This window comes from Sphaerodactylus townsendi, linkage group LG02, assembly GCF_021028975.2.
Source record: "Sphaerodactylus townsendi isolate TG3544 linkage group LG02, MPM_Stown_v2.3, whole genome shotgun sequence".
Lineage (NCBI taxonomy): Eukaryota > Metazoa > Chordata > Lepidosauria > Squamata > Sphaerodactylidae > Sphaerodactylus > Sphaerodactylus townsendi.
The window spans coordinates 29152977-29297155 of NC_059426.1; the positions used below are offsets into that span (position 1 = coordinate 29152977).

At 44.1% G+C, this 144179-nt stretch overlaps 1 protein-coding gene across 2 annotated transcripts; it reads right to left on the minus strand.

The window, feature by feature from the left end:
• Positions 1 to 644: 644 nt before the first annotated feature.
• ITGA6 (integrin subunit alpha 6) lies at positions 645 to 76099 on the minus strand. Of its 2 annotated transcripts, none has more exons than XM_048483921.1 (26): positions 75742 to 76099; positions 39785 to 39912; positions 39386 to 39465; positions 38757 to 39015; positions 33163 to 33294; positions 30355 to 30568; positions 29165 to 29358; positions 28702 to 28790; positions 27426 to 27553; positions 25384 to 25479; positions 24485 to 24546; positions 23653 to 23804; positions 22390 to 22548; positions 19455 to 19570; positions 19149 to 19338; positions 18987 to 19070; positions 17388 to 17467; positions 17193 to 17270; positions 17000 to 17102; positions 13851 to 14024; positions 13379 to 13477; positions 11478 to 11588; positions 11284 to 11382; positions 9618 to 9743; positions 2170 to 4301; positions 645 to 1637 (listed from the first exon to the last, which is right to left on the minus strand). In XM_048483921.1, exons 1-25 carry the CDS (start codon positions 75915 to 75917, stop codon positions 4140 to 4142), a joined length of 3291 nt encoding a protein of 1096 aa, XP_048339878.1. In that variant the 5' UTR covers positions 75918 to 76099; the 3' UTR covers positions 645 to 1637; positions 2170 to 4139. The 2 variants fall into 2 exon arrangements, with proteins under 2 accessions (XP_048339878.1, XP_048339879.1); XM_048483922.1 differs by lacking the exon at positions 645 to 1637 and adding an exon at positions 7685 to 7814 and having other exon boundaries at positions 4168 to 4301.
• Between the last annotated feature and the right edge of the window lie 68080 nt (positions 76100 to 144179).

Consider the following 144179-nt stretch of genomic DNA (forward strand, 5'->3'; position numbering starts at 1 on the left):
ACATGCTGCTTTTCGGGCTTTTATGCAGGCCCTACAAATTATGGGTGAGTTGGTAGCAGTGCTTGATGGATAACCATTGTAGAACAATCCTATGCAGTTATACTGTTTTAAGTTCATTGATTTTAATGGATTTAGAAGGATGTAATTCTGCTTAGGCTTGCACTGTCGAGAACCAGAATTATTACTGAAACTTGATCAGGGAAAGTAGGTACACCTTAAATTTATAAATTGTGTGGTCAAAAAATCACTCGAACAACTCTAAAAAGTTAAAAATTGGCAATTAGATACCAAATTCTGCTTTAACCTATAAAGAACAATAGTCACTACATTTTTTTTTTTGTAATGTGGCTATATAGAACTTAAAGCATATAGAACAGGGGTAGGGAACCTGCGGCTCTCCAGATGTTCAGGAACTACAATTCCCATCAGCCTCTGTCAGCATGGCCAATTGGCAGAGAGGTTTTTAAATGGAGCAGCTTGAACCAATTGGCCATGCTAGTAGGGGCTGATGGGAATTGTAGTTCCTGAACATCTGGAGAGCCGCAGGTTCCCTACCCCTGATATAGAATTTGGCTTTGCATAATGCTTTGCATAGATTCATTCCCTTCTTGGACAATATCACATACTAAAGATTTGCTTTCAAATGCAGTAAATATCAGCACTCTTTATTTTTCCTTAACCAGTACCGACATTTTAAGATGTAGCTTTTAAAAAATGCAAATACCTCTGTTACAATCACATGTATTATCAAACACACAAGTGTACAGAACTATTCTTAATTAAAATTTCATTATTTAAAACATTCAGTAGTCTTCCATTGGACCATTATAGATCCATAGTTCGGAACGTGTGTTTTGTTCCACATGTCATAGCATTTGCAGTAGTTGATCTTGCTCCAGATTCAGAATTCAAAAATCTTTCCCCACCCCTCCCCAAGAAGCACCTGCCATATGTTCCATTAAGTTAGTTATATAAAAGTTTTATACATAAAACCTCTGTAAGTATGCATTAGTGCACAAATTATTCAGAAGATACAATACTTCCATATTATATAACCAGAACTATATAAAGAGCTTTTCCAAGAATGTTTCAGTCACTGAAATGCAAAGTATTGGCACATTTGGTGAAAAGTGTTCGGTTTTTATCACTGAACTATTATATGCTATTGTTCACTAGTTTTAGGGTTCGGTTAGAAATCTTTGGCTTAACAGTGAGTCAAAGACAAAGATCCATAGTAAAAATAAATATACAAGTATGACTTACAGTATATACAAAAAGTACAACCCATATTCAAGCTTTTTTTTAAAAAAAAGACCTGTGTATATTTGGCATGAGCAACAGATTCACACAATTTGATTTTACAAAGAACATCAAAACATGACCTATTGCACATTTAATATCACACTCTCCCTAACTACCATGACTACACCATGGCCTTAGAACAAGGACTCAGCAGATCTACACATTCCAAGTTTCCGGGCAGTAGTGGCCGGGGGGGGGGGGGGGGAAGGGGGGAATGCCAAAGCCACTGCATACAAAGGACTCCTACAACATTTAAAAGACTGTCTTTAAACACTCAGAGAGCGCCTTAGGGCTAAACTAGATGATACCACATTCTCAAGTCCACCACGGGGACACTTTAGAGCAGTGATGGCGAACCTTTTTGAGACCGAGTGCCCAAACTGCAACCCAAAACCCACTTATTTATCGCAAAGTGCCAACACGGCCATTTAACACGAATACTGAGGTTTTACTTTAGAAAAAAAACGGTTTGCTCCGAGGTATGCAAGTACTCGGGAGTAAGCTTTCAGGGTAGTCGGTGGCTTTGCTTTGAAGCAACTGTGCAACTCTTTGAACAGGTGTATCACAGCTGACTCCTAGGAGGATTTGCATCTAGAAGCAAGCCCCATTGCCAGCAAACTCAGCTTACTCCTGTAAAAGGATCGTGGCTTTTAATTCTTTGTATTTAGTAACCAGTGGGGTTTAGCAGCTCTTAACAGGGTTACCTACACTGCTTCCCCATAACTAGGTCTTAGGCTTAATACTAATAATCGAGCCCAGCGGCCCAGGCCTGCTCTTAGATGTGGTGTGATCTAACTCATGCGCAAGTGCCCACAGAGAGGGCTCTGAGTTGTCTCTGGCACCCGCAAGCTATAGGTTCGCCACCACTGCTTTAGAGCATTTTCAAAGTTTAAACAGTGGAGTTCTAAATGGCGCCACATCCTTGTGGTAGACTCAGGGACATGGTGTCATCTAGTTTGGCCCTCAGTGACTTCACTAAGAAACGCCAGGTGTGCTGTGCATATCCATTGAACAGGGAAAATGGCTTCCGCATGACAGGGTGAATATAATTTCCAAGACTGAAACCCAGCACTTGCTTTTTATTTTTAAATTAAGCCATGTCATGCATATCAATTCACAAAAGACAAAGGAAAAAATAAAGCATTTAAAATGTCAGTAAACTAGTTGCACACTGATGGGTATTTTTTAAATTGCTTTAAAATCCAACCCATTTCTTTCTAAAATTCTTCACTGAAACTGAAAGAATGAGAGATCCAATCCCTCCTAAAATTTTGCAAGCAGAGGGAAGTGATGTTGCAATTCCCTCTTCCTGTGGCAGATCGCTTTGCTGCTCAACTATTCTTGGGGGTTCTTCTACTCACAGAAGTAGCATTTCAGGGGGCATTTCGGGCTTAATGTGGGGGAAGCAGATAAGTTGGCATTGGTGGAAATTTAAGGCGAGATCCAACCCAATATTTAATTTTCGCCAAGGCCCACCAGAGCTTGCTATTAGAACCTATTTTCAATATTGCGACTCAGGTCCAAGAAAGGTGAAATCATATCTTCTGACCACATGCACAGTACCTCTCATAACGGAGTAATTAGCCTCCACATGGCTGAGATTAGAGAAATCGTTTTCCAAGTCTGGTAACTTAGCATGATAGCAACAGCTCTGAGAAGCCACATTTTTCATTTCAGAAATTTTGCTTCTCTCAAGCAGACCGCAAAAAAGCATGCTCCAAAGTCGATGCTTATTCTGCCCCCAGAAAGGCAGGGTCACTGTCTGCAACTGGGTCAAGGAGAAGAAACTGTACCATCTTCCACTTCACATGAGAAGTATCACATTTTTTCTAGAACATCTGCGCAACCTGGCATGATATTTCCCCCAATAAAAAGTGATACTCAATACAAATGGATGCCTCCCTCCTGACAACCTCTACTTAAATAACAAGTATCAATGAACCGAACAGCGGAACACTTCTAGTTAGGAAAATATTATCAGCATTTTTCATTCAGGTGGGGGTGAGGGGGGTCCATCTGCAGAGAATATGAAGTTCTGGGCAAGACAGCTAAGTCCAGAAAGCTGAGACAAAACCTTTATGCAGTTCAAACTCAGGCAAGGTGAGAAAAGAGACTGAATGCTCCTCAAAATGACATCACCCCCTTTATTTTTCTTTGAACTACAGCTAGGCATCAGGCCCTTCCCACATAGCTCTCATGAGCCCATTATGGGGTCTCAGGGTTGTTTTATCCCAGCCCCAGGAAGCATCTATTGCATTTACCTTTGCAGGAAGGGAGAAAGAAGCCTTATGGACAACCAGCATTCTATCTGCAAAGATGTAGGAAAACAAACCCACTAGGGGGAATGGACATGTCTGGCTGTGTTCCAAACAGCAGTAAGGCAGTCTGAATCGACACTTGACCCTTTGCAAGGGAGCCTTCCTGTTGGTTCAAATCTACACTGAAAATCAGTTTGGAGAAACAAAACACACACCATAATGAAACCGTCTTTAATTCTCTTTTCCCTGATTAGAGAAGCTCCTCTCTTCTGCTTATAATTAAAACAGCTCCTGTTTCTGTATGCATAATGTACACTAACTGCAAAAAACAAAACAAAAGCTTGGGCAGGCTTGATTCTAAAGACTGGCGAAGAATGCAGTCTTTTTTAAGACTGGAAGTTTTAAATAATGCATACGGGTTACTTTTAGTCTTTAAAATTAGGTTTGTAAAACAAAGGGCTTTGTCATAAGCTGAAAATATCTACAAAAGGCAGCTTTTGCTGTGGGTAGTCTTTATCCATCAATCGTTTGAATCAAAGACATTCTAAACCATTTCAGCCTTTAGTACAGAGGGAATCATCAGGAGTAACTTTCATTTTCATTCCATTTTGTGACCCACTGCTTTTTTGCATGATTCTCTTTAGTTTTCCCATCTTTGATCTGCCTCTCTTCTTTCCGGATTCTTACAGCATGGTATCGGGGAATGCTGGCATCGTACCTAGAACGCTGGAAGAATCCACACTGTGGAGAGAGAAAAAATGCAAACACTTGGTCACTGCAGGTACATTCTAAGAACCGTAAATAATGCCCTTGGCACAGGTATATATTACAGATTGCCTTCCAGAGATCAGTTGTAAATTAAGACACCTTAGAGAATATAATAGCAGAAAGCTAGAGCATAAAGCGCAATCCAAGCATGTAAATGACTCCACTAATCGCATATCTTGCAAAAGAACTTTTTTTTGAGCCAGGACAGTATTTCTTCCTTCATAGACAAGGTGAATGAGGTTCTTAGCCCCATGTTAAAAACTTTCTTTACTATGAACACAAGCCCTATTGGCAGGCTCTCACAAAGGAGACCCATGTGGTATAGTGGTAGATTAGGGGTCTCCAACATGATGCCCATGAGTGCCACAGTGCCTGCCAACACCTTTCCTGGCACCAAGTGTCTTTAGAAAATGGGCAGGGCTTTTGTCCGCATGATTGACCACTGGAGATCTGATCGGCTCTGTTGATTCAAAAACACACTTCTTCAGCAGAAGCTGCAGCACAGCAGAAGGATCATCACTGCACGGCTGAAGATAAACTGAGTGTATGCAAGAAAATAACTCAAACAGTATGTTCATTTGGACAATATTTCTGCCTGAAAATTTTAAAAGAGTTATTATTAGAGTTATGCATGACCCCTAATATCTGGTTGTTGGCTTTGCCTCTATGGCAGCCACTCTGTGGTTGTGCCCTGAAGCCTATGTCAGAACTCCAAAGGTGCCCACAGAATCAAAAGGTCTGGAGACCCCTGTGGTTGAATGTTGGATTAGGGATTCGGAGACCAATTCTGCCATGGGTGACTTTGAGCCACTCACACACTCTCAATATAACCTGCATCACAGGGCTGTTGTGATGATAGAGCAGAGAAACTTATGCATAGAATCATGTCTATGAGTGAGCTGAGACCCCTTGAGATTATAATATCCCCTGGGGTTATAGTATTCAACAGAGAATGATATCTTGAGAGAGATATGAGGAATGGCTCGTTTTCCTTTCCTTAAAAGTGAACGTGATCATCATTGTAGTTCCAAAAGCACAATGCACGTTTACATATATAATTCAGGCTTTGCAAAAGCACCAAGTGTCATGCAGTAGACAGGCTTAAGAGAAATGCATACTTGCAGAAATGCATACAGAACAGTGAAAGTTGCAAAATTTATCAGTAACTTTCCCACAGAAACCAAGAATCCAGAATGGCTTCATTGAAAAAGGCAGCGAGAGCAGTCACAGCTTTGAGCATGCATTAGCAGTTAATAAAAGCTATTTAACTTCTGAGCGTAGAGCATCTTCTAGTAAGTGAAAAAAGTGCAGCTTCAGATTTACAGCTGTCATCCTACTGAGGTCCATGGCCCATATCACTTTGATTTAGTGGCTGTTGAATGCACTTGTGAACCAGGTCACTGTATAGTTAGAATGTTAAAATGCTGATTTAATAGTGGTATGTAATACTTCTTTCTTAGGCCGTTTCCGCACAGGCCAAAAAAGCTGGTAAAAGGACGTTAAAAACAACATTACAGGCTGAGAGTTCGCACGGCCATCACTGCAGAAACGACGCTGCAGCGATGTGCCAATGCTCCAGCGGGCCCACAATGTTTATTCGAAAGTCGCTCACCAAGTGCCGCAGAGCCCGCCCCCCCGCCCTCCCACAATAGCCCACAATAGCCAATCCTGGCGCCAAACGCTCATGACGTCTATCCTGGAAAAAAAAGAAAGCCATTTGCAAAGCGCAGCCGTGTGAAGCGCCGAGGTTCAGCCAATGCACTACCTGTCTACGGAGCGCCCGCCCATGCCAACACGCCATTGCTGCAGCGTTGCCAATAACATCGACGACACAATGCTGTAATTGGCTGTGCAGAAATGGCCCTAGTATTGGGAGATTCTATAAACAGGCTTAAATTCAGTTTCCACTGTTAAATGTATTGACTATATTTTAAAAAGTGGTAAGGCTGCATCCTTAAAGTGTATGTATGAGAAAAGCTGAAATCAGTAACAGAGAAGGTTTTTTCATACACGGGGCTTCAACAAGCTTGTGTTCTGATTTCTAATCCAAGGCCGTTTCCGCACGGCCTCCCTGTCGCCTCCACGCCAGCGAGAATTCCGCCGGCGTGGAGGCGAAGGCCGTTCGCATGCACGCATGCGGACGGCCTCAGCAGAGGCCGGCAAACGGCTCCGCATGGAGCCGCCTCTTCCCCCTGCCCTGTCCCACTCACCTTGTCCCCGTCGTCGCCTGCTGGCCGTCGAAGCCCCGCCCACGCTGCCCTCCGACCTCCAGGGCAGGGAGACAGCGTGTTCCCGGTGGCGCGGTTCGCACCGCGCCGCCGGGAAGACGCTTTCCCCCCAACAACAACCCTTTAAAGGGTTGTTGTTTAGGGCGGCCTGACGCCGCCCTGGGGGAGGGCAGTCAGGTCGTGCGAACGGCGGCCTGGGGGCGGCATTTTTACCGCCCCCAGGCCGTCGTTTTTGGCTCATGCGGAAAGGGCCCATAAGAAAAAGCTACTATTAATCAGAATTCCCATTCACATCTATAGACCTCTGTTCTGTTTTTTTATGGTGGTTAACACCAATAAAGCATTCAGGTAAAAAGCACAAGAGGTACTCAGGCTATTTAAGCTCCTTGTATGAAAACTTTCTAATTTCTGGGACAGAACTGGAGTTTCAATTGGTCTACTTAAGGATGCTTAGTTCAGTGTTTTTAAAACAATGTCTTCCTTTAGAGAATATTTTCTACATTTAAGGTATCTGCTACAAAATCTATCTGTGACCGCTACAGTATTCTGCATTATAAAAGATTCTGGGACATGCACACTCAGTTCATATGGGAGTCCCTGTAAATTCATGGGAGTTGAGACCATCAGGTGTGAGACACCCATTTTTCCCTTACAAGAGAATATTGGCAGTTGTAGGGAAGATATTACTTCAGGAAAATATGTCTTGTGTATCACTGAAAATACCCTGGAAAGCTTCCAAGGAACTTAAGAGTTCCCTGGGACAGTTTTTGAAAACCTCTGACTTAGCTTAAAAGTCTTATTAGCAAAATAAATAGGCCACAAGAGCACATGTTGTGTCCGGCATGATGGGTTTGTGTATTTCGGATACGAGTTCCAACTCAGATGAAATCTTCAGAATTTCAGAAGAATGCACCAGTAAACAGCTGTTAAAAATAATTGACAAAAGGATTTTGCATCCTCGTGCAGAGAGAAAGGGGATTATTATAAATGTAAGCAAGCAAAAAATTGACATTTTGAAATGAGGCAATTAATGAAACAAACGCAGCAAGCTTCCAGTCATTAGCCACCACAACCAAAGCACGTCCTGCAGCTAAAAAATGTTTTCCAAAATGAAAATCAATCAATTACCAATTACAGAAGTAGATCAATACTATGCATCAGAAGTAAGCCTCTCTTTATCAGACGGCTGAGCATGGATCTCAGCCTTGTGATATGTGGCATCATAATGATCTTTCTTATTTCTCTTGAAGAAACCACACTATAAGGAAGCAAGGCATTTAGTCAGTTTTATGGACTAATGTGAAAAACAAAAAGAAAGAAGACGACAAACCAGTTTATTTGTGTGTTCAGTTTAAAATAGGCACCTGATCATGCTACAGCTTCACAAGCGCATCTCCAGTCGACATTTTCTACAGCAGAATTCTTCACAGCTTGTCAAACCTTGTTGATTGCTTTCTTCATGATAGATTAAATATCACCAGAATAATACAAATTATTTAGAGAACCTGGCACGTTTTAATGCGCTGAAATCAGGCTTGTGTTATCTATACCCTTTGCCCCCCAAAAGATCTAAGTAGAAACTTCATTGGCCACATGCTGGACTGTCTTTGGTTTAGAATGCTCCACTTGGGTCCCAGTGCCTACATAACAGAATTAGGTAGGCACTGGGACCCAAGCAAAGCATTCCAAAATGCAGATGATCCAGCATATGGCAGATGAAGTTATAACTCTACTTAGATCTTTCAGTGAAAAAGAGTACAGTAACAATGCCCTGACTTGCTTGTTTGCAAAACCGGAGCTCAGCATTCTACAAAGAGAATTCCAAGGCATCATGCAAATGAATTTAGTTTTGATACAGAGTGAAGAGCTGCCCGATGCTAACTTTCAGTAGACAAGAAAGAGTCCCTGAAGAATCTGATAGAATCACAACCTTTTCCACACCATGTTTTTGTTGCAGCTCAGCTTCTTAACTCCATCAGTGTTTCCCATCCCTTACAGACAGCAAATCTGCCAGCCACTGCTCTCCCAGTTTTCTTCAAGTTTTTCCTGTGTTTTTTCAAACCACCTTTGAGATGACCAGGAAAAAAACAGGACTAACCCCTCAGGAGCAATAAGCTATCCTGCCTGTAAGGCAGAGGAAAACCCAATGAAGTTAAGAAGCTGAACTGCATCAAAAGCACGGTATATAAAAGACCTGCTCCTTGCAAGCAGTCAAAGACCCAGATCTCAGGTAACTTGAGCAGCACTGATGAGGCAGCTGGGCAAAGATGTCGGAGACCCATTAAAAGACCTTCCATTCCCTGTAATGTCCTGGCATTCTGTTTCTACACACATCTCAGCCTATGTACCAAGGTAGGGCAGGGAGGAAAAGAATTGACTTTATTGACCTCCTCCTGTACACAGGTACTGTTCTGTTGCATGAATAATGGTTGTATTGGTAATCATTTTAGATAATGCAACAAAATCATTTTTAAAATTTACTGAATTCTTCTATACAGGTGATAGCATATTTATATACATCAACTTGTCTAATTCTCAGTATGACTCCATCTGTGCATATTTCATCCAGAGAATGAACAGACAAGACTATGAACAGACAAGACAAATCATTCTACAAATCTGAGAAAAGACCTAAGTTTGTAGAAAAATCTGAAATCTAGAGAAAAATTGGGGTGGGATTAGAAACAGAGCCTGTAGCTTTACGAAATGAATGCACTTTCAGTGGACATTGTGTGAGTTACTAGACAACCTTAACAGTATTGCCGGCCTTCAAGCCACAGTTTCTGTCAGTAAAAGGCAGACACAGGGGGCAGGACCCTTTCCAAAGTTGTTTGGTCTTTGAGGGAGGACTCATTGAGCCAGAACTGGTGGAAAGCACAGGGAAACTTGATGCCACCAGACGTGCATGACAGAATGGGTTGCTCGATATTACTCAACAGCAGCCTCCCAACAAAGCCATTGTGGTGTAGTGATGACAATTTCACATTCAAAAGTTAAGTTGCTTTCAGATTTGAAGTAACATGTGAGCAAATACTAGATGCAGATCAGTAAAGTAACTCACCTTCCATAGTAAGAATACCAACAGAGCAAGCATTAACAATCCTGCAAGAATGGCTACTAATATGATCCACCAAGGCACCCCTTTATACAGTGCTACTGTCTTTGCAGGAAAGACAGTGACCCGCACCTGAAAGAGGGGGAAGAGACAGTTTCAGTGCATGCTGGTAACACATCCTAGTGACTGTTCCAGGAACCCTACCAGTCAGTTTTAAATATCAGATGATATCTCTAGAATAGGGATTGGGGGGGAGGTGGAATTATGTTCCCCATTTTTCAAATGGTGGAAGCTCACAGAATTGACTAGCTTCCAGATCCCTTCAGAACACCTACTGCAAAATGCCTTGATTACTTGTGGGAACCTACTTAGTCTTCTGAACTTAGTCCTGTAAATTCTATAATTAGCTGAATGGCATAAAGGAGATAGAGTCCTAATGCAGTCATCATAAGTTACTTTCAGTATAAACCGAATCAATTTTCATTTTCTTTTGCACTGCAAATTATCTCATTAAAGAGACAAACACAACTCTGTGTCCATGGACATGGCCAATGGTGCTTTTCCAATGAATACATAAGATCTTTTTCTGTTTCTGTTTTCCAGACTCCTACCCATCTGCCCTCTGAGAACTTATTAACTAATTAAGAACTTATTAACTAATTAAGAACTTATTAACTAATTAAGAAGATTCCTGCTGTAACCAGTGTGCCCCAATAAAGGGGCAAGGCTGATTAGATAATAGGTCAGGGCCTTTCGAATTGTGACCCTTTTAGGATCAGTTATCATTTAGGCCTGACCTGGCAGTAGGGTTACTAACTCCAGGTTAGGAAATTCCTAGAGATTTGGAGGTGGAGCCTGCGGGGGGGGGTTGGGGGGGGGAGGGGAGGGACCTCAGCAGGGTATGCCCATGCAGTCCATCCTCCAAAGCTGACACTTCCTCCAAGGGAACCGATCTCTGAAGTCGGCAGATCTATGGTAATTCTGAAAAATCTCCAGGCACCTCCTGAAGTTGGCAACCCTATGTGGTAGGCCATGGTCAGATGGCAGAAACATTTTTACCTAAATTTGGTTTTAAAACATAGCTACTATGGTTCTTGCAGCAATCTGAGGGTGAGAAGGTGGAGGCGGCCATAGACGGGCAGTTTGAGGTGTGCACTTTGAGTGGAACAGCTGAACAAATGGTGAGTGCTCGAGCAGGAGGAAAAAAGGACTTAGTGGACAAAACAGTTTAAACCAGGGGTCTGCAACCTGCGGCTCTCCAAATGTTCATGGACTACAAATCCCATGGTGGCCATACTGGCAGGGGCTGATGGGATTTGTAGTCCATGAACATCTGGAGAGCCGCAGGTTGCAGACCCCTAGTTTAAATCAAAACGGGTCTCTTGGGGTTGTTAACGTCTAAGAACCTCTGATCGAAAATGTTGTTACCAGCTCCCAGCAGCAGTATCAAGTTTGAACTTCCTGCAGAATACTATGACAGGTGTTTGAAAACTCATGTAGGAAGTAAGGCCTAATGTGGCAACTGGCATGTGGACATTTTGAGGCTGAACAGAATCCAAAACCTGAAAATACTGAAAAGGCTGCACAGGCTTTGCTCATTTTCTACAACAACATAATCTCCAGTATGTATCATGGATTGTATATATCATCCAAAGCAACATTGTGGGCTTACCTGAGTAGCTTCATTTACTAGCTTAATGTTATCTGCAGAAGCAGCAATGTTTATTTTAGCTTTAAGAAGAATGTCTACATAGTTGAGTTTGGAATATTCCTGGTGTGGGGTGAAAAAAACAAAAGATGTGTTTAATATTAGTACCAATAAAAAGCTGACACAGACCTGTAGCGGAATATGTTCATGGAAAATACCTCTAGGAAAGTGCTGTTCCACAGTCTTGAGCGCAACATGACAGATGCCTTACTGTCCAGGTCTTGCAAGGGACACCTTATGGTAACACAGTTTGCTTCACCATCACAATCCTGTATTAAATATGCAGAGCTTAAAAATACATGTTTCAAAGTACTGACAAGATGCGTTTGCCTACTTCTACAGGTTGATAAAGCTCAGAACAACACTGTAGAAATAGCGGAATTTTATTAAATGCTAAGCTAATAATTTGGTGAAGGAGTCGTGTTCAATTACCACCAGAACCACTGGGCAAGAGAACATAAATTAGGATACAGTGCAATTAATATAAGCCTTGACATTTATTTGAACAAAATGTCATTGCTTCCCTTTCATTGGCTTTCCTCCTCTTTAAATATATATATATATTTCAGAGAAACAATGGAGTTACAGCTCAATCCAGAGCCTGTGGCGGTGGGTTGCCGACAGTGCTGCTTTCTGTGCTGCTCCACCACCTCCAGGAGGGCTTCTTGGCAGCACAGGGAAACTAAAAACAAAAAAGTCTCCCTGCTGCTAAGAAGTCCCCCACTGGGTTCTATGGGCTTAGGCCATCCAAAAGGGCAGAGTAAGCCCAAACCCCCAGTGCCAGTGGTCCAGCAGAGTGAAGGCTGGGAGGAAGACAACGAATGTCGGCTCCACCCTCCCTCCCCCCGCCCCCTGGGCATGCCTTTTGTGCCAACGGTCCTAGGTCAGGGTAGTGGCTTCCATGTTGGGCTCTGCGGAACTGTGCAGCAGCCGGCCACCAGGGCTAGTAACCCCCTGCCCACGCATTTGCTCCTTGTGCCAGTGGGGTGGGCACCTGCACCAGTGCAGGGGTACACCAGCTCCAAAGAGGGATTCCCTCTCCCCAGATGGGACTGCCTGTCCCTTGGAGCAAAGAAACAAACAATTAAGCATACTGTAGCTCAGAATAGGCGTAGAAGGACTTCTGAGTTGGCTTGTTCACACAATCCCTCCTTGACTTAGATGCTTCTTTGGTTGTGGTATCTCAACTGGCCTGCTATATACTATGCAAAGCAGAGTCACAAATAACAGTTTGCTCTCAGTTTTAAATGCTGATCAACAGGGAAGCTGCAAACTTGGGGGTGCAATTTCAGGGGCAAAAACAGTTCATGGCTTGCCACAAATCAGGAAGTATTTAGTGAGGAAGAAGTTCTCAAACAAACCAAAAGTTCTTCTGGGTTTTTTTCTTATGGCTTCCAAATATTTTACGCCTGAAGACATGAAGCTGCCTTATACTGAGTCAGGCCTTTGGTCTATCAAGGTCAGCACTGTCAACTGACTGGCAGCAGCTCTCTTCAGGGCCTGAGGCAGAGGTCTTGTTGCACATCATCTACTACCTGATCCTTTTTATTGGAGACACCGGGGACTGAATAGCTTCCCAAAACAAAGCGATTGACCAATAATTTATTGTTAAGCTTTTGTAGATTTGAGACCACTTCATCACACCTCATGTGTGTAACACAGTGGGGCGTAAATCAATAAAAGCTCAAGGTACAATAAAATTGTGAGTCTTCAGGATGCATTGGATTTTTAATATGATTTTAATGGCAATTTTAGAAGGCTGTTTTAAACAAAATGTTCACTATAAAGGCTGAATAAACTTATTCAGCAATTCATTACATTTACTCTCTCTCTCTCTCTCTCTCTCTCTCTCTCTCTCTCTCTCTCTATATATATATATATATATATATATATATATATATATATATATATATATATATATATATATATATATATATATATATATTTAACATCTGCAGAAGAACAGGAGGACTCACCAAAGCATTTTATACTAATTCCCAAAATAAAGGAGGGGGGAAAGCCACGCAGCATTGAGCAGCTGCCTGTGGTAAGTGCTTACCAAAGTCTTGTATTTCCTTTCTGAAAACAAAGAAAACCTTTTGCTAGCGTCTGTCTGCTTCTCTGCAACTTCACGCTTCTTCCTTGGACCTCTTGAAGTCTATAAAAATTACACACAGCCAAATGTCAGTAAATCTGTTAAAGGACGTTCAAAAACGTAATAATCGAATATTTAGAGCACGATACTGTGTAAATACTGATTTCTGTAACCTGACTTTGAATCATTTTTGATTCTGTGTTGTTGAAACACACAGCAATCTCACCTGTGGATGATTGTGCAAAGAGCATTATAACACGTGTATAAACTACATTTGTCCTTTCCCTGTTGAAGGAGCTATCATTCTGACTTTTCTGTCATCATCATCATCATCATCATCATCATCATCATCATCATCATCATCATCATCATCATCTCTCTTTTTAAAAAAAAGGAAATCTCGTTGAATTTGAAAGGATAAACAATGCTACTTTACCTTAATTCCTATAGCATTTATTTCACTTTGTGGTTCACATTGAAGTTCTCCTAATTCTTTGGAGTGTATTGACACCAAATACAGCAGCCATTTGCCTCCCTTAATTTCTTTGGGCCACAGGATATCCAAGGAAGCAGTGCCAAAGGTTTTAAGTGGTTTGCCCAAGTTAGTGATCTGTCAGGAATAATTTTTGAAAAGTTACTATCTTCATACTGTTGATTGTATAGCTGTAGATTGACAGGCTATATAATTGTTTGTGCTAATAGTGATAATAACGAAGCATCAACATTTCTATAAATTGATATTGTGTTCCAGTCAACTTTTTATTCCCACAGTAAAATAGTATTACAATGAAATTTCAAAATCTGTAACATACCTAGATAACCAGATTCCATTTTTCATATTATCAAAGGGTTTTTTTTTAATCGATAAGCTAAAAACTAAATGAACACCAGAAATCAGGAATGGCTGAAATGCTTCTTCCTGTACTAGTGGTTTCTGATGTCTAATTACTTTTAAAATTATTTTTATCTAGCTTTTCCTCCCAAATTCAGGACCCAAAGAAGCATATCTTGTCATTCTTCTGTCCCCCAGTCCACCCTCGCAGCAAGCTTGTACAGTAGGTTAGATTGAGAGACTGCAATAGATACAAGGTCATCCAATGAATTTCCATGACAGGGTGGTGATTCAGTCCCAGTTGTGCAGGCCCTAATCCAAGAATTGAGCCACTATATTATGCCACCCTGGCTTTCTGATGGTCCATGCTTGTACATGGGGACAAAACTTCAGGTTTCATCATTTGTCTGAACCAATAACCTCCTGTAGTAGACTATTTTACCCTAGAAGACAAGTTCTCACAAGTCCAAGTATTTGACCACAAGACGTCTTTGTCTTTCCTTTCCGCAACAATAAACACCAGACATTTTTTGAGAACTATTAAATCATCATATTTAATTATTTAATGCACTGAACACATTTATATCCTGCTTTTCCAAATTACGTGCTTGAGTCCATTAAAGAACAACAGTAAGCTCATTAACAGTGCAATCTTGGGCAGAGTTATACCCTTCTAAGCCCAGTGACTTCAGTAGACTTGTCAGAGTTCGATTCTCCATAGGATTGCATTGTAAATGGCAGGCATCTATGAGCAGCATAGCAAGACCAATTACAGCCAATTAATATTAAATGTTGTTAAGAGCACAGCAAATGAGACGGACTTTGTTTTACATCTAAATGTTATTAACGATAGTGGCCAGGTGTCAGAGCAGAACATGCAGTAAGCATCAGAGCTTTGAGGATGGGGAAATCAGAGGGCAAAATGTGAAGATCTTCATTTACAAAGTAGTCAATGTGGAATCATTCTGTCCTGCAACAGCTGTGGAAATTTTGTGAACACATCCAGGGAGCATGTTCTGTCTTGGCCATATATTTGACAAGGTTCCGAACAGATTTTTTTGTCTATATCTTGTTTTGGGTGCCCCAGACCATAGATACTCAATTTCTTTTAACTCCACACTTCAAGCATGTCATGGTTTTGTTTCAAGCATGTACCTTACAAAGACATGTACCGTACATTCGCTCTTAAGGTCCAAATTGAAATCACTATGCCCTCCCCTTGCTTAGGCCACGGGAATATTTGGGCCCACCTGTGGAGACTTATGGACCCCACTGGGTTCCAGAACATCCTGCGGGAGTCACCACCTGTTGGTGACTATTTCAAAGAGCTGATAGGGAGCTGGGAAACCAAGCTCTCTGAAGCGGGGATTGTTACACCAAGCGACACCCCATCAGGGGTCCGCAGGGGGCCATCCTTTCCCTGATGTTATTTAACATCTTTGTGCAGCCCCTGACCCAGTTAATACAGAGCTACAGTTTGCAGTGCCATCAGTATGCTGATGACACCCAACTCATCCTTACAATGAAGGGTCAGCCGGACTTTGCCCTTGATGGTCTCCAGCATTGTTTAGAAGCTCTGGCTGGCTGGTTGAAAACAAGCAGACTGAAACTTTATCCAGCGAAGACAGAGATCCTGTGGCTGGGTTGGAGGGAGGGACTGGGGATCTTCCAACAGCTAGCCTTAGATGGTGAGACCCTACATCTGGCCTCATCAGTGAAGAGTTGTGGCGTGACCTTGGACTCTATCCTCTTGTTGGAGGACCAGGTCAGGAGAACAGCCCAGACTGCGTTTTTCCACCTTCTCCAGGCTAGGCTGTTGGCCCCCTACCTCTTCCAATCCGACCTCGCCACAGTCATCCATGCAACAGTCACCTCCAGGCTAGATTACTGCAACTTGCTCTACATTGGCCTACCTTTGTCACTGATCTGGAAATTAAAACTCGACCAAAATGCACCTGCAAGGCTGCTTACAGGAGCAGCCGGCAGAGACCATATAACACCGGTTCTGGAATATCTACACTGGCTGCTTGTCAAGTACCAGATCATCTTCAAAGTTTTGGTGCTAACCTATAAGGCCATGAGTGGCCTTGGACCCATATACCTCCATGACTGCATCTCCCAATATCGCCCTCAGAGACCTCTCTGCTCGGTGGAGGGGAATCTACTGGTGATTTCAGGCCCGAGGGATATCCAGCTGGCTGTAACAAGGCCCTGGCCCCGGCCTGGTAGAACATGCTGCCAAGTAACATCAGGGCTCAGCAGAGCCTGACCCAACTCCACATTTGGGCCTGTAAAATAGAACTGTTCCACCAGACCTTTCCATCAAATCAGCCAGATGTTTCCCAATTACAATATCTCCCCTGAGCCTCCTATGGGAGAAACAATACGTCTTGCCATCTGGGGTTTTTAGCTGGATTGTTTAAAGTGATTTTATTATTGTTTTTATTGATTGCTATTTGTAGGAATTTTATGTATGATTTTAGGTTTTTAGGCACTGAAAACTGCCCTGACCTTTAGGGGTAGGGTGTGGTATAAATAAATACATGCATACATAGTGGAGCATACATATGCATTTTTGTCCACGTTACGTATACAACGCCACACAAATCTGAACAGAGGCCATCTAACAAAAAGAAAACAGCTGCCTTAGAATGAAGGGCAACATTGTTTTCTGGGTTGTTTGTTGTTGTTGCTGCTTAGGCGAGACCAGCCTTCTAGAATGATTACATGTGAAATTAAGAAAAAAGACTTACTCGGAAGTCATATTCTATCAAGCTACCCATGTCATCTTCATGTTTCATAGCACTTTCGCCAATGACGTTGCCTCCAAAATACACTTGGGATGGCTTTGCAACCCTGTGGATAGAAAGAAACATCACATTTTAATGACTGCGGTAAGGGGTTGTCTTGAGCATTGATTTATTATTCTAACCATAAAATGCTTACCCCGACAGAGACAGGAGTAGTTCAATAACTACTTTAGCTGTAGCAATAATTGGATCCAAATTAACTTGATTGCTTGTTCTGCAACAAAAAGGAAACACAGGACTCAGGTTTACAAGAACAGCCATTAAAATTTCCACTGAGTTACCTTCACCAACATTTCAGAATTAGAATATTGATGAGAGATTTAAATCTTACGTTGTCAGGTTCAGATTAATGTCCAAATCCCGGGTATCAACGTTAACTTTAGTTGTACTTATGATTATATAAAATGTAACCTTTAAAAGAAGAAATACAAAATGGTTAAGATATAGTTCAGACATATGAAAAGGGTTTTTTCCCCTAAAAGGTAACACATAATTATGCGTCAAAAACCATACATTTTAGAGAATCGGTTCACAAAGTATAAACCACAGTAGTACCCTATAAGAAATTAATCCCACCATTAGATACAGCTGTGTGCATAACATATCCACACAGGAGACTATCTGCTGCTTCTCTGTATGATCCCCTGCTGTGGGCTTTCCTCATTCCAGTCAGCCTCAGCTGAAGATAAGTAATTTTGCATAATCTCTGAACCAGTTGTGATTGAGAATGCAATTATTTCTGGGCTGAGTTGCAACTATTAACTATCAAAGGAGGCAGCTGCCTATTACATCTCTGCACGAACAACTACTCTTGTGGGCTTGTGTCCTTCCCAGGGCTGAGCCTAGTAGAGCAAGTGGATACACCACCTGTCCTAGAACACTGGTATGCCTCATCTGCATTTTAAAAGGTTTTTAAAAATTGGGTCATGGCACCATCTATGTGAAATAATCCGCTTGTTCTTAAACCAGGAAAAATTGTAGTTAAAAAACATTACCGATTGCATTTGTCTCTCCTACACCCCCAAACACGAGTGTTAATGCTCCATGTTCAAGGCACTTCACCTGCACAGCTCTACCCACACAACTCAAGATAATTAACCCTCTTGCCCTGCTGAAGTCATCCAGGAAAAAAATGTATGCCTATATGGCAAGGAGCTAAAAGGGGATAAGATGAACCTTTTGAAAAGTTATTATTTTAGGAAGGGATTCATTATGTGTAGGTATTCAGCATTTCACAGTTGGCTTACAGCAACCGTGTAGGGTTTTCAAGGCAAGAGATGTTTGGAGGTGGTTTGCCATTGCCGGCCTCCATGTGGGCTGAGAGAGTTCTGAGAGAACTGTGACTGGCCAAAGGTAACCCAGCAGGATTCGTGTGGAGCAGTGGGGACTCGAACCCAGTTCTCCAGTAGTGAGACTCGAACCCAGTTCACTACTGGCTCCCTGTGTACAGGTGCTTGGGTTTAATGATGCAGATATTCAAGGAAACAACTCCTTAAAAAAATGGCCGCGCACGCCAATGGCCCTATTCCTCCCAATAAGGAAAATCACCATGCTCGGTGACTCAGTAGGTGAGATCCATTGAAGGCTAGCCATGCTCACTGTTAATAAAGCTCTGTGCCTTTATTATTATAATTTATTATGTATTTGTTCAATTTATATACCGCCCTCCCCCAAGGGAGTCAGGGCGGTTCACAATTAAATACATTAAAACATAAACAGCTAAAACATTCTACCCTCACAAAGTTAAAAGAACCATAATTTGTTGATGGTGTCAGAAAGAAATTATCCCCCCTCCCTTCTCTTCCTTGTGCCCACGGGAGGCCAGATGTCTGATGATTTTAATTCAAACAAAAGTGTATCTCAGCTTTCAAAACTATGAAAACCAGGCTGAATGTTTCTGTATTAGCTATCAAAAGTAAATCTCACTTACTGTTGAATTTCTTTTGAATGGATTTCCAAGGTCACATTCTACTTGAGAACCATTCTGATTGGCTATACAGGTCAGTTGTTTGTCCTAAATTTAAAAAAGATACTTCAGCACCAAGGTAAACAGAGCCTTTGTGTTTCTTCAAAATCTAAACAGAATACTTACTGGAAAGCCTTTTGGCTCCCTAAAGGCAGAGTAAGTCAAACTATCTGGAAAGGAGGCAATTAATTTAGCTTCGTGGGCATCATCCCCATCCCTCTGGGGATGTCTTGGATCGGATGGGATGTTTGTTACTGTAATTTCAAGGGCAATATCTTTCTGGTCTTTCAGGACAAGCACTGGAATACCGTTCTCACTAGGAAACAAAAAAGCACAAGTCACATCTGAGAGACTTAAAGGAGAAAACATCTCTCAATCTAACAAAAGGCACCATCTTTTTCAGATGCTACCACTTTATGCAACAAAGCTTACATTGGTAAGTAAGCAAATCTCTCTTCACTTCCTTCCCTGGTGCAGAACCTGTAGTGAAGCTTCAGATTGCTGTTACAGATGTTGTCTGATCCACAGCCTTCTTTTAGGAATTGTACCTACAAAAAGCCCAAAATTAAAATTCTGTAGTCGAGTACAAAATATAAGAATTTCTAATAATTTCAAATCCAGGGTGGGTCTCAGTTCCACAGCACGTCTTGACGTGTCTTTTCTTCCCCAAGAAAACTACAGTTTCTACCACGAAATTTGAGTCAGCACAAGATCTGTTTCTCTGTGGTCCTGTTCTACAGTCCTCCAGTACCATTTGCAACTGGGAACCACATGGACCAGGCAGTGAAGTGGCTTGCTAGTGGCTGAGCCAGACAATAAAATGAAAAGGACTAATGCACTGCTCCTTAACCTTTAATACATTGCCTCTTCCCCCAAATATACAATATTACCATTAAATGCCACTTCCAATGTATTTATGTATATCAGCAGTTCTCAACGTGGGGGTCACGACCCCTTTGGGGGTCGAACAACCCTTTCACAGAGGTCACCTAAGACTCTCTGCATCAGTGTTCTGTAAAATGGATAAATGTTAGGGTTGGGGGTCACCACAACATGAGGAACTGTATTAAAGGGTCGCGTCATTAGGAAGGTTGAGAACCACTGGTTTATATGCTACCTTTCCCACCAAACACAGAAGCTCAGAGCAACTTACAAAGACACTTGCTCCATTGGTATCATAAAATTAAAGTTAAAAACTGACAGGAACACAGAGAGCCAACAAAAGACTGCATTTAGCAAATTAACCGCAAAATGCCCACTTAACAGTCTTGCGATTGAATCCGCGGAGGCAGCTGGACCACTTCCAGAGGGCTTTCCGGAGGCACAAGAAGGGAGAAAACAGGGGAAAACACTCCCCAACTTCAGAAAGCCCTCCTTTGGGAAAATGGACTTATGACACTCAAAAGAGTGGCAACAGGCCGCAAACCCCAGTTAGGAGCCGACTAATGTAGGCTCTGCCCCCGGGAACACCCCAGCTTGTCCTCCCCACATGCTTGTGTCTATTTTGGACGCCAGCACAGCCCCGCCAAGGCTGGAACTTCTGGCTTTTGCAGCTGCAGAGCTCCTGGCTGCCTGCAAATTGGGTCCTCGGCCAGCGCCTTTCACCCTTGCGCCAGCAGAGGGGGTGCCTGCGCTAGTGCAAGGTTGTGTCAGCTCTACAGCCCCCCTTCTGGATTGGGATGCCCTATTTCTTAGGGAAGGCATAAACTGTTGGGGACAGCATTCCACAACACGGAGCCACCACTGAAAAACAGGAGACTCCATGCAGTGGCTAGAAGGACATCTCAAAAGAAAAGGTTCGACCAGGGAGTGGTAAACAGGCTTATAAAAATTATTTGTTTTTAAAAAGGGCATAAAAATAGCACTCCAAGGGAGGCACAGTTAACTGTGTATTTATATGTATGTTTGTTGTTTTATGCAACACAGATCTCAAACATGCATTCAATGAAATCTTTGGACCTGACATCTATCAGCCAACTCCTTAATGGTAAGTTTGAATCCTATTTGCTGTGTGCCACTTTTTCAAGAACCTGTGAGAAAAATGCAGGACCATGATTTAATTCTCAGTGCCCTGTGAGTAACACCAAAGATTGCAGTCAGAAGCAGTGGTGTAGCTTCCAGGGGGAGGGGTGGGGCTAGGCGCCCAGGGCGGCTGCCATTGGAGTCACTTGGGGGCGGAAAATCGCCCCCAGACCCCTCCTCCTTCCCCTCATCCCACCAGGCCCCGCCACCAGCTATGGTAAGTAGGGCGTGGGGGCCCATGGGGAAAACTCGGACTGCCCCGGGTTCCATTTTCCCGAGCTACATCCCTGGTCAGAATCCAGTGGAAGTGGAGGGAAGGGGCTGGTTAAAAACTTAAATTGTCTCCCATTTTCCTTCAAAAGGTCTGAATGTTTTTCCCCCAGGCTTTGCTGCTTTGGCACTGGCAATGTTTTAGCCTCCCGTCGCCTGCCTTAGGGTACCTCTAAATCAGCGGTTCTCAACCTGTGGGTCGTGACCCCTTTAGGGGTCGAACGACCCTTTCACAGGGGTCGCCTAAGACTCTTTGCATCAGTGTTCTCCATCTGTAAAATGGATAAATGTTAGGGTTGGGGGTCACCACAACATGAGGAACTGTATTAAAAGGGTCATGGCATTAGGAAGGTTAAGAACCACTGCTCTAAATACAACTGCACCCTTCTGCAAAAGGGAAGGAGCAGGTTTGTGGGGAAAATACATTTTCACAGTTTTCTTAGCATTTCCTGCAGGAAATGTGGGTGTTTTCTGCTGTCAAGTCACAACTATGTTATGGCAACCCCTTAGGGTTTTCAAGGCAAGATACATTCAGAGGTGGTTCCCCATTGCCTGTCTCAGTGTTATGCTCCAATATTCCTTGGAGGTCTCCCATCCAAATACAAGCCTGGGTCAAGGCTGAGTGTGTGACTGGCTGAAGATCACCCAGCACATTTCCATGGCAGAGTGGGGATTCGAACATGGGTTTCCCAGACTGTGGCCTGATGCCTTAACCACTACATTACATGGGCTCTCCATGCAGGAAGTAAGACATAGTAAATACAGAATTTAAATAACAGATAGTAAAGATGGAACAAGTGGCTCAGGTAACTCTCTCTATGCTTCCAAATAACAGCATGGCATAGGGCTGCTAGCCTCCAAGTGTTATTCAAACTTCAAAGATCAGACACCCTTGGAGAAAATGGCATTTCGAAGGTGCACTCTATAACATCACAACCCTGCTGAGTTCTCTCCCCTCCCCAAACTCTGCTGTCTCCAGACACTACCCCCTAACATCAACGAACTACCCAATCTGGATTTGGCAACCCTAAGCATAACTTAGACTGGAATAGATCAATACCTAATAACAACTTACTTCTGCTTTAACAGTTTCTGGTTCATTTGCGTTTAGAATTGGAACAAGATCTGGAAGTGCCCTTCCTTGTCTTCTGCTGGGTTGCATACTGGATTCAGACCCTTTAATTCTGACACCAACTGTTACAGGAATAGGATGCAGTTTATTCTTAATTTTGTCCTAAGAAATATTGGAAGAATATTCAGTTAGTACATAGTAGTAATGTAAGGGTGAATTCACATGCTGCCTTCCTGGATTTCAAGGGGGCTTCTGACTCTCTCCTGAGGGATCGGCTATTATGGGAAAGGTTTATCAGAATGGGCACTGACAACAAGCTCCTAACTCTTATTAAGTCTCTCCATAAGGCCATAGACAGTCAAATTGCTTACTTCCAAGATACCCGTTAATAGAATAGTTAAACAGGGATGCGTCCTGGCCCCCATGCTCTTTAATCTCTTTTTGAATGATCTTGCGCCTGTCCTTATGAGTACAAATTCACATTGTCCAAAGCCCAGAGATCATCACATCCCATCCCGATTTTGCTATATGCTGATGATGCTTCTATTGTACACAAGAGTCTTCTATTGTACACAAGAGTAGGCCTAAACCGGTGTCTATTGTGTTGCAATGAATACTGTATCAACAATGACATGGCTTTGAATTTTGCAAAATCTAAGGTTGTGGTTTCCTCAAGGGCTTGAAGACCCTCTAGGTGGATGTTAAAAAGTATCTCTGTGGAGCAAGTTAAACTTTTTAAATATCTGGGGTTCCACTTCCATCATTATAGTGGATGGGTCAAACAAAGGGATCAGGCAATTGCAACTTGTACAGCTAGTGTTGTTGCTATTACACACTTTTTCTACAACATGGGTCATGAATTTGTCCCTGCCATGCTTAAGACATTCAATGCAAAGGGGTGTCAGCAACTTCTCTATATTGGATGCCTGGAGCTGTTCTACTGAACGGGTCCAATCCCATTTTTTGTACCTCATACTGTGCCTTATTCTCTTCTTTGCCTTGAAATTGGCCAACATCTTTTAGAGAAAGAGATGACTGGCCACATTCAGGTTTTGGCTTCATCTCTGAGCTAAGCTAAGTGCTAGAAAGGCAGGAAGGAGTATAGGCCTGCTGCTCCTCCACAACCAGGTGTGCTTCAGATTCCCACTTCCTGTTCCTCTTGAGGCACGAGCCACACATTCATGAGGTATCAAAAAATCTAACTAAAAGCACAAGGAAGAAAAAAACATTCCAATAGATCTATGTTTGCATTTGTATCTGTCGTACCTGCAATATGAGCCTATTGGTCACACACTCTCGCCTGTTCTGTCCTGCCAGAGTCACACTTCCATTGAACTGATCGGAGTGGTGTTCCGCAAACTGCACTCTAGATAGCGATCCCTTTCTTTCCTTTTCTGCTTCAATTGTATAGTCCATAACTTGGGAGGGTTGCAGAGGTTGGGATGGAAAAACAAAGCAAAATCACCTCAAGTCGTACAGTAAAACATTGTGAGGGCTCTCATGGGTTTATGCAACTGTACCTGTACTCAGGTAAACTATGCAACCTGCAGAAGTAGTCACATGCTAACCAATAGGTAAAAATATATGTATTTTACTAAAAATTCATTGTTACAATGTTTCTGGACATGATGCCATACCTAGAGGTACTACCCATTAAACCAGTCGTTTTTGTACTGTGCTTGGTGCGTAAGTGCCTGTCTTAAGACTTTCTGCAGTAAAATGCAAGTAAGTAGGAGTGACAGGATACGGGCAAGGGTCCACAGATGGGGAAGAATGTGGACTGGGGGATTTCCCAGAGTCACTGCAGGGAAAGAAATGGGTTCCTGCCCCATTGGAAGGGTATGGCCAAGAAGGCTGGATGAGGCTGACTGATCCATATTGCTGCAGTGCAAGATAAGGGTCCACAGGGAACATACAGCAGTTATGTTGATACCTGGAGAAGTGGACCCTTATCTTGTGGACACCCATTATGAGAATTCACACAATACTTATGGAATAAACGTGTCCAGACACAAGCATGTATCACAACAGGATCAGAACACAGATTATTTTGAATTCACCCATAGAACTCAGCGCAGGTATGAATATAATAACTTACTTATTGGGGGGTTGAAGTCACTGGGATTAGCTGTATATTCGAAACACGCTTTAACATTGATACTGCAAGAATTCAAGAGCATAGAATTAACTTTAAAAAGTTCAGTATGGTAAATATTTCATTAAGCATCACTGTACTCTCAAGAGCAAATTAAAAATAATGGACGACTAGGGGGCCCATCCTTGACACTAAAATACTAGCTATGAGCATGTGTTTTACATAAGTAAAGCTCTATACTTGTGCTGCTACAATAGCGTGGGAACCTTGACAACATCTTTCATTCAGAGACAGCATCTTTCAGAGCCCTTTGAGGGTAGAGCAGTATATCAAATCAAATAAATAATTCCCACACTGCCAGATTGACATGAAGACTCTGGAACAGGGGTCAGCAACCTTTACCACCCAAGGAGCCATTTGGACCCGTTTTCCACGGCCCCAAAGATCTACCGAGCCAGTTTATTTGTAGCCGGTTTGGCCCCTCCGCTCACCTTTCCTTCCAGCACTACCCTCCGACCTCCAGGCCATGTGGAGCCCCAGTAAAGGCTGAAAGAGCCGTGTGCAGCTCTGGAGCCACGGGTTGCAGACCCCTGCTCTAGAACTCAAGAAAAATCACCACTGTGGTTTCTACACCGATTGGCACCAACCCTGAGGAATCCTGGCTAACCCTGGCGTGAGGAGGAGATATAGTGTGGGATGCTCCCAAAGTCACTGGGAGGAATGGTACTGTGGCAGCTCCTACGCTGCCAAGTAACATCTAATCCAAAGAGACAGAATATTAGTTGGCAGGTACAGCAACCTCTGTTGATATATTTCAACCTCCCACACAACGTCTTAAGTATATGAAACACATAAAAGTCCGCTCAGCTTTGTAAACGAAAGATAACAGTTACATCACTTACCAAATTCCACTCAGCTGAGCACAGTTTTTTCTGTTCAGGTCAATTTTGTCTGGAGATAGCTCGATAGTTTTCTTAATGCTTACCACAGGCCTCGACCTGGTGTGTTTGAGGGGAAGAAATTATTACAGTTATTGACACCATAAAATAGGAAACCAGCTATTCCAATCAAACCTAAATGCAGTACTATGTTTTTCCTCCTTACATTGCTATGGAGAGGCAGAGATCGCTAGCTTTGTTATTTATTGTGCATTGCATTCAAAGTTCTCTTTTTATACTGGCTACAAATAAAACAGCAGAACATGTTAATAAAAAAGCTTAGCATAACAGACAAAAGCCAAATTACTGCACTGAGAATGAAACTATGACTTCCCATTCCCTCTTCTCCTATTTATGATGCACAAAAGACAGAAAAAGTAATCATGATGATATTTCCCTACAGATAATTCCCTAAACAAATAACCTAGGTTTGAGCTCTCACAGCTAAGGCAGTAAATCCGCACATGGATTACACCGCTTCGAACTGCTGTATAAAAAGATACCTGCACAGAGGAAACTCAGTGCTAGGGGGAAAAGATTTTAACTTTTCCTTCTTCCTGAATATTGGCTTACAGTGTGTGATATTTCCCCTCCCCCCACAAAAAAACCCCAAGATCCTCCTTTGGAGTCTGAAGTAGTGGATTCCAAAACAAAAGCTTGTCATCTGTTCTGTTGTTTCCAGAACTATAGCTTAGAAAAGTGTTCAGAAAAGCAGGTTCCAGTAATCAGTCATTGCTTGCAAATTCTTTGTGTTACAGCAAACTTGAAACGTAATGTACACTGGAAATGAGAATGTCGTTACCACGTGTCCTCATTTTCTCAGTGCTCCCAGGAACTTTCTATTGACTTCTGAGGCCAAGAGCTTGTGACAAGGCACTTTTCCTACTGAGAGGATGCACACAGCCTCCTAAAATTTCGGGGACTAGTTTGTTTTGAACTATAAGCCTTCCCTCAGTTATCAGCTGTTCTAAAGGTAGCAAGCATATTGGCTTTGCAGCTGCAAGATAAGTTTTGTGGTGCACAAGGATTTATGGAGAGCACTGTGGCAGGATTTGAATATAAACAAAGAAAAAGATGATGATTTTGGATTTATACCCTACCTTTCTCTCCTGTGAGGAGACTGAAGGTGGCCTCCAAGCTCCTTTCCCTTTCTCTCCCCACAACAGACACCTTCTGAGGTAGGTGGGGCTGAGAGAGCTCTGAAGAACTGTGACTAGCCCAAGGTCACCCAGCAGGAATGCAGGAGTGCGAAAACCCATCTGCCACTCAGGTGGAGGAGTGGGGAATCCACAACAACACAAGCCTTTATTGGCATATAGGAGTGGGGAATCAAACCCGGTTCTCTGGATTAGAATCCATCTGCTCTTAACCACTACACCACACTGGCTTATTAATTGACAGGATAGTCTCAAGGAATAACTCAGCAGCACAAGTCTCCCGGCAAGTGGAAACCTGGCTGAGGCACAAAAATTTAAACTGGTTATGACTTCAGAGAGTTAGACTTTTCTACAGTGCTTTCAGGAACAGACTTCTATTGACTGGCCACTAGTTTGGATCCTCTCTCACACACAGGATTCCACCTACACCAGGCTCCCCTTTCCCCAGAGTTAGACTGAATTGTACATGGTGTGCTCATCACCAAAGACAGGCCTAACAATTGAGCGCTCTCCTGTCCTCCAGGGATAGAGATAAACTGCTCTGTTACACCAGGCAGAGCTACCCTTCTCTCCGCCTGCTCTTTTTCCTGAGACAGACCTGAGCTGTCACTGCTTTCTGTCTCTCTGAGGCAGAACTCAGCTCCCTCTTCTCCTGTGTTCCCTCGATCACCTCAACCCCCACCTCAAAGGTGACTGGACGCTGGAGCAGCACTCCTGTTGGCTCATCTGAGTGCCTGATTTCCCCTTCAGGGGCAGGTCAGCCTTCTGTCTGCCTACACACCACTGCAAGTGCAACAGCAACTGAGAAACAGTTAATCCTTCTAAATAATAGTGATGAGATCACATTACCTGTAAACAGACACAGAATCTGAAAGCGACCCAACAGCGATATCAGGATAGGAGTTTCTGTCAAGATCCATGTTTCCGGTAATAGAATAACCAAAGAACGAGACGTCATCGGCTTTGCCATCAAGAATCTAAAGCAAAACCAGGAGTATACAAGCTGTTGTGACAAACTGCATTAGACTGCTTCATCTCTGAGAAGGGGCTTAGGTAAATATAGACACGGTGAGTGGGTAGAATCACAGTGGATAGGTGTCCAGGAGAGGACAAGGTAGCTAAGAGCAATGGATGCAAGAGAAGAGTATCAAAGGCAGTAGGAAATCCTCAGCTGTCAAATCCTACAGAACTTCAGGGCTCTAGAAAGCAAACAGGTGTTCCCCACCAATCAAGCAGACCTAGTCAGACATCTCTCTCCTCAGCACCAATTTCTGAAATTATAAGTTGTTATAAGAATGATTGATTAGCAGTTTCAAGAGTTTACAGCAGAACAGACAAAACAGATAATCAATTATTTCAGATTTCCTGTCTGCATAAACCTTCTAAAGTAAGAACAGAAGAATGAATGGTGGTTTAAAAGGTTGGAGCAAAATCAGAAAACCATTGTTTAAAGGCCATTTTTGTATATAAAAATCAAGTAATCTGGGAATTCTAGGAGAAAAAGTGAAAATATCATGAGGGAAATACACAGGACTGAGATTTGGAACAAGTTAGGCTGCTTATATATTTCATGAAAGTCAACAGCCTAGATTTAATTGGGGAAAATATAACGATGGCAGTTGAATGCCATTCGCTTGCCACTGGAACATCTAATTTCATTAACTGACAACTTTGTTGATGCTGTTCTCTCCGTGGCATCTCCCACACATGCCAAATAATGCACTTTCAATCCACTTTCAATGAACTTCACAAAATCCACTTGCAAACAATTGTGAAAGTGGATTAAAAGTGCATTATTCTGCATGTGTGGAAGGAGCCTAAGTCTGAGCTATGATCTCAGGGAATACCACAGAAAGTGTGGAAAAGTGAAGGGGAAGAAAGATTCACATGAGAAAGGCAGAAGGGTCAGTGAATCAGACCTGCTGGAAGCAAGCAAGCATTAATGGAAGCCTCCCCCGCACCCCGCCATACAAGGTAGCAGTTTTATATGGTCATGAAGAGGATGAAAGGTTGGAAGGAACAGAAAGGAGCAGAGAACGAGGCAGAGAAAACAAGCGGGCAGCTGTTTAAGCGCTTGGGTATATGTGGAAGGAAGTTCAGAGAAGTCGACCCTCTCATTTATTACCTGCGCTGGTTTTGTATTTATTCCATTGCTGGAGCCATGATAGATATACACCTTGCCAAAACCATCATATGGAGCTCCCACAGCTACATCTATTTTTTCAAATAAAAATACAGGCATTCAAAATGGAACTCACGATTAAAAAAATTGTTGTGCATCATTCAGTTCTTCACATAAGACACTGTAAATTGTATTTATAAAAACTGAACATGATGGGGAATGAAACAATGGTGGTTTTAAATTAAAGTGCAGCAGAAATAGAAACGAGGTTTACTAGTGTGGCAGTTTTTGACACAAATGTACATTTTTAGAACAAAATGAGCTGTACCATTTTTTTAAAAAAGGATTTGTACCATTACCCAAAAAAGCTTTTTGTTGGATTCAACAACTCTGAACATGAAAACACACCCATAAGCAAAAACTCAGTGCTAGTGAACACAGCATAAGCTGATGACTAGACTCTTACCTTGGTAACCGTCTTGATTAATGTCACCAATACTTTCAACTGCGATTCCAAACATGGAGTCTGTGGTTCCATTGAGCCGAATTGGCTTTACCCCTTCCCACTTGCCTTGCTGATTAATATAAACATATACAGCACCTCCAATTTCTCCATCCCTCTCAAAATACTGTGGAGCGCCAACAACTATATCCTGCCAACTAAAGAGGGGAAGGAAACCAACAAAAAAATGTAACGTACATTACATGTTTCAGATTTGTCTCAAATTTCTGTTTCGTTTCAGATTTCTCCAATCCTAATTCTAATGTGTGGTTTATTGGACGTTCCATTGACTTACTCTATGTAATCAGTGAGAAGGGCAAACTATAAATAGCAGCAATAAATATATACAAATAAATAAACAACAGTTACAACAGTTTAAAGTGTTTTAGCTTGTTAATACAATAGTATTCAATTTTTCAGATATGGAATCGGGCTTACAAAATGTAACTTGCTCGAAATCCATTGTCAGCTGGATTATACTGGCTCTCATTAAGAGAAAAATAAGAGCCATTTAGGGAGCAGATTTATTTTTCTTTTGCTTCTTTAAATCTTCTTAATTTAACAAGGAAGAGCTTATTTTTTCACTTGTAGTAGAGAAGAAGAAGAAGAGGAGGAGGAGGAGGAGGAGGAGGAGGAGGAGGAGGTGGTGGTTTGGATTTTTATCCCATTTTTCTCAACCATAAGGAGTCTTAATACAGCTTACAAACTCCTTTCCCTTCCTCTCCTCTACCTTGTGAGGTAGGTGGGGCTGAGAGAGTTCTGTGAGAACTGTGACTAGCTCAAGGTGTGAGGAAACAAACCCAGTTCCCCAAATTAGAGTCCGCCACTCACGTGGAGGAGTGGAGAATCAAACCTGGTTTTCCAGATTACAGTCCTCTGCTCTTAACCAGTACACCATACTGGCTCTCATACATGAACACACATGAAGCTGCCTTATACTGAATCAGGACAGTACTGTCTACTCAGATGGGAAGCAACTCTCTAAGCTCTTAAGTGGAGGTCTTTCACATCGTCTACCACCTGATCCTTTGAACTGGGGATGCCAGGAATTGAACCTACAAGTGAAGGAAAGGCTCTTCATCTTAGCCAGAGCTCCTCATCAAGCTACAACATGAAGGAGGGAAGCACAAGTAAGAGTCAGAGGAGAACCTTACCCATCGTTGTTGAGGTCTACAACTGCCACATCATAGCCAAATGAAGAAGCCAGCCCCTCGCCTTCGAACATATGCTCAAGGGTCAGTGCACTTGGAGTGTTGCGGTCTTTTTTCAACAGGACCACAGCTCCACTGTGGTTTGCTCTTGGGGCTCCAGAAACAAATGTCATATCTTCTTTGGAAATTATACCTTTTCCTGAGTCCAAGGAAAACCCTACAAAACAAATCTTCAGTTGAAGTGAACATTATACTATTGCGTGTCAAACATTGGTAACCATACTATGTTAAAGAGGTGGCGGGAAGGATTGGACACATTCATGTATACTTCAAACCAAACCATTTGCATTGTTTTATATAACGCACAACCGATCTGCCGTTTTTAAAAACTGCACATGTTTCCAAAAGTCTCAGCCACGCCACTTCAACATAGGGCACCCATGATATTACATGAATATAACTCATCATGGAAAATGACGCATGCTCTTCACATTTTCTATTAAAAAGGTATGTGTACAAACAGTATTCAATGAACTGAACCCTCACATACAAAGCAGAAGTGAATTCATCAGCATTATTTGGAGGCAGCAAGGCAGCTGTCCCACGGCTATGGACTGAGTTGCCTCGGGGCAGTCCTGTGCATAGCTACTCTAGTCTAAGCCCACTGAAATGAATGTGCTTAGACTTGAATAACTGTTCTTACAATTGCACTATAAAAGAGTTACATGACCTTGAACTGAAAGTTTTACTCCTGCACCAATGTAACAGGGTACTTTAAAGGCAATAGAGCAATAAATATGAGATAGCTGCTGAAAATTGTATCCCTAAGACAAGCTTTCTCTTTTGCTCCTGAAAACATGTACTATCAACTACCAGAAACAGCAACTAATTGCATTGAATGAATGCTGGCCATTATGATGTCACAATTATACAGTAATATTCTAAATTATGAGAGTCATCTTGACATAGGGATACCAGTTTCAAGGCAGCCCAGTGTTGTACATAATATGTAGCTTTCCAGCTTCAGTTGTGTTAAACTCAGTTCTAGAATTTATTGCAGCATTAAAGTGAACTTATACTCCAAATCCAATTAAAAAAAACATTTTGAAGGAATTTTCAGGAGAAGCTGGAAAGAAAACATGATGCCCCAGCCAGTGCCTTAACTGCTGCCATTTTGACTGCCTCAAGGAGAAATTCATTTAGAGAAAAGTTCAGTTCAGATACTGACACTGATGTACTACAACTCTTTGGTGCTACTGCATTTTCTCTCTCTTCTCATGATGTATTTGGAGAGGGATTGGATTATTGGAGTACCAAGTGACCACAGGGCCTTCCATTCTCTGCAAAGCCCCCAATCAGGGGGCAATACTGAGAAAGTTCTTCTAGCGTTTCTGCATCCAAAACCCTCCCATCTTTTATCATGAAGACTCTCATCCTATTTGCATTTCTTCTGTAGCATGCATTAATTTGAAATGGACATAAAAACATGGTGCCAAAACATCTTGGATTTAATTAATGAAGCCACATGGACTATGACGTCAGAGGTCACAAACCTAGATAGCTATTCGTCATCAAATCAGTGGGCTTGTCTACTCTGACACCAGGAGGCGGTGTTTTGTAGACAAACTGATCAGGGTTAGTATCAGACACACTCGTCATAAAAAGAAGACCTGCAAAATGCGAGTGGAAACAAGATTCAGGAAAGGGAGCCAGTGAAGTGAAGAAAAGAGCATTGCAAATAAAAACGGAGGGAGTTACCTGAAACACAGAAGAGCTTACCAACACAAGAGTACAGAGCAGCAAGAAAGAGAAAGTGAGACACTAGAAATACATTCACCAGGGAAAAGAAGAACATCTACAGTTAACGCATTCAGAAATATAAACTTATGAACCTGCATTACAACACAGAATTATTAGTAAACATCACAAAAGTTCATCATCAATTTTAAACTTATACTAGACAAACTGGAAATTCCTACAGTGCTTTTTCAAGTCATGATTCATATTAGCAACATTAATTAACCATATTAACTCTCACACACTTGTCTGCTCACGTTCTGTGCACATGCACTGCACGCATGAAATCTATATTATGGGCCACGCTCACTCACCAATACATAGATTATTAACCCTGGAACAGCAACTTTCAACTGTATGAAAGTCCAGAAGAATGTGGGTAGAGAAGATTATATTTGCAGGCATGGAAGATTTTTGACTACAAAGCTGCCACCCCCTTTCTTCATCATTTGCACTGCCAGGAACTTTGTTACTCTTCACAAACACTGAACAGATATTCATTAGCGTTGATCCACATTCAAAAACAGGGCATTGATAAGCCAGGTTACACAGAAAATATTCTGGGGCCCCTCTGAAATTATTTGACTATTCTGGAACATTATTTTGATGACATGCAATGAAAGCCCATCCCAGCTATCGGAATCCTGTTTAGTTACAGAGAAATTCTACAGCCCTCCCGGTGCTATGTGCCTGAAGTCATGCAACTTAGGACTCTTGATCCCCATCCAGTATTTACTGTGCAAGACCATTATTATGATCACACCGCAAACATCTGCAAATCTTCCTCATCCCTTTTAAATGTCTCATTACATTAGCAGCTCGAGGTATCTCTCCAGAGTACCATTTTACACCTTCAAACCATCCATAATGTAAGAGGAGGGCACTGAACAGCCGACTATTGGCATACACACGAACAAGGAAGTCTGTACTCAATTACTTTCCCAGCAGCAATTGACAGTATTACTTTCTGTTGGAGCAGCAATTCTTGTAGACCTCCAAAGAGCTTAATCCTACCTAAGTAACTGTTAGCTGGAACAGGGACTAGGTTCTCATCGCGGCTGTTCTCATCGCCAACTTCGTAAGGCCCATCGTCAAAGATACCCATGTCATAAAATGTCTGATTTTTTTGCTCTGCCCGAACCACTCCTAGAAGGTTGAAATGGCAAAAACAAAAATGGAATGAATGACGAGGGAAGGGGATGTGGGGGGAAAGAAAAACAAGGCAACAGGGATATAATTTTGTTTGGAAGGGATGAGGGAACCACAGCACTGGTTTGCTTCAGACGTAGCAGCATATCACGGTTTATCACATGAACCAGCCCGGAAGTGCACAAACGTATGCACGCTCTTTAGTTCTTCCTTCGTGTGCGGTGATCTCATTGAAGTTTTCCTTTTGCAGTAAACCACAGCCTTGGATTTATGAATTCCTTTTGCTGTCACAGTGCATGTATTGCAAGCTGAAGAGTGTTAAAAGCCTTACAGAGAAGCTATTGTCTCTAAGCATGACTTTCCACTAGTGCAAGGGGCTGCGATCAGATATCGTGGCAAGCTGTAACAGGACAAACTGTAACTGCAGTGTAATCATCTACAAATTTAGTGTTTTGCCTTGCAAGCAGGATCCCCTGGTCCCCCACCACGACCAAACAACATTTTTTTGCACCAGGACATCTCAAAGTCACCATCACCCAGGGGGAAGGAGGAGGGGTGTGGGGGCAATTTTCCGTCCCCCACATGACTAAATGGCCTCTGCCTGGGGACATTTGACCTCATATGTCCCCCTAGGTCAGGGGTCTGCAATCTGCGGCTCTTCAGATGTTCATGGACTACAGTTCCCATCAGCTCCAACTGGCCATGCTGGCAGGGGCTGATGGGATTTGTGGTCCATGAACATCTGGAGAGCCGCAGGTTGCAGACCCCTGCCCTAGGTGATACACCCCTGATTTGTATGAAGTAATGCTTCCATTGGTCCATTCTGATCTGCCAGCCAGTTTCTCAGAGTAGCCCAGTCTCTAATCCAGGGGTAGGGAACCTGCGGCTCTCCAGATGTTCAGGAACTACAATTCCCATCAGCCCCTACCAGCATGGCCAATTGGCCATGCTGACAGAGGCTGATGGGAATTGTAGTTCCTGAACATCTGGAGAGCTGCAGGTTCCCTACCCCTGCTCTAATCAGTCTCTGATCACCAGGTCTGAATGAAGCCACTTGGCAAACTGTCATTTGTTTACTCCTCCTCAAGTCTGGATTCTAAGGAAACAAAGACTGATTTGTCAAGGCAGTTTCACCAGACCCCATGGCTTCTTGAAGCCTGATAATTCCAAGAAGTCTTGAATGAAACTCCACCAATAGGAGAGGAGCAAAAAAATGAAAGAAAATATGTATGCAGGCACGGGAAGAAGCAGTGCTTCTTGGCAATCACACTTCAATTACAGATCCTCTCAATTTCCAGTTGCAGCCACTACTTAACCTTGGCTAATACCAACAGAATATTGCTAAGTCATATTTTTGCACCATCAGTGCTCCACAGCATCCAACCCAGTTCTCTGCTTGTGCCTCTTCCGTGTAAGCCAGCATGAAACTACAGTTTGTTACCTTGGGAAGAGCAGCAACCATAATTTGTAATTCAGACACAATGGCAAACTATGGTTTTCTGGCAAAGCAGAAGTCTTTAATTAGATTATCATGCATGGAAAGGAGAAGCTGGGAGGGGGGGACAACATGGAAAGCCAGGTGTTCTGATGCAATGAGAATAAGGTATACTCATTCACGATGAAATCTGAATACTGCAATCATGAGCAAATATACATTTGTTATGCATTCACATGATTTTACTTGGGATATGTGAAGTTTGCAGACTTTGGAGCATCTTTGCAGGATCTGAGATGATGGAAGGCTCTAGGGAAATGCAGGCATTGGGCAGAAGGGTGGGAGGTAGTAATGGAGTTTACTGCACAGCACAACAGCTAACACACTGATTAAAAGGGGAAAAGCTGAATGTTTATTAGGAAGTTAGTTTAGGATAGGAAAGAGAGCAAGATAGCTATCTTGCTAGCTAGAAAGAGTCTCTTTTCTAACTTCTGAGAAGAAGCAGGATATTAGACCTGAGAGTGTCAGTCAGTCTAAGGAGTGTCAGTCTAAGGATAGACAAGAGGTGACACAAAAGGGCCTTTACACTCCTCTCTAACTGACCACTTGCCCATGCCCTGATGGGTCTTCTTCTCAGTTCCTTTGGACATTAGACATTGCTACAAACAGGTGGAAACCAGAGCTACATGCAAGAACACCAATATGATAATAATAATGCTGTTGCTGTGAAATTCTGAAATTCTTGAATAAATAGTTCATAGAAATTATATGCATGTGGCCACCCCACAGGTTACACAATTAAATGTTTCAGGCATGTATATATACAGGTTGAAGGTTACTAAGAAACTCTTCCATGCATAAGGATAGGGTTGCAATAATATTTTTTTGTCTACAGCCTTGAGTTTCAGCAAATGCTTTAAAAATTAAAAAGCTAAGATTCTTAAGAAAGTAAATTCTACAGCAAATTCAAGCTGAGACTTTGGCAGAATGTTCAGAATTGGCTATGTTAAAACATCTAGCCTGGGCTTGTCAGGGAGCATGACATTTCCCTGCAATGCACAAAATGATAGTTGAATTTTCTTCTAGCAGAAGCTCATGAGAGCTGCCATTATGGCCCCTTCTGCACATGCAGAATAATGGAACCCCCCCCCTCCAGGGGTTAAGCCTTGAATGAAATGGTGAGGGACCTTTGTGTGGTACCACCCGTCGCCCAGCGCCGCCTGGCTTGGGCCTCCCAGGTGGGGGAGGGCCTCTCCCCCCCATGACCTTGACTCATGGTCCAGTCTCGCGTGGCCCTGGGGTGGGGTGGGATTCCCTGCCCCGCCCTCTCCGTGGCTGATCCTTAGCCACCCTCCCTGGATGCCATCTGTCAGGAATGCTTTGAGTGTGTGTTCCTGCATTGCAGGGGGTTCAACTTGATGGGGCTTGGGGTCTCTTCCAACTCTATGATTCTAAGATGCATTATATTGAACTTATTTATTTATTTAACTGTTTTGTGTATTTGTGTGTGAATTCATTCCTGAGTTCCTTCGAGGGAGTACGGTATACAAAACCTAAGCTAAATAAAATAAAAAATAAAATAAAAATAAATACATAAAATAAATAATACTTACTTTACGATACGAGGACATTTACATGATGATGATGATGATGATGATGATGATGATGATGATGATGATGATGATGATGATGTTTGTGATCTCGCCTGACTTGTCAAGGTAAGGCAGGATCAATGAATGAATTTCAATCCACTCTCAATGCACTTTGCAGCTGGATTTTACTGTGCAGACTAGCAAAATTCACTTGCAAACAATTGTAAAAGTGGACTGAAAGTGCATTATTCTGCACGTGCAGAAAGGGCCTAAGTTCTACTTATGAAAAGGCCAGTAAAACTGGATGGACTATAATTCTTTGGTAAAGCATTTGCTTTGGCCATTTCTATGGAAGCTCCAGTTATGGCACTTCAGATAGATCATTTTTCAACAATGCTGTCCCTGTGACTTAACAGGAGCTAAGCTGGTGGGGGGTGGAGGTTTTGCCTCAGCTGGCTCGTGGGCTTGATAAGCTCTCTCAAGAGACTTGAGCCAACCCCCAGGCCACATGTTTGATACCTCTGCTATGGTAGATCCTGCAACTATGATCAGCAGGTATAATCAATCTAGTTTGACAGCATGGACTTGTATTTCCAGTTCAGACGTGTATTTCCGCTGCTGCAGCTGGTCATTACAGTTCTGATCAAGCATTCACTCGCTCTGATATTCCATACCAGAAGGGTCAAGATTTTCATGGCATGACACAAATGTGTGCTTTTCCCTCAAATCCACCTTGTGCCAAGGCTCAGAGATTTTGCATGGCTCATGTGTCAAGCGCAGGTGCCTGCCACAGGGATTTATCACACAGACCTGAAGTCAGAGGGAGAAAGATTTCCACAGCTGTTCTCATAACACAGCAGTGAGAAAAACAAGAGGTTTTTTTAATAAAAAGAAATTTGGAGGGAGGTCACAGCTTTTCAGCACACACAAGTAAAGACAGATCCATTTGTCCCTTAATGAAATTGGGAATGCACATTCAGGGACATTCACTAGAATTTTCTTCTCTGACTGCTGCCTACCTCAAGCAAATCTTTCATACAGGTTGATATATTTTTGTACAACTAAAAAAAAACACAACAGCAGTCATTCTGGCTAGTTATGCAAAGAGAGAGATAACACAGATGCCACAACAGTAATTCTGGCTATTGTGGCATCTGTGTTATCTCTCTCTTTGCACGACCTTCCTAATCACTTGAACGTAGAGATTCAAGAGCCCTTCCTGATTTTTTACTTTAAGGGCCTATCTGTATATATGTGCACAGGGACTTCGATGCACTGAGGACAACATATCCAGCCTATCTATACCCTCTCCAAGCTCCCTGGGATAAGCTTACGCTGTAGTGGTCCATAACCAGAGCTGAACAAACGGAAGTCAGAGGGGTTACCACCCACACTCAACAAGGACTGTGTCCTTACTTTCAACTTCTGTGCTCAAGGACTGCATATCTGGAGTATTTATACACTGAGAACAAACAACAGGGAATGGCTCTCACCATTCTGCTCTGTTTTCAGGTGTGTGCCTCCCCCCCAAATGGAGGCTCCAGAGACCTTGAAGTGACCCTCGAGGCATTCTGACACTCAAAAGCCCTGTTTCTCAAGTTATAGTGAACACACATTCAATCCATGTACAGCTGATTGTTCTTTTAGACATAGATCGAGCAATTTTCACGTTACATTTCAGTGAGCTGTACAATCCGGAGCAGGCGGCAACCAGGGAAGGCGCCACGACCTCGCTGCCACACCATCTCCAATGGGCTTCCCAGCAGCACGTCAAGGCAATAAACGGGGGGGGGACCCCAAAAAACTCCCATGGGGTAAAAATTGGCATACACCACATTTTTCATGGCATACATCCAAGGCCAGGGAGAGCAGCATTCCCAAGCTGGAAGCCTGGTGGAAGCTGACTAAAGTCAACTCCATCCCCAGGAACATCCCAGCCCTCCCCCCCCCCCCCATGCCGGCATCTGCTTGGACACCAGCATAGCTCCACAGCAGCACCCGCTTCCAGATTTGGTTGCCTCAGAACTGTGGGGTGCCCTTATGCCAGCAGAGGGGGCAAAATGCAACAGCATGGCCCTGCACCACACCCAGATGCCATTTCTACTCCTTCCCTCCCCCAATTGGGCTGTTAAACCCCATGTTTATCCAGCTGTTGCTCTCCAGTTGCATTTGTGAAGTGAACGTGCCTTGTTCTTTCAAACAGATCAATGAATGTATATGCTGGCTGTACACATGTTCACTGTATCACATGCACAAGGATAGGCTGAGCACAGATTCAGGATCCTGGGATGCAGATTCCCTCATTTTTTATCTTCTGCAAATGAGGATTCATATAATTAAAACGCTTGCAAAGAACAAACTGACTTCCAGTAGCAGTTCAAATATTGTTTAAGACTTTTTCTTGAAAGAGTGCAAAAAAGCTGAAGCCATACCTTTCCAGTTGTAGGTACCTGGTGCCCCAAATACAACATAATGGTGGTCTCTGGTAAAAGTGGCAGCCACTCCTTGCTGACACGAACCAAACTTCTCGTGGCCTCTCAGCCGGCCGTCACAAAAGCTCCATTCCCCACCATCCATGCCATCATCCTTGATGGTGAGATCCTGACTTAGTACGTAGCATCTCCCGATGATATCACGCGTTTCTTGGTTGGTGTTGACGTACTGCCTTTTCTCATAGCGATGTGCACAGGTCTGCAATACGTTTAAAGAACACATGTAAGCAAAACATTTTCTTCCCTTCTGGATAGAGTTGCCTTCTTCACAAGAGCAATGAAAGCTTCTCATTGCTGCATTTTGTCTCTGATAATCTAACCACTATCAGTTCTCAAGAAGCTCACAAGAACCATTATAAGTGTCCCATCCAAACATTTTTCCTCTCACCGGGAAGCCTGAATGCCCCAAGGGTGTCTTCATGATATAAGCAGAGATCTTGTACGTGTAATTGTTTATATATCATTATGTTACTTTCTAGTCCAGCAGTGGGTATTGTATCTTGCAGAATTATGCAAATCTTGGGGAAAGGCCCATTGATAAAAACCGTCATAATTTTTGGAAATCTTACCACTACTTTCCCGCCTGGCCCTTGACTCCGGACAGTTACACCCATCCATTGGTCCTCTTTGCTTTCTTTTGTTGGATCAGCTGGAAAAAATGCCATAAAATGGTTTTCCCTCAAAATAATTGTTTCAAGAACATTAGACAGACACACATTTATTTATTTTAATGCCAAACCCCTTGACATTTCATTTAGTACTAAAAGTCTCCTCTAGATGGCACTGTTTGCTTATATAAACCATTTTAACGGATCGTCTACAAGGTGGGCATTATTTTGAAAGGATGTTATAGTTTTGTGAAACTGTGACATCCCCCCCCTTTGAAAAATACTTAGTTATCAGGAGGCTTAGAATCCAAATTTGTGGGAAGAAGCAAGATGCTTAAACCCAAATATGGCAGAGCTCACCTCTCTCATCAAATCTTATCCGTGTGCATGGCACATCTGGTAACAAAATGTCACAGCTGTACAACCCTCCTGTCCTATTGGCTTGCTGTGTTCTGAAAGCTCTCTGTCGAGGTGCTCCCACCAGCAATCTGTGGAGAGAGGAAGGGGGGAATAATGATTTAGGAAGAACAGATTCACAGAAGAAGGGCCAAAAGAAGTTTCCACCCTTTGCAAACCGAAATTTATTTTCCAAAAACACATGGCAAAGAAGAAAATAACCTTTCTTGGGTTCATTCCGCACATGCAGAATAATGCACTGTCAAACTGCTTTCCGAGGTGCTCTTTGAAGGCTGTGCTTGACGACGCGGCAAAAGCTCCACTTTGCAAACAGTTGTGAAAGTGGTTTGAAAACGCATTGATTTCATGCGCAGCGGAAGGGGCCTTAATTTTTTCTGCTTACTAAGCGAAGTTGGGTAAAGTTATTGATGAAACCATAGGCATCCTCTGGGACAGAGATCCATGTGTCCTGCACAGTTTTATTATCCACGGCTAGAAAGTGCTGTTTTATTTCAGACGCATCTCTGAATTTGCTAACATCCAAGTTTGTCACATTTTTAAAATTAAGGAGGGAAGTCTCCAGCTAGTCCTGTTGAACGTATTCAGACATTTCATCTGAATGTTCTTCAGATATGCATTTAGGGAAGTCTAGCCCATAAAAGCTTATGCCAAAAATATTTTGGTCTTTGAGATGCCACAAGACACCATTCTGTCTTGATTAGAATAACCTTTCTTGCTTTTCCGCTTCTAAGAACCAGTTATTGAAACTTTTTCAGACTGAAAAAATCTCAATTTGAACCTGTCTCCCAGATCCTAACCCAACATTTTAACCACTATACAACGTAGCCAAAATCATCCACCTTTCTTATGACTCCGACCACTGACATTCTCCTTAAATGTCTATGCTAGCTTCTTGTTTGCTCCCAGATCTAGAAAAATGTAGTTCTCATATAGCTATCAGCCCCCAGGTGGGGCCAGGGGTTTTCCAGAAATTATAACTCATTGTCCAACTACGGAAATAAGTTCCGCTGAGGAGATGGCCGCTGCAGCGTGCAGACTGTGAGATTTCATCTCTGCTAAGCTCCTTCCCCAGGTCTCCATTCTCTCCGAGCATTGTCCCCAGATCTCCAGAAAATTTTCCAATCCAATGTTGGCAGGCCCATTTTCTTGTTTACAAAGCTTCATGATTCCCCCTCTCCTTGTTTCCCAGCTGTTAGAAGCCCATCCATGCTCGCTTGTGACCTTTTCAGTCTCTACTAATGTGCAATAAAATGTCTTTCCTCCACCAGATCAGCACTAACCCTTCTGTTCAAAATTAGGGTCAGGGCCTAGTACACAATGGGCACAAGAATCCTGGAGGAGAAGAGCACGCTCACTTTTTAAGGACCAACCACAAAGAGCCGCTGGATCAAGGATGGGTTGGCTCACAACCATAGCAAAACCTTTCATCCGAAAAGGTCTAGTTTTGCAAAACTGTTCTGTACTGTTTTATCAATCTCTTTTCTGTTTTAATGGAAAGAAGAGCTTAAAGTCAAACTTTTAAAGTACCACAAATACTGGGCCAAGTTTATTCTGAATTATGGTTACTGAGGGAGGAGAAGTGAAATATTTGAGGGGGGCAGGCCAGTCACAAAAGCTGCTCTGGTTTATTAATTGCACTTTTTGTGTATTAATTACACTCAGTCCCTACCGAGAAAAGGATCGCTCACAACTCTAGTCTAGAGAAATATTACCAGGTAATCTCAACCCCCCTGACTCTATCTCTCTCACTCAGTATCATGCTACAAACAAGCCAGGTGTCATCATAAAGTATACAAGACTAAACAGGTCCAGAGGCAAGAGTAACAGAATTTTCAATTTATCCCAGTATAAAGTTTTTGTGAGTCAGCACTCCTGTCATCAAAAGTTTCAAAGTTCTCAGGCCAAGTATATTCTGTTCATTTTTAAAGTCCACAGAAGTGTATTTGCTACTATACTGTCTCAGATAAAGATGTCAGTAAGGTCAGCTGAGGTGCATTGTTTGCTTCTGCATTAGAATATAGTCCTGGATGAATACGAGAATTTTCATTCATGTTTATACATGCCCTTTGTCAAAACCACTATTTTGTTCATTATTGAACATGATACTTTGATACAAAAACATTTATAGTTCATTGAACGACTATTATCAAACTTTTAATTGGATGGGGGAGGCTAGGTAGGCACTAGGACCCAAGCAGAGCATTCTACAACGAAGAAGGTCCAACATGTTCAGTTTTGTGGCAGAGGAATATACAATCTACAAACATCTTTTTCTGATATAGCGTATAATATCCCCACTGCAAAGGACAATTTAATTTGGAAGAGGAATATGCCAAATTGTAGTACTTTCTCTCCTCAGCTGCAGTTATGGAGGCTTTTAGTTCAAGTTCTTCGGACTATTGCGAAAATGGAACCCGGGGCTGACTCTGAGTTCCCCCCATGGGTCCCCATGCTACCCTGTCACCCACACCCCACTTACCTTAGCTGGTGGCGGGGCCTGGTGGGGCTGGGCAGGGGCACATGCAGTGCCCTCCACTGGCCCTGGTGGGGAGGGGCCAGGCAGGGGTGTGTGCAGCGGCCTCCGTTAGGCCTGGTGGGGCGAGGCTGTCCCGGCAATGGCCTCTGTTGGGCTTGGCAGGGTGGGGCGAGGGGAGAAGGATGAGGGGTGTGGGGGTGATTTTCTGCCCCCACGTGACCCCAATGGAATCCACCCGGGGTGCCTGTCCCCACCCCATCCCATGGTAGCTACACCACTGCCTGTGTACGCCTGCAACCTTAAAAGATGGTGTACTAAACTAAATTCCACATGACCAGGCAGGGCTAGGAAAGGAGTGTAAAATAACAGAGCCTGCTCTTCATTCCTCAAGTCAGGTCAATGGCTGGCGAGCATCGCAACTGCTTTCTTCGCATCCCCTTCGGATGCCTGGGACATCTCATAAAGCGATATACAGGTTCAAATCCCAACTCTGCCATGGAAACTCACTGGGTGACCTTTGGCCATTAACCCCTCGCTCTTCCATTAAAGTTGACGGTGAAATATAAAACGGGGAGAAAATGATGTGTACACCAACCCCGAAGGCTCCTTTTGAAACAGCAAAGTTTTTTTGCCTTGAATAAATGGCGGTTCTGCGGTTGCTTTGGCTGCAAAGCTGCCATAAAATGGTGCATTTGCAGAGCCAAATCGCTATAGGATTTGGGATAGTTTGCTGCAAGGAGCCAAAGGAACTCTGGAGTTGGTGAGCCCCAATTCTGTTTAAGCTCATCACTATCTTTATCTGCTGTAGAATAACACAACACAACCCTTAAGAGAAACAACAAAAAGAGTGTTATTTTCTTATCACTGCTCATTGAATTTATTTTGTGATGTTTTCAGAACTTGAAATTCCTGACTTCTTTGACAGCTAATACTAATTTCCATTGAAGTTTTGTTATTCTTTACTATTTCTATTTCTTTTTACCATATCTGTAAATACAAATTCACACTTTTCAGTTTAGTGAGTGAGCAGCAATAAGGCGTTTTATTTTAGCAAGCTTCTGTCTGGGGTTTTTATTAATAAAATATCTCCCCCCCCCCCAAAAAAAAGTGTTTACTTTAAATACTTCAATAACTAGTAACAGAATAAAATCACAGCTTAAAACATACACACAATCCAGTTTAACACACCAGACAAAACAGAACATAAAAAGTGGTGTTTATATGGCAGGGGGTTATCCTAGAACAGGGTTTGCCACCCTGTGGGTCAGGACCCAAAAGTGAATTGAATAACAATTTTTTTTGGGGGGGGGGAATCCGAAGCCTTTCTGTTGAGAATAATGGGTGATGACTTTCCTAAGCAATACAGAACTCTGTTTGTGTATGTGACAACTGCAGCAAGGACTTTATATGCACAAAAATGGAGAGACAAAAAGACACCAACAAAAGAGGACTGGATTCTGAAAGTTATAGAATATGCAGAAATGGCGAAGCTGATTATTATTGTATCACAACATTATTATTGAGAGATAACAGTTTGGACAATTTTTCACAAAACTGGAAACCGTTTACGGAGCACCTTTTGTAAAACTATTCAAATAGAGAAGTGGTGTCAGGATTTGAAATCTAAAGAAAACAGTAGACTGTAATTACCAGAAGATATTTAAGAAAGAACTACTGAATCAACATGTTAATTATATGCACTGAAGTTAGAGTTAACCTGTAGTCAAAGATGAGACAGCTGGAAGTCACTACATGATGTGTAACGGATGGCGTTTTGTTTCTTTTTTTCTTTCTATATGTTTATGTGTTCTGTGTGTTGACTTTTTATGTGAGAAAATAAAAAAATATTACATTTAAAAGGACTGCATAATCTGATTGTGAAGCCTTTGAAAGTGAAGTCCTCCCAACAGTCACCCCTTCCCTTTCAATGCCTTCTTTTGTATTTTTCGAAACCAAAGATCCAACTCTAACAGCATCTTCCATTTCATATTTTAGTTGATATTTTTCCTTCACTGTATATGCATACTGATCAAGTAAAACATATCCTGATGATCATTAGAGTGAGTTTATTAGGCGTGGGAGATTATAGGGGTTGAAATGGAGAAGGAGAGGATGGTCAAAGGCTGCAATGTAACCTCCATATGAAAAGACTATGTAAATCAGCATGCCGCTTGCTTGGAGTTCATAATAGGAACCGTTGTGCCCTTCACACAATGTTTGCCAGTTTCTCAAAAACATATGGTTTAGCCCCCGTAGAAGAAGAACAAGAGGAGGAGGAGGAGTTTGAATATATATCCCCCCCTTTCTCTCCTGTAGGAGACTCAAAGGGCCTTACAATCTCCTTTCCCTTTCTCTCCCCCCCCCCCACAACAAGCACCCTGTGAAGTAGGTGGGGCTGAGAGAGCTCCGAAGTACTGTGACTAGCCCACAGTCACCCAGCTGACATGCGCTGGAGTGCACAGGCTAGTCTGGTTCACTAGATAAGCCTCCACAGCTCAAGTGGCAGAGCAGGGAATCAAACCCAGTTCTCCAGTTTAGAGTGCACCGGCTTTTAACCAGTACACCATGGAATGCTGGACAAGATGGATGCCAAGGTCATACTTAGCTGAGGGCATGAAAAAATCTTTGGCCAGCCCTGGATGGGTCACTAAAATATCAAGTAAATTTAGGCTTGTGGGCCATCATACCAAGAAGATTGTGAACTGCTGTCCCAGAGCTAGGAGTCTTGTGGCTCTTTAAAGACTAGCATAGGGTTGGCCATTCGAGGTTGGGGAATCCCTGGAGATTTAGGGATGGCACCTAGGAAGGGGCAGAATTTGGAAAGGGATCTTGCATTATAAAATACCATGGAGACCACCCTTCAAAGTAGCCATTTCCTCCAGAGAAACTGATCTCTGTAATCTGGAGATCGGTTGTAATTCCAGAAGATCTCCAAGTACCACCAGGAGGAACATTTTATTCAGTGTGAATTTTCATGGATTATAGCCCACTTCTCCAAATGCAATGAGCAGATTGTCACTATTTAGTCATTTCGATATATTTTTTTTCTATATGGGTACAGAAAAATAAAGAGTAGGTCAAAGTGCTGTGAAATGTAGGAAGTGAAACATTATCATGTAAAACTCAAATTTATCAAGGGTATTACAGAGACCATTTTGTAGTATGTTAAAATATTAAACAACGGCAATGGTTAGGGGTTCCAAGTATTGTTAATACTAATGTGTGTATGTATTTATTACTTGTTGTCAAGTCACCTCTGACTTGGTGACCCTATGAATACATGACCTCCAAAAAAATCCTATCATTAACAGCCTTGCCCAGGGTCTTGCAGACTGAAGGTCATGACTTCCTTTACTGAATAAATCCATCACATTTTGGATCTTCCTTTTTTTCCTACTGCCTCAACTTCTCCTAGCAATTCTGGCTTTTCTAGTGAGTCTTGTCTTCTCAAACTTCTCAAACTTTTTACTTTTTGGCCATCAAGTCACATATGACTTATGGAAACTCCTGGTGGCGTTTTCCAGGCAAGAGATGTTCAGAGATGGTTTGCCACTGCCTGTCTCCTTGTCCCACCCTGGTATTCCTTGGAGGTCAGGTCTCCCATCCAAATACTTGCCAGGGTGAACCCTGTTTAGTTACTGAGATCTGGCAAGAACAGGCTAGCCTGGACTATCTAGGTCAGGGCTCTCAGACTTAAGTGAGATAAAAATCACAGGTCCTCATTCAATCAGAGGCTCATTCTGCACATGCAGAATAACGCACTTTCAAACTGCTTTCAATGCTCTTTGAAGCTGTGCGGAATGGCAAAATCCACTTGCAAATAGTTGTGAAAGTGGTTTGAAAATGCATTATTTTGCATGTGTGGAAGGGGCCTGAGTGAAGAGTAGCTAAAGCCTGTTAATGAATCACAGTTCAGCAGTTTCACAGTGAAGTCTCCCTGTGAAGTTAAAGAAGAAAAGGATTGGGGGTTTATTATAAGATTTGGGAACAGAGAATTGATTCAAGAAAGCTTTGAGGCCTTCTTTACATATTTCTGAAAAGTAAATAGTTCGAATAATTCTTTATTTATATTTTTTATTTATACCCCACCCTGTCCCCCCACTAAAAGAGGCTTGAGACAGCTAACAACAATCATTAAAATAAACAAATGTTATGCAAAATTCTGACCTATAATTAAAAACCAGTCAACCTTTTATGCATAGATGGTGTAAGGAATTCCATAGAGCGAGAATACATAAAAGGCTCTTTGAATGTGTAAAGACCCGTGTGGAGCCGTTTATCGCCAGACATCTTATGGAAGCTCATAATAATGCGAGTGGCTTAGGAATAAGATCTCCGCCAGAAGGACACACAGGTTATAACTCTGTCCATCCCATCTCCCCTCAGATTCTACAAAATCTTTGAGGGCTCATCTCCTCGCGAAGATAAGCGCTCCTATAAAGCCGGCCCATCTCGGCTGTGGAATGTACTCAAGGCCAGGCGGCTGCCCCCCTCATCAACACCATTGAATCCTTTACACTCTGCCTCCCTAAAAAGACCCTCCCCTCCAGGTTTGTGCGCGGAGCGCGTGAAAGCAGAAATAAGGGCGGGAAGGCCAATATTTTGGAATAAACCGCTGATTATACCTGCAGGAATATCCCACCCAAGACTAAATATTGCTGCATTAAAGCGAGAGTCCAGGATGGCGTCAATTTCGTAATGCTTGTGGCCATCAATAATAGTCGGGTCTACCTGCCAGAAACGGGAGAGCCTCCTTGAGTAAACTGGAATGGAAGACAGGATGAATGTTACTAAGAGAGTTAGCAAATCCAATCGGCAGTGACATCATTAATCACTTTAGTAATCTGAAAAGGTCCCACTTAATCTTTTGTCTAGTTTAGAAAATTTATGCACGCCTTCTCTGTTTTTTTTGGTAGACAAATACACCCAGGTCACCAGAGAAACTGAAATCGGCGGTGCTTATCCAGCTTGCAGCTTTTGGGAGTCTTTAGCCTGTTGTAAGGCGCAGTCTGGACGTTTTCCACCCCTCAGCCAGAGATGAAATCCATTGTTGAAACTCTGAGAGGATCAATGCTTCCGCGAGGTAGTTGGCAACGCGAAGGAGCGACGGACACAATTTGTTGGGTTCTTTTTGTACTGCTATGAACTGCATTGTTATAGGCGCATCTGCAACGTGAATTAGTTCCCGCGCAATTGTCTTGGTGGTAGTTGGTGTAACAAGCGTAAATACTGCTCTAGGGTTCTTGTTCGTTTCTCTCCATCTCACCGTCACTTTGAAGGCGTGGTAGAGACTGCGTCCTCTAACAACCCTCTAGAAAAGCTTTCAGAACTTTGAAATGAATAGTCAGCGGTCGAGACCACCTTGACGGGGCGGAGTGCAGACGCGTAAATGGTTGAATGAAGACAGCTAACTTAGAGCCGGAGGGATGGAAGCACATGGAATAAAATGGGCTTGTTTGCCGGTACAAGTCCACCACCACCACAAGACCGTGTTGCCATGACTTTCTGGCAAATCTGTAATAAAATCCATGGAGATGACTTCCCAGGCGAGGCCACCGAGAGGTTTCAACAGACCATGGGGCTTTCCGGAGCGGTCTTGGCTTCTGCACAAACAGAGCAACCTTTGATGTACGTCTCAATGTCCTTATGCATGTAGCGCCACCAGAATTGTCGGGCCAGTCAATGTAGAGAGTTTTAGAAAGCCAAAATGTCCAGCCGAAATGGCATCATGGCAGGCCTTCGAGAACCTGTTTGCTTTATGGAGGCATCAACAATCCCCGCCAAGCGCCATTCTCAAACGCGAAGCCTTGATCCGCCGAGGCTCGTAGCCCCTCAGTAGTGGAAGGAGCAGAGACCAGGCTGGAATATGGAGGCGAGAGTGGATGTCTGAGACGAGGGTGACAGCCAGCCCTAATTAAGAGGGAGAGAGCGCGCTGAATGTCCCGCAGAAGCTGGCTCCACCCCTCGGTAGGGCGCCGGTAGAGGCGCATCAGCCAGTTTATTGGTTTTTCCGTGACCGAAAGAGAAACGAAAAGAAATCATTGCTTGAAGTTGCCAGCGGACATCTTGAGGGTGGAAAGCTGCTCAAGTTCTTGTGATCTGACCAAACTTGAAAGGGTGTTTAGCCCCCTCCGTGGTAAAGTGGAAGCGCTACTTTAATGGCCGCAGTCTCTTTATCCCCGCCAACCAGTTGGAAGCCCTGCCACCGAGAATTTCTTAGATAAATAAGCACGGAACCAGCCTATCATCTTTATTTCTGGGTCACTCGCAGCGCTTTGTCCGTAGGCATCCACGTGAACCTAAGCGGAGATCGGGTCAGGGTGCTTTTAGGATGGCCTCGCAAAGCAGACTTTAAAAGCTGAAAGTATTGCTCCATTCGACCAGGAAAGTAAATTCCGGGCTTGGCGGACAGTGGATCTTTACCCTAGTGCATAAGAGGTCTGTGAGGGAGAACAGCCTAATTGGGGTATAAAGTCCGCGATAGAAATTAGCAAAACCGTAAAAGATTAGGTTCTTTTAGGTTGGTAGGGAACGAGCCATTGGAGGACCGCGATCAATCTTAGCAGGATCCATTTTAGGTTCGGGCGAGATTGATAACCCAAATAGTCAATAGAGGTTTGGTGGAAACAGCTACTTGGAAAGTTTGGCGAGTGGGAGTTGTTGAGTAAAGCGTTTCAATACTTCGAACCAATGCTCTTCATGTTCCTCCATGGTTTGTGAATAAATTAAAACGGTCATCTAAGTACACCACTACTCCCTTGTACAATAAATCATGGAGAACTTCATTGATAGCCATAAAGCTCAAATCTTTACATCACTTCTAACCGAATGGCATTATTGGCATTCAAACTGTCCAAACTTTGGTGTTAAATGCGGTCAAGTGTTCATAGCCTTCAGCAATCCTAACTCTGTAGTGTTTTCTCAAGTCCAACTTAGTAAGAGCGTCCTTTGCCCAATCGTCCTAAAAGTCCTTGATTAAAGGCAAAGGGTACTTATTGGACAGGAGACTGCATTGAGACCTCGGTAATCTGTGCAGAGCGTAAAGACCCATCTTTCTTTTACAAACAATACAGGAGCAGCATGTGTGTGTTTGCGCCCGTATCACGAGCCAGGTTCTTATCTACAGCACCGCCCTTCCTCATTGGGACTCATCGCGGTAGATTCTACCTTTGGGCAGTTGCGCCTCCTGGCTGTATTGCCACGATTTTGCAGTCACTGTCTCTATGGGGAGCCCATTGATCGCATTCTTCCTCCTGAAATACTCTGGCTAGATCTTGCACCGTGGGATGCGGTAGAATCGGGAGCAATCGCTGATGAAGTCGGGGTGTGTGTCAGGAGAACAGTTTCCCAATTCATGTGTTCCCCAGGAGGGTCAGTGAATTCAAGATCCTTTCTTTCCAAAGGAATTTAGGGTTCATGCAACAACAACCATGGCATGCCCAGAACTATAGGAGTGTTTGGCCACTGGTGCCAGAATAAAACCACTTTCTCCCAATGCGAGTGAGGAGAACCACTGCGTTTTGAACTGGCTGGCCCCTTAAGCTCCCGAGGACCGTCATTCATTTGGGTGAATGGTATGGGCTTAGCCAGGGGGACTGCCCCTGGCTCCTCCGCCACCTGGGGCGCGATAAGCAATGGGAGCAGCCAGAATCCACAAGAATGAGGCTATAATACGGGTGTGCTTAGGCTGGCCAAGAACGCTGATTGTAATGGGGAGCTGCCTCTTCACCACCGCCAATAGGAGAGTCGAACCCATGTCCATTGGGGCATGAAGAAAGGCAAACAGCTGCTTCCCCTCCTCTGGTCGCCGATATCGCTTTAGACGAACGCCGTTGGGGGCGCCCTGATTTGCGTGGTGGCTTGGCATGGGGTCGAGGCGGCGGTTGGCTTTTTTCGGGCAGTTACGGCAGATGACCGGGACCTCGCGAAGTAAAGCACACAATCCCAGTCGGCGCTCGAGGTGGTCTCTCGTAGGGGCGGCTGGGCTTGGCTTGGTGGGCGAGTGGTTTGCCGGCGGGCTGATTGCCCGCACGAAATGCAATCGCCAGGACTTCATCAATCCCAATGCAATCAGCAATAGCGGGGGGACCCGAATTAAAACACCGTTTCCAGCCGTCGACATCCGGTGAAGCGCATTCGCGATTACGCGCTCAGGCCACTCAGAGGGAGTCGAGCAGCCGCCGCATCTAAATTCAATGGGCAAATTCTGCAAGCGGCGGTTGCCTTGCTGAATAGTTTTGATGGTGCGGATAGCTTCATTTTCCTCGCACCTGGATCTTATGGGAAGCTGAGCCCTCAAGGCTTGGAGGAATAGTGGTACCGTCGAGAATCTTCATCTTGCAGGTTCAAAAGAGTCACAAACCAGTGGGCTGCTGCTCCCATATCCAGGACTGAGCCGATGTCCCGTGATTTTTTAAGCTCAGACCGGTATATAAATCGTCATAGTCCCTCCATGTGGGCATCATCGAAGTTGCAGGATGCGAAGTAGGAAGTTTGTAAGCGTCCCATCGAAACGGGCAGGTATTGGAGGAAAATCTGGCCTTTCATCGCTAACCCTTTCCACGGCCTTGAACGCGCAGCCCGCGGCGCGCGCAGGATTGGCCGGGTTGAAGCAGCGGTGATTTTAGCGCCCAGGGGCTTCTAACCCGATTGCAGTAATATCGCGCGGTGCAGCTGAAGGTGTTCGGTGGGAGCCGGTCCTTGGGAAAGGTAGGCTTGACCCAGCAGCCATTAAGCCCGCTCTGGCGGCGTACCGATGACTGCGACATGTTTAGACCTTAACTGGGGTTGTCCTGGTCCGCTGCTTCGTTTAGTTCCCCTCTCCAAGGCAGCCAGCTCTCTCCTTGCGGTCAATGCATCCCTGGTGTTACGCAAAGCTGCTTTCTCGCTCCAGATTTAGCCAGTTCGCCCGTGGGTGGCTGAAACAGTTTCAGCAAGTTCTACTTTGAGTGCGCAAGGCGTCTGAACACTCTTCTACGTGAATGGCGCTGTAAGTCCAGTTTGGAGTGTTCCAGCATCTTTATCATGGGCCGGAATGAGGATAGAATTCTCATATTGCCGCGTTTGGAAGCGATCCTTGGTAACGGCCGTCCAATTCGAAGTTGGATTTCTTTTGCGCTTGCTGCTCCCGGTCTCTCTGCAGGTTTTCACGCGCTCTTGCTGCGAGCTGTTCCGTTCGCCTCTTCCCACTGGCGTTGGCGTTCGCGGGCTCCATGCTTCTTGGGCATCTGGCAGTTATCGGCCCACTTCACTTCCTCATCCAGCTCAGCTCTCTTTCGATGGAGAGTGGAACGCATCCGGCCGGGAGTGTAGAGTTTTCCTCCCGATTCCTGGAAGCCGTCTGGACGCCGTGAGGGCATCGCATCTACCACGCAGTGGCTCAACGGGGCATCTCAGAAGCACGCCCGCCTTAACCGGATCAGGGGGGTCCCGATCGAGGCAAGGTAATGCGGATACCCTCCCAACTCCTGGTATAGTCCTCCAGTGTCACCCGGTGGTCTTTGGACGGGCTGAGTGCTGACCGGTTGTGCCGCCATGGTTCTTTGGGAGCATCACCAAATCACGCAGTCCAGGAATGCGTTCGGGCGGACTCCTGGGCTGCCTCATGAAGGGTGGTCCAGGCCACGTCTCGTCACCGTGATTAGTTGCATCTAAGGAGGTTTGTAATCCAATAACGAAAAACTGGTAGATAGCCCATCCAATAAAAGCTCGATCCATAGACAGCTTCCAAAGCACCTCAATGTAAATCCCCATGAGTGCGCCTTCCACGTCCCCTCGTTCCAGAGTAAAGGAAGACTAAAGTGCTGATATGAGGGACGCAAAGCAGTCACCAGCGAGACCTCGCTTCTCCCGGCTGGCTCCTCCAGATCCAGAAGGGAAAGTTAGTCGGAGCCCTCTTTAGAGCTACGCTACCTTCCCCAGTTATTCCAACCTCTCCATGCCGCAGGGCACCAGAGAGGTCCACTGCACTAGGAATGTAAAGATGAATTAGGATTCCTGCACAATGTAAGAGGAATTCCCATAGAAAGCAGAAATAAAAGCTCTCTTTGGCGTAAAAGTTAATCGCTTATTCCAGACATTCAGAAAGCCTGGGTACACGCAGTGGCAGGAATAAGATCTCCCGCCAGAAACACAGGTTATAACTCTGTCCATCCCATCTCCCCTCGGAGTTCCCCGCATGGGAACGAGGGCTCATCTCCACCGCATAAAGATAGTTAAGGTCTCGCATTGAGTATGCCCATCGCCCGGAGCTGTGGGAATGTATGCTCAAAGACCAGGCGGCACAAGCTTCGTGATACTCGTCAACACCATTGAATCCTTTACAGATGGTGCACTAAAATCTCATTTTATCTCACTCTGCTTTAATAAGTCCACAACCATTGAGTGGCTGGGGGAAACAGCAAAGGGGGCTCTTTTGGTGGCCAGTGTAGCATACAGAGCACTCATAAAGTTCTCAATCGTATGTCCAATAGAACATCTCTGTCTTGCAGGCCCTACAGAACTGGGACTGTTTAGGGCTTTAAATAATCTGGAAGACAATCTGCAACAGTTGCAGCTGTTGGAGTATAAATTGAATAGAGGGTCTTTGCCTCATTCTGAACTCGTTGAAGCTTCCAGGGCAGTCTCAGGGACAGCCCCATGTAACATGAGTTGCAGTAGTCGAGTCTGAGGTAACCGTTACACAGATCACTGTAGCCAAGTCAGCCACACACATTGCACACAAACAGGTCTACAAACTATGGCTCCTCAAATATGGCTCTTTAAAAAAGAAAATAATAATCTTAAGTGAAGATTTATTTGTAGGGATGTTGTAGAAGCTAGACTAACCAGTATGTAAAGGGAATGTCAGGCAAAGTTTTTTTTTAATGGGACTCAAGCACATCATAGCAATTTTTTTTCACAGAAAGGGAACTGATAGAGGTAAACAGTTGCCAGTCATCCAAGTGCCAACCATGCAGAGATTTATACCAGTGCACTGAAACAATCACTCTGGTTGCGCCTGTGAATATTACTTCAAGACTATGGCCCCTTCTGCACATGCAGAATAATGCACTTTCAATCCACTTTCAATGCATTTGCAGCTGGATTTTACTGTGTGAAATAGCAAAATTCACTTGCAAACAATTGTGAAAGTTAATTGAAAGTGCATTATTCTGCATGTGCAGAAGGGCCTCTTGTGTGTGCCATGTCCCAAGGACGAACTTGTGACAACCACTGTTTGGGGCTGTAGAAGATTTCTGGATTGTTAATAAATGCATCAGTAATTTATAACATTAAGCTGCAAAGTTTCACTTAGGCAAATGAGCTTTCTTGTATGGGCTCATCATTGATCTCCTGCACTGAATTTTGAAGGGGTATGGCTCTTGCATTGTGAAAAGTTGCTGCTAAAAGTAGTTCCCTGTGCAAGTACCAGGTCATTACCAACCCATGAGGTGATGTCACATATCAACGTTTACTAGGCAGACTTTGTTTACAGGGTGGTTTGCTATTGCTATTGTTTTCCCCAGACATCTACACTTCACCCCCAGCAAGCTGGTTACTCATTTTATCAACCTCAGAAGGGTGGAAGGCTAAGTCAACTTTGAGTCAGTTACCCAAAACTGAGGCTCTTTCCGTACGGGCAGAATAGAGCGCGCCAGGGATGGCAAAAACATCGTCCCTGGGGAGGCGTTCGCATAGCAGGCGCTGCTGTAATGCAGCAGCGCCGTGCTCGCAGCATCCAAGCGGCACGGAAACGCCCCTTTTGAACCTCGCTCCATGAGCAAGGTTTTTCAAAAGGGGCGCCTTCCAGTCGCTGCCATACAAACGGCAGCGGCTGGAAGGCGGCTTTCCCTCCTGCCTTCCCCAGCCAGCTTACCTGCTCCTGCTGGCTCCCGTCGCGTTGCGGAGGCCAGGGGACACGCCCTCCCTGGCCTCCACAATGCGACGGGAGCCAGCAGGAGCAGGTAAGCTGGTTGGAGAAGGCACAGCCTGTGCGAAGGCTGCGCCTTCCCCTGTGCCCCTACCAGGACCGTCTGTGCGAACAGTCCCGGGGGGGGGGGGGGGGCATCGGCATAATTTATGCCGATGTTCCCGCTCAGTGCCCGTGCGGAAAGGGCCTGACTTTCATCGGGATCAAACTCAAGTCTTGAGTAGAGCTTGGATTGCAGTACTGCAGCTTACCTCAGCGCCACAGCGCTCTATACTTTTCTGACCTCTGCACAAAGGTATGATGAAGACCTTTTAGGGGACAGTGCATGCATAAAGCTATGCGCTCATAGCTCTGCATGCCTGGAAGGATAGCCCAGGGGATAGGCAACTGGTTTGATGGCAATCCATGATGTATATACAGAGTGGGATGAATACAGAGAGAGACTGGATCACCACCTTTAATTTAAAAATTAAATAGCAAAGTCGGGAAGGGGTTGTGGTAAGAAGGAGCTGTGACACAGGGTGGTGGGCACAACCACAAAATTGCTTCTGTAGGATGCAGAGCTGCACATGGACACATCCCTACAAACACAGAAAACCCAAATGTGAGGAAGAGCATTAATTTTTCAGAATACATTGGGAAAGAGGAGTGAAAGAATAAAACCAGCAGTGTGACAACAGCTGCCACTAACACGACATTTCTAAAAACGTGCACGGCCAATCAGAAGACCTGCTAGGCATATGACTCGCTTGGCCCCACCTACTTTCCCAAAACACTTGACAGGTGCCAGAAAAGATGTCAGTGAGCACCGTGTTGAAGACCCCTTATCTAGAGGTATCAGGATAGATCTCATACTTCACAATTCGGAGCCATTCCACAGGCACATAACCCATTACATTCTTCTTATCACACAGGTGTTGGCCTGGCACCTTGATTAAAGACACATTTTCATTCTTTCAGTAGAGGTCAAACAAAAAGTTAAGAAGCATTTATGTGGCTAGTGCTTCTGACTCCTTTTTCATTGTTTTTATAAATCATTCTGGCAATTTTTTAAAGATAAAAAAATGCTTTTGTTGGAAAATGTTCTCCACTTAAATGTATTTATTGATTTCCTGCAGTTAGAAGCGTTTCATCATGGGGTTCAACGTTCTAGATAGCTAAATTGAATGGCTTATTTTTAGAACAGTGGGACATAAGTTCACCAAGTTCCAGGTAAAGCTATTTGAAGAAGACAGCCTAGCCAGTTTCTAGTACTGATACTGAGAATCTTCCTCCTTAGCCTTCCTGTATTTTCATTCGTGCTATAAAATGTATAGTAAAATTGACATGAGTTGGAGAGGTCTTTCCATTTCCATCAATGTTTTAACATTTTCCTTTTAAAATTAAAAGTATTACTGTGCATGGTAGGATTTTGTACATGCAGGAGTCCTATTACAAGAGCCGTCATGGCGGAGTGCTTAAGGTGTTGGCCTAGGACCTAGAAACCCTGGTTCAAACCCTCACTTGTGCCCTGGAAGCCGGCTGGGAGACTTTGGGCCAGACATGAGCTCTCAGCCTTGATCCTGGCTAGCATTTGGATAGGAGATCTCCAAGGAACATCTCTTGCCTTAAAAACCCTAAGGGATCACCGTAAGTCAGATGTGACTTAATGGCAAAAAAAGTGCCCTGTTGAAGGGGGAGGGGAAACAAATTATACCTCCCCTCCTCAGACAAGGGGTTATGAAAGCAGGAAAAGGTATATAGAGTTCAACATTATCTAGTGGAAGGGAAACTGACACTACCTCTTCCCCAACATTGTCCAAGAGCAAGAGACATTGTTATCTAAGAGCAGAGACATTGAAAATGAATTTGACCAGCTCCCTACTCCCAGAGGTGTAGCAAGGGGGAAAAGTGCCTGGTGCACTGGTGCATCCTCCGTCCCCGTCCTGCCCTCGCCACACCCCCACAGGGGCGCGCACCCAGTGCATCGTGCCCCCCTGTCCCCTTGGAGCTATGCCTCTGCTTGCTCCCACACATTTCTAGGTAAGGAGAACAACTTAAAGCAGGGGGGGAGAACCAACACAGAACATTGTATAATGGCTGGAGGATAATATTTAGATAGAAAACACCTCTTGGCCAAAAAATTCATGAGCATCTTGAAGACCATTGGAAATCTACATTCTGCACAGCTACGCATGTGAAAAATTAGAGAAACATGTTTAACCACTGCCTTTCTGACTTTCACCTACCAGTATGTACCCCAACAGAGAGAAAGGACTAAATATTGTGCTATTCTCCTGTTCAAATGTGTTTTTGAAAATGTGAGGCAGCTTCACATAATCATAATTAATTCCATAAATAAGCCTACATCTTTCTTTTAACAATCTATCTAAGCCAGAGTTCATCACATGAACTTTTGGCAATGCATGGTACAAACTGTGAAGAACTTTTGTTGGGCTATCCAGAATCTATTACACATCCCTTTCCAAAGTGTTTGTTTACTGCAAACTTGAGGAAACCCAGATGTGATGGACTGCCAACTGCAGATGCCTTATAGCCATCTGCAAATCTTGATTGACAGGGAGTTCAAATAGAGTTCTACTGCTGGCTTGGGAGAGTGGCAGTTGAGTGTGGCAGTTGGAGGTTGGCAGTTGGAGGGGGAGAAAGGGATCCAGAGAAGTGAAATCAACAGTCCTTCTCTGAGGGAGATAGATCTAAGGAAAAGGAAGTGATCTCTATCAAGTGTTACGGAAGGAAAATTGGAATCTGTGTATATGTTCCCGCCTCCACAGACTTTAGATATTTTGTGTCAAATAAGCTTATGCCTGTTTATCTAAGGAGTGGCAAGCCAAGTGATCACTCCCAGCAGTTACAAACACCTGTCAGTAGAACAAAACAGCTATATTCTAGCAACAAACTATCTATTGTATACAGTTATACCAAGTTTCCCTCATTCCTGTTGCCTTTTCCTCTGCCAAGTTTAAACCTGAAACCTCCCTGATAGTCTGACTTGACCATTTCCATAAGAGAAAAATAAAATAGTTAACGTGTTGAGAATTCATATATGACATATTCAGACATATACTAACAAAGGTTTTTTTTTCCAGTTCCTCCACTTCCAGGGCTGGGTCAGAATAGATCTATATATGAAGGGGGCGGGGGGAATCGTACCAGGTTCAAGATCCAGCTCATTGTGGGGAAAACGACTTAGACCAATAATTCGCTCTCATTCTAACCTGCTTTGCAGTGCTGTTGTTAGCATAAAATGAAAAGTAGAAACCACACACGCCTTGGAAGAAAAGCTCCCAGGGAGTTTTGATGTCTCCACATACTGTTCAATCAGTTATGGAGAGTAGCAATGTTAGTCTATTGCAGCAAAACAAATTAGAAGTCCTGTGGCACTGTAAAGGCAAACAATATTTATTCCAGTGCAAGCTTTCATGAGTCAGAGCTCACTTTCTCAAATACAAGAAAGAAAATCATTCACTTCATTTCAAGAACAGTGGCCTAGTATAAATCAGGTGTGATTATCTACATAAATTATGAACCACTATCATGCTCCCCTCTTCAAATAAAATAAAAAGTCCACAATTGTTGCTGGGGAGGGGGTTGCCCTGGAGAGGGAAAAGTTCTGTTGAACTCTTACTAGGCATTTAATTCATGACCTATATAAAAGATTTATAGTCCATAATCAGCACCGTTGGTAATCAACGTGGCATATGTATCTAAAAGTAATGTACAGAAGTAACCAACAGCCACATAATTTTAAAAAAACAGAATAGTGTTTTCATTTCCAACAACTCTGCAACCGAAATCAAGATTAAAATTTACCACTGAATACTGATATGCCTTCTAATGCAATTGGCTGCCAGGTTTGGGTGTTCCCTGTACAAATATTTACTTCCTTTTGAACTTCAACCCAGACAGCTGGGTGGCAAACTGACCACCTGCCTTGATTCAAACTTGCTCAGTAATTGAGTAACAAATGACAACTCTATCTTGTCACTGATTTCAGCCAAACACCTGACCAGTAAAAGTCCCATTTGGAAGAAGAGACACTGCTGGAATCTAGGAAACCCATTGCTTTCACTTAAAAAAACAAACTTGAAATCGTAAACAATCCTGAACATTTGACCCAAACAACTTCCCTAAATAGAGGTGCTCTGATATTATAACATCATAGGTTTAGCTCAAAATCAAACAAAAAAGTAGAATTTAGAAAACCACTGAGGTTTTGGCACAATAATCCATGAAGACCATCTTCAGCAGGATTGTCCTAAGCACAGTTAACCCTTTCAAAGTCGACTGAAGTTAGAGGGTTTAGAAGTTTGCAATTCACTGCTAGAATGGCATGACCTACGTCTTACTTACACAAATCACCACAAGGATGGGGCCCTACAAGTCAAACACAAGCTTTTTCTGTTGATGAACTTGAAATTCAACTGAATTTCTCACCAGCACATTTAACCAGGTGATTTCAAATATCAGTATAGGCAAGAACCAAGGTTAGTCTTGAGTATAACCTTGGTGACAAGTAGTGTCAATCAACAGCTAGTGCAATATTCTGATTCAACCCTTTCATATTATCCTGGCCTAGTAAAATAGAACTGCAATGCAATTCATGTCCATGCTGTGGCTGCCTCTTGTTTTTGTTAAAAGTCCATTCCCCAGGAAAGCTTCTTTTATTTTGACCTCATTTTTATTCTGCTTCCATCTTGCCTTGGTTTTACTACTTCTGGAACCATTCCTCTCAAATCCTCCAATGTACGCTCCAATTTCAAGATGTGTAAGGAAAGCTAAGAGTCCACTTTCATTTAAATTCTGGTTAGAGCTGGCTGGTTCTGTGAGAATGGTCTTGTAAAGGAAAAGGGGTTCTTGGACTACACTCAGGCTAGATTTAAAAAAAAACAAATAAAGAGGAGAATCTGTGACACTTCACAGCTTCTAAAAGATTTGCCTCTGTTAAAGATGCCAAACACTTTAATTGAGACAGTGATGTGCAACGTTTTGGCTTCTGTTAGATGAAAAAACCAGACCTGAATGAATTAAATCTGGAAAACACTCTGTTCTTTTATTAGACTTACCAGAAATAATACTGATAGGAAACCCATTTCCTTGCTATGACTCACCCTGTATATACCTCTGGTCCATGCTCTGAAAATCTGTTGCTTGGATCCAGACTAAATTGGAAATTTCCAAATGTTCTATTCTCCCTTTCCACCGTAGACCCCCTTCATGTTACTCCTCAGGGTCCCTTGTCCTTCCAGGATTCCCACTGTGCAAAGATCAAAGGAGAGGGGAGGTAGGAAATTCAGTTCCACTGATGGAAAATTTAACTGGGATCCAACTCAAAGGCATTGTCTCACAAAGATAGCAGCACTGGAATCAGCAAAAGAACAGGGGGGCAGTTTTCACTGACCTCTCCCAATGCAGACCCCCACTGTGCTCCCCATGCATGTCATGAGGGTCCCCAGAAGCTGGATTTCATTAGGCTCAGTAGGCCACAGCAGAAGGGTGAAGATGGAAAATTCCTATTCCATCAGCTTCATTCTATTGGTGATGGTTTGGATTCAACCTTGTAGATGATTGCAGGGAGAAAAATGTTTCCTTGCGTGGTAAGGTCAGTATACAAGGAATCCACTTGCCATTTGGAACTGCTGGGGTCTCCTGAGTGTTCAGTCAGGGCTGGCATTGGACTTTGGAATGCCCAGAACTCAAGGTGGTGTCCAGGTTTACCCATATACACTGTGCCAGCCTTTTGGTGCATGTGCTCATATGTACAGTACCCTGGAGGACAGACGGCGGGTGATTCTTTCATGTCCCTTTGATGCTGTTGGCACTGCAAATGTTAACAAGTCTGCAAAAACACTGCTTGCTGTTGCCTCTAAAGCAGTGGTTCTCAACCTTCATAATGCTGCGACCCTTTAATACAGTTCCTCATGTTGTGGTGACCCCCAACCATAGAGGAGCGGTGTCTCAGTTCCTAAGACCATCGAAAATATGTGTTTTCCAATGGTCTTAGGCGACCCCTGTGAAAGAGTTGTTCAACCCCCAGGTTGAGAACTGCTGCTCTAAAGGCATCTCTGGAACTGCCCCCACAGTCCTTCCATAATCTTACAAGGATTTCTGGGGCAATCTCCCATTTCTGGAGCGAAAAAGGCCGATCATCTCTCAGTAGTGTGGCTCCTTTGGTCTCACATGATGCCCCATCACAGAGACCCTTCACACCAATACTTAGGAGGGCATAAGTTAACTTTTCTATATGACGATTCAGAGAGCTGGAGGGTGTTCATAGTTCTGGGCAATAGACATGGCATCACAATTGGTCAATTGAATAATGCATTATTACAATATTATCAGGCAGACAGTATTGTGAACTGCTTATAGTGTCAGACTGGGGCTTGTGTTCAGATTAGCACTTTGCCATGCAAGTTAGCTGGTGGACCTTGAGTCAATCAACCCCACCCCCCAGCCTAATGTACCTCACAGGGCTGTTGTGAGGATAACATGAAAGAAAGGAAAACAATGTGAGATGTTTTAAATCTCCCTGGGGGAGAGAGGTGGGGTATAAACAAACCAAGCCAATAAATAAATAAATCATCAAGACAGAAGGGAGAAGCAGTAACATACCAGCAATAAGCAAAGGCAACATGCCTGCAGAGCTGGAAGCAGCACATACCACACCTCTAACCCCAGCCTATGAAGGGCACAAAAGAAAGAAGGATGGGAAGAGGAAACACCCAGGAATGCCAAGAACCTTCCTCTTTCCACTGACTTTCTACAAATAACAACTAAGTCTTTCAGAACAGCTTTAACATATTTCAAATTCAAAGCCTTCACTTATTGTTTTTTAAAAAGCTTTGTTAAGCACTGTGACCCTTTCTTCTAAAAGAATGATTCATTAACAGCTACACCATGGGTCTTCCAGGTTGTGTGGTCCGATATTCTTAGCTCCTAATATTTCATCTGCATCTATGGCTGGCATCTTCAGAGGCACGTCATGGTACGATGTGTTTCTCTCCATCGCACAGTGTGGTCAAGGACGGAATGTTAGGAACTAAAACCACCAGACCATGGTCACACAGCCTGAAAAACTCACAACAGTCAGTTTGATTCTGGCTGTGAAACCCTTTGACAGCACATTTTTTAAAAATGTTTTACGTTTGAGGAGAGAATTGTGTTGTGTGTCTTTAGCTACTTGGCAAAAATTGGCCCATCTACCTCCACGTGTGTTGTCAATTTCAAAAGAAAGAGCCTAACCCTAACCCATCCCCCATTGTTTCCAATGGGACCTAACAGGCCAAAATGCAGAAAAACACCAAAAAATACCAAAAAAAACTGGAGCACCTTGCATTCAGATTTGTTCATATTCGGGCAGGATATATTTGGGTCAATTTTGGCCCAAATATGCCCGAATTCACCCAGATTCGGGCCAAATCTGGTATTTGTTGCACTTGAATCTTCAAGCCTAGTTTCAACCCTCCAAAACCAAAATGTCTACCAAATTGTTTCCAATGGGAGCTAACAGGAAATGGGGGCTACTCCTTTGAGGGTCCATAACTTTGGCCCCCCTGAACCAAACTTCACCAAACCTGGGTGGTATCATCAGGACAGTCTCCAAATGAGACCCTGAAATTTTGGTGCCTCCAGCTTTAAAAAGCATCCCTGCGGGCCAAAACGTGAAAAAACACCCAAAACACCAAAAACGCCAAAAAAACCTCGACAGACCCAAATTTTTTGAGTTTACTTGAATATTCAGGTATATCCGAATATGTTATTTGTTTTATTCAGGCATACAGATAATTTTATGCCCAAATAAATCCAAATCCGAATTTCACCCAGTTTCCAGGGTATTGATCAAGCCTAGTTGAAACGCTTGGCTACTATCTTCAGGTTTTGCAATTTAACTAACACAAACTCGTCTCATTCTTCTCAAGTATGAAAATCAGGTTTCTCTGTAAAATGTGTTGACTAATCTACTTTGCCTCATATATAAGTTTGACTTCATTTCAATGAAAATTTTGCTAGACACTCCCCCACCCCCCAGTTCTAAGTCTTTTCTGCCATGACCTGAATTGCCCAGGCTAGCCCAATCTTAGCTAAGCAAGGTCAGCCCTGGTTAGTACTTGTATAGGACACCACCAAGCAAGTCAAGGTTTGCTGTGCAGAGGCAGGTAATGGTTACCTCTGAACATATCTTGCCTTGAAAACCATAAAAGGGTCACCATACCTCAGCCGCAGACTGACAGCATTAAAAAAAGAGATGAAACTATTTTTTTCAGTTTGAAGTCTTTTCTTAGCTTGCACTTCCTATGTTCTGAGTTTTCTATGAGATGAGGTCCCCCACCCACATCCTGATTATAACTTTACAATACAAGATACATTTTCTGTGATGTTCTTTCCATGAAGCTTCAACACAGACAAGTCATATCTCTAGATACCTAGAACCCACACTACAGAGAGCTACCACCAACCACAGTTCCTCAACACATATCCTCAAATGTTTCTTGTATTTGTTTATTTATAATTTCAGTGCAGAGCTGGATGCCAAGGATGGGGAGAGGGAACAGAGCCAGAGTAGTGTAGTGGTTAAGAATGGTGAATTCTACTCTGGAGAACTGGGTTCGTTTCTCCCTCCTCCACCTGAAGCCTGCTGGGTAACCTTAGGCAAGTCAGTTATCTCAGAACTCTATCAGTCCACACAGGTGATGGCAGAACTACCTCCTAACATCTCTTGCCAAATTGGCTGTGATTTGACAGTACTACACACACACACACAAAGTGAGGTTTTAAAAAAATTTTCCCGCAACTTATTTCTACCTTCAGAATACCTGGATGCTACTAGTGAAAATGCTACTCTTAACAAAAGGTGAACAAGGAATTAGAGAAGAGACTGTGTATATGTGCTTCCTCTTGACACAAGATAATACAATCCAGTTTGCCTTCTATTGACTTTCTGCCTTGCACGCTGTCACAGACCCTTCACCCTTCTAACTATTGTGGCAGGCTCAGGCAGGATCCTAACTATTTTAGGCAGGTTTACCCACCTTTTCTATGACTGTGCTGTTTTGATGGTAGAGTATGAGGTATTTTATGCTCGTCTGTTCAGCCTTAGGATCTCCAGAAAGGTGTAGGGAGTCCCATGCCCATTTAAGTCAGTTAAGCATTCTACAAAACACCCTATGGCAGGGCTGCACTATCATAAATCCTTGTGTGCAGGGTAATTTTCTAAAGGTTACTCTAGTAACAAATAAAGCCTGTTAGCTATTTAAAAACATAGATTTTAAGCAGTAGTAAAAGAAGAGTTTGGATTTATATTCCATTTTTCTCAGCTATAAAAAGTCTCAAACCAGCTTACAAATTCCTTCCTGCCCCCTCCACACAACAGACACCTTGAGAGGTAAGTGGGGCTGAGAGAGTTCTGAGAGAACTGTGACTAGCCCAAGGTCACCAAGCAGGCTTCATGAGGAGGAACAGGGAAACAAATCCAGTTCACCAGATAAGAGCCTGCCCCTCATGTGGAGGAGTGAGGAATCAAACCCTGTTCTCCAGATTAGATTCCACTGTTCCTAACTACTATACCACACTGGCTCCTATCTACTACAAAACAGTCCAAAAGCAGTTTACTCAACGTTATTTGTACAAAAGGACAGTTACAGGCCTAGTCAATAAGAATACTAGTATTTCATAGACACAGCTATCTGAACTATAGGTGTATTCTGTCAGGGCATATTTCAATTCCGGTGGCTTTGATTTCATCAGTTTCATTAATGAGAAGATCCTTTCATAGATCCAGGTAGTCCCAAATATTGCCCAGAGTTTGGTCATATAAGAAATTTCAAGAGAGTTCTAGGATTCATAGATGTTACCAGAATTCCAGGGATCCTGTATCTTCTTGGTAGGCATAATTCGCCTTCAGCACACACAGTTCCTCTTAAAAACAAACCGCACTGGTAGGGCAAACGCTTGTCATTAATTTTTCACAACGCCTCACTTTCAGGTTGCAACTGTAGCGGAATTAAACTTGAACAGCTCAAAAAATATTCTGCTAAGTACACCAGCATGTGTGTGCCACAAGATTAATAATGACCACTAACTTAGACGGTTTTAATAGCATTTCTGTTTTAAAAGATTACAGACATTTATTGATGGCTATTAGCCACATTGGCTCAATAGAACTTCCATGTTCAGAAGCAATGTACCACTGAACACTTGTTGTTAGGGATCAACAAGGGAGGGTTCTGACCTCCATGCCCTTCTTTGGAGATCAGTGATTGGCAGCTATGAGACGCTGGAGTAGATGGACCCTTGATATGATCTAGTAGGAGTGTCCTTATGTCCCGACAGTCAGTCTGGTATACTGTGTTCGAATACTGGACTAGAATCTGTGAGGCCCAGGTTCAAATTCCCCATTCAGTCATAGAAGCTCACTGCGTGACCTTGGCCATTAACACTCTCTCAGCCTAACCTACCTCACAGAGCTGTCGTGAGGATAAAATGGGGGAGAGGATAATGGTGTAAACTGTTCTGGGTCCCCACTGGGGAGAAAGACAGGGTAGAAGTGAAGTAAAAATATATAAACATGGTGACAAAATGGCCTTTGTTCAGAAGATTAGCCACTCATCAGTCTAGGCACGTGCGAGTGTAATTTTTAGATGCGCTCTCTCTTTTGCCTCAGAGATGCTTTTAAGTGCTCTGAGAACATCAGTTCAAAATGTACCTGACAGCCCAAGGTTGATTTATATATGCTAATAAAATAAAAACCGTCTTGGTATTCCTTCCACTGCCTCAGCTAGCCTCTTTCCCAAATGCAAAAGGCATATAAGAACCTACCAGCAGTCATTGTAATTGAAATGTGGCCCTATAAAGATTACATACATCCATGTTTCCCTCAGGTCAGCGCCTGCAGAACACTATAGGCAGCACTTAAATCATTACAGCTTCAAAAATGTCTAACTAATTAGCAAACCCAAGAGTTTTTCATTTCTAATAAATGTCCTATATTTACCACAAGCTTTTTCTGTATCTGCAACCATCACACTCATTTAGGTTAGAACTCAAGAGTGTGAATAAATTCCAGCACACCTTACAATATTAAAGCCCCCAGTGTGGGGTTGAGGTTCTCATGTCGGGCTAGAATGAAGAAGACTCTGGTTCACATCCAGCTATCTGTCATGGCTGCTGACTGTGTCACCTTGGGCCACCCACTCTCTCTCACTGTCACCTACCTCACAGAGTTGATGTTGCAAAGACTCTGTCCTAAGCCTCTTGAACAGTGGTTCTCAACCTTCCCAATGCCGCGACCCTTTAACACAGTTCCTCATGTTGTGGTGACCCCCAACCATAAAATTATTTGTGTCTCGGTTCCTAAGACCATCGGAAAGATTTGTTTTCCAGTGGTCTTAGGCGATCCCTGTGAAAGGGTCGTTCGACCCCCAAAGGGGTCGCCACCCACAGGTTGAGAACCGCTGCTCTTGAAGGAAAGGAAAGACAAAAATATACTGAATAAATCAGCTGATGGAACCACCTGTTCACTCCATGATTACATGTGATCCTCAGCTGCAGCGTATTTAAAAAAACATGAACGGTTATCATTTTCCTTTATTTAGTAGTGTTTTTAAAGACCTAATTTGTGTTTGAGAAACTTGAAATCCTTGAAATTCAATCCAATAAAGAAATAATCCAGTTTGAATACAGAAAATGAGTTTGGGCTTATACCCCACCTTTCTCTCCTGTAAGGAGACTCAAGGTGGCTTACAAGCTCGTTTCCCTTCCTCTCCCCACAACAGACACCTTGTGAGGTAGGTGGGGCTGAGAGAGTTCTGAAGGACTGTGACTAGTCCAAGGTCAACCAGCGGGTTTCGTGCGGAGGAGCGGGAAAACAAATCCAGTTCCCCAGATAAGAGTCCGCTGCTCATATGGAGGAGTGGGGAATCAAATCCAGTTCTCCAGATTAGAGCCCGCTACTCTTGCCCACTACACCATACTGCCTCAATTAAAATCAAAGAGTTTTGACTGCAGTAAGCCCATACAGGACTGCACTGAACAATTTATTTGTTTCCCTAACTTTCTCCCCAGTGGGAACCCCAAGTGACTTACATCATTTTCCTTTCCTCCATTTTGTCTTCACAACAGCCCTGTGAAGTCAGTTAGGTTGAAAGTGCATGACAGGCCCCAAGGTCATCCAGCAAACTTCCATGCAGAGTGGGGACTCCAGAGTGGTCTCCCACATCCTAGACCAACACTCTAACCACTTAACTCTCAACCATGTAGACCTGAACAATTCAAGAAAGACTGCTGATTTCAGCAAAACTTTCTGTTCAAGCCTTACAGCCTTCAGCAAATCTATTCTGTCAACTACAAGCAGGATCGATCAGGCAGTTCTGAAACTATGTACAATTGCAGGATCTTCAATATAGCATGCATCTGGGATGGCATGGTGGTAAAAACCATCTAGGGCAGTGATAGCAGCTCAAGGACCAACTGTGCTTCCTTGACTTCCTACTTATGGCTCATTTCAATATGAGAGCTAAACCACATTTTGGCAAAGTGAGGAATGCCATTAGCTAGTAGGGCTTGCAGCTGTCAGGTGCCTCCCTCAGAACAGAGGGAGAGGTTCTAACCCCCCTGTTTCCTGAAACACTACAGTCCATCTTAAAGGGAACTCTTTGCTACGGTTCTCAACTCTAACTTTGGAAGTTCCTGGAGGTTAGGAGACAAAGTCTTGCAATGACAACGTTCAGGGGGGGGGGGGGGGGAGAGCTCAGCTGAAGTTTGATGCCACACTGTCCAAATAACAAACATGCTATTTTCTCCAGTGGAACTGATCTCTGTATTCTAGGACAACAGCAGGCCTCACCTGGAGGTTGGCAACCTGCAGTGTTTGCATGGGGAATGTTTGTAAGTTCAGACAAATGAAGAGTTCTGGTGAATATGAATGCTTGTGCACTGTTTTGTGTCATAAGCTTAACCTACAAACCTCATTCCAATGGTGGTTTGCCATTGCTTTCCCCAGTCATCTACACTTTACCTTCAGCCAGCTGAGTAATTTTACTGACCTCAGAAGGATGGAAGGCTGAGTCAACCTTGAACCGGCTACCTGAAACCAACTTCCACCCAGAGTGAACTCAAGTCATCAGCAGAGCTTTGACTGCAGTTCTGACACTTACCACTCTATGCCATGCTGCTCCCTTTGATGTACAAAAGTTGACTAAAGTTCAGCAGTAGCAGGGAGAGAGAACCCTCTCTCAGAGATATGCCAGTAATTAGACTAATCTATTTAATATTAATAGCTATATCTTACATTACTGTGTGTGTTTAGGGAGACGGTACCCAGGGCACACAGTAGTCACATGGCTTTTCTGATTGACAGGCACTGAGAATTTAGCTGTCTGCACGCATGGCGTGAATACCTCTGATCTAAGGAGATCAAGTCTGAACTAACAAATGGAGAACAAGGAATGGGGCAAGTGACCCCCTTCCTCCCCAGCATTCAGACTGCATCCTCAGAAAGTAGGGTTGTTGTTGTTTTTTTCATTTTAAAAGGGGGGGCAGCATTTACTTCTCTCTAAGGCCAAACTAGAACTGAAATAAAAAGAAAAACATGATAACTCTTCCTTTGTTTTTATCCCCCCCCCCACAATCTAGTCACATCTTACTTGCAGAGTTTTTGAGGCAAGAGACATTGAGACTTGGTTTGCCATTGCCAGCCTCTGCAGCATGACCCTGGTATTCTTTAGAAGTCTTCCAACCAAGTACTAGCCAGCGTCAACCCTGCTTAGCTTCTAATCTGATGAGATCAGGCTAGCCTGGGCTATCTCGGTCCTAGTATTTAACTCTGCATTTATTACAGGCAAGAAGAACCTTAGGCACGTACATCTCCAGAGATACCACTGAAATGGGCCGGATCTCACCCACCAGGGGCTGAGATAGAATCAGAGGCCTTTTCTGCACGGCGGAGGCAGCGCTTCTCCACCGGCATAAAGTGTGGGGGACTGCTCGTATGAGCAGTCCCAGCTCCCTCCCAAGCCAGAGAGGCGGCTCCACACGGAGCCGCCTCTCAGTCGCCCTCCCGCACTCACCTGCCTCTCCAGCGTCGCTTTGGAGAGCTGCAGGGACCCACCCACGCTGCACACCGACCCCTGGAGGTCAGAGGACAGTGTGGGCGGGTTCCTGCAGTCCTCCAAAGCAACGCTGGAGAGGCAGGTGAGTGGGAGCGACAGGGAAAAGGGCGGCTTCCCTGTGGAGCAGTTCGCACCGCGCCACCGGGAAGACGCAGTATTTTGAAAACCTCGCTCAATGAGCGAGGTTGTCAGGGTCGGCTTCACGCTGCCCGGGGAAAGGCAGGACGGCGCTGCTGCAATGCACCAACACCGGCCATGCGAACGCTCTCCTAGGGATGGTGTTTTTGCCATCCCTGGGACGCTTCATTTGGCCCGTGCAGAAAGGGCCAGGTGTTCCCAAGCTGAAATGGCTCCATTCACTGGTTCAGAACCTGGGTGAATCTGATGAGAGCCTTCACGGAGATTCTCAGTAGTAGTGGGCTAGGCATCAGTCCTGTGACATCATCAGTAAATAATTTATCTCAGGCCTCCAGAGGCCCACAACAGATTTATACCGCACTGATTTTTCACAAAGATCAATTTCTCCTGTGAGGGATGTCAATTCAGGGGAATATTTCCAGACTCATGTTAGGTGTAAGGAGAAGGACTCTCATGCCTCCTCTTCCCTTCCCGCTCCACCTTACATTTTGAAACAGGGACCTGCTTGCCCAGCAGAAGAGAGATGAATTCAGCTTTACACTGTGGGTTATAGAAGGTAGACCCATGTCAGTACAGAAGCCAGCTGTCACTGTGAATTAAGCCCACTTGGAAGACCCTAGCATTTTAGCCAACTCTTCTGTTTGTTCAACAATCATATCTAAAAAGTCACAACTGAAGTTTGGCTTTGAAGCTGAGCTCGCCCTTTCATCCCGATAAGCGAAACAAAGGCCGTTATTGTAGTGTCCTATCTATCCCCGCTCTCTCTGCTCTTGCCTTCAGAAGGGACCAATCTGCACAGATTAAGAAAAAGAAGGATGCCCTTCTTTACCCAAATGCTGAAGTGAGAAAGAGCATACAGGTCAAGAACAGCTTAGAACTAGGAAGTTAACATCTTCCCTTTTTTTCTCTTGCCATCCAGTCTCAGGATTGTTCCATCAAATTACTCCAGAATATACATACAACAGACATTATGGTTGCTATAGCAGATTCAAATCTATGTACTTTTAATAAAGCCATTCTCACTGGCATTCATTAGGTACCTAAGTGCCCTCAAGGTGCAGCCAAACCATGCGGACCCCAGCAAGGAGGTTTTCAAGGTGAGAAGCAGAGATGCCTTCCTCAGCAGTCTTCCTTGGTAGTCTGCTCAAGGACTGACCCTGCTTAGCTTCTGAGATCTGATGAGATCGGGCTCCCAACATGCCACCTTCCCTCCGAGAACATCCTTTACTGTCTCGTAATAGCCTTCCAACACACACTACTGAAAGAGGCTGGTTTTATTCGGACTTTATTCTACAGATCCAGAGATCCATGTGTCCTGAACAGTTTTATTATCCACGACGAGAAAGTGCTGTTTTATTTCAGACACATCTCTGAATTTGCTAACTTCCTAGTTTGTCACATTTTTAAAATTGGGGAGGGAAGTCTCCAGCCAGTCCTGTTGAACGTATTCAGACATTTCATCTGAATGTTCTTCAGATATGCATTTGGGGAAGTCTAGCCCATAAAAGCTTATGCCGAAAATATTTTGGTCTTTAAGATGCCACAAGGCACCATTCTGTCTTGATTAGAATGACCATTTTCTTGCCATTAATAGTCATTTCGCTCTTCTTGAATAGATTTCATTAACTGTATGTATTTTTGGATGTTATAGCCAATGGCTCAAACAATAAATACTACTTGACTTGACTAGATTTCAAAAACCACAAACAACCTTCCAGCCACCCTTGCAGAAATTATTAATAACTGTGAAATCTTACTTAAGACTTTCACCACTTTATGACTTGACATAAGCTAAAGGTCTGCAGCCAAAGAACTACCCAATTATATTGGCTCAAAACAAGAATTCCAGCCTTCCTCCAGCCCCCTCATGCTTCTCCTCGTCTTCACATAGTTTTCCCTCAACTCCTAGTTCCCTCCCTTTGACCTTTCCCACTTCCCATAATTCCCCTGGATCACTGCCCCCCACATTCTGTTGGGAGGAAGCTGGCAAACTCTCTATCATCCTTCTCTCTCACATACATAGGCACTTTAATTCTCCCTTTAGCTACATAGCTCAGAGGTACAACACTTGCTTTGCCAACAGAAGGTCCCAGGTTCAATCCTCACTAAGCATTGTCACTTAAAAGGATCAGGTAGCAGGTGATGTGAACAACCTCTGCATGAGACAGTGGAGGGCTGTTGCCAGTCAGAGCAGACAATAGTGGCCTTGATGAAACCAGTCTGAATTCAGTATAAGTCAGCTTCATAAGTTCAGTATGAAATGACAGGAGAGTGCAGCAAGTGAATTGCAACTTCATGGGCTGTAGAAAAGGGAAGTAAAGCAATATGAATGGAAATGAATAACTTTTAGATAGGAAGGCCCCTTCCACACGTGCAGAATAACGGATTTTCAATCCACTTTCACAATTGTTTGCAAGCGGATTTTGCTATTCCGCACAGTAAAATCCAGCTGAAAAGTGCATTGAAAGTGGATTGAAAGTGCATTATTCTGTATGCGCAGAAGGGGCCGAAGATACATTGTTGAAAAGAATGGCATTTTGACAAATCCGTTCCCCAACATTTCCAGAATCTTCTGCAGGCATCTTGAGACAATTCTGCTGCTTTTTTGAGACACCATACATAAAGGGTCTGTTCAGATGGAAGGAGACGACACACGAGAGACAAAACCTACTTCACAGCCTATAGTAGTTGCATAATCACTGCACTATAGTTAGAGGTGTAAAGAAACACACTGGGGCTGTCTTTTCCATACCATCACATCAATACAAGACAGGAACATCTGGGACTCACCCGATCTTGCATGTCATGCAACCTGGGAGCAACAGATTATTATTTGGACAAGTCACGGATGTAAACTAATTTTCAGTTTAGAGGCAATCCAAATTAAATTTTGGGGTAAACTGAGATGTTTCAGTTACATTTCAATCAACTACTCTATGAAGTTAAGAATGCTGCTATGTAGGTGGGCAGTTTGTGTTTTGTTGCATTCTTTTTGTCCTTTGTTAGTAACAACAAGGGTGAAGATTGCTTACCCCCTCCCCGCCCCACCCATCAATCTAGGCCAAACTTGGCAACATAAGAAAGATTATCTTGCTGGCCACCTTCTAGAATGGGAGACATCCCCAAACAAGCAGGAATATAAGCCAGGTGCTCATTTAAATTTGTTACCAAAAAGTTTATTTTTGTAACAAGTGAACTCATTTGGTTTTGAAGTACCAACCCCTTCTATGTTTCAAGTTAATACTTTGAAAATATGGAACTATTGTTGAGGTTGGCTTGGATCTTACTGAAAATTTTAACTTCCTTGCTTTCCCTTCCTACTACAGCCCCAAATGTCCCCGGAAATGCTGAAAATGCACCTTAAAATGCTGGCTGCGGGTGATAGGGAGAAATTCCCATTAACAGCATAGGTGAGAGTTGGAGGTATATAGCTTTGGAGGGGTGGAGAGAGAGATCAACAAATGTCACACATACAGTACTCCAATTCCAGCAGCAGAAATGAGTGGAGAGATCTGAGCCAGGACCCATAAATCAATCAAATCTTCCTTTGACTTCCAGTTGATCAGCAGGAAACCATGTGAGCGCATCTAATATAAGTACTCATTACTTGTTATGGAGCAAACTCTCTCCCAGTCTTGAAACATCTTTTCTCTGGAGTGAAAACTGCTTTCCCATAAAGCATATTCAGGGCTGCAGCCTTCTCTGTTGGCTCCAGACTACATCCATGCAGCTGGAATCATGCTTCGTGATGGGCAGTGTCTCATGGCACATCCACTCACAGAAACAGAAAGTAAGTTACTAGAAGGAACATGCACAGTCCAAAGGCAAGCTAATAAACACTGGAAGAGACCGGAATGGGGCATGACTCAGGCTGTCCCAGAGGAAGCACATGTAGGCACTTGTGGAAATGCAGCCCTGCCTCCAGGGCAAAAAGAAAGGGAGACAGCCCCTCCCTTTCAGCTCCAAAAGGAGCTGCCAAAAAACCCACAAACTTCTTCCAGGCACGTGTGCACGTTCCGCCTTTGTCACAATATCACATAACGTCCATTTTGGGATTTTCGGTGCTCTGAAAATGACCGCGAATTACAACTATTGCATAAGCTGCTAAAATCACTCAGGTTGGAATAGCTGCTCTCTAGTAATGTATTCAATTCAGGGATGTCACTATGAGTTGGAGGGGGAGCAGGAATATTCACATGACATGACAGTGGGTGGCTCTTCGATACATTAAAGGGTTTAAATTACAAAAAAGTGGTATATTTTGTGGTAGGATTTTAAAAATACTTTACCTCTTTAAACCAAAGTATTCTGCACCTTTGTGAGATGCCATTATAAACACCATTAAAATGTTTGTAACGCTTACTCAAACTTGGTCAAATGTCCCATCTTCTAAGTCAGGGGTTCCAGAACCAAATACAGCTCTTTCAGTGGCACAGCTTGGGATTCAAAACTGGGATACAAATCCTAGTCCAACTCTCTAACCACTTTCTAAAACAGGAACTTTGACTATCGAAAGTTACACCCTGGAAATTTTCTTGGCCTTTAAGGTGCTACTAGACTCAAATCTTGTCCTTCTGACCACTACATCGCACTCACTATGCCACCTCTAATCTAGCCAGTTCACAACTGATTTGTAGTCCTGAAGCCCAGTACCTGCATCCTCCAGATGCACAGTGATTGCTTCACTCAGCTGACTTCCACTGCAAAGAACCAGACAACTGTACACTGTAAACTAGGTAACACCATATTTTGCTCCACAGCCTTCTCTTTACCAAAAGCTTCCTCAGTAGTAAATAGCTGATAAAGTTCAACTTCCTGCCAGGGAAAGTTTCACCTGCTGATTTCTACATATCAGACTTCTGAAGGTCGGAAGGTCCGTGGGATTTAGCCACCTTGCTGAAGCTAGCAGAGATGGAATTCATCTGGTCCTGGATGAGAAAAACACTACCTGGAAACCTGATGTGTTTGGACCTTGGTGTTCCACAATGTATAAAAGATGGTAGATAAAGGCAAAGGATGGGTGGTAACCGGGAGCATTCCAAAATGCGACCCTCCCTCCTGCAATCTGAAGTGACACAGACCATTTCACCACCTCATTCCCTTGCACATGAGGTGGGGCTGTGTCTCAGGAGTATAGAATCTGCTTGGCATGCAGAAAATCCAGGTTCAAACCAAGTACAAAACAGCTAAAAAGGACCAGCAACAGGTGACTTGGAAGACCTCTGCTGAGACCCTGGAGAGCCATTTCCAGTCTGAGCAGACATCACTGACTTTGCCTGGACCAGGGTTAGGGCATTTCCAGCCCTGGTCCCAACTTGGTTGAATGCTGTCCAATGAGACCTGTGGAATCTGGCTCAGTTCCACAGGGCCTGCAAGACAGAGGGCACTTTCGCACATGCAGAATAATGCACTTTCAATGCACTTTGCAGCTGGATTTTACTGTGTGAAATGGCAAAATCCACTTGCAAACCATTGTGAAAGTGGATTCTGCACGTGCAAAAGTGCCTAGAGTTATTCCACTGGGCCTATGGTTGAGGCAGCAAAGGTTACTCTCTTGGGCTTCCTCCTCCTTCACTTCCTTTCCTTCTTAAAAATTTTTTTACAGCCAACTCAGTGAACCTAGTGGTTTATCATCATCAAGGAACCATAATGCAATAAATGGTTTCAGATATGGATTGTGTTGTATTTATATGTAACTTACGTTATTTGATTTGTTGGAAACTGCCTCAAGTCCAACAGGGGAGAGGCAGCACAAAATCTAATATTTTATACACACACAGAGGGGCAGCAGGGAGAACCAAACCATCATCTGTTGCAGACAAACTTGTCTGACCAGATATTTTCCTTTGGGGTTTACAAGTAACTGCAAAACCCCCCTTTTTTTGGGGGGGGGGTGTTCCTGGGCCAGGCCTTTTGGCCCAAACTTGTCTTTCTTTTGAACGCGCACATCTATATTTCCCCCCAGCCAATATGCATCTGGCAGTGGGCTCCAGCTCACCAAAGTGCATGTCACCACTGCTGGTCTCTGTGTTGCCACAAGGCTTTTTGGTGGTTTTAAACTCGCTCCCTGACTCAATTAAGTCCTGCATTAGCTGGGGACGGAGAGATGCCTGATCAAGATTGCATCTTCTTGGTGTGCCGCGGTGCCAGACAGACAGACCAAACCAAAGGGGAAGGTCTCCTTTGGAAGAAGTCAGCATTCAAACAGTGTTCAAACTAAGCATCCTGAGCAAGGCTTGCTTTTTTTCAAACGTGCTTCCCTGCAGAGGAGAAAACACTTATTTTAGCCCCACCCCCTTGCACCGCTGACCTGACCCCAGAAGTTTGCATTCCCCTTAGGGGGAGGGCTCCTTTTGTTGCTGCACACCACCCTCGGCCCTCTTTGTTAACAGAGATCAGGAATGCAAGACGTGGGATGGCAGTTTTATGTCCTTTAGAATATTTTAAATGGTTCTCACTCCCCCTCCCCTTTCGAGCCACCTTGCTAGATCAGAAGAGGCATGCAGGAAAACAAGAATCTGGCACTCTCTTTTTGCAAACATCAGCCTCAAGCTCCCTTCCGACATTTTGATACGTGCCATCTGTTTGCCGTGTCTTCCAGAGCTCCTCCGGTTTTCTCATCTGGCCAGCTTTCGCTAACAGGTGGTTGGTGCCCACCCCCCCCCCCATATTTTGCCAAAAAAACCCAACAACACCTCAACACAGAACAAAATCTGTTTAGGTGAGGGAGAGATCTGAACCACACGGGCGGAAGTGATTGCAGATCGTCGTCCCCCCCCCCACCACACCACCTACCCGCCCGACTCCACACCTCCAGCCCCTAGTGGAGAAATCACAACACAGGCGCAATCCGGAACAAACTTCTGAAGGGGCGCCTGCAGTTTTGCAGCCACACAGCAGCCGACGCAGCCTTCCTTTCCCCCTCGGGAACAAGTCCCACAACCCTCGGAGGTCGCGGGGAACAAGCACTATTTTGAACAAACGATCCCTTTGCTAACGCCCGATCCCACCTGTGAATGCTTACGCATTCACACACATACACACACACACCCCGCGCGCGCCAGGCTCGCTGCAAGACCTCCAGCCTGGTTTGCAACTGCAGTGCGAGGATCCCGCCTTTCCTGAGACTCGCCGCAAACTGAAGGATCAGAATAGTGCCTCCTGAAGAGCCCCAGCTCAGCCCCCGACGCGTCCGGGCCGAGCTCCCCCGTCCGTCCGCCTGCGCGCCGACCCCACCGGCCAGTCTCCCGCCAAGCCCCCCGCAGCCACTTACAGCCTCCTGTCCTGCGGCTCCAGTTGCCGGTGCATGGCCAGAGAGAAGCCGAAGAGGCTGCCGGACTCGCCGCTCCACACGACCACGTTCTCCGTGTCCAGGTTGAAGGCGGAGGCCAGCCCCAGGTGGCACAAGAGCAGCAGCAGCTGCGGCGGCTGCCCCGGAGCCCGCGCCATGCGTGCCTGCCGAGCCGGCCGGGATCCCGCGGGAGGGAGGAAGACAGGCGGACTGGCGGGGCGCCCCTCTCCCGGCTGGCCGCTGCCCAGCGCGGCTCTCCCTCTCCCCCTCGCTGCCGCAGGCTGAATGAGCCCCTTGTTCTCTCCAGAGACTCCCGGCTTAGCAGCACCGAGTGACGAGCGCGCAGCCCCGCCCCGTCTCTCCCCTGCCGCCCTGCCGCCTCGCCCAGTCTTGCCCTACCCTGCCCTGCCCTGCCCTTGCCTTGCCTTGCCTGGCCTGCGGGTGTGCTTCTGACTCCCCGAGCTTGTGGCTTCGGAAATCCCAGCCAAGGTCTATTGCTTTGAAATGTTTATTGTTGTTAACTTCTCCATTTACTCATGGAATGGTATGGAAGCCCTACGATCCCTTTCATACAGCCATATGTTGAACAAGAAGTCATTATGTTAAAAAAAAGAAAGCCCTGACAAGTTGCGAGATACACTCGTAGTCAGCTGAGGTTTGTTTTGAGTTAATGGAGAGGGGGAGGGGAGACCTTAACGGCCAATGGCGCACTTTTATCCGGGAAAGAAGCTATCGGCATAGCCATGTTCCGGTTTAGCCATTGTATCAGAGTTCCTAACAAATTGCCGAAGAGTTGGACTTTTGATGGCCCTTGGGGTCTCTTCCAACTCTATGATTCTATGATTTATGCTCCAGCTACAGGTGGCCATGATGAAGAAACTGAAAAATGTGATGCAAGCATTCAGAAAGAAATTGATCACGCACCTAAACAAGATATGCTGATAATCATAGGTGACCGGAACCCAAAAGTAGAAAACAAAGCAGAATAAAATATTGTTGACAGATTTAGGTTAGGAGCACAAAATGAAGCAGGAGAGTGACTTGTAGAATTTTGTGAAGATAACAATTTGTTCATTGCAAGTACATGTTTCAAGCAACCAATTAGATGTCTGCTGGACATCACTGGACAGCCAGTATAGAAATCAACTACAGCTGAACATCAAGAAGACAAAATTGATGACTACTGGAGAATTACTCAGCTTTAGGGTCAACAGTGAGGACACTAAAATGATAGAAGATTTTCTATTCCTTGTCTCCATCATCAATCAAAAGGGAGACTGCAACCAAGAAATCAGGAGGAGATTGAGACTGGGAAGGGTAAGGTCCTTAAGTATCAAGCGTAAGGTCCTTAAGTATCAGGGTGTGTCACTGGCAACCAGGATCAAGTTAATTCATGCCATAGTATTTCCTATTACTATGTATATGGGTTTGAAAGGGGGACAATGAATAAAGTTGACAGGGAGAAAGTAGATTTGCTTGAAATGTGGTGTTGGAACCAGTAATTAGGTTCTAGATCAAATCAAACCTGAATTGTCCCTAGAAGTTAAAATAATGGGGGGTATTGAACATTATGAGAAGACAAGAATCACACCTTTAAAGAAAAGCTTTTAAAAAAATCAGTTACAACAAAAGGATAAAAATGCTGGGTTTCAAATCTTTTGTATCTAGCTGGATTATTATAGACATATTGCAGGGCCTTTTCAGTGATGATCCCACACTTGTAGAACTCTCTCTTAAGAAAGATCTGCTGAGTTCCACCTTTATGGCCTTTTTTTAAAAAAGCAGTTTTTAAAAGGGGGTTGTCTTGCCAAAATCTGCCTGATTGATTTCTCCACGTGGTACTATTTTTTATTTTGATGAATAGTGTGTGGCTATTACATAAAATGTTTCTTTGCATTTCTTTTGCGTGGGTGTATGGCCCCTTCCACACAGCAAAAGTACAGCAGGTTGCAGTCAGGATGCAGGTCCAGTCGGCACGTTCACATCTCTCCCTCCAGTCGGTGCGTTCACATGCCTCCCTGCGGGCAGCAAACGGAGCCCAGGAAGCAATGTGGGCATTAAAAAAAACTATCTCCCACTTATGCGTGGCTATGGAGGCATGCACAACTGGACCCCCACAGCCATGCTGACGGATGTTAGGACCCTGTGCACTTGCTTGGCTACGCAGATGCCAGGTGGGGAAGAAAAGAAAAACAGAATGTGCAGCAGCATTACAAGCGCCTCCCTGCCTGCTGTTCACTCAGAAGCAGATGCCACCTGGGCTATTTAAAAAGAGTTGCAGATAGTGCGATTCTTGAAAAACTTGAATGAAGGGAATACGGGGCAGACTTGCATTATGAGCGGGATCTGTGTGAAGTTCCCCCCTAAAACAGGTTTTATACCATTGTTAGTCCATGCTTATTGGCCTGTGCGGAAGGGGCCTATGTGATTCCTGTGTTTTACAGTTCCAGTCATGTACAAACTTCCTCCAATCTAAGCTCACTGATTTCAACAAACTTAGACTAGAGTAACTCTGTTTTGTCCTGACCTGGATAGCCTAGGCTAGCCTGATCTCATCAGAGCTAAGCTAAGTAGGGCCGGTTCTAGTTAGTATTTGGATGGGAGATCACCAAAGAAATCCACGGTCGCTACTTAGAAACAGGCAATAGGAAAACACTTCTGAACTTCTCTTGCCTTGAAAACCTTACAGGGTCGCCATAAGTGGGCGGAGACTTGACACCTAAAAACAATAACAACAACACTTCTTAGGATAGTCATGTACAGGTTTACTTGTCAAAGAAGGCTGGTCTGGGAGTGAACCAAAAGCTATACCATCTTTTTTGCTCACACACGCTGTGCCCTTGCTGAAGTTTCAGCCGCCTGCTTATTAATGGCATGCTGGTCTCCTGCCAAGTGCTCCACAAGATGTGGGCCTGCTGTGCCTCCGTACTGAGCAGCGGCTGTGCCAGAAATGCTCTCCTCATCAATGTAACGATTCTTTGTTTAATGATAGGGTTGGAGCTGATTTTTTTTTTCACTTTTAGAGGAGGGAAAAGGAGAACTGGGCGCTGAAGCCAGATGAACCGTTCCAATCTGCCTTCTGGAGACACTCTAAGAATGGTCCTTTTCATTGCAAAGTCTTCATCTGTCTCGGGAACAAAAAAAACAACAGATCTGCACATTTATTAGGCCTTAAATGTAATGTATAATTTATTGGGATGTGCGAACGCACAGCTGTGTATCTTTCAGGCTGCAGGTGAAACGAGCCTTTAAACCCCAAAATATTTTTTTTAATTCAACAGCAATGACAATAATTGCATTTAAGGAGAAAAGTTGCTCGAGTCTATGATTAATAACATTGTTCCCCTTCAGGGACCATTGTGGCAATCTGGGCACTCTTTCCAGTGCCATGAAACTAATTTCCATTCCATTGTGAGCCCATTCTTTCAACTTCAACTGTTGGCATTGGTGCATAAATCCCTTTGACAAGAGCTGATGCTGTGCAATAGAACAGCAATTCCTAAAAGAGTTTTTTTCCAGTAAGGGTCAGGCAGAATTTACTGTGAGACATGCCACATTTAGATCATGTTAGACAACCCTGCAAACAAGCCCACAGAAGTGAGTGGCCTATGGGGGGAAAAACTTGCTCACCCGCCCAGAGGCTCAACCATCTAACAGCGCGATTCTAAGCAGAGTTATACCTTTCTGAATCCATTTAAGTCAATGGACTCCAAAGGGTGTATCTCTGCTCAGGAATTTACTCGAAGTCCCAACCATGAAATGGAGAATGGAACAATATTTTTCCAATTTACCAAATTTTTTATTTATTTTTACTTAATTTAGTCTTCTCAGTGGTGACTTACATTGTTATCTTGTTCACGTTATCCTCCCAACAATCCTATGAGGTAGGTGACTGGCTTAAGGGTCACCTAGCAAGTTTCCGTGGCAGAATGGAGATTCTCCAATCTCGTGACAGAATGGAGAGTCTGGCACTCTAATCTCTGTACTATACTAACTCTCTTCCATGTCTGATCACCTGGAAGAGATTCTTGCTCGCCATAGGTGGTCAGTCTGGTGGGCATTTAAAACTGTGCTCTAACAAACAAAATTGTGATAGAATAGCAATGTAACCATAGCATCAGAACTAGTAGAAGTTGACAAACTCAACTTACACTATCCATTTGAAAATATATTGTAAGGTAGTAAAAGTAGTAAACAGTAAGGTAGTAAACAGTAGTAAGGTAGTAAACAGTATTCTCACAATACAAGAACCAGGGGTATTCATTGAAAATGCTGGGGGGAAGAATTAGGACTAATAAAAGGAAACACTTCTTCACGCAACGTGTGATTGGTGTTTGGAATATGCTGCCACAGGAGGTGGTGATGGCCACTAACCTGGATAGCTTAAAAAAGGGCTTGGACGGTTTTATGGAGGAGAAGTCAATCTATGGCTACCAATCTTGATCCTCCTTGATCTGAGATTGCAAATGCCTTAGCAGACCAGGTGCTCAGGAGCAAGCAGCAGGCCATTGCTTTCACATCCTGCATGTGAGCTCCCAAAGGCACCTGGTGGGCCACTGCGAGTAGCAGAATGCTGAACTAGATGGACTCTGGTCTGATCCAGCAGGCTAGTTCTTATGTTCTTATGTTCTTAGTGTGTTCCTAAAAGCACTCTCCTGTGAGTCCCACTGAATGGACTTGAGTCTGATTAAGGCCCCTGCTGTATATGCAGAATAATACACTTTCAATCCACTTTCAATCCACTTTGCAGTTGTGCAGAATACCAAAAGGGGAAGGGGCCTAAAAGTAGACTTGGTTAGGATGGCACTGTTAATGTAAAAAGTCAAATCAAGCTCATTATATCTGCAACAGTATATTTTGAATAGCATCTTAGAGATATCAGTATGTGAGATGTTACTATTCCCATCTTTGGTGCTGAAATAGAAAAAATGCCCTGGAACAGGAATAAGTCGTCTAAAGTAAATTGGTGAGGAATTTCTACACGGGTTTTGCCGATATAATTTCCCATCCATTTTGATGTTCTTCTAGTGCAAACAATGCGGAAGACAGCCCACAAGGGGAGTAGATGCTTAATGTAGAACAGAGCTGCTGAGATCTCTCAAGAGGATTTAAATTCACACCCTTGCATTCACCAAAGCAGACAAACAAGCACAAATCTACTTCTACCAATCTTGCCCACTGCTGAAGGTTTTGCTAGGGTAATGCAGAAAAATCACCCCTTCGGCCCCTTCCAGACATGCAGAATAATGTACTTTCAATCCACTTTCACAATCATTTGCAAGTAGATTTTGCTATTCCATACAGTAAAATCCAGCTGCAATGTGCATTGACAGTGAATTGAAACAGCATTTTTCTGCATGTGCAAAAGGGATCAAAATTATCATTTTATTTAATATATTTGATTTATGAATTGAAACAACCCCTTTTGAGTTCAGAAGGTGTCTTGAAATTGTAAACTGTGAACTCAAAAAGGCAATTCTCCACAATGTATCTGAAATGGCAAGTGCACCTGCTCTTAACCACTACCCCACGCTGGCTCTGAGGGTCTCTTGCCATAAAACCCCATATGTCGGCTGTGACTTGACAGCACTTTACATGATTATATGGTAGGTATTTCAAGAAATCAATATGCAGGGTATTCCCTTCTAATCCTTCTGGATAGGAGCATTTTTATCACTCCATTTTCATAATATTGTTCAGACTTCTGTGTGATTTTGCGTGGTCTGTGTGTTAACATCATCATGGATTCCTGGTGTGTGTCTTGACTTCATCAGTTATCTGGCACAGTTCCATCACTCACTACTATTTATAACTCCTGGCTGGAAAATGGCAACTGACTTTGAAATGCTTGCTCTCCACCCATTACAGATTGGTCATTCTGAATATTATAGGGTATGTGGCAGACTTGTTTCTTCTTCAGCCCCCCTCCCCCTCCTCATAATGGGTATTTTGCTAATATGTAATATAAAACCAGGAGAAAGAATGTATGGATGTTAAATATTCAAAGCACAGAATGGGCCATTCTGAGTTACATGATGCTAAAGCTTGCCCCTTCGTTGTCTACCATAAAAATGGGCCATGCAAAATTACAATTTGTTCTCAGTAAAAATGCTGGTTTTTTAAAAAGAAAAACACCCAAACAAGTGTGCTAAAGGCCGTCCAGCTCCTTCTCTCAGTCTTTATGAGAGATACACCCGCTGTGGGAGTGAGTGACTAGTGGGAGACAGCTCCTTTGAGGCGTAACACCCAGAGGACTGAGTCAGCACATAAAGTGTTTTGGTAAATGAGAGCCCAAGCTCTTTTGCTCTAGACAACAGCTTCGTTTCCCTGTGTAAGCAAAAACGCCTTCATTGTTCCCTTCAGTTACTAGAGTCCAGAGAGAGCTTTCTCTTCAGTAGTGTCATGAAAGTTTGAAAGAGTATCATCTTTTTTAAAAAAAATCGCTATTAAGCACAAGATCCAAGTTTCCACTCAAAAACCAGAAAGTACAACTCGACTGACTGTATTATGATAACATTCACATAGACATCTCAGAATTGAATCCTTCAGATGCAGCTGATGTGACTTTCCGGTACCTAGGTTTCTTTTTGGAATTGACACACCAGGCAAGGAATCCTAAACAGGTTTGCTCAGAAGTAAGAACACTTTCATCTAATGGGGCTTACTTACAGGAAAGCGGTCTAAGGATTCCATGAGGAAATAGCTCACAGCGCAAGCCGATGTAGGTCTCCTCAGAAGTAAGTCCCACATGTTCAATGGTACTTACTGTCAAGTATAAGTGCAAAGGATTGCACCCTCACTAAGTTTTTTTTAAGCATGCAAACTGTCATTCCTGGAAACCTCACAAGAGAAGTGGACCATTAAATACATACTGTGTTTCTCCAGTGTCTTATATTAATTTCTGCTCCCAAAGATGCGCTATGTCTTATTTTCAGGGGATGTCTTATTTTTCCACTCCACAGCTGCATGCTCTGGTGTTCTGTTCAACGGGCATGCTTCCAAACAAAAACTTTGCTACGACTTACTTTTGGGGGATGCTTTATATTTAGCACTTCAGCAAAACCTCTACTACGTCTTATTCTCAGGGGATGTCTTATTTTCGGAGAAACAGGGTAATACTTTGATGATGGGATGTTGCGGGAGGCCACATTTTCTGCATTTTATTTTACAGGACTCGTGTTTAACTTTTTCATTCAAACAATATACAAAATGGCTTACAAGAAAAACAAAAAGTACAACAGAAATGAAAGCTGTCAATAAAATCACATAAAATAAAATTTAAAACCCGAAGAGTACATGTGGCATTCTTTCAAACACACTTGAAAGGGCATGGAGAATAAATATGTTTTAAAATTCTTCTATAAGCCACATAATGATAACTTCTTATTACTCAGGTAAGGTGAAATGGCATATACAACTTTGACTTTTTGTGCACATTTGGTCTCTTCAGGACAAGTGTACATTACCTTCGGGTCCGATTCTCAATTGCGCATGTGTTTCCCCCTATTTAGGAATCACCGTGCTGGCAGGGGATGATGGGAACTGTAGTCCATAGCACATTTGAGAATGGCTCTTTCATTTTTGACCGCTCATTCTGTACTGGTATGTTTCTTTGGTCCGTGTTTACAGATGCCTAATTTCTCTTCAAGTTCCTTGATCTTGGACATCTACATTAGTCATTTCCTGCATCATATGTATAAACATATGTCTGAAAAACTTTCATAAATTTTCTGAGTCAAGTTACAAGATACAATAACAACAATCAATAAAACACTGTTGTGTAATTCATAACAGCCAGCAAGGTATAGTGCTTAAGAGTTGCGGGACTCTAATCTGAAGAATTGGGTTCAATTTCCCACTTCTCCACACGGAGCCTGTGGGTGATCTTGGGTCAATCACAGTTCTCTCAGAACTGTGCAGGCACGCAAAGGCAAACCACCTCTAAACAGCTCTTGCTTTGAAAACTCAAAAGGGTCGCCATAAATTGGCTGCAAGTTGACAGCACTTTATACACACACCTGTAATTCACAAAGATTAGCAGTTGTATGCATAAACGGTTCCTCAAACCCTCTGTCAATGTACTATAACACCAACAAGGTAGTGATTGTGAGAAGAGCCTGATAAATCCCCCCCATCTTTTTTCCTTTAAAATGGCACACCAAGGTTTTATAACACAAGAAGAGGAGGAGGAGGAAGAGGAGGAGGAGGTTTATACCCCCCCTTTCTCTCCAGCAAGGAGACTCAAAGAGACTTACAAACTCCTTTCCCTTCCTTTCCCCACAACAGACACCTTGTGAGGTAAGTAGGGCTGAGAGAGTCCTGAACGACCTGTGACCATCTCAAGATCACCCAACAGGAACGTAGGAGTGCAAGCAAATCTGGTTCACCAGATAAAAGTCTGCTGCTCATGTGGAGGAGTGGAGAATCAAACCCGGTTCTCCGGATTAGAGTGCACCTGCTCCTAACCACTGCACCACGCTGGTTCTCCATTAATACTTCAATTTTATTTCAATTGGGAGACAAATTATCTGTGAAATAAAAAAGGTTTCCATGAGATTGCCTGTTTCACTCTTTTTTCAGAGTGTGGGAACAGTGAAAGGAATTGCAGAGGGATGGTGCGTGTCACATACTGTCGACGCCCATACTGTGATGGGATTGTATCTGAACCTGGTCACAGGACAGTACCAGACAACCTTTGGGGGAGACAAGTGACTTCTGCACTAGCTGAAGAATGTGGTGTATTTAAAGCAGGAGAAGCATAACTTGTACACAGCAGCAATTCGTGTTAACTGAAGTGGGTAATGACCGCGGCATGGCTGTTAAAGAGCTTGGGGGGAAAAAGCATGTGCAATTTCAGCCTAAACCTGCATAAACCCTCCAAATGTGCTGACTCGTATGCTTTTCAAATCTGACTAGCTATGACTCAGTAAAAGTTAATCTGTTTGGCATTAAAAGATTGCTAGTTCATGATACTAGGGATGGTGTTGGGTTCATTAAGAATTATTGCGTAATTCCCACGTTGCTATCTAGAGTACGTATACACCCAGGACCGGCAGCAGGAATATGTCTCATAAAAAGTAAAGCACCTGAGGGTATGTATCTTCTTCAGCTCTGGCATGTGGAGGCACAGCTGAACAAAATATTTAGGTGTTGGCTCAGCTGTAGTCATCAGGAAGAAATGTCTGCAGGCAGGAAAGAGGCCTGCCTGTGTCTTTTCAGAAAGTAACTCTTTCACAATAATTCATTGATACAAATATCAGAGCAACAGAATTCTTTTAAATTTCTCCTTCCCTAAAGCCAAGATTACAGAATTCAGTTCAACGTTTTCCAAGCACCACACTGATTTGAAGGGATCATGAATTAAGCAAGAGTGACGGTTCCCAATTCTATTTTTCTGTCTGTCTTTTCTATGAGATGGAATCATGTACATGTATAGGACAGAGGTGTAGCAAGGGGGGAAAGCGCCCGGTACATCTTCCGCCCCCGTCCCACCCTGGAACACCCCATCCCACCCTGCCACGCCCCCGCCACGCCCCCGCCACGCCCCCACAGGGGTGCACACCCAGTGCGTCACACCCCCCCGTCCCCTTGGAGCTACGCCTCTGGTATAGGATTGTTCTAGTTTGTTTTTGTTACTTCCACATTTACAGAGGATCCTTCCAGTTATCTTATGGAGACAAAATCATTATCACCAAAAAATCAAAAATGAAAATGTCTAGGATGTTTCTACTCAAGACCCTTAGAACAGAAATATCACTTCGGCAAAAGAGGTTTAAAGTTGTCCTTCCATTCAAGAAAATAATTTTTTTTCTCACAGAGACCTTCCATGATTGAAATACCCCTGGATTCTATCTATGTAATTTGGGCAACCCAACTGTTAATTGTAACCCAGACAGTGTAAAACATATTATTCTTACACCAGTATTAAGAGATTGGGAAGAGATAACAGTGCACTAGGAATGATCAGCTCTAATAACACCTGAGAATGTCCTACTGCAAATCTTTGTTGTAATAATTGCTGTCAAATTATGAGAGTCACTTCTTGGTTCCAATGAAGTTTTGTCCTAAAGCTCAATGGAATAAATGCCTGGGGAAGAGAAATCTGGGAAACTGGTAAGAAAATGGAACTCTAAGAAAGTGTAATTGCTTCTGAAACAATGGCTGTCTTGAATTGTCTTCAATGGCTCCCGTCTACCCTCCCCACCCGCCACATCTTTTGTGAGACCTGCACATCAGTAATTAATGGCCGCTTTGTTCCTTCTTTGGCTGTTCTGGGTAAACTAGTGAATCACTTGAAGTCAGTGCAGACCGCACAACTATTCCTATTGTTCGACCCAAATCCCACGACCTCTCCCCCCCCATGTGCCAAACTGATTGGATTTACTGTTCACTTGCTAAAACTGGGCCTGTTCATGACTGCACAAGGCAACCAGGCTTTAGAAAGAATGAAACTGGAACTTTGCAAAGAAATGACCCTCTTTGCAACATGTCTACGTGTCCCTATAGACCTTTCACATTTCACTTAAGAATAGTTAGAGGCTAACAGCAGAACTCGTAGACTTTCTGTCTGACGTTTCTCTTTATCTGGCAGAGTCTTTCCCCCTTAAATTAAGAAAAAAAGGTTACTAGCAAAAAAAATAGGGAATAAGCAACGAGGGGTGAGAGTAAGCACATTGTCAGGAAAGAAAGTTTTTATATCCCACTTTTCTCTACCTTTAAGGAGTCTCAAAGCAGTTTACAACTGCCTTCCTTTTGCCTTCCCAAATCAAAGTTGGCTCACCAAATTAGAGTCCACCCCTCTTGTGGAGGAGTGGGGAATCAAGGCCAACTCTCCAAATTAGAGTCTACCGCTCTTCACCTCTAAGCCACACTCTTAACCACTAACCTCTTGCCCTTTAGTTTTCTACTTCTGACCACAACCAAGTTTTATAAAATATTTAAGACAGGAAAGGGGGAAAGCAGTCTTCAGTATTGATGTTCCACAGCTGGCAAGAGGTTCTTCCTCTAATTTCTTCTTTGCCTTCCGATACTAGATAGACCAATGATTTGGCTCAGTATAAAGCAGCTTCTTGTGTAATGCTTGTGTAACTAATACATTTGCTTTTCCCACTATCCGTCACTAAAATGTGGAGTCTGGTTGGCATCAGCATAGCCTTCATCCTATACTTTTCAATGTGTGTGTTGTGTACAGAGGGTCCCATCATGTCCAGTCTGTGGTAGAAGGAGTAAATAGTGTGGAAGCCCTCTACAAATTCCTTCCTTCCTTCCTTCCTTCCTTCCTTCCTTCCTTCCTTCCTTCCTTCCTTCCTTCCTTCCCTCCCTCCCTCCCTCCCTCCCTCCCTTCCACCCACCCACCCACCCACCCACCCATCAAGTCACAGATGACTTATGATGACCCTGTAGGGTTTTCAAGGCAAGTGACCTTTGGAAGTGGTTTGCCATTCCCTGCCATTCATGGGATGAGAAGAGGACGGGGCAAAGCTTTTATTCTTCATGCACACACACACACGAACAAGCTGAGGGAAAAATCTAAATGGTGTATATGCAGCATACAAACAGTAAAAATAAAAGTACATAGTACTCCCTCAAAACACACTGACCTCTTCTCACCAGTTATGGGTCCTCTCAGCAGGCATTTGGAAGAAGGCGTGGCCAAAGACTGACAAAGACTTGCTCCTTGCTAGACCATATTTGAAGAGATCTCTCAAAAAAGAGTCTGACAAATAAAGGATTTCCAAAAGACTACAGTTTCTTAGGGCACAGAGAAGAAATTAATGGGTGCCAGATGAGAGGTGGTTCCAGTTTTCTGGGGCCCTGGGCAGACAATGTCTGGAGTCTCCATCTCCCCACCACCAGCGCTCCTTTATGCCTGCCTTTTCACCTCCTTGCCTAATGCCACCTGTCTGGGAAACTTTCTGCCAGAGGTGTAGCTCCAAGGGGGCAGGGGGCTGCGCCACGCACCGGGCATGTGCCCCTGTGGGGGTGTGGTGAGGGTGTTCCTGGGTGGGATGGGGGTGTTCCGGGGCTGGATGAGGGCAGAGGACGTACTGGTGCACCGCGCTCTTTTACGCCTTGCTACTCCTCTGCTTTCTGCCACTTTCAAGCCCCTCCACTGCCCATGCCCAGTTACCTGCACCACCTGCTTACCCTTTCCCCAACAGCAGTGGCTAGTGTACACAGCAGGGAGTACTGTGCCATAGCCACCAGGTATGTCACCACTAGGTGCCACTCACATGCTCATTCTCAATGACACTGGGCATTTAAGAGCATGGGTGTAGATAAGATGGGGATGGAGGAGAATACCAGAGGATCCAAAAGCAGGAGATTTTTAGGGGGAGTAGGACTGACAAATGCTCCCACAAGATTCTTCAAGGGATCCCAGCTTTTCAGTATTGTTACGTTTCAAATATATTCTAAATAATTTAGCATATGATTTATAATTTTTTTAAAAACCACAGTTAATAAATTTAAGCATTCAGTGGCCATCAGACCTTAACATAAACCTTTATGGGAGTAATTAATCAGGAATTGCTATGACTGTGTGATTTTGGCAGGTATTGTATGCTTTCTAGATTAACCTCAACTCTCAATAGGTTTGAATGGATCCCACTTCTAGGCCTGTGAACACAGCAGTAATGAATTAAGTCTAACAAACATAAATTATAGGAGTCTCCCTTATTGACTTTATTTTATGTTTAGATTTACACTCTTTTCCACACTGGAGTGTAGTTGTATGATTAATCTCTGATTTATACAACTGTAGTCCTTTTATAGATTCAGATTCAAGCCAGCGATCTATGTGCTGACCCTGTATGTTTCGATCATATTTGGGCAAAGATAGCAAAAGTCTGGCATTTTTGTGCCATGATGCATTGATCTGGCCCCATAAATGCAGAGATGGCTGAAGAGGGGTAGGGAAAACCCCTTTATAAACCTAAAATCCACCAGATTATTTGAAAATCTATGTTTAATTTACATAACAATGTGAGTTATGAAGGTTTTGAAGTAATTTTTTTAAATTTTGAAATCAATGTAGAATGTCGCCCAAAGTTATGCAATAGAATCTGGCGGTAAACAGTAGACAATAGCAGCTTGTCATGTTCTCAATTTCCCCTGGGTTTTCTCTACGTGGAGTTTTTATATAACTGCCAAATACATGTTCTGAAACAATGAAATAGACATTCTTATACAGAAATTCTGACAACACCCTATTTCAGCTTTGACTATGACTGGCAAGACATTTGTATACTACAGTGGTGGCGAACCTATGGCACGGGTGCCAGAGGTGGCACTCAGAGCCCTCTCTGTGGGCACGCGTGCACCGGGTTCGTCCTGTAGGGGGAGCAGAAAACCACGCACACACCCCCACACACATATCTAGGCTGGCCTTGCTTCTGAGTAAACCCTCCTAGGGTTGTGATTTACCCATTCGAAGCGTTGCATGGTTGCTTCACCAAGCTTACTCCCTAGTAACGCACGCCTCGGAGCAAACCGTTTTTTCTAAACTAAAACCTCAGCATTCAGGTTAAATTGCCATGTTGGCACTTTGCGATAAATAAGTGGGTTTTGGGTTGCAATTTGGGACTCGGTCTCGAAAAGGTTCGCCATCTCTGATATACTACATTGATGGAAGTCTAAATATAAAGAAAACAAACAAACTCCACAACTGTCACTCTACAGATCTGGCAGGAATATGGGAAGACCATCAGTTCAAAATACATATGACACCACTGTGGTGTGGCCATGGCTGTGCTTTGCATGTGAGTCTCAGGTTCAATCTATGTCATCTGCAGATAATCTTCTCCTCTTGCTGCTGCAGCCCAAAATGCCCCCGAAATGCTGTTCCTGGGGAGCAGGAGAGAAGATTGCATGAGATGAGAGTTACAGGTGTGCTGTGGGAGAAGGAACTGGAACCTGCAAAAATTATCCCTCCCTGTTGTGTATGTGGAGATGTTCATTCAGGATCCATCCCAGCATTTTCTTAACAAATCCAAAGATTTTGGGTGCTGTGTGGTTTCCGGGCTGTATGGCCGTGTTCTAGCAGCATTCTCTCCTGACGTTTCGCCTGCATCTGTGGCTGGCATCTTCAGAGGATCCTCTGAAGATGCCAGCCCTGATCTGGCAGCGTGAGGAAAATCTACTTAGAAACCTGACCTTACAACACCTGAAAGTATTCGACCGTGAAAGCCTTCGACAATACACCAAAGATTTTGCTTTACTATGAAAAGTACTATACTATGCAAAAGTACTATGTTATACTATGAAAAGTACCAACTGATGTTTGCATATGCCAGTCAGACTATATCACATTTTTTGTATTTATTAAGAGGCAAACAGGGACCCACAAGGAACTTGCAGGAGGCAGCTATCCCATTCCTCCTGCTACCGACTCCTTGCTCCAGCTATTGTCATTCCTTCTCTCTGTTTCTGTCTTTCTCCCCCATTTTAGAAATCACAACCGTCATTTAAAGGTGTCAAACAAGGCTGTGTACTGGCACCTCATCTATTTAATATATTCTTAAATGATTTGCCACACACCATTGGTACAGTCAGTGGTCATCCACCAATGCAGGGGAATCGCCCAACTCCGCTTCTTTTACACGCTGATGATAAAACTATTCTTTCCTGTACGAGAACTGGCCTTGTAGGATATCTACAAACTTGGCCAACAAAATACACTTTCAATCAACTTTGAAAAATCCAAAATCATGAGATTCTCCAAAAACAGATTATCCTATACATGGAGCTCGGGTAGCCTATTTAGAACGGTGAGAATCCTTTAAATAGGATTAAATTTTGTAATCCAATCTCAAATGGACCACTCACTGGAAGAAAGTTATAGCACAAGCAAAATGCTGCTGGAATTCAAAAATTCTTCTTTTTAAAGGGGAACCAACATGTGCCAGCTGCCACTTGGATTTTATAGGCTAAGGTGGTTTCACAATTACTTTACGGCATTCCAATACTACTGCTGCTGCAGGGCATGAAAATGTGAATCACTTCCTGGACCACGATAGCCCCACCATGAAATACAACCACATCTTGCATAACAAGTTCCGCCCAAACACTTATTGATTGGTTCCCCACCCTAGGACATGGACAATATGTACCCCAAACATTCCCTTCTCATTGGACACTGTGCGTAACAGACTTCCCTCTGTGATACACCTCTGAAGATGCCAGCAACAGATGCAGGCGAAACGTTAGGAACAAGATCCACCAGACCACGGCCACAGTAGCCCGAAAACCACCTCAGGAACCAGTCTTGAAGACATTTTAAAACTGTTTTGGGGAAGGAGTTCGCACAGCCCTCTCTCCCAAAACGTCTCAGAACCCATTTTATTTCTGTCAATCCGGGTTTTTCAAAAATTACTAAACTGGTGATCTTCCCCCCCCCCCGCCCCAACTTGGAGTTGGCAGAAGTTGTTTCCTGCCTGCTGAGCCAACAAAAGCAACAGGAAACATCTTATTTCTGCCATCCAAACCTCTCACTTTCTTTTCTGCCACTCATGCCCGCCATTTTGTGTACTGCAGCAGATTCTCTGTGGATTCCCCACAGAGGTTTCCTCTGCTTGCAGCTCATCCATCTTTTATTTCACTGTAAAAAGTAGATGAATAAGGTTTGTTCTGCCGAGCAATCCAGTCACAGCTCCAGATTTAAGTATCTTCAGATTCAGCTGATTTCACCGTTAGTACACATATGATCCCATATTTGGGTCTTTTAAACTGTATCAATCATACACAATAAAACATTTCAGAGTTGGTCAAGGTGATGTTTAATGTCATCTTCCTAGGATTATTTAAGGTAAAGTTGGCCAATGGGCACTTATTACATTGATTGTACAAATGCTGGCAGAAGTCGAAAGTAATTTTTATTGCTAGTTGATTTGCAAATATTGCATTACCAGTTAGGTACTGAATAACCCAAAATAATTACCGTGCTTGAGAACATGTAATTACTACTGTCTGTTTAAGTATTTCATGGCCCAAAGTAATTATTATGCAAGTCAGTAATGTAAGAACTGCAGTGCCCAGATAGATATTACACAAGATAGCCAGGAGGGCTGACAAATGCTCCTGGTGGTTTTGTGTCTTGTGAGCAATTTCTGCATTTGGAAACATCATACCCTGCAGGCAGAGAAATTAGGCACAGGTTGCTGTCAAAGAGATACATCCGTATATACACTACCAATTTAAATGTCTCCACTCCACTCATTTAAATTAACATGCCCCTCCCCCCCAAGAATCCTAGGAATTGTGATTTTTGTGCTGAGCAGTCTTCTCCCCGTGGTGGCGAACCTTTGGCACTCCAGATGTTATGGACTACAATTCCCATCAGCCCCTTCCAACATGGCCAATTGGCCATGCTGGAAGGGGCTGATGGGAATTGTAGTCCATAACATCTGGAGTGCCAAAGGTTCGCCACCACTGCTAGACTATGGCTGATTCTACACAAGTAACTCAAACAAGTTACATGAACCTGTGTTGCCTGTGCTGCCGTTTGCACGGTGGATACAGGGGCCTGGTGGCAGAAGGTGGTATGATTCACACAGGAAACCCTGTGTTTCTGTGTGAACCTTGCAGCTGAGAATCCCACTGACTTACCGGCCCGACATGGCAGCTGCCTATTAGAGAATCTAATTTAATGGCGGCCGCCTGGGGAATCCACCTTACTGGTGAATGGAAGGCGTGGGTATAGAATGCTTCCTGCTTCTCGTAGTTTGCACAGGCAAGCAAGAAGTGTCTGAAACCTGGGTTAAAGGGGGAAAGTCTCTAATTTAGCAATTTTAATTTAACCCAGGTTCTGCCAAATATAATGGGTAAGAAGCATTTGGAGGGCAAGTTCTGTGGGAACTTCTCCCCAAAAACACTTTTTAAAAGGGCCTGAGTCCATTATATTTGGCCAGTGTGGAATCACTCTATACTCTACAAGGACCCTCAAAGGTGTAGCCCCCATCTTCTATTAGCTCCCATTGGAAACAATGGGGGATGGGGCACCCCCTTTGGGAGTCCATAACTTTGGACTCCCTGAACCAAACCTCACCAAACCTGGGTGGTATCATCAGGAGAGTCTCCCAACAAATCCCTGAAATTCTGGTGCTGCTAGCCTAAAATCGGTGCCCCCTGCAGGCCAAAAACTGAAAAAAACCACAAATGGGGGGGAGCTTCGGACATGTAATGGGGGTTGAACCCGTGAATCCCCCGCCTTACCTACGTCCTTGCCAAGGGACCAGTTTAGGGAAGAAGAAATGAAGAAGAGAAGACAGATTACAGCCTTCTTTTCTGTTACTGCTCTCACAACAGCATCATAATGAAGCTTTTCTAGATGTTTCCCCCTGCTTCATTTATGTTCCTACTGGAAGAGGTGCAGGAGCTTTAAAAATAGTGGGCAGTCTACAAGGAAACAAAGAAAGTTCTTTCCCAAGATCAAATTATGTGAGACAGAGATAATGGGTTCTTTAAAAGCTACGTTTTGGCTTCACAGAGGCCCAATTCATATCAGCACTATACAGAGAAGGAAGAAAAATTTTCACCACCACCCCGCCCCCCCCATGCCCCCCAAGACTTGCTAAGAGAGACTGTCTTCCTGGGTGCTGTTTCTAGCCCTTTAAAGGGAAAAAAATCAACCCTATTTATGGCCTCTAAGAAGACTTTCGCAGTGTCAGTTTCCACTTTTAGAAAGAACTATCTGTCTGCTCTTTTGGAAAAAAAACCCCTGACACCGTTGATCCTGTGGTTTGGCTTATGCTTCACCAGTTCACTACTACACAGTCTGATGTGTATGCAAATTCGGGTTGCTAGCTCGAGATTGGGAAATAAATGGAGATTTTGAGGATGGAGTCAGAGGAGAACAGGGTTTCGGCAGGGGAGGGACTTCAATGGGGGTAAGTCCACCTTCCAAGGTGGCTTTTGCAGATGTCAAAATGAGAGGTGCCAAGACTTAGAAGTCATTGCCTAATTCTGGAATAATGAGCCTTAAACAGACAAAAATCCAGCAGTGTGAGTTTAATGCCCCACTGACAGTGCCATCCTAAGCAGAAATATACCCTTCCCAGCCTATTGTCTCCATTGGCCCCTAGAAGAATGTAACTCTGCTCTGTAAATCTGAAAATACCCTTCTTCCTTTTCAATGCAGCAGATGGATCCTTATAGGAACTGCTACAAAGTATATTCTATTAGGCTCATTCAACCTACATGCTTAATACCACATATAAACTATTACCTTCTCTATTTACAGCTCTCTTGGTAGATAAACTGTTTAAAAGGAGCAGGCAGGCAGCGGGGGGGGGGGGGGGGTTGTTATAGGAATTGGTGGTGTTTATTGTAGATGCCCTAAATGAAACCCTGAGAAAGTTATCCACGGGGAGGGGATGCATTGACCTTATGTAACCATTTGGCAGTTGATTATATAAGTACCCTAAAAGGAGACAGGGGAAGCAGTTGTTTCCTGCGTAGAATGTTTGCTCTGTCATTCACCCAACAATGTTCAAATGCGATCAGCCACCTTTGTTCAGCTTCCTTGAAGGGGGGAAAGAAAACAAAATTAAAAAGTGGCTGTTTTGAGGTAGTTTTTCCCTTCTATTGTGTTTTTATTAGATCTGGGTTTGGGGTTGTTGTTTTTTGCTTTTGACAAATCCAAGGCAAAAACCTGTGCGATATTAACACAGGTAGGTAAAGGGTTTGTGTTTGTATTTTCCCACTGAAGGTCCCACCATGATACTGTTCCCATAAAGCAGGGGTCCTCAAACTATGGCCCTCCAGATGTTCATAGACTACAATTCCCATGAGCTCTACCACTTGGTCATGCTGGCAGGAGCTGATGGGAATTGTAGTCCATGAATATCTGGAGGGCCATAGTTTGAAGACCCCTGCCATAAAGGAAAACTGCCATAAAGGAAAACTTTGAGAGCTAGCAGAGAGCCAGTGTGGAGCAGTGGCTAAGAATGAGACTCAGGTTCAAATTCCCACTCATGCATCAGAAGGTCATTGGGTCATGTTGGGCCAGCCACATTCTCTCAGCCTAACCTACCTCTCAGGTCATTGTGAGCATAAAATGAAGGAGAGGAGAACTAGGTAAGCTGCTTTGGGTCCCCATTAAAGAGAATGGTGCAGTATAAATGAATTAAAAATATTATACATAAATATATAGCAGAAACAATGCATGTCATGGCATGGATTCTACAATAGTTCTGATGGAAGGTGGCCCACCCAGGCTGCAGCCCCAAATGATGCCTGAAATGCCGTTTCTGAGGGAGATGGAATGGAGCCTCAGAAAAGGTACGAGGTGGGAATCAGAGGTCTGCAGTAGGAGGGGGGAATCATTGAATGTCAACCTTCCCTGCTGTTAGTTGAAATGTTCCATGAGATCCAACCTGTCAAACAAAAGCAAAGGAGATAGGAACAGCCACAGCAAACTGAAGCAAAAGATCAAGAATCAGAGGATGCTATCAAAGCCCAACAATCAGAAATTGTTGTTAAGGCCTAGAGAGGCCAGTAAGATTTCTTCAAAAATATCTCTTGTTTCCCACTTGAAATCCTGCTGCTTGTAGTCAGGGTAGACCAGTGATGGCGAACCTTTTCGAGACCGAGTGTCCAAATTGCAACCTAAAACCCATTTATTTATCGCAAAGTGCCAACACGGCAATTTAACCTGAAGACTGAGGTTTCAGTATAGAAAAAAACAGTTGGCTCCGAGGCGTGCGTTACTCGGGAGTAAGCTTGGTGGTAGTCGGTGGCTTTGCTTTGAAACAACCGTGCAACTCTTCCAACAGGTGAATCATGACCCTAGGAGGGTTTACTCAGAAGCCCCATTGCCAGCAACCGAGCTTACTCCCAGGTAAAGGATCATGCTTTAGTTCTTCACATGAAAATCAGTGGGGTTTAACAGCGCTTAACAGGGTTACCTACACTGCTTCCCCAAAATTAGGTCTTAGGTTTAATGCTAATAATCGAGCCCGGCAGCCCAGGCCAGCCTAAATGTGTGTGTGTGTGTGTGTGGGAAATTCCCCCCCCCCCAAGTGACAAACTCTGTTTGCATGTGCCCACAGAGAGGGCTCTGAGTGCCACCTCTGGCACCCGTGCCATAGGTTCGCCATCACTGGGGTAGACAGTATTTGCCCTTGGTAGACAAATGGTATGCAGCAGCTTCAGTAACCCTTTCATGTCACAGTGAAAACATTTACATCTTACACGTCCTTGCTTACATCCATTTGTAAGAAAGAGCCTACACAGGTTAATAAAACCAGGGGCCTGTACTTGGGTAAGCATGGAGTAAGTCATTTGTTGAGCTGTACATGTGCTGAACATCACATGAGAATTACTCAGTACATTTTAAAAGAAAAATGAAGTATACGCTACACTGGAACAGCAGTGGTGTAGGAGGTTAAGAGCTCGTGTATCTAATCTGAAGGAACCGGGTTTGATTCCCAGCTCTGCCGCCTGAGCTGTGGAGGCTTATCTGGGGAATTCAGATTAGCCTGTGCACTCCCACACACGCCAGCTGGGTGACCTTGGGCTAGTCACAGCTTCTCAGAGCTCTCTCAGCCCCACCTACCTCACAGGGTGTTTGTTGTGAGGGGGGGAAGGGCAAGGAGATTGTAAGCCCCTTTGAGTCTCCTGCAGGAGAGAAAGGGGGGATATAAATCCAAACTCTTCTTCTTCTTCTTCTACATACAGATTGTACATGTGTCCACTGTAACTTGCAAGCAGAGCTATCAAATGACTGTTCCATGTGTTCATGTGTTCATGAGTATTAAATTAAGCCAGTTGTGTTCATCATCTTTTCCAGTTTTCAAGCCTTCTGAAGTGCTATTAAACTTTCCTTTGCCAAAAAAGTAGGTGGAGAAGGAAGTTGGCCAAAATAAGTCTTTAAGTTTGGGGCATGGCTGATGCTTCAAAAATTTGGAATTTCTGAGTGGGAACAAACAGTTTGTGTTGATCTTTCATATTTGGAAGGAACTGTATTTTTGGAGCATGTCCCGTTTATAATTAGCAGAGGATGAATTCCCTTGGCAGTTCTTCTTGCAGAGTGATGATACATGAACTGATGGATGGATGGATAGGAGAGATGCTGCTGGTTGATCTCAGGACTAACATAAGAGGAGAGGAGAAGGAAAGCGGAGGGAACGGTCCAGGCACATGGTGAAGAAATACCAGACGTGGATCTGAAAACAACAGGGTTCCCAAACTGACTCATAGTTTTCATGCATTCATGTTTAGAAGTTCCATCAAAAATATGCTGCGTGAAAAACATTAATCAGAATTTAAAATTAACGCCGAGTGCTCATTTTGAAAGCTGCGTAGTTGAAATGAACCAAATATATCCTTTTAATTAAGAACATCTTCGTGACTAATACTCCTTGAGAAATGAATTGCTTCAATGGCCTTAGAAGTGGGTAACTGTCCTTAGGATCGCATTGTCAGACATTTTACCATCAAAAAGGACTGTCTGTGTTTTCAAAGAGTCATTTACACCCGTCATATTGCCGTCTCACTTGGAGCTGGAGCTTTGATTTGCTTTTTCATCAGCACAACAGCAACTGTTTGCAGGCTATTCTGTTCATTCTTGGGTTGCTTATCTTAGGCATGGAGGGAGCAAATGTTTTGCTTGTATACACTGGGTGCAAATGTTACATTTATGTGCCCTTCCAATGGTAGACAACATCTGCCATATCAGTTTAGTGTGTGAGTTCCACAAGTATGTTACAATCCTCTGCAGAGTTTTTCCAAGTCTTAGACAATCCAGTTTTTTGAGTGCCAGATTAATACTGCAGTCCCAAGCAGAGTTCTTCCATTTAAAGTCCATTTAAGTCAGTGGGTTTAGAAGGTGGCTGCTCTGCTTAGGGTTGCACTGATAATGCAGACACAGAGAAACGGAAGAAAGGTATCTTTGAGAAGATTTTAAAATGATCAATGTCCTACGTAGACACAGAGAAACGGAAGAAAGAAACTCCCCGACTTTCCCCATAAGATTTCATAATATATCTAAAGAAGTGAGCCATGACCCTACTAAAGCTCGGGTTGAAATAAATGTTGTTAGTAATTAAAATGCCACTGAATTTTTGTTTTATTTTGGGATCCTCACAGGTAAGCACACGAGGTAAGGCTTCTGCTGTGCTCTCAGCCACCTGTGCACTCTGCTCAATGTGAACAGGGATAATCCCCATTATCAGGTGATTATTCCAACAAATATGAGCAATTAGAGAAGCAGGAAGGAGCCAGCAACATGGAAGGGGGGGTGAGGGAAAAGGCATGGATGGCAGTGCAAGGGAGTGGGAACAGTGAAGCTAAGTAAGTCGCCTGGGGGCAGAAGGAACATGTCTGGGGCAAAGCTGCGCTCACTGGAAAATCTGGCGCATTCTGGCGCAAAGCAAATTGAAAGTCAAGGTAGAAGTGGCATCGCTTGCTGCAGAGAGAATGGAAAGTGCAAGAGGTGTTCAAGGAAATATGTACATACAAGAAATCTTGCCGTGATGGACATTCCCCCATCATGCAACAGTCGTTTTGTGCTTAAAAGCTAGCAAGTAAAAGTACTGAAAGCTAGCAAGTGAAGAAAGCTAGCAAGTAAAAGTATTGAGGACACATTGTTAATGGACATTTTGCCCTTGATCTGAAAAATACAGGACCTTCTGCTGTGTAACATGTAAAGAAGCTTCTGGAAAAGGCATGTTAACAAAAAAAGATGTCCTCCTCTTTGCAATGAAGTTCATATTTAACATAGCCACTTGTAATTGTTGAAGTAACATGCACAGAACACCTGCCTCAGGGCTCTTAGTTGTTCAGGGACATGCTTTCATACCTTTGAGAAGATTTTAAAATGAGCAATGCCCTACCTAGAGCACATGAATGGGAGCCAAATTGACACTTATCTGCACAATTATTAAACCCACTGAAACAATTAACGTGTGTTAGGATCAATGAGTGTTTAAAATATATACCTAAAGGGAACCTTCTAGTCCAGAAATTTCTGAATAACACTTCTAGGGGGAAACATCAGGAGAAGCCATTGGCATCTATGCCCTGTTCGTTGGTTCTTCAGGGCAGCTGGTTGGCCACTGAATGAAAAAAACTATGAACTAGATGGACCACTGCTCTGATCAAGCAGGGCATCTCTTATGCCATCTTCTAACTATGGCTGCACCATGCCCATTTTAGCAGGCCTTCCCTGTTCCTTGGCATTTTAATATACTGTACCGAGATACACTTTTGGCTAACTTATGCTGAGAATTTTGGCCTTTAAAAGTTAGCTCCTGGTGAAAGTCAGTACATCTGCACAATGTTCTGGAAAATAATAATTTGACCCACATTAATCACAGAGCTTAGAGTGCCAGCAAAATATTAGGTGTGTTCTGGAAAAATTGCTGTTCATCCAACCCACAATTAAAAAGGCTTCAAGAGGACAGCTCAAATTCTTCTAAATTGATTAGTGTACCGTTCCTTTGTTACTTTGCCATCAGCCTGAGAACTAAATGTGATTTATTTTCCCCTCTAAAGGATGCAGGACAGCTATCAACTGAAATATGAAGAAAGAAGGATGCATCATGCATAAATGTTAATAGTAGTGTGTAGTAGTGCACTGCCGACCCAGCAGTGCCGTAGTAGAACGTTGGGACGCCAACGGACCTGCGGCCTTGCCGGTCGCATCGCACCCCCACTCCTCATCCCCCCATGAGTCACGGGTCGTGAACTGTCTGGCTCAATCACCGGGCGCAGGGACAATGGTCTTGCCCCCAGGTGAGGATTAGGCTCAGACGCGTACGCTCCTCTCCGCACGTAGCCAGATGAGATCATGCATCACATGATGATCTCCCGACCTCCCGCTCTCCCGGAACTCCCCCCAGTCCTCCCTCCTACACGCCCCCGATAGAGTAACAATAAAAGGTGCCAGGAACCGGCAGACGGGAGACTCGCTAGGAACACGGACCTCCGGTCTCCCGCTGCTGGCGATCTCCACCAGATGTTATCTCCGCGTCTCGTCTCGTTCTTACGCTGACCGCGTGGGTCGACTACAAGCTGGTGCCGAAACCCGGGAATCCTCGAACCTCCACCCTGCTCACCGTCGCCTGGGGAAGGGCCGCGATACCGAAGTCCGCTGGATCGGCGCATCCAGGGACCACCGTTTCGGTATCGCCTGTCCTCTGGATCGGCGCATCCAGAGACACGCGTCCTAGGACACTCTCTCGTCCGACGGAACACCGGTGAGTATGGGAGCTTGCAAAAGCAGGGCTTATGACAAGCACGTTGACGAACTGAAAGCGTTAACGAAATGCGGCAGGGTCCCCGTAAAGAGAAGGGAGCTGCGCAAATTGGTTGAGGAGATTGAAGCTCAGTGTCCATGGTACCCAGAGGGGGGGACATTGAATCTTAAGGACTGGGAAAACATCGGGCGCACTCTTCGCACAGAGCCTCGCGCGCCGATGTCGCTGCTACTGACGTGGAGACAATGTTTTGTCGCCATCAGCCTGCAGACCTATGGCTCCCTTGCTGTAGGCCGCCCTCCTTTCGATCTTTCACCTTCAATTTCAACCCCGGAATTTTCTCTATCCACTAAATTGGACGCCTGTCCTCCTTCTGCCCCCCTCGCTCCTTCACCCATTTCAAACTCTCCCGCGGCTCAGCCGCCCCCTCCCCTTGCTCCGCCTTCATTTTCCGAAGCCACTGCACCTCCGTCAGCGCCACGTAATGGCGCGGGTTTCAAAACTCTCGCAGAACGTATTAGCCACGATCTGCAGAAGAAAGAAACCCTGACGGAAGACGATGCCGATATTCTTGCATTGTGCCCCATCCACTTCACAGATACTGAGGGGGAGAATGGCGTCATCTGGCGGGTTGTCGAGTACCGCCCCCTAAGCTATAACATCCTTACCGAGCTCCGCAAAGCAATGCGGGACGTAGGAGTCACTAGCCCCTACGTGAGAGGCATGCTGGAGGCCATCGCAAGGAACCACCTAATGGTCCCAGATGACTGGAAGACCACCTTTCGCATGCTCCTGAGCCCTGCACAATTTGTGGTCTGGGAAAGTGAGTTCCGCCAGCAGTGCTTCAACAGAGCAGCCACCTCTGGCGGCGCCTACACCGCCGCTCAGCTTTACGGTTTCGATGCTTTTGCCAATCCCAACGATCAGATTGTCCTGCCTGAGGCCACCCTTACGGTCGCCTCTGAGTGCGCCTATAAGGCATTTATCAAAGTCCCCAATGCCGGCCAGCCAACCCAGAGTTTCTCCTCCATCCGGCAAAAACCCCAAGAGCCCTATGCTGAATTTGTGAACAGGCTCCAGGAAGCGCTCAAGAGGCAGGTAGATAGCGAGGAGGCCCAAAACGAGCTCCTCATGCGCCTCGCAAAGGAGAACGCTTCCATGGAGTGCCGCAGGGCAATCACGGGCCTAGGCAAAAATCCTGAACTGGCCGACATGCTTAAGGCTTGCCAGGACATTGGGTCCTCCGCCCACCAAGCTAGCCTCCTCGCCGCAGCACTCTCCACCGGCGGGAGACAGTCTCAGGATGACTGCTTTAACTGCGGCAGACCCGGACACTTCCGAAGGGAGTGTAGGCAGCCCGGTGGGGGGGCCTACAACCCCGATGGAGGAGGGTCCCCCCCAGGAGGAGAAGGCCACCTAAAACCCGGTGCCCACGTTGCCAGAAGGGCTTCCATTGGAGAAACGACTGCCCGTCGGGAAACTCCCGCCCGGGCGTCTCCCCAGCCCAGGACCAAGGAGGAGAGTACTAGAGCAGACCCAAACGCCAAGGCCCCTGCCAAAACCACCCCCCTCTCGTGGCATCTCGCTCGCATGCACCCAGCCCATCTCCTTTAAGTTCCCCCACGAGGTTCTTGTCGCCCCAACCCAGTATGACGAGCCCATCCCTACTGGGACAATTGGGCTAGTGCTGCCAAAGGCCTCTGCCGCTGAACAGGGACTGTTCATCGTCCCCGGAGTGATCGACTCCACGCACCAAGGACCCATCCACCTCCAGGTCTGGACAAACATCCCACAGGAGCTGCCCGCCGGAGCCAGCTGCGCTCAGCTGATTCTCTTGCCCCATGCGCTGCCCGCTGCCGACCCAATAAAGGCTACGAGCCCCAGCAGCCAACATGGCGCAGCCTACACCACCGTCGCAGCGGTGGAGACACCTATCGGGAGCTCCCGTCCATATCTGGAGCTCGCCATAGAAGGATGTAAGTTCAAGGGCCTGGTGGACACCGGCGCTGATGTTACCGTCATCAGAGCAGCCGAGTGGCCCGACCAGTGGCCGACCGAGGCTTGCCCGCACATCTGGGGGGTGGGGGGGAGACAAACCGCGAGACGGAGCATCCGCCCGCTCACGGTCAACAGCCCAGGACTCGAGCGGCAGCTCACAGTCCGCCCCATCGTTCTAGACATCCATGTCAATCTCTGGGGAAGAGACCTCATGAGTCAGGTTAAAACGACTCTGGTCTGGGATGGGTAAAGCCGTCACGGATCATTGATTCCAATCGTGCCTTCCGAAGTTGCCTCCTAATTTCCACAGGAAATCTGTTTCCCTCTCCCCTCCCCTTTTCCTTCTGTTTTTTTGACCAGTAAAGGCGGGAGGGCCAATTGGCTGACTGGCCCTCCCTGGATTAAAATCTGGGCCCGTCCTGATACCGCAGCACTGTCAGGACAGGCCCCAGTTTAAAAAGGGGCTGCCGCCATTATGCGCCTAATACCCAAACCCGTTTGGGTTATGGCTGCCCAGCGCCTGGCAGCTTTATCAGTACCATGTTAAAGGCCAGGCGCTCAGCCGAGGCCGCACCTTAAGGAGCGGTCTCGGCGGACGGCAGTTCCCCAAGATAATTCGATCACAAAATTTAGCACCATCCAGCTTCCTGCATTAGCCACCAAGGTCACGGTAAGTGCAACTCCCTTGCAAAGAAACCCCCCCTTCCTTTCTCCTTTGTGTGTGCGGGGAATTTGCCTCTAATTGCCTGATTGCTTCATTCCCCGGATGCACCCATCCCCCCAAAAGGTGCTTCCAAAGCCCCCTTTGTGTTGCTGATTAAGCATGCATACCCACAATCCCCCCAGGACTCGCCTGTTCCCTCCCCCCTCGAGGCTCGGACCCTCGCCTTGACGCACCCTGATGACGCTCTGAAGCCAATTCCCACCAGGGTCGCCTACCTCCTGCCCTCCCTGTCAAACAACTAAAGAAAGAGGAGTGTAGGCGGCCCCCAGGAGGGTTGCATTAAAAGCAACCTTCACAGGCTGCAAAACAAGCCTTCTTCCTTCCCATATTAAATCTAAACACTAACTCGATCCCAATCTCCCGCCATCCGCTCTAGAACTGAGCCTGGCGGGACCCGGCCCCCCCCCCCGTAACCTGGGAAAGGGGTGTGTGTTTCAGTCCCTCTTCCTACAGGTTCCCGTGGACTCCGATTCGCCATGACAGGCCAACCCATGGAATGGCGCCAGGAGGAAACCAACCCCATCCCGGAGATGGAACGCATCTCTCTAGAGGATCCCGCCCAGCGATCCCAGCAGGAACGCCGTCGCCAACGCCCAAAGACCCGAATGACCTGGGGAGACGTCAAGGCGACCACCAGCCAGGCCCTAGCGCTGCTGCGCCAGCAAGACCACCCCGAGACACCCGAGAACCTCTGTGCCGCTCTCTTTGCGATCATCACCACCAACTCAGCGACCACCATCCTTTGCCTGCTCTGCTGCCTCCTGCCGATGGCGATCGGCCACCCCCTGGCAAGCTTTCACCAGACCAACATCTGGGAGCAGTTTGCTGCCGCTGCCAACGTCTCATCTTTTCCTGCCTGCTCCCCGTCTGCAAAGCACCCGGAGACTTCCTAGCGGAGTCTGGGCTGAGCCCCTTCATGAATGCCTCATCCATCAGATATTCTATGAGCGCCGACTGGGGACCCGTCGTCCAAACCCTCCCGGCTGGCGCTCTTTCCCTTGTCACCAAGACGGTCGCTAACCACGAGTCCAACACCTGCGCCCGCATCACCGGCGCAGCCGAACGGGGAACCGACCCGGGCCCATTCGTCGGCTCGGCCAGTTGGAACTGCACACACATGGAGGACATTCCCCCCGTGTTCGGCACGTCCTGCTCCCCAGGGGCTGGTTCTGGACCTGCGGGGAGAGGACGTTTAACTACATTCCCGCCCGACTCCCTGCCGGAACTCTTTGCTGCCTCAGTCGCCTCACCATTGTCCTACCCCAGGCTCCACCCCGGGAGCCCGGACGCCGCCGCCGCCGCTCCGCTCTGCCTTTCGACCCCTCCTGTCGGAGCGACGCGGTCGCCCTCTCCGAAGCGGAGTTCGTCTCCCTCGCAACTTCCCTAGTGGGAGTCCCCGGACTCGCTTCCTACAATGCTAAGACTATTGGCCGGCTGGCCTGTGCCCTTGCGAAGTCCATCAACTCTACCTCCACCGCTCTGGATGCCCTGGCCTCCGAGCAGCAGGAACTTCGTCAAGCGACCCTAGACAATCGTGCCGCTATTGATTATTTGTTGTTGTTACATCACCAAGGTTGTGAGAATGTACATAATATGTGTTGTTTTTAATCTTTCTGATAATTCCCAGTTGATCCACATGAAAGTGCGTGAGCTGCAAGAAGTTGTATCTAATCTGAAGTATGATGTTTTGCCTCATTGGTGGTCAGCCCTCTGGAGCTGGCTGCCGGGAGGATGGTTGAGTGCTATTGTACAGCTCTGCATTGGTTTAATTGTGTGCCTTGTTATCGGATCTTGTTTCGTTCAATGCGTGTCTAATATTGCCTGTAACGTGTGTAAGAAACCCCTCGCATTTCCCTTACCCCGCAACCAAGTTCTAATGTTGCACAAGCAGCTTGGTCAACTTGACCAAACGGCGGAGGAGACAAGCGTCCCTTTAAATCGCCCCTTAGCGTTTCGGCCCCCGTTTTCTAAAATGTAAAAAAGGAGGAGATGTAGTAGTGCACTGCCGACCCAGCAGTGCCGTAGTAGAACGTTGGGACGCCAACGGACCTGCGGCCTTGCCGGTCGCATCGCACCCCCACTCCTCATCCCCCCATGAGTCACGGGTCGTGAACTGTCTGGCTCAATCACCGGGCGCAGGGACAATGGTCTTGCCCCCAGGTGAGGATTAGGCTCAGACGCGTACGCTCCTCTCCGCACGTAGCCAGATGAGATCATGCATCACATGATGATCTCCCGACCTCCCGCTCTCCCGGAACTCCCCCCAGTCCTCCCTCCTACACGCCCCCGATAGAGTAACAATAAAAGGTGCCAGGAACCGGCAGACGGGAGACTCGCTAGGAACACGGACCTCCGGTCTCCCGCTGCTGGCGATCTCCACCAGATGTTATCTCCGCGTCTCGTCTCGTTCTTACGCTGACCGCGTGGGTCGACTACAGTAGTGGGAGAAAAGACCCTAGATATTAGAGCAAATAAAAGTGGCTTTTCCCATTTTTTGGTTAAATCAGCAACTATATAATGTACAGTGGTACCTCGGTTTTTGTTGATAATCCGTTCAGAAACAACCAGCAAAATCCGAAACCAACGAAAATCAAGGCAAAGCAGCCGGAGCAGGAGAAACACGTTGGTTGCCCTTTATTTGCGCAAAAGTTGCAGCAAATTTCATCGGCCCGCCAACAAAATCCAAGGCGACTGACGAAAACCGAGACAAGAAAATTTCTGAAAAACCCGACAAAAACTGAAACCAACGAAAACTGATGTCAATGGACAGATTTATGGAGGAGAAGTCAATTTATGGCTACCAATCTTGATCCTCTTTGATCTGAGATTGCAAATGCCTTAACAGTCCAGGTGCTCGGGAGCAACAGCCGCAGAAGGCCATTGCGTTCACATCCTGCATGTGAGCTCCCAATGGCACCTGGTGGGCCACTGCGAGTAGCAGAGAGCTGGACTAGATGGACTCTGGTCTGATCCAGCTGGCTTGTTCTTATGTTCTTATGTTCTTAATGATAACCGAGGTACCACTGTATCCGTTGACATCTTCTGTGTCTGACAGCTTGCATATCAACCCTGTCAATATCCCTTCAGCCCTAAATTCCAGTTAATTGAATGGGACTTACTCCCAAATATGGGTGGAACTATCCATTTGCAAGAATGAGCCATTTTGAATCTGTATGGAGAAATGCAGGATGCACAGGATCCAAATAAGCAAAATATATTGTAATGGGGCGGTTGGGCAGCGGGGGGGGGGGGTGGGACTTGCTGGGAGCAATCAGTAGTTGGGAGTGTAGTATACCTTTCTCTACCTGCTCATTCTTGACATTTCTATCAAACAAATGTGTGACAGTGTAGGGGTTGGAATCACACAGAATTATCCTTGTTTCAAACATGGAATGGTGGGGGGGAAAAGAAATGGGAAAATATTTTTTATCTGGTGGTCAGTGTCATCTATGTCTGTGCAAGGGCACTATGATAAATATATGCACTAATTTGTTATACTTTGGTAACATGGATGCTTTAAAAATTCATACTATTTCATGTGGTTGCGTGTTGTAGTTGTATGCTGTGTAGAATCCAGATGTGCAAAAATCCATTACCGAGCAATAGTGTGGGAGAAAGCAAATGTGGTCAATTGAATCACCCAACAAGGCCAGCTACCACTCATCCCCATATGATGGCATGCACACTGAGGTGAACAAGTGATGAATGCATGGCAAAAGGATCCTCCATATCCACCCAGTATCCCAAGTACACCTGTATATTTCAGTGGTCGAATCCCCACTTGAAATCTGCACGCAGATCCAAACCTGTTCGTTGTGAAACTGTGTCCTCTTCATCCGAGTTTCTCCCTCCCCACCGCAGCGAGCACACAGCAGACACACCCGGTTGCAGAACTCTTAGCAATCCCCACTACCAGGCGAGGTCGCTTCGCCTGTCTCCCCTGATTGGCTGGCGTGCCTTGATGGGGCGGGACCTTTTCCCCCTGTGGAAACGTACATTGTAGGGGCGTGATCAAAAAAACCGGCGGGTAAAAGTGTAATGTTTAACTGTTTAACTGTGCAAACAGTTAATCGTTACCTGTGTAAACCATTAACGATTCAAAGTTACACGTTTGACTGTTTTAACGTTTGCATCCCCTTCTGCTGGCTGATCACAAAAGTGGAAACGAAACCAAGGAAAGGCTGCGTGCACATCGCAGCACTGAAATTGGTTGCCCGAATTCCATGTCACAGTCCAGGGTGAGAAAGGAGTCAGGGTTTCAACCCCCATCCCTCCCCTCGGATCAGCTCTGAACCGTGTTAATGGGGTCTATGCCACTTGCAACCAGGTCCTGCCGGAACATGGATTAACGGGGAGAACGAGCGCCAGAAACTGAATCTGCCACGCAAGCAATGGGGAAGTCGTCCCTCAAACCTGGTTAGTTTGTGTTCTGAAACCTGGCTAAGACGGTAGTGGGGATTCGACTAGTGTCAGAGACTTTTCATTTTCCTTAGGCCCTTTGATGGAGTCAGTCCAGAGCACTGAATATATATAACATTTACAACTAATTTTTTCCATCTTGGTTTTTATGCCACACCCATTGTCAGGGCTGATGAATACATTACAAATCTACGTAAGCTACTGATCAGACTGAGCTGAAGGAATCCAGGCATTTGGTTACAGCTTGTTGACTTCTAGATATATTAAAAAAACATTTAAAGATAACATAGAATCCTAAAACTATTTGGTTGTTTGCTTTTAACAGGCTGAAATTCTCTCTAACTACACCTTAGGGTGTGACATAGAGAACACATGGTTACTTGATCTATTTGTCCGGCCTTCCAAATAACCATGTCGGAACGCTGCCCAGAACCGACTGAAAAGAAGTTCAGTTAGGTGGAGAAGGAAACATTCAGTAGCATGTAAGGCATCTGTTTGGCAACCCTTGGCTATGTTTTGCCAAATATTCTTTCAAATATGTTTTTTTTTAAATACCAAGAATTATGCAATAGACTGGGCAGATGGAATGAAGCAGCACTGGGAACAGGAAAGCATTTCATCTCCCAAAATAGAGGAAAGAAAGGAGTCTGGTGAACCACACAGTATCTGTGACTTCTGTAAAGGCAGCCAAACTTGACACATGCTTGCCTTCCAGAACAAGCTGACATCTGACACTTCTAAGATAAAAGAGACCCAGTGTGTCCTCAAGCTTCGGAAATGACAACATGCAGTGGGTGTAGCTGTTGTAGGGAAGGGGGGGGAGAGAGAGAAGCAGGACCTGCAGTGTAGTGGTATGTTGATAAAGTCTTCTGCAGTTTTCCTTCAATCTGACCTCCCCAAGGCCCATTCTCATGACACCAAGCAGGGTGTAGTGGTTAGAGTGATTGAAGTGGTTAAAGTGAAAGCCTAGCATTGGAGAGACCTGTGTCAAATCCCAAATCAGCAACAGAAATGTGCTCAATAACCTTGAGCCAGGCACTCTCTCTCTCTCTCTCATCCCAACCTACCTTACAAGCTTGTTGTAAGGAAAAAGCGGAGAGGGATTTGTGCAGCTTTGCATTGTGGAAAACCGCACAGTATAAGTGAAATAATAAATATAGCTGACGACGGGTGGCTTGTAAAAGGTAGGTTGGTACAAGGTTGAGAATAAGAGAACAAAGCAGGGATGGGGAGTTTGCCAGGAGAAGGGAAAGTAGAAATACTACAGGCAGGGGGGAAGAGGGGAAAGTGAGATGAAACCCACAAATCCTTTTGGGTTCTCTATCATCAAAGGGGGCCTGGCCCAGTGGCTGGCACCACACAACTGGGTCACCTCTTTTCCAAGTAGGGGTTGCCAGGGGAAGAGGAAAAGCTGAAGATGGTGGGGTCAGGGGGGGGAGATAAAGATAGCCTGGCCAGTAGGTGGTTATTAGTGTGAAATGTATTAATGTGAAACAGTTTGGTTTGATGATGATTGTATGTATTGGGGTGGACATGCCATCCTCCAATGAACCTTCCTGATTGTTCTGCCAGGAGAAGAGGCACTTTATTTTGAAGGAAAGCAGTGGTGGGAGTCAAACATTTTAACAACAGGCTCCGATGGTGGTGGGATTCAAATAATGACTGTTAAAAAGTATTTTAAAAATATTTTTAATATCACTTTTTCTATTTTAAGTATTAAAATATTAATACTTAATAAAAATATTTTAAGTATTTTAAAAGTTATATTTTACATTTTAACAACAGGTTCTATGGAACCTTCGGAACCCCCTGAATCCCACCTCTGGAAGGCTCCTTAAAGGTGAGGAAGGTTTCAAATCTGAGTCAAAAGGAAAGGTGGGGTATAAATATTTTAATTATTAATAAATTAAAAGAGTTTGTTCAGTGGAGCAGTAGAATAGGAGTTGGTTCTATCTCATTAGAAAGGCAGCCAAAAAAAATGCAAAAGTAAAGAAACCAAGGAGCATTTTTACAAAGTGTGGGCATTATTCCTGTGGGTTAGCAGATTCAGTCACTCACAGCAAAAATAAACAACAGTCCAGTAGCTTTAAAGGCTAACAAGTTTTATATTCCAGCAGAAGCTTTGGTAGACTAGAACTCAGAGGCATATAGGAGGTCTTTACTAGACAGACTTCTGTGTATGAGACTACAAAGAAAAAATACAAGCAGGGTCAGAAGGCTGCAAAATGCAGGGAGCACGGTGATCAACAAAAATGCATTCACAATGGCAATAATCAGTGATAATTAATGTCCCTAGTTTCACTACGTAGTTAACACTTGTAATGACTGAGGCGGACCAAATCCTTCTAACAGCCCTCAGTGTAAGTTATCAGGAGTCAGATTCCAAAGACAGTCATGTTAACATGGTTTTAGAATTTGCCTCCTCCAACCATCAAATTATCAGGTAATTTGTTGTTTGCAGCACAGCATTTCCATAACTCTTGAACATTCCCTGGTGGCTCCTGATAGTAACATGTGGTTTATTCTGAAAAAGAACTGGACAGTGGTTTAAAGCATGCATTTTAAATAAGAAAAGGAAAAGAATCCACCTGTTCAATGTCACTTATCTGTGAGAATTCTATATATAGACTGCATGAAAGTGGTACTCGGTGGGGGAGGCAGTATGGTATAGCCCGGTGGTGGAGAACCTATGGTATTCCAGATATTCCAGATGTTCATGGACTACAATTCCCGTCAGTCCCTGCCAACATGGAACAAGCTGGCAGGGGCTGAAGGGAATTGTAGTCCATGAACATTTGGAGTGCCATAAGTTCGCCACCACTGGTATAGCCTGACCTTGTCAGATTTTGGAAGCTAAGCAGGATTGGTACTTGGATGAGGGACTACCAGAGAAGGCAATGACAAGCCACCTCTGCTTCTGGCTGGCCTTGAAAGCCCCTTGCTAGGGTTTCCATAAGTCAGCTGTGACTTGAAGGTACTTAACTGAATGTCAGGTACATAATGAGTGCCAGTGAGAACGGCTTCATTAAACATACATAGAATTGAATCTGCTAACGCACCCTTAATGGCAATAGTATGTTTACTTTGGAGTAAAATGGCCAGTGCTGGATTTACCCAGGTTTGGCAGGCTGAAGCCAAGGTGTATAATATGTTTGACACTGTCATAGGCCTTTCTTCCCTCATGCTGTCATACCCTAATATAGCCTCTAAACAACCCTTCAGTAATTTTCCTTGCACTCCACTTCAGAATAATACTGTCTTAAGCCAATAACTCGACATTAGCATTGATTTCTGTATTGATTTTGTTCTTCCGGGACTTCACTGAAGTGGACCCCATTTTGTGGACTCCACCTTCCTATAGCCTTGAGAGTGAGAGATTGGGAAGGGCCTCGCAAGTGAAATATGGTAGCCTAGGGCCTCTCTTCACATAAAACCAGCACTGAACATGACATAGCGATCTTGAGATTAGATGGAAAGAAAAAATAAGAAAAGCTGAAAGCTTGCTGTGGTCACTGTAGGTCTGTTGCAACTTGACAGCATGTGGAGACAGAAGTGCTGGTTTACTGTAATCATGGTCACGGTTGACATGGGAGGTCAACATGACCCTGTTGACCCCTGTGTAAGGGGCAGAGCTTGAAGGAGTGCACCATTCGTTCCTTCCCTCTGGGTGTCCTTCCCAGCGAAAGAGTGGAGATTGCCAGAAACTTGAGGGAGTGATGCCTAGCAAGGAGCCAAGTGTGGTTGGCTTCTCTTGCCCATCTTCAAGCAATGCCTCAGTCCTTCCTCTGGGAAGGCGTGTGGATGCACATTTGCATGCAGGGGGACACATTTGCATGCAGGGGGACTCGTATTATTTATTTATTTTAAGCTTCTATTAGCTGCCCTTCTACATTGTGTAACTTAAAATGGCTTACAACGTAAATAAAACAACAATGATCGAAACAACGCTTTAGAGAACCTAATTTGAAATCTCAGTTCGGGCTGCCGATAAATAAATACTAAATTAGCCAAATGCAGTCCTCAATAAAACTGCCGTGTGAAGATTGAAAGTGAGGGGTCCAGGTGCACCTCCCTGGGGGGGATTTCTTTTCAATTGTGGGGCTGCCACAAAAAAGGCCCTCTCTTATGTGCTCACCAGATGAGCTTCTTTGATTGGTTGAACAGTTAGGAGGGCGTCTCCTGTGCTCATAATTCCCAGGAAGGAATACACGGGAGAAGTAGGAGATCTTTGGGGACAGGGATTCCCAAAGCCTGGAAACAGCCCTGGTTTTTTATCCTTAACATAATCCATTGAACTCTATCAAACACTAAGGAAGATGAATGTGTGTGTGCTGTCAAGTCACAGATGATTTAAATAGAAAAAAACAGAAAAGTTCAGATAAAATTAATTTCATCTTCAAAACAATCCTGTGAAGGAGATTAGACTAGCAAACTTCCATGGCTGTGTGGAAACTCGAACCTGGGCCACAGCTCTTCCATTTATATTTTTTCCCTTCTTCCACCATGGAACCCAAAGTTGCATTCGCAGGCTGTCTTCCCTCCAAGCATGGATTAAGGCCAGACCCCGTGACTACAATCCTCAGTCTATTCATTTCTGCCATTGGGTGTGGGCACCTTTGGCTTTCCAACCCAGCAAGACTAATCTTCTCATAGGCAAACACAGAACTAGGCGAAAGTCCAGAGTGGATTCAGAGAAATCATGCAGTAGGAAAATGGCTTGGATTCGATTCATTTGTTTTGTGTTTATTTTTCTTCTGACGCTGCTGATGTAATCCTCTGCCACAGAGCTCATTTCTGCTATTGCCAGGCACTTGTGCTTAAACGAAGCCAATATTTTTCAAGAATCCCTGCATGGGAATGAGTTTCACAGTGGAAGACAATCTCCACATTGCCCAGGGAGAAAGATATAGGACAGTGATGGCGAACCTTTTCGAGACCGAGTGCCCAAATTGCAACCCAAAACCCACTTATTTATCGCAAAGCACCAACACGGCAATTTAACCTGAATACTGAGGTTTTTGTTTAGAAAAACAGTTGGCTCCGATGTGCATGTTACTAGGGAGTAAGCTTGGTGAAGCAACAGTGCAACGCTTTGAACGGGTGAATCACGACCCTAGGAGGGTTTACTCAGAAGCAAGCCCCATTGCCAGCAACCGAGCTTACTCCCAGGTAAAGGATCGTGCCCAGGCTCGCCTAGATGTGTGTGTGGGGGGGTGGGGGTGATTTTCCGCCCCCCCATGATGAACTCTGTGCACGTGTGCCCACAGAAAGGGCTCTGAGTGCCACCTCTGGCACCCGTGCCATAGGTTCACCACCACTGATCTAGGATCCAAGGCACAGTTAGAATTGCATAGCAATGCATGGCTATGCCTAGAGATGCATAACTAAAAGACACTGATGTCCGTCATCATCTGACTTTTGCAAACAAAGTCTTCCCTCCCTGCAGAATGGTATTTATTTCAGCTCTTGAGCAAGTGGTCATGTTTGACAATCACCTGTCACTGCCCATTTGGGGCCAGCATTGTTTTGTATTGAAAACCCCCTTGGCACTATGTGGAAGAAGAGCTATTATGGCTCCATAGGACCTACCTGTCAGTCTGGATCACATTATCAATAGCCTATTTTGAGCGAGAGGGAACACAGAAGACCCTAAGCTTGATTCTGTATTGTTCAGCTCCTTGGTTAATAATAGCTCAACACCTGCATTCTGTTGTCTTGGCATCCTAGGCAGTATTTAGTTATATTCAGTGTCATTTCTGTTCATAACAGTAGGAAATGTTCATGACTACTGGATAACAAAAACTTTTATTCAACACTCCTGATTGTTGTAAGCTACCTAGAGCTTCCAGAGTAGACGTTCAAAACAATCCAAAGTTAAACTAAGGGACAACTGGGGCAGCCGGGGGGGGGGGGGGGATCTATACAAACCAGTTTTGAAGAAGAAATGGACCTCCTGTAAAGCTACCCAAAGGGCATAGTTAAAACCAGAATTGGCATGTTCTATCTTGTCTTATCCATCAGCTCATTTGGTGACAGACCAAGTCATAGGACAGCAAGAGTTTTAACTTTTAATGCATTGCCTATTCAGGATCCACTCTTTTTAATTTAACCGTCTGTATTTCCTCTGTTCTCTTGGTTATTTTAATGTGGCTCGCAGTACCATAAAGGTTCAAGCTCAATTAAAATGAAAATATGGAGCCTCATGAAAATTGAACCCTCCATGGCCCTTCCTAATGAGTCCTTCCAGAAGAAAGACAACTCACTTTCTGTGACTCATCTCCTCCCATTGTCTCAGGGCCCTTCCGCACACACAAAATAATGCGTTTTCAAACCACTTTCACAACTGTTTGCAAGTGGATTTTGCTATTCTGCACAGCTTCAAAGAGCACTGAAAGCAGTTTGAAAGTGCATTAATCTGCATGTGCGGAATGAGCCTTAATTTCTCTCGCAGCTTCCCTTAAAATGAAGAGAGAGAAAAACCTGGCAAACCAACTTGATGAAGGATTTATATACTTCCTGAAACTGCAGCAGATACCCCCACTGATTTTTCTGGACCAATTTTTTTCTTGAGCAAAAAAGGCTAAGCTGAAGTCACAGATTCCTTGCATGCAGACTGTATGCATCCCACCACATGGCAGATATGTAGGCACATTTGCTGCCCTTTTCCTTCAACCACAGCCTCCCATTAGTTCTCTCAGACCAAGAGAGTATGATATAATACCCAGCTTTCTAGTCACTCCTCGATTGGCCACTCCAAAAGATTTCCATCTGAGTGTTTCTTGTTTGTTCTCCCCCTGCGGAACAGATGTATGTTTTACACATTAACTTACCATCTTTGTGACTAAACAATTGTCTTCCTTTTCCAGCCAGTTAAACATGATTTTCCTTTCTCACACTTGTTATCAACTTGCTTACTGAAAGATAACAAACAGCCTTGGAACACGGGCAGCCTATTGAAACGAGAAGCTGGGCCATGGATTACAAAGTGAAGTTCATACTCTGTAAACACACTGCAGACAAATTGGCTGAGAAGATATTTACTGTCAGGATTCTGCTGGTAGCCCAACAGCTGCTGGGCATTTATAACCTCTCTTTCCTCTAAGAATCCTGAGAATGTTCTGAAATCACCATAACACAGGTGTTCAGAGACTCTTTACAGCACAACACCCTACTCCAAAAAGCCCCTGCCCACTGAAGCCACGTCAGGAAGAGAAAGGAAATCAGCATGCAAATTGCTCTTTTTTAAAAGAAAAGTAGTTTTGACTGGGGCTGAGATAATTTGCATGCTCCGAACACCTTCCGCTAGCACAGGCTTCAAGATAACACCCTATATGATAGACAGTACAAACCCTCACAGGTTTTGATAGGGCAGGAAATATGCTTGTATTTTGGGATGCGCAGATTGCTTCCAAATGAAGGACCCTCGTGCGCTGCTCAGGCACTCCCTTTTCACAATCAGCTCCATGCAGAATTTCCACATTCCCATAAAATCCCCTAATGCCTATCAGAGGCCCCTCCCACACATGCAGAATAATGCACTTTCAATCCACTTTCACAATTGTTTGCAAGTGGATTTTGCTATTCCACACAGTACAATCCAGCTGCTAAGTGCATTGAAAGTGGATTGAAAGTGCATTATTATGCATGGGCCGAAGGGGTCTAAGAGGTAAGATGCCGCTTGTATCTTTAATTAGTAGTAAAATAAATAAATAAATAAATAAAATCCCGTTTTTAAAAAGGCCTCCTTTGTTGTCCTTTTCAATTTTGGTACTCTTTCCTCTGCTTCTCTGTTTTTAATTTAAGTTTCCCCAGTATTCCTGAATGAATCCTTAATTGAGCTCTTTTCTACAGAAAGGCTTTAATTCTCCTTTGTGGCCAACTTGATGCTTTGTTCATTAATTCATTTATAACTTGTCTTTCTCCCTGAAGTACTCAAGGTGGGAATGTAAGAAAAAATGTGCAGCAGCTGATATTATTTACAACATTCTAAGCATTTGAACAGGTTCTTCCATGTCCCTGGTATGCATGAACATGCATGATTTGTATGAAAATGAAATGAAAATGAAAAATTTATCAGGAAAACTCTGGTCACAATAAAAGCATTTCTGAAGTTGTTTACTAGTGCAGTTGTGTTTGCATCCCGTAAGGAGACATATGTACTTGTATTCCAAACATATGAATGGTTTCTCTCTTGTATATGTTGTATGGTGTAAAATGGGGCTCTTTTTCTGGGGCAAGCACTTTCCAAACTCTCAGCTCTTTCCAAACTCTCAGCATTATGTAGGTTCGTTGGTGAGCCTCACCCAATTGTATTCCCACCTTCAGAGCAGCAATATGGTTTCCCCCCTTGCTTTGATAGGAAGCAAAGTTTATGCTTTCCCTAAAACTGATTCATTCTTAAGTTAGAAACATCACTTTATAACTTTCAATTGCAGTGGTATATAATAAATTACTATATATGCCATTAAAGGTTTATTATTATAATATAATAAATTACTAATTGCTTTTGCTGCAAAGAGAAAGGCAGTAAAGAAAAATTCCCTACCACCACCACTAGTAATACTGTTAAGTAATGCAGGAGCACAATGCAAGTATCTATGAAGTAATTCATTAGACTGAATGAAGAAATTCCAAAGGGACGGCAGCCCTGGAAAGGCTCACTAGCACTTTGATGGCCAATTCACAAAGAACTGGCACTACAGTTCAAGTCTAAGTGAAAAAAAAATTACCAGGTCTAGGGGGAAAAAAGAATTTCAGGAAGTTCACTGAGGTCATGAACATTTTACACACCTGTGAACTTATAGTGCAAGAATATGGCATCTTTAATATTTTAAGAATTTCAGCAGCTAGAGGCTTCTGGCGTGGGGGGGGGGATTTATGGTGTGTTGTGGCTAGAATGCTGGCTGGTAGGCATAAATTACCTTTGTGGCCAGAATGCCAGCTGGTTGGTATAAATCACCAGCTGAGTTATCATTCTGGATAAAGAGTGATCAAGAGATAACCCATGGTGGTTCAAGAAGCCCTCCTCTTGAGTAAAGAATGAAAACAGATATTTTTGTGACTCAGGCTCATTCCGCACATGCAGAATAATGCACTTTCAAACTGCTTTCAGTGCTCTTTAAAGCTGTGCGGAATAGCAAAATCCACTTGCAAACAGTTGTGAAAGTGGTTTGAAAACGCATTATTTTGCGTGTGCGGAAGGGGCCTCACTTCAGGATTGAAAACTAGGTGGATGGGTTATGAACAACAGCTATAATATTTGCCCACTGCAATGACAACATAAAGATATAAATTTGTTGATAGAGGGCATATAGGATTTATATTATTAACTTATTGCATTAAGATGTTATGAACTCAGAGTGATCTATATATAAATAATAAATAGTGACTAGAAATTGAAATACTTTCCATAAAGGCTTAAGGAAAGAATCTATCTCGTTGAAGCATGGAAAGAGAAGACTATGAAGGTACTCGAAATTCTAAACATCAGTATTTTTGTAACAAGATGAACTTTTTTTTTAAAAAAAATAATGTTCATGCTCTTTTTATTTCTTTTCCCCTAACCTTTCTCTCTAATACTTTTCTTTTTTCTTTCTTTTCTATTTTTTGTTTTTATAATTTAATATTCTACATATTGTTTTATTATTGGATCATATCCCTGCACAATGGGAAATGATATTGTTATTTTTATTGCTTTTGGTATAAATTTAATAAAATTGTTTTTTTAAAGGCTGCCTTGAATACAACGACCTCAGGCATGACCACAAGCCATTTCTCCACCTATGGAAGATAATCTTAATTACTCTTACAAATAAAGGTAACTGTTGTCTGTGCTGATGACAACAACCTTGAACTGAGATAATCCTTTTCTCTGGGAAACTATCAATCAGAATGGAACTTTTATAAGAAAAAAAGACTTAAATTAACTTGGCAAAAGTGGAACAAAAGGCAAAAGCAAGGAGTGTTCCTATTATACATTTTTCCAAATACTGGGTCCTTTTTCCTTTTTGTGTGTGTGATGAATGTGTGTTTGAGAGATTACTGCTATAGGAAAGATTTAAGCTGATATAAGTGCATTATGTTTCTTCCTTGTTACTTTTCGAGTTGAGTCTAAGGCAGATTCTGCATGGGCCAAAAACAGTGGCGTGAAAACGGTGTAAAGGGGTTTAAAATGGTGTAAAAGGGTTTACACCATTTTCACACTGCTGTTTTTGGCCCATGCGGAGTCCGCCTAACTTGCAAGAATTGACTGCTATGAAAACTCCAGGAATTTGAACAGATTAAGTTGTAGTCCTGTAGACAATTTAAGACACCAGCTGGAGAAAGAGGTTCTGTTGGATTAGAGAGTTTACCTTCGCGGGGTGTGTGTGTGTGTGTGTGTGTGTTTATTTGATCATGGCCAGTACCAGAAAAATTATGGGTATAACTCAAAAAAATCAGTTACATCTGAGATAATGAAAAATATTTTGAAAAATTAGCAAATACATGGGAGATATTTAAAATAAGATAGAAGAGAGAGTTAATAAAATGGACAACAGGTTCCTAGAATGAAAGAAGAGATGTCAGAAGATGTTAAGAAACTTGAAAGTTTCATAGATCACGTGTTTTGGAGAAATAAAATAAACTAATAACAAAGTGGAAACTCTGGCGAGGAATTTAGAAACTTTTAGTAGAGATTTGGGGGAAGAAATGTACAATTTAGCTCTCCTGGTACTGATAGAGAAAGAATTTTATTTGAGATTGGGTTAGTTCCTAAATTTTATTTGAGATTGGGTTAGTTCCAGATAAAAGTTAAGACAAAGGATTTAACTGCCCTGGCAGACTTTCTGGGGATTGCAGAGAAACATATAGTGACTGAAACTGATAATATTGATAAAATAAATTCCAGATATGCTGCAGTGAGGAAAATCCCAAGAGATATACTGGTTCAGTTTGTAAGGAAGAGGTTGAGAGATCTTACCCTACAACAGAATTTAATACAGGATTGAAAATTAATAACACAGACACAATCATTTTGAAAGAAATACCTAGCAGGATCCTGTGCAAGAGAAAAGAATACACCCTCCTAACTGAAAAGGTGAAACAGAAGAAGATTATGTTTCATGAGGAACAACTAGAAGATGTATCTTTTATTTTCAAGCAACACAGATTCAGATTGACTATGATTCAAAAGACATGAGAATTCCTTGAAAGATACAAAACAGACTTTAGTGATATAGAGATTTCAGAAGACACAGATCAAGCGAACATCCACAGCTGGGAAAGGAAATATTCATATTCATACTAGCCTGCATGGAATAAGATTATCAGGTAGGCATTAAGGCTTTCCCATTGGTGGCTTCATCATTTTGGAATTTGAGTTAAGATGACCTTAGACCATACCCTCAAGCATTCAGAATGCACATGAAAACCTTTTATTCTCCTCCAGTCATCACAAGTCAGACAAATTCCTATATCAAACGACATAATTACATATTTTGGAACATTACTAATTTGAACCTGCAATCTGCCATTTGAAATGGGGCAGCTTTGAGACACAAACAACCATGCAAAGTCTTCTGACTAAGCAATATCTGTCACTTTGAGAGTTCTCGCTGCATTGCTTTGCAACAAGACCCAGATGCCTTATTGGCTGTCCTTTGTTTTACAGCCCAGCCTAGTACACCAGAAGGTAAGACCATAAAAAAAAATACAGGTCCGTCCAGCCCATGAGAACTTGCATTGGAGAATGAAAGATCCAATGCTGCTTTACCTTCATCAATACAAAGGCACACTCTATGCGCTAACAACTACACGAATCATTAAGATTAGGGTGTAAATAATTTGAGCCTCTTCTAAGCACATGAGATAGAAAAGGAGACTTTTTATTTCTCCTGTGGGAAATGAACACCTACTCTGGACTTAAAAGACCTTTTCTGGACATGCCTGGTTGCATATCAGCAGACAGTAAATTAAGTGAAACTCTAGAAGGGTGGTTTGTTGCAGCAAGAATAACCCTGAACAACAAACCAATTATTGAGGCATTTGCTTTCATCGGCTACAGCCAGCTTCACCAGATATATAAAGTGGTTTTGAGAAATGCAGACAGGTTTATTTGAAAGTTCATAATTCTGTGAATCTTACTTCCTAGTAAATGTGCATGGATTGTGACTTTAGCCCACTTTTGATGGGTTGGAGCAAAAATATAACCATATATGCATAGGTATAGTGGGAGCAATGGTCTATAAAACTGAGCCAAAGGAAGAACAACAAGCAAGAGGATGCTGACCTATGCACACCTACATGGGAGTAAACACTGTTGAACACATTGGAACTTTCTTCTGAGTAGACAGCATAGGATTACATTGCAGAAGTGGAAATTAATGCATTCCTGTTGATTAAATGTACCGGTAGGTTGAATATTGAATTTATCTACACTTTGTGTAAGCTTGTTGTATACACATATACATACACTTGCAGGGGTTTTTGCCTTTTGGCCCCCACTGTGAAAAATGTTTTATTTTTCCAATATTTCACTTATTTTTAGACCACCCTGCATCTGTTAAAATGGATTCCAGCACACAAAATCTTTATGCCACAATAAATTTGATTTCTTTTAAGGTGTCACAGGATTCTTTGTTGTTTAAGTAAAGAGGAACGTAAAAAAAAATTATGACCTGCATAAAATTGGAAAGGCAACATCTGTTCTAAAAACACTCCCCAGGACACACCAAACATCTCTTTTAAATGCATTTGGTAATCAAGTTAAGAAGACATACAACTGCTACTGCATAAAATCTATCAATCAATTTTATCTCCATCCCACACCAACATTTTAATTGTAGACATAAATCATTATTGGAAGTTGACTACTAGGTCTGAAAGACCACAGAATCACTGCAGAAATCATTTGACTAAAGACTGAGAACCATCCACCTACATTTACAAGACAAGGGGCATTTTAGTTAAGCAATATATGCCCAAATTTTTTTCCCTGTCAAGTCACAGTTGATTTATTTTTGAAAATATTGGGACACGGGTCTTTTATTTTTATTGTTTAACGGGTCTTAATGAACCTCCATTTATGTAAACAAAAAAACCTCCATTTATGTAAACAAAAAAAAGGAAATCTCTGAGAGGCATCAGAAGGCAGGGGAACAGAAAGCAAAAGGTGAGATCTGGGTTTTTTTCGTGGAGGGAGGGTTAGCCTTAAAATTGTATCTCTGTGTGTTTTTGAGGGCCTGTAGATTTGTTTTTTGAGGGCCTGGGAGGGCTTTTGTTGGTGGGGAGGGGCTTTCTTTTTTATTGGGCATGTGCTTGCCTCAGATTTCTGAGAGATTGGATTTCTGGTATGTTGCCAAGTCTATTTTAACTGCCATCCAGCTCTTTTGAGAAATCTCTGAGAGGCAGTGGCGTGAGCCTAGTTGCATGTGCAGTTTTTATCACTAAAAGCCCATCTTGGAGGAGAGAGTAGAAGGTGAGTTAGAGACTTGACTGGGGGCACAGGCTTCACCCACTGTGTCTCAGCCTCTGGAGCTTAGTCAAAGGCTCATTTTCTGCGTGGGAGTTTAGTAAGGGGTTTTTGAAAGGGAGACGCATAGATCTGTTTCTGGACTATTTAAGACTGCGAAATATGGATGGTCGGACCCAAGATGTTACCAACTTTTGAATGTGCAGAACTATAACAACATCTAATCAGGAAAAAGAGAATATCATAATGCTAGAGGGGAAGGGAAAATTTGCATGAACAGCTAAAACAGTTTTTCAGGTAAAAGGGTCTGATCCCTGAGGGGACTAGTGGGTTTTGAGATCAATTGTTAGATAAAGGTTACTGAGGAAAAGTGACCTGAATGAGTAGCGAATCTATCTTCTGAAGGAAATGTACTGGAGACCTAGTATTACTGTTACTATGGGGTCTGGCTAATTTGAAAAACATATAAAGCTGGAACAGTTATATGCTGATTAACTGACACAGTTGTTAGGGAGGATTTCAAGCATGTTTAAGTTACGAAGGGATTTGATTTTTCTTATATTTACGTGCACAAGTAACAGTCATTTCCTGTAAAAGAAGAGATTTGCCTCAGCAAGAAGCTGAGAGGCTACACCATTGCAGTACATTTAAACAGCAATTATTTTAAAAACAAAAGTGATAAAATTCATTAAACAAATCAGCTAGTTCTTTTGTCATCCCACCTTCTGTGACTCAATCACATTGACATATGATTCCTCATTCCCTTCTACAACGAACTCACATTAATATGTGGCCGTTTCCGCACGGCCCATAAATGACGGCCTGGGGGCGGCCGCCGTTCGCACAGGCGCCGCTGCTGCAACGCAGCAGCGGCGACCTGACTCCGCTTCCCTTCCCCCAGGGCGGCGTCAGGCCGCCCTAAACAACAACCCTTTAAAGGGTTGTTGTTGGGGAGGAAGCCGCCTTCCGGCAGCGCTGGAAGTAACCACGCCGCCAGGAAGACGCTGTCTCCCTCCGATCCTGACTCCTCGATGTCCTGCGACGTGATAAGCCACTGGCCGTTGAGGCCCAGACTACCACACTGCCACTCCAGGGGTCGGAGGGCAGCGTGCGTGAGGCCAGACGGCCAGCAGGCTGCACGCACTTTGTGACATCAGCGAGTCAGACGGAGGTGGAGCCGGTGAGGTGACTCCGATGCTGCGAGCCCAGCCTCCCATGGGCGGCGTCTATGGCCTGCTATTCGCACGCTATGCGTGCGAAGCTATGGCTTCCGCCACTCCTTACCGCCAGAACTCTTGCTGGCGCAAAGTGCGCTTCGAGGTGGCCGTGCGGAAACGGCCTGTGTGTTGTGTGTTGTGCCATCAAGTTGCTTCTGACTCATAGTAGTCTTATAAAGTGATGACCTTCAAAATATTGTAACACTAACAGCGCTACTTTGGTCTTGCAAGCCAAGGGGCATGCCTTCCTTTATAAAGTCCATCCATTTCATGTTGAGTCTTCCTCTTTCCTGCTGCCTTCAATCTTTCTTAGCATGGTTGTCTTTTCCAGGGACTCTTGTCTTCTTATAATGTGACCAAAGTACGATAGCCTTGATTTAATCATTTTAGCTTGTAAGGACAGTTCAGGATTGATTTAATCTAGAACCCACATATCTGTCCTTTTGGCACTCCACTTTAGCATAGCCACTGATAAACCCAGTCACTTTAATAATCTACTGTGGGAGATTTCTGTCACAAAAAACCCCCTGAATGCTAAAGGTTGGGGTAAGGAAGGCAAGGCATTCATAGGACAGAAGGGATCTAATATTAGAATGTTAGAAGAACTTGAGCCATAGAGTCTGGACCAGCCATTCTCAACCAGGGTTCCCTGGTACCCTGAGGTGCCGTGAGCATGTCCCAGGGGTACCACGACAACACTACCGCCACCCCCCTCATTTTTTGTGGTGTCTCCCACTGGGTGCCAGCAAGGACATGGAGCTGGCCCATGGGGCAGGGCCTGCCTACATAGGTCAGCAGCCACCACTTCACCACCCTAGTGCCACCCTTTCCCCTGGGAGGGGAAGGTGGGAGTGTGTGTGGGCAAGCAGAGGGCAATGGGAGGTGGAAGGTGGAGGGTGGCTGCAGGGGTACCGTGAGATATGAAGAGTGAGGTCAAGGGTACCCTGACCTTGAAAAGGTTGGGAAACACTGGTCTGGACAATAGGTAGAAGCCCTTCTGTCTCCCAGAGCTGTCTGCTCTCTTATCTCACCTGCGAAAATTATAAATAGTTCTAAAGTTAGTTCTGTTTTCCTGAAATTCTGATTTGTGCTAGATGATTTCGTTAAGTATGCAAGATCTAATGAGCCTGCTAAGGAAATAATGAGGTCTGGGCTGTAACAGGAAACAAAACCAGAGTCTCAACTATGAAGGTGCTGGCTGGGAAGTAGGCTATTGTTGGAGCTTGGAGACTTCAAATCCCTCAGCAATTACTGGCGAACTTCTGTAAGCTTGGCAGACAGGACACTTTTAAAAATGTTTGCAAGGAAGGCAGTACAGAAATGTTCTGGAGTTGTGAACTATCTGATAAAGCCACTTGGCAGTCATGAAAGGATATGATTCAAAAGGAGGCTATTTGACATATTACTGAAGACAAAGTCCTTAGGTGACAAGGTTGCTTATCCACTAGCCTTTGTAGTTCTCAGTAAATGGTTCTGCATGAAACAATTGTCAGTTTCCTTAGCAGGCTTCACAAGCATGTTCACAAAAGATAACATGGCTCAGTTCACATGTCAGGAAAAAAACCCTCAGTTTGTTCATCATGGGCTGCCATTCTTATATATTCCCTCCGCAGTGGTGGGGATCCAAAAAATTTTAATAACAGGTTCCGATGGTGGTGGGATTCAAACAGTGCCTTGTGGCTACAAGACACACCTCTCCAGTCCCTATTGGGCAGGGAGGTTGCTTTAGTAACCCCTTCTCGGCACTCAGAAAAAATTAGTAACCACTTCTAGAGAAGTGGTGAGAACTGGTTGGATCCCACCTCTGCCTACATCTCTCCATTTTGAGAACTTCCCATTTATACCCACCCTTTCTTTCCTTGTTCCTCACAACCAGTTTTTAATCCCATAGGAGGACTTCCCTCTTATTCCTTACGTTTGCTGGGTTGAGTTTCTCCAACAGTCTCTTGGTGAGGAACTTTGTCAAAAGCCTTTTGGAAATCCAAAGTAGAACCAATGTCCACTGGTTCCCCTTATCCACATGCCTGTTTACACCTCAAAGGAAACCTGGTAAGTTTGTAAAGACAAGAATCTGGTTCTAAAGCCATGCTGACTCTTTCTCAGCAGGTCTTGCTTTTCTACATGTTTAATAATTTTATCTTTAATGATAGATTCTACTAATTTACCAGGAACAGATGTCAAACTGACTGGCCTATAATTTCCTGGGTCCCCCCTAGACCCTTTCTTAAAGATAATCCTCACAGTCATCCACACTGGCCATTTGGTCTGGTTAGGACTTTCCATACTGTTCATTTGAGCTCATCATGGCAGGTAGAAAAGTCCTCCAAGGAGAGGTTCATGGAGTTCTCTGCCCTTCCTGCAGACATTCCCTTTGCCACTGGGGGTGGAAGCCAGAGACAGAAATCCAGTATTCCTCCTCGTATGGGGTTATGCTTTCGCTTTTTTACAGAATGCAATGCGATTAAAGAGGCCCATGTTTGCCTGCTCTGTTGGTTTCCTCTGCTTCCAGGCCAACCCTGGCCTTGCTTGGCTTCAGAGATGGCTATGTGGGGGGGGGGGGGGGTAATCAGGCTAGCCTGAGGTTATCCAAGTATAGGTGTTACCATAGTGATGACAGTAAACAATCTTGCATCACAATACTTCTGTTGGGTCATCCTCACTGGCCATTTGGTCTGTTCTTACTGTTCATTTGAGCTCATCATGAGAGGTAGGAAAGTCCTCAAATGGATATTAGCAGCAAGGGCGCCAGCCTCAGGCCCTCCTGCCACATCATGGGGGGTGGGGGGTGGGGGGTGGGGTGAAGCACATTAGCCAAATCTGCTGTTGTGTGAAGCGTGGAGGTCAAGGGTGAGAGCCCTCCCAGCTGCAAGGGATTCATGCAGCTTGGTCTTTTTCTGGCAGCTTTGAGGTTGCTTGCCTCTCAGGGTCCTTTGAAAGGTTCACTCACTCTCAATGTCCCATCCATCCATTTTCTCTTTCCCCTTTATAGATGGTAGAAGTGCTTGATCTTAACAGGACAGGGACTTCTTTCAAGACCACCTCCAGGAAGAGGGCTTCTAACCCAGTGGTTCTCAACCTGTGGGTTGGAATCCCTTTGGAGGTCAAACGACCCTTTCGCAGGGGTCGCCTAAGAGTCTCTGCATCAGTGTTCTTCATCTGTAAAATGGATAAATGTTAGGGTGGGCGGTCACCACAACATGAGGAACTGTATTAAAGGGTTGCGGCATTAGGAAGGTTGAGAACCACTGGCCTAATCCCTCCTCCAAACAATCTAGGGTGGCACAAAAAACTGTCAGCTGGCTTGGGAGGCTTGCACCCATTCCCCCTCGCAACTTCACAACTTTAGCACACTTGACATTGTCCATCCAAGTACTAGCCAGGACTGGCCCTGCTTGGCTCCAGACATCAGAGGAGATCAGGCTAGCCCGGGACTACTGAAGTCTCGGTTTTTCCATACCAATGGCAATAAAAAATCTTGCATCACAACACCTCTGTTGGGTCATCCTCACTGGCCATTTGGTCTGGTTAGGACTTTCCATACTGTTCATTTGAGCTCATCATGGCAGGTAGGAAAGTCCTCCAAGGAGAGGTTCATGGACTTCTCTGCCCTCCTTGCAGAGAGTCCCTCTGCCGTTGGGGGTGGAAGCTAGAGACAGAAATCCAGTATTCCCTCTTGTATGGGATTATGCCTTGGCTTTCTTACAGAATGCAAAGTGATTAAAGAGGCCTATGTTTGCCTGCTCTGTTGTTTTCCTCTGCTTCCAGGCCAACCCTTTTTATACTGGAAGGAGTTTTCCTTGGTCTTCTTGACTGAGCCCTTGTTTCTCAAAACTGTTAGCTTTTTTGGCTTCCACAGTTGCCATTTCTGGTATTTTTACATGCATATAGGTGACACCGTAAGAGAATTTCATTTTAGGTGACCACGTCACCCTTCAGGGGTGTCCAGATTATTTTTCTTTCTTCCTGAGACAGAGCAAATGCACATCATTCCAGTGGCCTAAGTGCTGCATTTTTCTTAAGGTGCCCCTTGGGAATCTGAGCCTCCTTTTAGAAGCTGGTGTGTGATCCTTCAGATGCCTTCCTCCCCTCTCAATAATGCAGGGACCTTGTTGTGGGGTTGGTATCCTATTAGCCCTGGGCTAGCCTTATTGATCTCCCTCTGTTCTCTGGAGCCAAGCAGGGCCAGTCCTGGCTAGTACTTGGATGGACAATGTCAAGTGTGCTAAAGTTGTGCAGTTGCGAGGGGGAATGGGTGCAAGCCTCCCAAGCCAGCTGACAGTTTTTTGTGCCACCCTAAATAGGTTGGAGGAGGGGTTAGGCCAGTGGTTCTCAACCTTCCTAATGCCATGACCCTTTAATATAGTTCCTCATGTTGTGGTGACTCCCAACCCTAACATTTATCCATTTTACAGATGGAGAACACTGATGCAGAGAGTCTTAGGCGACCCATGTGAAAGAGTCGTTCGTCCCCCAAAGGGGTCCCGGCCCACCAACACTATCCAACACTATTGATCATTCACAAAAACTGAGTGCAACATGCACTACCTCAAAACTACAACAAACTGTTGCACTCAAGCTCATGTGAAATAAAATGTTCTTTACTATTATGTATCCAGTTTTGTCGTCTTATTTCATTTCATATGTCATCATATTACATACATAAATCCATAATCCATAATTCATAAAGGATATCCGTCCATATTTCATACTTCCAAATACATAATTCATAAGAACAAAAATTTATTTTTTCAGTCATCCATACACCAGAGTATATATGTTCTATTCCATCATTATCCAATTTTTTGGCAGCCCACTTAAAGTACCATATCAAAACAAACAGGAAAAGCAGCTTAAGCATAAGCAGCGTTTTTAGACTACTTCTTCCAGCAATATATGCTAATATATATAATTTTTTATAGGCAGTTTCCTACTGGTAATAATCTCTCCTCAGAGCTGTCACTCCCATCCTGTCTTCGGGTTCTGTTCATTGAGCTCATCATGGCAGGTGGTAGGAAGAGTCCCTCCAAGGAAAGGTTCATGGACTTCTCTCTGACCCTCAAGTGGTCTAAAGGCGCTGCATTTTCTCTTAAGGTGCCCCTTTGGAATCTGAGCCTCACTTTTGGAAGCTGGTGCAATCTCAGATGCCTCCTCCCCTACTCACTGTGGGACCTTCTTGAGAGTTAGGGCGGGGGTATTTTCCCAGTAGCGTCCGGGTCTTCTGTAAATTAGTTTGTCATACCACTATGTGCATTAGATCTACCTGACTTTTCTATTTTAGTGCAAAAAATTCCACATGCTTGTGGCAAATGGCATAGTTATGTTTTCTTCACAGCTTTTAAAATTTTTCTTTTGTTGTCAATTACATTTGACTTATGGCAAACCCTAGTCGAGTTTTCAAGGTAAGAGACATTTGGAGGTGGTTTGCCATCGCCTGCCTCTCCGGCACTGCCCTGGTATTCTTTGAAAGCCTTTCATCCAAGTACTAGCCAGGACTGGCCCTGCTTGGCTTCAGAGATGGCTGGGGGAGGTTGGGGGAGGTATCAGGCTAACCTGAGGCTATCCAAGTCTAGGCGTTACCATAACGATGACAGCAAACAATCTTGCATCACAATACTTCTGTTGGGTCATCCTCACTGGCCGTTTGGTCTGCTTAGGACTGGTCTTACTGTTCATTTGAGCTCATCATGAGAGGTAGGAAAGTCCTCAAATGGATATTAGCAGAAAAGACTCCAGCCTCAAGCCCTCCTGCCACATCATGGGGGTGAACCACATTAGCCAAATCTGCTATTGTGTGAAGTGTGGAGGTCAAGGGTGAAGGCCCTCCCAGCTGCAAGGGATTCAGGCGGTCTTTATTTGTCAGCTGAGTGTTGCTGAGGGTCCTTTGAAGGTTCACCACCTCAATGTCCCACCCATCCATTTTCTTTTCTCTTTGTAGATGAAGTGCATCTTACAGACAGGACTTTCAAGACCACCCCAGGAAGAGGGCCTGACCCCTCCTCCAGACTAACTAGGGTGGCGCAAAAAACTGTCAGCTGGCTTGGGAGGTTTGCACCCATTCCCCCTCGCAACTTCACACCTTTAGCACACTTGACATTGTCCATTCAAGTACTAGCCAGGACTGGCCCTGCTTGGCTCCAGACATCAGAGGAGATCAGGCTAGCCTGGGGCTACTGAAGTCTGGGCGTTTCCATAGCAATGGCAGTAAACAATCTTGCATCACAACACCTCTGTTGGGTCATCCTCACTGGCCATTTGGTCTGGTTAGGTCTTTCCATACTGTTCATTTGAGCTCATCATGGCAGGTAGGAAAGTCCTCCAAGGAAAGGTTCTTGGATTTCTCTGACCTTCCTGCAGAGAGTCCCTCTATCGTTGGGTGTGGAAGAGACAGAGACACAAATCCAGTATTTGTCCTCATTTATGATTATGCCTTGGGTTTTTTTTATAGAACACAAGGCAATTAGGGAAGCCCATGTTTGCCCGCTCAATCCCCCTCCCCGCCCCCCGTTTTGTTTATAGCTGGTTGTTGATCCTTTCCTGGCCAATCCTTTTTATCAGTGGTGGGATCCAAAAATTTTAGTAAGAGGTTCCCATGTGGTGGGATTCAAACAGTGGCGTAGCCCCAGTGGGGCTGGGCAGGGCATGATGGGGGCATGGCTGGGCATTCCAGGGGCAGGGTATTCCTGTGGCAAGGACGCAGGGCACGTGCACCCCAGGTGCAGTTCGCTTTAAGGAGTCTCCAAACAGCTAACAAACGCCCCCCTTTTCTCTCTCCACAACAAACACCTTGTGGGGCAGCAGGTGGGGCAGAGAAAGTGGGGAATCAAACTCAGTTCTCCAGATTACAGCCCAGCCCCCCCCCTTTGAGGGGCTTTTGATATATGAGATATTTTGTAATTCAAGCTGTAACTAAGGTGGTTCACATACAAGTGTTGATACTTTTAGTATGTATTGAAACTGATTTCTCTTTGCAGTTAAAATTGGGTCATACGCTTCTTCAAACAAAAGCCCATAAATTGGAGCAGTGATCATTTTTCTCCTTAGAGCTATTTCCCATTAAACACTTCAAGATTGCCCTCTATACCATTGAGCTATTTGCCTTTATAATTGGTTATGGATCCTGCTTGACCCTAAACCAGTATATGTTCCTATTACTCTAAAGGAGAATCCTCTACACTGCAGACAATCTGCAATTCTATCCATTGTCTGCAACACTATCCATTATCAACTCTCCTTCAACTATCAATTCATAACTGTCAGTTTTTTAATGGCCATCCTTAGAATTCCATTCAAACTGCATGTGTCATGACCAACCAATTCTTCCTAGTGTCTGGACTCAACTGGGGAAGACATTGGTTGCTGCAGAGGAATTAAACAGAAATCCAGCTGAAGTTAATTATAAATGGACACAGAACCATTTGAATTACTGAGAGAAGTGTTCATTTCTTTAATATAATTATATCTCATTCTTCTTCTAGGGAGCTCAGAATTATACACATTATTCTCCTAGGTTCCATTTGATCCCCACAATGATAACCCTATAAGGTTGATTAGGCTGATGATCTATCTCTAATTTCCATCCTACTATTATGGGTAAGAACAACTGCCAGAAATTAGGACTAATACCGGAAACTGGAGAGGGGAGAATAATGTATATAATTTACTTGTTTTATTGCAAATCACTTTGAGCAGCATGGAGTATAGAAAGGTAGCAAATCAAATGTGAAGGAAAACCCAAATTCCGATATGGTAACCAAAGCTGCTTACACGCAAGCTCAGTGACACACAAGTATTGCAATAGATCTTTCATAGACACAGAGGTGTAGCTCCAAGGGGGCAGGGATGTGCGCGATGCACTGGGCACATGCCCCTGTGGGGGCGTGACAAGGGCATTCCAGGGGTGTTCCGGGGGCATGGCGTGGTGGGGGCATTCTGGGTGGGGCGGATGGGGGCATGGTAGGGGTGGAGGACACACCAAGAGGTGCTTTCCCTCCTTGCTACGCCTCTGCATAGACATCCTGTTGAAGCACTGTGGGGGAAAGTACTTGTGGAGGGGATCAGAGATAAAAGAGTACTCCTGAGCCTGCAAGTGTTACATGGAAGAAATTATTCAGCAGTTTTCCTCATCCTGGACAACAAACTGCACTAGGCCAAAATTTATCTTCTGCATAACTGCTAGAGATAAAGGACTACTGTCCATTTTTTGGCATCTGGCTACCTGAGTTGCGGAGCTGAGTCCGAACAAGCCAAGACTCAAATAACACCCTACGTAAAACATAGGGCATATTGAAAGTAAATCTTGGTTGCGTTGGGGGGGGGGAGGCAATTAAAAGTATCAAGTTTTTTTCCATATTGAAGCACATAATGAAATTATTCTCTCTCTTTACAGTTGAGCTCATTCCTCACAAAGCCATTTCATCATAAGAAAAGGCATACCGTAAAGGCAAAGACCCTAGGCTTAGATCAATCCAGTCAAGTTTTTTCAGGGACATCATTGCCACCAACTCCAAATGCAAGATTGGGCAAGGTCAAGGGCACTAAGAAAACTAAACAGAATCTGTCACATGACTCCACATTTTTCATTCCGTTTGTTTAAAGTCAAAACCAACCTGCCAGCTGATCAAGAAACTTCAAATATAAACCTCCAGGTATTTTTTTAGAAACTTGCCAAGTGAGAAGACTGTAAATCTGGGGAAAGGGGAGTGGAGACAAGTCCATGGTAGATTTTTGTTTCCTTTCTGTTGTAGATTAGATCAGAATGCCACCTATATAAATATTGGGCAAAACAGCTTCCTGACCATCCATAATGTATACCAGTGACGGTTCCAAGCACATTTTCTGCACATTAAATTAATTTGAATGTTTTAGTCTGTGCCAGGAGTATTGATCAACTAAAATAATTAGTTAGGGTCATATGCACAGTATGTTGCCCTGTAAGGAGAAATAAAAAGGCAGCATAAGTCACAGGAGATTAAAAAAAATAAGGGCAAGGCCAATGTAAGGCGGAGTTTTTCCACCAGGCTTTTGGTTAAGGCCAGTGGTGAGATCCAAAAATTTTAGTAACAGGTTCCCATGGTGGTGGGATTCAAACTGTGGCGTAGCGCCAATGGGGCTAGGCGGGGTACGATGGGGGCATGGCAGGGCATTCCAGGGGCAGGGCATTCCTGGGCGGGGCTGTGGCAAGGATGCAGCCGCTGCGCCGGTCCTTGGGTGGGAAACGAAGGCACGCAGGCGCAGGCTGCCACGCACGCCAGTGCACCCCCTGCTAGACTGCTTCAAGTTCTGCGCGCTACTGCTGAGAGGAGGGGCATAACTAAGGCAAAAATCACGCAGCAAAATCACCAATTAGTAACCCCTTCTCGGCACATACAAATAATTAGTAACCTACTCTTGGGAACCTGTGAGAACCTGCTGGATCCCACCTCTGGTTAAGCCCTATACAATTACATCTGTTGCTGGCCCCAATCCTGGTTAAGTTTTAAGTAGATTCTAATTTCAGTTGTAATTTAGCTAGTCTTGGTTTTAATTGTTTACTAAACTGAGTTTTATTACATTTTTTATAACTGTAAGCCGCCCTGAGCCCTTTTGGGGAGGGCAGCATATAAATTGAAGCAAATTAATAAATAAATAAAAATAGGTAAAAATACATTTTGTTACTCAATTTTTGGCCGAAAACGCATAGCGAATTTAAATTGAGAAATAAAATATATTTTACCTATTTTGCACCACTTCTCAGAATCCTAATCAGGTCAATTCATTGAGACTTTCTCCCAGGAAAGAACTGTTAGCATTGCAGTGTTAGTCATCTTCAATAAGTGGCAGAGCTTCCAAATATGTACACATTTAAAGGCCATCAGACTCCTTGGAAAGAATGCAAGTTAACATTCAGTTTTTGAAACTCTTGCCAGAGAGACATGACTTTTGGATATCAGGCCCCGTTAGGTTGCTTTCATATACTGAAAATTCTGCAGATATAACATTTCATATATGTATCCTTTGATCTACTGGAAGCAAAAATTAATTAAAACATATATTCTGGAGTGTTTTATTGAAGTGGTTAAAATACCTAGAAAGAGTCATGACTCAAACAACACCTCCTGACTGTAATATTTTTAAATGAATGTTTGCAATTTCTACAAAATGTAATGTCGTTAAATAATAACCCACTGTATTTGTTGCAATCCTAGAGCAAAACGCAGCATAGCGTTTTTGCCAAACTGAAATATTTAATGTATTTATATATAAAAGGGAGCAAAAAATGGAAACAAACTAGGGAAACCATTTCTCTGTTTTATAAAATAAGCTTGTTTAATAAGATAAGAACATAAGAACAAACCTGTTGGATCAGACCAGAGTCCATCTAGTCCAGCACTCTGCTACTCACAGTGGCCCACCAGGTGCCTTTGGGAGCTCACATGCAGGATGTGAAAGCAATGGCCTTCTGCTGCTGCTGCTGCCGAGCACCTGGTCTGCTAAGGCATTTGCAATCTCAGATCAAGGAGGATCAAGATTGGTAGCCATAGACCCTTGCTGGATCAGACAGTGGTACATCTAGTCCAATACTCTGCCTTACATAGTGCCTTACATAGTGGCCACCAGTTCCTCTGTAGGTCCAACAACAAGTCATAGAGGCCAAGGCCTTCCCTTGATATTGCCTCATGGCACAAGAATTCAGAGGTTTTACTGCCTCCAAATGGGAAGATTCCCTTTAGTCACCATGGGCAGCAGCCACTGATAGACTTATTCTCCATCAACCTGTCTAATCCCCTAAGAATCGTTTTAAAAGGGCATTCATTTAAAATGTTTTGAAGCAAATAACACACTTTGGGAACCAAGGGGGGTAAAAACAATGTGGAACTCCATGGAACCAAGGGGGGTAAAAACAATGTGGAACTCCATTTTATTTCCTGCCTCAAAAAGTTTTAAAAGGTTTGTGTGGAAAAGGTCCCTGTATAAATTTACCTTAGCCACGACAACCAGGGGTCATGGCAGATGAGTTTCAGTGTAACCACATTTCAACTCAAATCATCCTTTCCCTTTTCAGCTGCATGACACTATCTGTCCCTCCCTCGATGACAGATACAGATGCTGAATGGTCCAATTTCCAGAAACAAACATTTTGGAACCTCACTGGCATCAACCAAGTTTGTGATGCTTGGGTCAGCAGAAGAAGCATTTCCCAAACAAAGTCTCGCAACTAGCTGTATCTTTATTTGAAATGTTGCCATCAGTTTTTCCAGCTGTTTCACATACAGATCACTTCCTATATTTGGATCTCCCTTTCTATGGAAATCAGAGCACTTCAGTTTATAAGAAAATATAACCACACATCTACAGAATCAAGAATATTGCAAGCTTTAATGATTTTTGATTAAAACATCCCTTTGAATGGATTGGGCATTCATCCAAGCAAAACAAACACAGAGCCTGGAGAATTGCTTTAAAGGAATTGTATGAAATGTGGTTGATATAAATCCTCTGTTGGTTCATTCTTGCTATTTAGCATTGTCGTTCTAATGGACAGAGGATTTGGCCCTTTTCCTGTCACTCGTACACACAAGAAACAGTGCACATGGAAAATGATTTCCATGGTGTTACCCTGTTTCCCTGGATATAAGGCATCCCCCGAAAGTAAGACGTAGCAAAGTTTTTGTTTGGAAGCATGCCTGACGAACAGAACACAGAAAAATAAGACATCCCCTGAAAATAAGACATAGCGCATCTTTGGGAGCAAAAATTAATATAAGACACTGTCTTATTTTCGGGGAAACACGGTACGAAGTGGTACTATGTGAGTGAAAACCCTGACTGGATGGGCAGGAGCAACCTTCTGGCCCCACCCAATTACTATCCTCTTTCACAGCTGGGTGGTAATCAAGTAGAAAGAATTCACGATCAAACTCATCTACATGACTCCAGGGTCCCTTCCACACATGCAGAGTAATGCACATTCATTCCAGGGTTACAGTATGCTAATTTGGAATTATATAGTTAATTCAAACAAATACTACAGGACAGATAATGAAGACTTCCACACTAAACTCTAACTCAAAAGAAGACTAGGATAATGGCCAAACACCACACCACTGCTGGGTTTAGGATGGGGCTGCTCATCATTGTCCCCCTTCATGTGATTATATAAGTAAAGGATGTGACACTTCACAATATTCAGTAAGATCTTAGTATCTCAGGAGATGATGAGCAGAAGTCCAATTCCAATGCAGTTTTATTGCCATGCCCTGTTTTCAGCTGAAGCAGACATTTGATTTGTGAACCAGTCCAGACAAACAAGAGTTACATGAGCAGAGCATCCCCCTACCCTAAACATTCCAATCTTATCACCCCAATGGTGGCCTGCAGGTAGGGGAAAAGTGACTATACAGTCTGTTGGTCACATTAGTCTGTTCTTATCTCTATTCCGATGTAACCTCATCATTTAATAGTGAGGTCAGAGCACTTAAAACAATTGTCAGTAGTATAAGAGAAAACCATGCCATGGGATGGGGGGAGGTTTCACCGGCTCAGCTATTTTAAAAAATTCATTATTAAAATGTACATATTGCACCTAGAATCCTCGAACACAAGCAAATGTCCCCCCCCCCTCTAGTTTGTATATTTCTGGGAGATTGATAATAAACCTAGAAGCAAGATTTTATGGAGCCGGGTCAGATCTGCCAAGAACAGGTAAACATTGGCATTCCGGAATGCGCAGTTGGATTCACATTCATTTCCTTTCCATGCCAGTGAAGGTTCTCGCTCTAAAAACAAATCTATTTGTCACTTCCTGGATCTGCCTCTGGGCAGGGTATCCTGAGCACAAACAGGGTGGAGCATCAAATTGTTCAAGAAAACATTGGCCACCAGCCAATGGAAATTTCGTACGTTACAGAGCCTGGTGCCGTTTCTGTGATTCATGGGGCCCTGCGGCGCAATGCACATCGTAGGTCTGCAGATGGAAAAGAATGTGCTTTTTCATCTAGGCAGAAAATTCTGTTTATGAGAACACAAATATGAACCTTCAGGTTGCTTTTTTTCCCCCTGCAGTGTTTTTTTTAACATCAAAAATGTATTACATATTTAAAACAATCGTTTTATTACATGGCATTGATATTGTCTGATGGTTTTATCTTATGCTTCAGCAATGGCAATAAAATCAGGATTACGAGCAGTGGTGGGATCCAAAAATTTTAGTAACAGGTTCCCATGGTGGTGGGATTCAAACTGTGGCGTAGCGCCAATGGGGCTGAGTGGGGCACGATGGGGGCGTGGCTGGGCATTCTGGGGCGGGGCATTCTTGGGCGGAGCTGTGGCAAGGACGCAGCCGCTGCACCGGTCCTTGGGCAGGAAACGAATGCACGCAGGCGCAGGCACCTCCTGGACGCAGGCACCTCCTGCTAGACTGCTTCAAGTTCTGCGTGCTACTGCTGAGAGGAGGGCGTAACTAAGGCAAAAATCACGTGGCAAAATCACCAATTAGTAACCCCCTCTCGGCACACACAAATAATTAGTAACCTACTCTCGGGAACCTGTGAGAACCTGCTGGATCCAACCTCTGATTACGAGTCTGGTTTCCACACTCAGCACAACTGGTGTTGATGAGCAGGAAGCTACAGCAAGAGTCCGCACTGCTACAACCGTAACCTTTCCTGGGAGTGAAGGACCATGCAGCATCTCTTTGCACCAGTAACCCAGAGGGGGGTAGCAGAACAAACAAGGTGGATAGGTCAAATTCCTCAATATCCTTTCTCTTGTCTGTTCTGCTCTTGTCTTTATTTACCCACAAGGCTACTCTCAAGAATTTCCTTCCTTCCAGCTGACTCCTTCTCTTCCTTCTTCCTTGTCTGACTTTCACGAGAGCAAGATCTCTCTCAGCATCTCTTGCTTGGTTAGCAGCCACACGCATAAACTTCCTTTCCTTTCATAGGATAGGAGTTACTTAATGAAGAACATACATTTCTTTCAAGATGGTGGCAGACAGCCAGCGGGAGACTGAGGGGAGCAGGGATATATGGAGAAGGATTTCAGGGCATTACCAGTGTAGAATTGTTTCCACGGTGAAACCGGAAGCGATATCGTGTTATTGACATGACATTCTAGCATTCACTGGAAACTATGGTAAAACCATAGAGTTTCTGGTGAGTGCGACAGCATTTTGTTGATGACATGATGTCACTTGTGGTTGTGACCCAGAAATGACATCACACTGGTTTCCCGCACAGCAGAAATAAAACGCCTTGCAGATGTTTTAAAAGGATCTGTTTTGGCTTTTTGTGTTCACCCTGAACAGACACAAAAAGCATTGCCAGCCAAAACAGTTCTTTTTTCCCCCACTTGCTGCCCAACAGAGTTCATGTCAGTTTCATAGTTGCACCCGCCAGTTTCTGCCCTCTTCAGGAGCCTCCTATCTCTACCATTTGGTGAAGATTTCCCATGAAAGTTTCCTCCGCTTGCAATTCATCCGTGCACAATTTCACTGTAAAAATTACATGAGTAAAGTTTGTTACGCCTGGTGATCCTGTAAACATGTGGTTTTTCCTTTTTGTTTTTGGAGGGAAATGCCTGCAAAGCTATGACGAGTTGAACATGCACATATTGCAGATTCCTTCCACAAGCCACCCTAACGAAAGAGAGAGAGCTCTGATTTTAAAACAAAGCGGATATAGTTTGACAACAAATGATCTGCGCAGGTCTGTTCTTTTGTCTCATGCTGTGGGAGAATGCATCTTATAAAAAGAGGCATACAAGTCCAGAAAGTTCATATACAAGAATGATCCTGCAAACATCCATAGATTCATTTTACTGTAGTGGGCATTAGACAGGTTGCTGAAGAGAAAGATAAACACCCTTCCCAGTTGCTGTTGGTTTGCATCATCATTCCACTAGATTGATAGCTCTGTGTATGGCCCCTTCCGCACGTGCAGAATAATGCACTTTCAATCCACTTTCAATGCACTTTGCATCTGGATTTTACTGTGCGGAATTGCAAATTCCACATGCAAACAATTGTGAAAGCAGATTGAAAGGGCTTTTTTCTGCATGTGCGGAAGGGGCCTAAGTGATCTAGGAACAAACTTTGTAGGATCAAAGGCTAGCTGTAGGTTTGGACTGGGAAATGCTATGACTGACAGATGGTATAGTATGGAGGTTCTCCCAGCCCTTCTATATTGCATGAATATTTCATGGATGGCTGTGCGCTGCCTGGGAAGATGCAGAGCTGATATACATTGGTCATTAGACCAATTAGAAGGGGCCCCAGTCATGGAGTGAATGTGTTTTGTATTTCTGCCTCACAACCTGGAAAGTCAAAAGGGTTATCACTGAAAACCTCTGTCTTCTTTCAGCCTACTAATTGTCAATAAGCAAAGATGTGCTGGAAATAAAAAGTAAATATTAATTGATCTGTGTTATTTAGAATGTTTATGCCCCATGTTTCCCTATTCTAAAGGCTCAGATACTAGCTGATGTAAAAGACCTCAACCTGAGATTCCAGAGTGCTGCTGCCACTCAGGTTTGACAGACATTGATAGGTCAACGGTCTAACTCCATGTAAAGAAGCTGTATATGTTCATGTGTGCTTTGCAATGAGACTTCAATGAAAGCTCATACTAAACCAGCTGTCACCAGGAAGGACTGCAGAGGCAGCCTACCTGCTTCTCTGAGCTACCTTGATGCCTGATCTCAGAAGTTCTTCAAACAGGATAAAGGCAACCAGTTAGTCAATTTTAGGTAGCTTCACCCATCACTTGCTTCTACTGCTGTACTGTCTAGTCTGTTTCAGGCATTGATGGGCCATATTGTTCCCTCCTCCAGAGCTGAAACGTAGGGCCCAAAAAGAAATCATATTTTTTTGGTGAGTTGGGTCTGGGTTCCCTTGCTCCAGCTTGCTTTCTTTGCAGCCACACAGCAGCTGCAGGGAATGCCATTTTAACGATCAGCTGGAGTCCTTTTGGACTTGGAACTGTGGCACAAGCACATTCCACTCAAAAGTCAGGTAAATAAACATGATGCATCTTAGATCCCCAGCAAGCACTTATGAGTTACCTTCTGCATTGATAAACCAAATGTTAACAAAAGTCATTTCCATGTGAGTATAGCTACAGAAACATGGGGGTCAAGGAACTAATATGCATTTCAGATAGAACATGTCCGCTTCTAAGACCCTCGGAAGGAAGTGACTGGTACTGTTTATTCTCACCCTCAAGATTCCACCATTTCTAACCTGCCACATATGGTAAGGTTGCCAACCTCCAGGTTGGGCCTAGACATCTGCAATTATAACTGGCCACCAGACTACAGACGTTAGTTCCCCTGGAGAAAATGGCAACTTCAGAGGCAGACTGAGGCAGAGGCAGTATATCTCTTCCGCACTGCGGAAAGGGCGCTCCCGCACCGGCAGGAATTCTGCCGGTGGAGGGGGGGTGCCATTCGCACCGGAGCGTGCGAGCGGCCCCCGGTGAGGCCGGTGCAAGAGAGGCGGCTCCACACGAAGCCACCTCTTCCCCGTCCCTCTCCCACTCACCTCGTCGCCTTCGTCGCCCTGCTGGCCTTCTAAGACCCGCCCACGCTGTCCTCCGACCTCCAGAGGTCGGAGGACAGCGAGGGAGGGTCTTAGGAGGCCAGCAGGGCAACGAAAGCGACGAGGTGAGTGGGAGAAACGGCACATTCCTGACGGGGAAAACGGCACATTCCTGGTGGTGCTGTTCGCACCACGCCGCCGGGAATGCTCTGTTTTCCAAAAACCTCCCTCCAGGAGGGAGGTTTTTGGAGGCGGCCTGACGCCACCCTGGGGGAGGGGAGCCAGGTCGGCGCTGCTGCGTTTTCGCAGCGCCGCCTGTGCGAACGGCTCCTTGGGGATGGCGTTTTTGCCGTCCCCAGGGCGCCGTAAATGGCCCATGCAGAAAGGACCAGACTGAGGCAGAGGCAGTATATCTCAGTGTCTAAGTGAAATCCCTCCTCAGAGTCCTCCCCCCAATCTCAAGGAATTTTTCAGGCTGGAGTTAGCCACCCTAAGTATAGACAATGTGAAGATTAAGAGACCCTGATCTTAGGGTACATTCCAGGACCCCATACTGCACTAATAGTTGAATTGTACTCAGGAATATCACAGTACTGAGTCACTGGTCCTGCATCACACTGCCCATGCAACTTGATCAAAATATGGGTTGTGTTGGTTTTGTTGTTGTTTTCTTGCCATGGTGTTGAACAGAACATACAATTACACAGCGACAAACATCCTTTGTATCCACTTACACAGCTCATAGGCTGTCTTGTAAAATGGATTATGTCATACACAAGTAATAATCTGGTTTATAACACTGAGCTGCAATTAGAAGTCTGACCAGGAACGACCTTAAGAATGCCTTTGAAAGCAGAGATGAAGGGTTTTTTTAGCTATTCACGTGGGCTGTTTCTGCATGAGAATTTTTCCTGGCATGGATGGCACAAAATACAGCAGAAATGGGGAGTGTCCAGGTGACATCATGCCCAGTTTGCGATCAACTCCTTAGGCCCCACCCTGCTTTATGCTAAAGGGAGTGTAAAGCTTATTTTCTTCGTAAGAAAGGAGAAATTGTGGAGTGGCTGCATCTGGCCATCCCTCCAAAGCTACCACAGAGTGGATGAGCCAAGCTCCCCATCTCCACTACCTGCCTCATCCCTTTCAATGGTTTGCCCCTTGTTCCCTGCCAAGGTACTCTGTAGTATTATAAAGGGTCTCCGTGTATGTGTGTATGTTAAATGCCATCAAGTTGTTTCCAATTCGTGGTGACCCTAATGAATCAGTGTCCTCCAAAGCATCCTACCATTAACAGCCTTGCTCACATCTTACAAATTGAGGGCAGTGGCTACTTTTATAGAGTCCATCCATCTGGCCTCTTCCTCTTTTCCTGCTGCCTTCAACCTTTCCCAGCATTACTGTCTTTTCCAGTGGCTCTTGTCTTCTCAATGGCCTATTATGCAGGGAGTACACTAGCTCAGTTTGAGTACACTATTGCAAACAACCAGGGAGTTGTTTGGTGGTCCTTTCATTTGTGGTTGTTGTTAAGCTTTTCTGCATGCACACTCACGCACAGTCAGTCACCTTCTCTCTCCCCTTGAAGATCTGTGAGTTCACCAGAAAGGGTTTCACTGGCAATTTACAACTACATGTATAAGCCAAGCAGTGCCTTTTAGCCTCTTGACAGAAATACTATCACTTGGTGCGTTGCCGGATGATCTAATCTCCTTCATTTGCAATCATCATTACAAACTACGTGCAATGCAAAACTGCATTATGTAATTAAATCTTGACAAATCTTGACAAAGAAATCTATAGTAAAAAACATGGGAGCAGAAACTTTCCTGTGATATGTAAAAGGGACAGCTTTTGTAACTCTACAAAGAGTTTATAGTATAGTATAGTATAGTATAGTATAGTATAGTATAGTATAGTATAGTATAGTGTAGCAGTAAAGCCCATTTTATGAACAAAGAAAATGGGCTCCACACAACTGTTGGTAGGTTAAGTGTACACACTGAAGGGTGCAAGCCCTCCTGTCTTTCTTTCCCCCCGCCATCCACCCACCTCAAATGGGAATCAGCTTTCTGGGAGAAAGGTGGAATAAAAACATTTTAAAATAAAAGTGCATTTAAAAAGCACTGGTCCCAGATTTTTAAATAGCAGGACTAACAGCCCAGACTAGCCAGTCTGATCAGAGCTTGGCCACTAAGCAGGGTTGACCACAGTTACTAATTGTACGGCAGACCACGAAGGAAGACAGGGTGCCATGTAGAGGCAGACAATGGCAAACCACCTCTGCTTATCTCTTACCCTGAAAACCCCATGAGGTGGAACATCACTGAATCATCATGAGTTGGCTGTGATTTAATGGCACACTTCAGCTTGCTGGCTCTAAACATTTTTTTTTACCATGGTTTTCTGCCCCTCCATTTCTTGCCCCATAATCTACGTTTCCCCTGTGTTTTTTTTCCTCACCAATCTCAATATCTAATCTCACTTCCTTTTTTGCTTTCTCTCTCAAGATGTTGCAATGATAGTTATAAGGAGAAAAAAAACCCTCTAATCATCTTCAAATTAGAAGCATACTTCTGGTTTTTTGTGCATATCTTATCCACATTTTCCTATTTCAGGTCCATCCACAATTTGGCTTTTAAATTGGTCCCCTGGGTGGACCTGATGATTGAATCACTTTTGACCAAATGAATGACATGGGAATGTTTTGGGAGCGTTGCTGAGGGATTTTTTTTCGCGGGGGGCGGGGGGGGGAGTTATTGTATGAAATGCAGCCAAGAGGGGAAAACAAAATGGGCGTTTGTAATGGAGTAGGTATGAGAAACATTCATGTGAGAAACAAAAAGGAATGATGTCCCGTGATGAACTGTTGACAGTTTGGGATGATTGCTTCCACCCCTTGGGAGATTACAGCTCGTGCCAGGTGACATCCACTTAAGAAGCCGTGATTTCATATTCATGTCCTCTGTCAATTCGAAGGATTCTCCAAACAGTTGCAAATATTGACTGGCAGGTGGCAGATTGATTTCTTTAATACGGCAAAGATAGTTCCTCTCTTTTGCATCTATATCCCGAATTTCCATTACAGTAGCTTCCATCACAAATCCTGTATACAGATACGTACGTATATCGTGGAGATAATACACTGGGTGCTTCAAAATGGCAACAATTCCCCATTGTGCACTTCTTGCTCCAGAAAAAAAACAAGGACACATTTCGCAATGTTAGTGGAGCATCCACACAGCTTTGCTCTCCAAAAACAACAGGTTGCCAAGTAGCCTCATCAAAAGTACAGGCCACCCTAGCAGGGAAAGATCCATATGTTCCCATCTATGCTGTAAACAAATCTGATTTGACTCCCGTCTTTCCTGAAATACCATATCAAATCAGCTTTGGATGGGCAAAGAATGATCAAAGCACAATTGTAAGTTAATGTTATGAAGACTTCTCCCGCTCCCAGGAGTTTTTTTGGCAGAAAAACTTTACCAAATGTTTCATGTGGAAGCTGCAAGAAATCATATTTGTTCCAGTCCAAACCAGGCAGATATCATTTACTCATTCAGGAGCATGTCCAGATAAAGCATCCTAATGGAATGTTGTCCCCTTCTCCCTTCTTTTTCTGATTCTGTGACCCATTGTGCTGTCAGCATCTCTCTCCACCCTAGTTTAGACAGGTAACTAGAATAGAGTTTGGATTTGGATTTATATCCCACCTTTCTCTCCTGTAAGCAGAGTCAAGGTGGCTTACAAGCTCTTTTTCCTTCCTCTTCCCACAACAGACACCTTGTGAGGTAGGTGGGGCTGAGAGAGTTCTGAGAGAACTGTGACCAGTCCAAGGTCACCCAACAGGAATGTAGGAGTGCAGAAACACATCTAGTTCACCAGATAAGCCTCCTCACTCATTCCTGAAACTTTGGATATCACATTTATTAATCAACATCAAATACTTAAGGAGCCCTGTGGTGCAGAGTAGTGAACTGTTGTACTGCAGTAAAATCTCTGTTCATGACATGAATTCAATTCCAACAGAAGTCGGTTTCAGGTGGCCGGCTCAGGATTGGCTCAGTCTTCTATACTTCTGAGGTCGATAAAGTGAATGCACAGCTTGCTGGGAGCAAAGTGTAGATGACTGGGAAAGGCAATGGCAAACCACCCATAAACACAGTCTCCTTAGTACATGTCATGATATGGTGTCAGAGGCGTAGCGCCAACGGGGCAGAGTGAGGTGCGACGCCCCGGGTGGAGCCGCGGTGGAGGTGTGACCAAGCCACGGAGGGGGCATGGTGGGGGGCGAGGGTGCGGCATGGTGGGCAGCGCCACAGCAGGGGTGCAAGTTGTGCACATGCCCCAGGCAGAGTTTCCCCTTGCTCCTCCTCCATATAGTGTCACCCTCCAGCACAAGCCCAAATATCAGTATACTCTCTTGGAATATAGCTGGATGGAGATCTAAAAGAGAAGACTGCGATTTAATGGATTTTCTTGCTAACTTTGACTGTATTCTCTTACAAGAAACCTGGTCACAGGATGCTCCCAAATTAAAAGGCTTCCACTCCTATCATTTACCAGGTTATAAATCCAACCCCAGAGGACGTTTTCAAGCTGGTCTTTGCTTTTTGATCAGAGATCAGCTATCCCCTAAAGTGAAACACCTTGATCCATGTATCCCTTTTGCTCAGACTTTACTCATTGACATGTGCCCAAAACCACTACTACTTACTAATGTATACCTACCTCCAACAACCACAGACCACGAACTCACTAGTCAATGGAATCAATTTACGAAACATATTTCCAACATAGAGATGGAATATCCTGACACCTTTTGCCTCATGTTGGGTGACTTTAACGCCAGAATAAGCAAAGGAATCAACGATCCCCAAGAACTGCACGAGACTGACGGTCTTAACTTACCCGATCCAACTAACTTCAAGGATACAAAATCAAATAAAAGTGGTCATTTCCTAATCGATTTTTGTCTGTGTCAAAATAAATCAATACTTAATGGCTCCACCCACTTTCCTGACTCTGGCCAGTTTACCTTCTTCTCCATCAGGGGATGCAGCATAATAGATTATGGAATTTGCACACCTAACTTCATAGAACTCATCCACTCCTTCAAGATTGGAAAACGTACAGAAAGTGACCACTTACCCCTCTTGCTATCCCTGAAGAACTTGTGCTTCTACAATAAAGTTTCAACTATGGAAAACTCTCTAACCAAAAAAGAGTTATACAGAAAAATCCACTGGTCGCCCAGGATGGCAAATACCTTATCATCCACCTTGGTCAATGATCACTTCACGAATTTGAAAGACCTGATTATTAACTCTGATCCAAGCCCACTTACCATGGAATGCTTCTCTGAGATACTTACCAGACTACATTCACTAGCAATGCCGACTCAATTCAATATGGCTCCTAAAACAAGCTGGTTCGATTACGACTGTATCCAGTCAAAAAGACTGCTGAGAGCGATATTTAAGACCACGTACAATACCAACGACTCGTTATCCCTAGTAACCTATCTACAACGGAAAAAGGAACACCAAACACTACTACAAACGAAAAGAGACCAGTTTGCCAATACTCAATGGACAATATTATCTGATGCCCTAAAATCTAATAACACCAAACCCGCAAATGTAACCGAACCCCAATGGACCAACTATTTCTCAGTTCTCCTTCGTGATCCTGCTAGCACATCTGATATATGGGAGAAACTGGACGGGGACAACATTCCGTCATGGCCATCTCCTACACTAGAGGACATACATCATTTAATTCATCAATTAAAGAAAAATAAGGTCCGGACGTGTGATCCTGAGGTATTCTTGGAACACACTGACTGGTGGGCCCCATCAGTTTCCGCATCAAAGTATGCAATATCCCAGCACCTGGTCTCCATCAT

Bases quoted from the DNA above. Each gene is read 5' to 3' on its own strand.
- ITGA6 (XM_048483921.1), bottom strand. From the start codon at position 75,917: ATGGCGCGGGCTCCGGGGCAGCCGCCGCAGCTGCTGCTGCTCTTGTGC. The intron at 29,359-30,354 runs GTAAGGTTCTCC...TCCCCTCTTTAG, and splicing joins GTAGACCTCAACAACGATGG to TTGGCAGGATATAGTTGTTG. The intron at 22,549-23,652 runs GTACGACAGATA...AATATTTCTTAG, and splicing joins CCAATAGGCTCATATTGCAG to GACAAAATTAAGAATAAACT.